We start from the raw sequence: 144,179 nt of genomic DNA, 5'->3' as shown, positions 1-144,179 counted from the left end.
CAAAGTCTTAATGAGGGGGAGAGTCCAGGAATATTTAAACAGTTTTTTTTCCAAGTCCTGATGGGGATGGGGGTAGGTGTGGAGAAGAGATGACCAGGGCCGGTTCTAGACAAATTGGGGCCCTGGGCAAAACTAAAAGTGGGGCCCCAAAATAAAACTATTTTATGACCAGTCACAGTCAGCAAGAGGCTCCTTTAGTATGGTAAAACAAACTGCAATATGGGAGAATTTTATAGGAGATAGATAAATGATAGGGAGGTTTATGGGCAGCATGGTGGCTCCGTGATTAGCACTACAGCCTTGCAGCGCTGGTCAACATCTGCAAAGATTTTCCTCCAGGTCCTCCGGTTTCCTCCCACACTACAAAAAATTATTGGTAGGTTGATTAGACTGTGAGGCCCATTGGGGAGAGGGACCGATATTTTCTGAAAGCAGACACTTGGCCCATTTTCAAAATTGCATCAAATATTTTATAGACATAGGCGCCTTCATGCAATTTTGATTCAAATTGAAACATTTTATTAAAAATACTTAAAATTTGACTTTGATGCCAAAAAATTTTATTTAGAGTTCACAAATGCTTTAGACAGTCACAACCTGCAAAATATATCAATAAAACAGAATGAAAAGTAAATGCACCATAAAACCTATAGAATTTTGAAAGCAGACAACCAGGCGATGCATTTGGCAATTAACATTCAAAATTTCCTCTAAAATATGTACAAATCCAGAATACTTATATAAAGAAAATCTACTTTCCTAAAACAGTAAGCTGTGAGGAGAGCATACATACCCCACACCAATATACTGTATTCACCAAAATATGCAGCAAATGGAACTGCAGAAAATTCACACAGATGTATCATTGTCTGTTCCTTAGACAATGGTAACCCAAATAAATAACTATATATCCATAAACCTCTCTAATGAGATAATAAAAGTCACATTTAGATGTGCGCCATTGTATTAGCTGCACAATAACAGAACCCTCCGCGCTTCATAAGAATGAAAGTGAGAATGTCATAACATAGGTGTAAATAATGGAGGATGATGGGAAATAAAAACTTTATTCCAGAACGTGTGTGTGTTTTTGGTGTTACATATAACTTTATGGACATATTCTGGTTGCTGTGTAGTCACATTAGGCGAAGAGGATCGAATGTTCATCGTATCAGTCAATTTTCCCAACAAAAAAAAACTATCACAAAATAAAAGGGAATAAGAGAGAAAGGGCCACATTTATCACTTTTGTGCGCCTAAAGTGTAGTAGTTGCGCCTAAATTCTGGCGCACTGTTTTCCAGAATTATCACAAGCTACAACCATCTGTGATAAGTTAATTTCCTGCCTCTTATTAATCACTTTACTTTAACACAGTTTAGGCGCAATTTTTGCACAGTTTAGGCGCAATGTTAGATTCAGGCACTTACATGTGATCCTGCTACAACAGGGGTAGGGAACCTATGGCTCGGGAGCCAGATGTGGCTCTTTTGTTGGCTGCATCTGGCTCTCAGACAGATCTTTAATAAATAGTGATGGCTGCTGTGTCTCTTAGTCTGATCATTGGACACGGCAGCGATGTTACTGCCACCTACGTCCTGGCTGCAGGGTGAGCTGGTAAGTGAATATTTTTTTTATGCTGTGACTACATATCTACTGGGGGGCATGTGAAGGGAGTCAGGATGTGGAGTAGTGAACCCGCTGGACCTGCGTGGACAATGTTGTAAGCAGACACCTGGGACCAGAATCTAAGTGGCACCCGGTCTTCACCAGAGCCAGCCGCAAAGCAGGATGGTCTTGCTGCAGTGTGGAACCACCAGGTCGTTCCACAGGCGCAACTTGTCCACGATGGCCGCCAAGGTCGAGGTACAGTATCACTAGGCAGTCTCGTGGTCAAGAACAGGCAGACAGTCAAGGCAATGATGCAAGGTCGGGGATGGAGCAAGAGATCAGGACTAGCAGCAAAGGAGCAGGTCCGGGGTCACAACGGGAGGTCAACACTTGGGAAGGAAACAATGTGGAAAGCTTCCTCATAGGCATGAAGCACTAAGATCCGTCAGGGAATGCTGGGAGCTGTTGGTCTTTAGAGGAACCCGGGAAGTGGGAAGCGCCAATCAGTGGCGCACTGGCACTTTTAAACTGCCAGCGAGTGCGGGATGGGAGCCGGAAAGTGGCGAGTTGAGTGAGCTCGGAAAGGGGAGCCGCCATGGAGAGGGGCTCAGGTGTGTCTGCGATCCGAGGCGTAGATCACAGGGGCACCCGTGACACTCGGACTACCTATCTACTTGGGGCATGTGCATATTGTACGGCTCTTACAGAATAACATTTTAAAATATGTGGCTTTCATGGCTCTCTCAGCAAAAAAGGTTCCTGACCCCTGTGCTACAAGTTCCTCTCTGCTTCTCCCACTTCCCAGCATGAAGATAACACTCACAGCAGCACCCAGGTGTGTGACACCCTGCACCCAGTGATCTCCTCAGCAGGGGCTTCTCCTGGAGGGGATCCCCCAGTGCTGGTCTCCTGCTGCACCCCTGTAATTCTGCACAGTATCCCCCTCAGACACACTGGTGATACTCTGCAGAATTACATGGGGGACACTTGTCTGTACTATCTGCAACATTCTGTAACGTTCTCTTCTCTCTTGCTCTGAGCTCAGGATTCTGCTGAATGTTTTGTAAATAGAAGGTGATGAACTGTAAATAGAGTCTACAGCTCCTGTCTGCAGAGTATCTCATGTCTGTATGATCTGTTCTAGTGTCTGCAGTGTCTGGCTGAGCTTTGCTGCTAGAAATAAGCTGTTCTACAAAGGGGCTCAGTGCTTTCTTCTCAGTTAACGGCACCTTCGGGCTGGAGTGTTTTTGCGCCCGTTTTTGCGCCTAAATGAAAAGTTGCAAGTGATGAATATCATTATGCGCAGCAAAACATCTGGATTGCTAGGATAAATGAGGGAAAGCTGGTTATTTTTGCTGCGCAGCTAGTTTGGCGTTTAGTCGCAAAAATGGCACAAAACCGGTGCGCCTGAATGAAAAGGCGCAAAAACAACAGAAAAAAACGATGGATACATGTGGCCCAAAGTGTGTTCTTAGATAGTACTGCATAGAGAAGGGTTAAAAACATGAATATCAGTTGACATTATCCCTTCTCAAAATGTAGTAACATATAAAGTGAATATTTCCAGTATCTGTGAGGTGCAGCAGCTCCTGTGTGCAGCAAATGCTCCCTGCAGCCTGATGGCTAAGAATCTGGATGGGGGGGGGGTAATATCAGGGGGCTGTATCTCTGGCTCTGTGACACTTAGAACCTTACTTCTTTTTTCCTATGAAAGAAGAGAGATAATAACTGCCATAGGGAGTGATTTTTATATATAAAAATGGCACCTGATATTCTCACTTTAAACCTGAATATCTCTGGATCCATAGCACCTAGAAACAAAATTTTCTAGGGCGCCGGCCCTGGAGATGACCAAATGTCAGCTCAGACTAGTCTTCAAGTCAGAGTTCATCAAGCTGTCAAGATCAACAGGATATTGTAAAAGCTGCCTGGATGCTTCAAGAGATACTAATTATCATATAGTTCCACAAATCTTACACATTCAAGATTAATATTTCCATGACAACTATGTATAAAACCAGTTAAAAATATTAATGACCTGGTACCATACTCATGCATTACTTACCAAAGGCTGTAATACAAGCACTCATCACCCCCTACAGGAAATGTTTAAAATGAGTTTAATTTAGTGTTATAAATGCATGCAGTGATTGCTCCAATTCAATGAAATTGTGGAACATGAGAAAATGTCCATATGCAACGTAAAAAGTGAACACATGCTCAACAAAGTGCTCAACTGAAAGTGACAGTGCTGTGAAAAGGGTGCAAGTGCTGTGCAATTATACAATAAATATGGGTTAAAAAATATGTACAAATTAATTTTTTTTTTTTATAAATTCATATGTATACTTCACCTCCACATTAAACAAATCCAGTGCCTGGAAACCATTATTAAGATGCTGAAAACAAAATTACCAGCAATTACCACCTGAATACAAAACTGTGATATCATAAAGTGTACCAAATACCACATAAGACATGTGTATTACAAGTCCCAGTAATATAGCACGATTTTGAAAAACATAAACCACCAGCACAGTTGTCAGGCATCCCAGGGCTCCACACTAATGTTGCTCTCTTCAACCTGTCGCCCCCACGTCCTGCTGATCAACACCTAGCCAGGACATGCCACAGTCATGGTTATTTTTATGCGCCATGTCGTGTATCTGGCTGGCTGCTTTTTATTGGCCTAACTAACCTGCATGATGTCACTCCCTCACTGTGCACCACGACGCGCCAACCGATGCAAAATTAACAACTTGCCTTGGGTGTTGAGCCTCTGCTCTTTGCATTCATTTATATTCAGTGTTCATTTTGTTCCTTATTATCAGACATATCGGGGCACATTTAATTACCCGGTCCCTCGGAGCTCCCAAAAGTGCATTGGCCGTCCAGAATACACTCTGCCACAATTCACTTAGATCGTGCGCGCGATTTCCTGCATCTGTTGCTTCCCGCTCAGGTCCGCTGGAGTTTACCTTCTTCTTCCCGATGCATGTAAGTGCTTGGCTTGCGAGACAATTTTGAAGTTAAATCCCGCAGTTTGTCCGAATCCAGATATGTGTCGCATGAATGCCGATTGCACCAAAATCCAATCGTGTGCGCCAAAAACCCCTTTTAAATCCCTGTCCCAGCGGTGCAAAATCTAAATCGTCGCAATGTCCGACAAAAGTGCAGTCCGCGGGGCCCTTAGTAAATGAGCCCCATTATTTCATAACCATAAAGATTTATATTGTCTTGTTTAATACAAGAAGACTTTTTCTGGATCCTTAGTATGCATTCCTGGCTATACACTATGGTCCACTTCTGCTCATGTGCCTTATTTGAAATATAGTTTCTCTTTGCTGGTCCTGTGACACCTATTTGAAGCCAATTGAATGTTGCAATCATTGTGGTTATTTTTTTCTTATTGTACTTTTTAATATCTAAAAAGAATTTTCAATAAATGGTTAGTTGGAATTTTTTTTTATTATTTTCAGAAGGACAATAAACATCTTTCAAAAGATAACATTTTAAAAAAAGCATACATTACTTATCTATAACTGCAGATAGGTTCTAGATATCTGAAGAAAAAGCAATATTTCTTATTTCCATTAGATAAGAATGGAGACAACACAGCCAAACTCAACACATAATAAAGACTAAGACTATTCCATTCTTTTCTTTTTTTTACATTAAAGGAAAGTTTGCTGCTTCCCAGCTTGTATATGCCATGTGCCCACTTCAAGTTCTTTTCTCATCTTTTTTCCCAGTGTGCCTCCTCCTGTGGATAGGAAATGTGATATCTCTAGCTGAAGTTACCACAGAAGATACCATTCCTAGTTCACCAGGCCCATCAGGTACACATGCATGGTTGCAGGATATAAGTAAGATATCATGCACAGAATACTGAGAAAAGAGAGAATCATTACCAGTAGAGTAAAATCTGTTTCAGGCCCTGTAGCTATAATGTGTTACTTATAGTACTTGTCTCTGTATGGTGACAAGTCCCCTAGGGCTCCCGAGCATGGTTTGACCACACCCTTTACACCTACGTAAGTAACAGCCCTGCCAGTACTATAGACTACTATGTATTATCACACAACAGTTCGTTGGGTTTATTTTTACATCTTTCTTCATTGTTTCATAGGTAGTCCATCCATGTCAAATATTGATGTCTCGGCGCCAACACAGGGAATTGTAAGTTTCTTAACCACCTTATTTTATGAAAATAAAAGGAAATTCTTTATTAAAAGAAGAATTCTATGAAAAAATCGCAGCTCTTAAATCAGAGCTAAAGCTTAGCTCCGATTTGTTGCTATGGATTACAAAAAGATTTTTACTGTTGACAAATGAGACGCTTTTTATGCGGCTGTAGTTGTTTTGACTTTAAGTTAAAAGGGTTGTCCACTCCCAGCAAATAATTGATATTGTTTGTGTAATTAAAAGTTATTTAATTTTCCAATATACTTTCTATTAGGTAAAAATTAAAACCTTTTGTGTGAAAAAAAAAACTTCATTGTGCCATGTTCTGACACAAATTACTTTTTCATAACTTTTTCATACTTTGGTGTATGGAGCTGTGTAAGGTGTCACTTTTTACAGGACATGATGATGTTTACACTGATACTATTTGTATGACTGTATGGTCTTTTGATCACTTCTTACTTCAATTTTTAAGTTGCAACAGGACAAAAGAGTGTGCTTTGGTCATATCGGAGCTATTTTCCTCCATGGGGTTCACCATTCTGGGATAACCGTTTTTAAAAATTGATAGATTGGGACTTTTGACATTTTTATGTTTTTTTTCTGTGAAAAAGGGTGGTTTTTTTATTCACATTTTTTTACCTTTTACTATTTTTTTTTTACTATTTTTCCGACCCTCTAGGGCAGTAATGGTGAATCTTTTAGAGAGCGAGTTCCCAAACTATGACCAAACCCATTTATTTAAATTCAAAGTGACAGCATGGCAATTTAAGCAGTAACATGTTGCTACCTGTTTTGTCACAGCTTTTAATTGTATCAGCGTTTAATACGTTTTTAAAGTTTTCCGAATGCAGCATATTTGTACACTAGTTAGGACCTAACATACAAGTATATGCTGCACAGTAGCCCAGTTAAATACATCAGAAGACCTAAGCCTAAGCCTACTGATGTATCCGGAGGTGCCGGAGGGGTGGGGATTTTATCATACGCTGGCATATAATAGATCTCCTTCTCACAGTCCATTTACAACATAATGGGCTCATTTACTAAAGGTCGGCGGACCGCACAAACACGGGATGTTCTGACGATTACCGATTTGCGCCGCATTTAAAAGAGTATTTTGATGCACGCGATCGGATTTTGGCGCAATTGCGCCGGCTTCCATGCGACACAAATCGGGGGCGGGCCGACAGACGATCCGACGGATTCGGACTGAGCGCGGGATTTAACATTTAAATTGTGTCGCAAGACATGCACTCACATACACTGGGAAGAAGATGGTGAACTCCGGCGGACCTGAGCGGGAAAGCGTCACATGCAGGATATTGGACACACGATCTATGTGAATCGCGGCTGAGTTCATCCTCGTCGGACATTCCAGATCGGGGATCGCGCAGGGACCGGGTAAGTAAATGTACCCCAATGTGGTTACAGGACAATATATTTTCCCTACACCATTTTTATATTTTATCCACAAGTCCTAACACTAATTGTAATGTATGGATGACTGCACAGTATTACCATACTTGCTTTTGATTTTCATAAACTGATCACACTTTTTTCCTCCTCTATCAGCCTTTTTCTGATGACAGTATATCAGTAAGTAATCTAATTACCTGTAAGAGCTTAAGACATAATGCTGAAATATTTCTGTGCTCTTCTTCATCCCATGCACCTTCAAAAAGAGAAAAATGCCTATATTTTATTAACTGATTAGGGCTTTTATGCTTAGAACTTCAGTTTTCCAGATTGCTTTTTAGGGTGTGTTCACATGTGGCATATGAATTGCATTTACAAAACGGGGCAGAGCTTGACCCCATCACATCTGTATTTCCAGTGAAATGCACGCCATTGCCAAAAAGCATCCTGTACATGCAAAACCGGGTGCTGGTTTCCTATTGCATACATTACACTGGAGACGCAGAAGCAGTGTCAGTCTATATGCACTCAATAGTATTCTAGAGATTGTTCTGGAATATTAGAATTTCTGCCATGGATTTGCATTTTGATATGAATAAATCACTTGTCATTTGTTGCATCAGATTTCAATTATACAAAATATTGAAAAAATGTGCCAGTAGGTTGCAAAAGTATTCATACCACTTAAACCTTTTTAAATGTTTTTTTTTTGTTATATCCACAAGCTAAATGTATAACATTGATATTTTATGTGATAGAGCAAAATAAGTATCAAGAATTTGTGCAGTGTAAAAAAAATTAGACATTTTTAAATATTAAAAACCTGAAAAGTGTGGCATGCATACAGTATATATCTAGCCTCCCTGAGTCAATGCTTTAAAGAGGACCTGTCACCCCAAATTAGTACCCCCATCCAAACATACCTACTGAATCTACTCCCCGGCCTCTTTCTAATGCTGCCCATTTCAAAGTCCTGGCATTAATCAAACTTCAGTAATTGGCGCTATAGCATATGACACCTAACATACTTGATGTCCGATTGACGGACAGGCAGTCCAGCTTATTCATTAGGGGGCCGTCCAGGCACTCCTCTTCTCCATAGGCCGCCACTCCCCCGGGCTCCAATTGTCCCGCCGCGCGCGTAGTAGATGCCGGGAGCATGACGCCAGCAGCGCTTGCGCACTGGATGCCGCGAACGCCGGCATCTAGTGCATATGAAAAGAACTGGTGCCTGGGGAATTGGCGGCCTGTGGAGAAGAGGAGTAGAGGAGCATTAGAAAGGGGCCGGGGAGTAGATTCAGTAGGTATGTTTGGATGGGGAAACTAATTTGGGGTGACAGGTCCTCTTTAAAGACCCCCTTGCCTGTTGGTCTGTCGGGGCATGTCTCTAACAGTGTTCCACATCTAGAGGGTGGACTTTTCTTCTTTTGTATCCTCTTTGCAAAATAGCTCTAGCTCAGTCAGATTGGTTGGAGAACGTTTGTGAGCAGGAATTTTCAATTAAAGTCACAGATTCTCAATGAGATTTAGGTCTGAACGTAGACTGTGAGACATTTTAACACATGACTATGCTTTGACGTAAACTATTTCATTGTAGCTTTGGCTGTATGTTTATGGTTGTTGTCCTACTGGAAGGTGAACCTATGCCCTAATCTCAAGTCTTTTTCAGCCTCTACCAAGTTTGTAACCAGGATTGACCCCACCGCAGGAGGTTGTTATGGCGGACTCTATGTACATGTTCAAGAGAGGTCTGGATGCCTTTCTGGAGAGAAAAAATATCACGGGTTATGGGGATAAAATATTTATTTAATTCTTAAAGGTTGGACTTGATGGACTTGCGTCTTTTTCCAGCCTTATATACTATGATACTATGATCCATCTTCTGATCAACTATGAGCAGATCCCACTTCCCAAAGTATCCCCACAGCACAATGATGCCACCACCATGCTTCATGGGGGGGGGGATGATGTGTTCAGGGTGATATTTTGACTTTTCTGCAGAATTATGGTTGAAAAAATTTAATTGTGGTCTAATCTGACCACAGCACCTTCTTCCATATGCTTGCTGTGTACATAGCGTTTAGCAAACTGAACTTCTTTTATCTTGCTTTCAAAAATGTGTGTAATACAAGGCTAATGCAGCCTCCAGAATTTTTTTCTTTCAGTTCGTCTCACTGACACACATAGGGAGAAAGAAGATCAGGCAGCAGGATTAGTTATAATCCCCTGCTGCAGGCCCCGCCTATTTATCAGAGTAGGATCTTTGTTTACATGTCTATGCAGAGTGCACAGAGAGTCTGCACACAGCACAAAAGAAAGCTTTAGGGATAATGAATCAATTGGTGAGCATTCAAGGAATATTATTAAGGCAGTAAAGGCACATGGGCAATTTATGTTAAAGACCAACCCCTTTATGTTTGTGGTGAAATAAAGGTGAAATAGAACCCCCTAGAACTGCTTTTAGCTGCTCTTTTTTTTCACCAAAAATTGCTCCACAAATGCATTCAGAAAAGTGTTGGATTCAAAAGCAGCAACACAATTTTGCACCCAAAAACCACCAAAATTGTGGCACTAACACATAAATAAGGCGTAAGAGGCATAGCAAGGGAAAACAAAAATTCACCAGTTTTCCACTTGAAAGTAGATAATAAATGCCCCCCATATCTCACCATCAACTGGATTATTTTACCTAGACAATCACCTTGGCTACCTCATATATAAATTTACTTTTCCATATTCATATTCTAAGTCTTGATTCAGATTTAAGACTTTTTCTTTTAATGAAACCCTGCAATCGACTATTCCATAAGTTTATCCCAGAGCTCTCTGGTATTAGGTGTCATGATGCTGTTTGTTCACTTATATTCTCTAGCAAACCTCCATGGATACACTAGGAAACATTAATGAATTGCGGCCTAGGGTCTTTTTTTTTGGGTGGTATTTTGTGGTATCTGGGATTTTAGATTTTGGCACAAGGGCTTAGTGAATTGGCAGACGGCCAAAAAGGTTCTGCACTGACTCCACATTCATGAAGGTGAAACCTTCAACCACGGCACTTAACAGGTTAACTACCAACACGTTGCCAGCCCGTGAGCTCTCTCCATACACTCCCCCAGCACCACTGGAGTTTATTTAGGGGAATCACAGTATAGGGTACTGAATACATTTGAACACCATTCTTGAAAAATTTGTTGAAGCATTTTTCATTGTCTTTACACTTCAAAAATGTCATGAAATTTTGTTTTTCTCTTGCACATAAAATATCAATAAAATGTAAAAAAATATATAGCTATAATATATATGAGAAAAAGTAATACAGGCGGTCCCCTACTTAAGAACACCCGACATACATACGACCCCTAGTTACAAACGGACCTCTGGATGTTGGTAATTTACTGTTCTTTATCCTTAGGCTACAATAAACCGCTGTAACAGTTATCACAGGCGTCTGTAATTAAGTGTTATTGTTAATATTGGTTCTGATGACAATCCAACACTTTTAAAATCCAATTGTCACAGAGACCAAAAAAATTTGGCTGGGGTTCCAATTATAAAATATACAGTTCCGACATACATACAAACTCAACTTAAGAACAAACCTACAGGACCTATCTTGTACGTAACCCGGAGACTGCCTGTATATGAATAATTTTGCACTGTCCATGCCAAATCCATGTCATATATTTGCTCTCTGAACACAGCATTAACAAAACACCATGCATCCTTTTAAAATGCAACTTTTTATTAGGCTTTATCATGTATTTCTTGGTCTCACTTTATGTCATATATGATCATAATTCTTTTTGATTCCCAAAACTAGCTCATATTGTGATTTTTTTCCCCTTCTTCTCTATCAGCCATCCCCTGACTCCAATTTAACAGTAAGTACAATACTTAACAGATTCATATACTGGAATACTTATTTGCTCTTCCTTATCAGACCTTAAAACAAAAGGTCCTGTGTATTTATTACAATTTTTTTCTTAATGGGTTTCTACATGTATTTTATGGTCTCACATTAAGGCACATTTACTAAGTCTTTGCGCCTCACTTTTGTCTGACAGTATACCTTCTAGGCCATAACGGCTTGCATGGGTATTTAAGAAGTGTCCGAGCTGCTAATGCGTCGCACGCAACCCTTCTGCGGTGGCCTCCATGCGACACAAATTAGCGGGCGTGCTGTCGGTCGGTCCGACTGATTAGGACCGAGCGCCGTATTTAACTTGCAAATTGTGTCGCAAGGTGCACCACAAAAGAGATGGTTAACTCTGTCAGGCCTGTGCAGTGAAGCGTCACATTCATGATTTCTGCCACACAATCTTAATCGCCGCACTCAGCATTCTACACGGAGATAGCACTTTTAGTGCAGTTTCCAACTTTTTAAGTAAATGTGCCCCATTTTGTTATATAGTCTCAAAAAACCACATATGTCATTTATTTCCAAAACCACAATTTTTTCTTTCTTTTTCCGCCATCCCCTAACTTCAATGGGACATTACAATACCTACATATAGCAGATTCAGACATGGCTTCTGAAATACTTCTGTGCTCTTCTTTATCAGACTTTAAAACGGTTGTCAGGGTTTAATCTAAAACATATAACCGGCCAAGGAGTGGGGAGTAAGGCCCATTGCAGGCCTATGGGGGGCATATATTCGATGTATATATATCAGCCATATATACGTCCCCCAACGGCAGTGTGAATGAAGCCTTACTTTAGGAAAACTCAGGGGACTTGCTGGGGATAATATATCACTCCCTACGACAGTTCTATGTCTGTCTTTGGAGCTCTGCTGCCCTTAGATTTATCAAAGTGGCTTTTAGACCTTCATAAATCTGTTGGCAGTGTTCTAATATTATGGAGGTTGTTTGCCACAGTTGCATAAAAAGTTGCATAAAAAAACAGAAAAAAGGTCACAAAACATATACTGGGGGGGTGGGGGTGGGGGTGGAGTCAACTTGCACCAAAACAGAAAGTCACATTACATTAATTTAGTCCTATTGACAGAAATATGCAGGTTTAATGAATTTGGTGCAAAAAGAGTCTCCGTCAAAGTTACTTTGCATTATCCTATGTTCATTTGGTGCAATAGAAAGCCGTAAAATACCAATTGCACCACAACTTGGCCAAAACAAAGTTCTACAACTTCCTCAACTCTGCAGAGTGTGGGGGGTTCAGAGGATAAGACATTTTCCTTCTAACCTGTGGGTAGGGGATACATGTTTATAATGAGGCCATCAGGTACCATGCAGATGTCATCCGTTAAAAGCAGGAGACCTACTGTGGGGAACAGGGAAAAGTGAGTAGATTTTATTTTTGGCAGCAAATAGGAATGAGCAGGGTCATTTGCCAAGATTTCTACTCTAGCCTTGATTTCATGAGGGATAATATTTGCATTTTGGCATTTTGCAAATTAACATGTAATAAAAGGACGATATATTAAACAAAGTAATTTTTCATTCTGCAGGGAAATCATTTATGTTAAAAAAGAAAATTTGCATTTACTGCAACATTATTTAGAATTATCACACTCTCTCTGTTATTAATGCGTTAATATATGTAATTTATCCATATTACAACAGGGGATAATTTGTGTCCTTTTTGAATGCATGGGAAACAATTGTTATTTAAATGAAACGCTACTTGAACATTCAGCCAATACCACATGCAACTCCTTCTGTGCGGTAAGTGACCCTTTTTTCTCCAAAAAGCTAGATGAAAGAATAGATATATTTTGGCATTTGAAATCCATTTTATAACAATACAGACCACTGCATCTATAAGTCGGTGTAATATAGAAATTATATATAGTGTATTTGGGTACCCTCTAAATATCCTCCTGTGTGCTCCACTATTCTATAACTGTGCCATAACTATTATAGTAGCACATACATGACTGAGCAGCACACATGACATATTGATGTGAAGCACAGCACTCCCCTGACTCCCCATCATTGGTATTTGGACCTGACGAAGGGAAAGGTATGTTCCCAAAATGCATTGTCCAATCAGAGCTCAGCTTTCATTTTCTCGCAGCTGTTTTTAAAATAAAAGTTGAGCTTCCATGGGCAACTATAACACTTTTACCTTGGACACTTGTACATTAACAGACACTTATAGACATGAACATTTGTTTTTTCATGTTTCTAATGTAGAGGCTACAACTACAATCATTTATTATTACTATTGCCACCTTATTACTAATTCCAAAAGGTCTTAAAATTGCATTTGGAGAACATTTGAAAAATTTAGTTTAATTATAGTGAAATCAACTGACCATGTGTATTTTTCTTCTCATTACAGATTTATCATAACAGTTCACATTATAAATCCAGGTGTGATGATCACTGCATCCATCACATGTGCAATGAATCAGTGAAACATGAATGTAACATTTGCTGCAATGCATCGTGCAACCATATGCCTAATAATGGTAGGTAACTTCAGAACTGTATTTAAAAACGTAACATTACTCTGTATGCTGATAATACATTTCACTATTACATTCAGTATAATGATCACATTTTAGAACTATAATTAATAAAAATTATATGACTTGAGGTTTGCCAGAACATCACTCAAGTTCATATTACTCTTTTTTAATCTTAGGTAACAGTACAGCTATGCCAAACACACCACAAATGAGTTCAGCCGCTCCAACCACTGCAACAACTACTACTACAACACTTGTATACAGTGTAAGTATTAAGAAAATACTCCTCAAGAAACATATGCACCACCATCCGTGCTATCATCCGTGTGTGGCAGCAACCTCCCTGTTCAATAACTACTGTAAAACGCTGTGATCTGCATGACAGATGATGTTTCCCGTCATGCCATACTGTGGATCCCCACCATCCCTGGCACTGAGAGAAGTGGTAGGGGGTGATCACTCGATCACTATAAGAGCTATACTGCAAATAATACAATTAATGAAATATCATTACTAAATATATGTGTGGTGCACACAGTGGCAGGAAAATTCTTGTTTTGACTTATACCATCCCTTCATCTGGCAAAACGTATGTTGCATTCCTTTTACTTCCCTATTGCCCTATGCTACTACCATAAACCATAACCATAAACATCTGAGAGAATTGTGAAATTCCAGTGAGTAGAAGGGACAGCTAACATTGGAGATACAAGTGAGATTCTTACCTTTAACCTCTTAACTAGAGATGAGCGAGTATACTTACCCGAGTTTGATGCTCGTTCGAGTATTAGCGTACTCGAAACGGCTCGTTGCTCGGACGAGTATTTTGCCTGCTCGAGATCGAGCTTTTACTTAAGGAAATACAGTGAGGAACAGTGAACAACACAGGGAAAACAGTGAACACAGGATCATTTAAGTGAAGAACACAGTGAAGAACACATTCCAGATGTTTCCGTACATCTACTAACTTATCCGAAGACACGAGTGCCGAACTGTGTTTTTCACAATAGTATGTGAAGAACAATATGTTAGCAGATGTACAGAAACATCTGCAATGTGTTCTTCAGTGTTCTTTCAATGTGTTTTTTCAGTGAAAAATGCTCGAGTCTCCCATTGACTTCAATGGGGCTCGTTATTCGATACGAGCACTCGAGCATCAGGAAAAGTTTGACTCAAGTAACGAGCACTCGAGCATTTTAGTGCTCGCTCATCTCTTCTCTTAACGTCTTGGCCATTTTGCACCTTTCTGACACAGCCCTTTTTTTGATAATAACTTTGAAATGCTATAACATATCAAGGTGATTTTGTGACTGTGACACATCTTACTTCATGTTAGTTGAGGAATTTAGGCAATATGTTAAGTATTTATTTATGAAAAAAATGGAAATTTGGTAAAAAATATTGAAAAAAATATGTTTTCCAAATTCAAAATTTTTGGAAAGTTAATTATTTCATTAAATTAACTTGATAACTAACATTTTCCATATGCCTCCTTTAATCTGGTATTATTCAAGGAGGGCTCTCTGGTTTATGCATATAGTGCTGTGCACTACAATACCTCTGGAACTGAGAGATTGGAATAGCGGAACACTGGTATAAGAGTTATCCAAATAGAGGTGGTAACCCTGCACCAGCAGTGGGTGCACCAGAGCCCACACAAGCTCCCCAGTAACTCCTAGGGAAAAGGGGTATTCTGGGGAGTTAATTTGTGTGTATTTCCCTCTTAAACCTAAAACCTGTGGGTATACCCTGTGATACTCTCGCACAGCTCATACATTTTGATTCTGTACCTTGCCCTCTTGCTGAGCAGGTACTGGTGGAATTTTAACCTGCCTTTGAAATGTATAAGTGACTCATCTCATGTACAGAAGCTGATCAGTGATGCAAGTCACTAATCAGAGCCCGATGGTTACAAGATGCACCTAGGGAGGTAGGGCAGGAGGAAAAATTGGGAAATCAATGGAAAAAAAAACACAATTTGTGCTCTTTGGGAGGTGGCATGATGCCCCAAGATATGTCACCATAGATTGATTTATGCTCTCCTAAACAACACCAATCATCAAGTCATTTCCCAGGGTTAATATGACATCCTCTTTTATTCCTTAGGATAAGAAATGTAGATCATTTAAGTGTGATGGGACAGACTGCTATAAAACTCAGACTGGTGCGCAAACAAAACAATGTCAAGTGGGAATCAACCATTGTGAGGTAATTTATTTAATTAATTTTCTACCATCTTCATATTTCACAACACATTAATAAAGACTGATAAAAGTGTTTACCACGACTTCTACACAATAGAATGCTCTCTACACTACAGAACGTGCTCTTCCTGAATACATTGACTATTGTGGGCAGGATATCTATGATCTATGTTATAGTGCAAAGACTATCAGGGTAGCTATGTTGTAGAGTGCTGCCATCATTCTTATGCATAAGGCCATAAGAAAGACACCCTACTTAGCTGTTTTGAGCTTCTTGTCCCTCTTCAGTATTGAACAACCTTAATGGACTGAGTGACATACCTTAAAAGAAGTCTTGGTACTATGTTTCTGGTATGGCAGGTATGAATTCAGTTGTATACTTTTAACCATTCCTTAGGACTCTATCAGATGTGATGTGACAGAACAGCATTAGTCTTTTAATAAATGTATAATATTCATAGTAAATAAATGTAAACATTTTCTTTTTTCCATACAGTTGCAAAAAATTGTGAAAAACAATGTTGTCTCATATGAAGGAGGATGCAGTAATACCTGTTCCACCAGTACTAAATCCTGTGCGTCTATCACTACCGGCGACTGTTTCCAGGAATGTTGTAATGCCACAAATGCTGGATGCTGCATGAAGTTAGATGGCCAGGTTCACTTTAACACTGCTCCTCTAGTCCGGAAAGGATCAATCCTAAAGATATTTACTTGTGCTTTCTTTGTTATCTTCATCTCCCGCTTCATTTCTTCTTCACATGCATAAATTAGTATTTTCCTTTTAGTTAATGTGCATTGCAGATGACTATTTCAGAGAATTTACGTTTCATTTGTTCTACTCCCTATCTAATGATCAGTCGACATTTTCATTGAGACATCATACATAATATAACATCATAATATTGTTGGGTTTGGTGTCTAGTCAATTGAAATGTGATTATTGTACTACATTCCTGACAAAATATGAAAAGAGATCATGAAAATATTTATTTAGTTCTTTTTTTTAGACATAGTCCTTTAATTTATTGTACTATATGCTAATTTTACATTTCATATACAACTGTGATTTTAGAAATGGTGGTAAAGTGAAGGATGGTGAAAATCCTATATTGAATTCTGTACCACGTGCCACTCTATGTTACAACAAGGTTTGTTATGTGTGCATTCCATATGTAATATCTATTTTTTTAATCCATCTGAAAAAGTTACCATATGGGAACAAATTTTTAAAGGGGTTTGTCGGGCTAAAATATATACATCCAAGAGGTCCTGAATATCAGATTGATGGAGGTCCAACACCCAGAACCCACAAAGCTCAGCTGGTAACAGAGCATAAAACAGGAAGTGTAAAGCTCCAGTCTCAGTGTAGTGGTTAGAATAGGTCACTGCAGACCAATTTGCATTAATTTTAACAGCTGAGAGGCAGGAACCAAGTTCAACTTAGACAGAGAACATTTAGCTGGCTGCTTTCTGCTTCATTCTCTGTTTATTAGGTGATAAAAATAGCTGATCTTTGGGATCACAAATATGATATTGTGGACCTATTCTCAGTATAAGTCTTTAATAATTTCAGCCCAGAAAATCTCTTTAAAGGAAATTTACCACTCCAGTAAAGCAAAAGTAAACTGCACGTATTCACCTATACTCCTCTTCTCCTCGATCCCGACGCTGGTCTTCTTTAATCTTGACACGCCAGGGTCGCCTGAAAAAAACGAGTTATAAAAAGCAGCCCGGAGCATGGGGGCATGATGCCTGGCACTCTGGCCTGTTAATTATTCGTGTGACATCACATCCCTCTCCCCCTTTTTTTATTTTTGCTTTATTTTCATATGTTTGTGCTTTGTTACTACTAAAATCAAACACATATGATGTCAAAATGATTTAAATGAAGTATAAATTGTATATTGTAATTATATATTTTAAAATATACCTACATATATCATTTAAGCTAGCAACCAAATATAACATAATAACTGATGAAATAGAAACACAATAAACCAATTAGATATTTTGAAACCATGATTATATTTGTGGCATGCATTTAGTTAAACAATTCTATGGCATTTCTGTTTTCATACTGTATACAACAAATCAATTATTTTTCAGTAGTATAAGAATTTGTAATTGGATGTAAACAACCAAAATAAAAGAGGAAATCTTTAATAGCATATATTTTTATATTTATTATAGTCCTGCACAATAGCCAGACTTATAATTAACGTCTCATGTGTGCAAAAGCTATTTAATCATCCTATTTAGTATCCTGTGAGCTGAAGTAATTCTTGTCTAATTTATTCATGACATATCTAATCTACATAAACGATAGTTTGCACCAATTTGCTGGCACACTGAAATGATGGATTTGCCTTAAAGGTATTTTCCCACGTAACAAGTTAGGCCCTATGGGACCCCACAGATCATAAGTACGGGGTTCAATGGGGTTCGAGAAGAAGGCAGTCATGAGACTCGACAATCCCCGCATAATCCATAGTGATGAACGGGGGAGTGCGACCATGTGCGAAAGGCTGCCATGGTCGTCTGGGGCAGCAAAGAGGGGTCAGACTGGAGTACATAGGACCTCATCAGACCCCCGTTCTAGCAGTCTGTGGAGGTCTCATTACTGAGACCCCGAGCAATCAGAAAGCTAGGACCTATCCTGTGGATATGGCCCAACTTGTTCCATAGGAAATACCCTTTAATTATTATTAAAACCAGTTTAGGTTTGCTGCTTACCAAAAGCATGAAACAATAATAAATGCAACTTTTGCTGAATTTGAACAATATCAAACTTTAATAAATGCTTCATTGGGTACCTATGTACTTGCAAGATCACTGAGAGTATACAAATAGCGAGAGTGGACATATAGAAATAAACATATAATAATGAATATAGCTAAAATTGCCAGCCCCATTAATTTACACTATGTGCACATGCAGAGTACTGTATGTAGTCCAGTTCGTAATGTACAATGTACATATCTAGTCTTTGTGACCCCACTCAGATGTATAAGGAAAATATGTAGTATGTAGCTGTAATTCATTTTGTTGGGCATATCCTAATCCTCCACTTATTCCTAATTATATAATGCACTTATATCATGTAAGATCTACTTAGATGTAACTTAAAAATCTTAGAGAGAGTATTTATTATAGAGAATACATATACAGCCATTCATACGGGCAAACAGTGAGCACTTCCTATTCAGAGTCTATGTGAAAATATGATCTATAAGGTCTCACACTAGAGGCTATTTTCCAATATCTTGTACATTACTATCATTACAAACTTGGTCACATTAACTTTTATATATACCTTCACTTTATACAGATACATTTCTAGAATTCTCATTAAAGGGGTATTACCACAAAGAGAAGATTCCTAAATATACTCAGGATAACTAATTGGATTCTCTAATCCAATGTTATTAACAAAAATACAGCATTTCACAGATAAAATTCCAAATTGTCTTTATCAGTCCTGGTGTACAAAATGTCGGTTGCCCCTGGAACCGACCCTGAATCTTCCAACTTATTGTTCTTCTCTCTGACACTGCACTGGGCTGCTCTCTGCACTCCAGCCCCCATCCTTGCATTCCAGGATGAGCTCACACACAAAGACTACCTGTCAGCAAGCAACAGATAATGAGGAGAATAAAGCTACAAGCTATAGACAGATAAGATCTTTATCCAGGGGAGGGAGGCATATAGCTATGTGTATGTTATGGCTGTTATAGCAGAGCTGAGAATTTCATGTGTAATATGTATATAATGGATCTCATCATCTTTTATCTATGATCTGTCTCATTTCTCTTTCTATATGTCAAATACTAGTGAATATTAAGAGGCTAAATGAAAGTGTATATAAGCCCTGTACCCTGATAATCTAACCACATTGTCAGCACACAACACTAGAGGGATCATAAAATTTGAGAATTCTCTTTCATGGGCAAACCTACCCTATTGAACCAAAAGCTCTAATCAGAGTAAAATAATAGACACTACTGAGATACCACTACTCTCTCAGGACTTGGTCTTGCTTACACTCTTCTATGGTCTTCAGAAAGGTACAGTACCTTTGGAGCTATTCAGTGGGTCCAGTATCGCCTTCCTGCAGTGGGTGACTTGATAAAATAGTCAATAACAAATAATCGGTTTCAATGTTCTGGACTGAAGTCGTAACATCAGTGAGCAAATAATGAACTATAAGTGTATGAAAAACTGGGGAAAAACAATGTGTATACTGTAAGGTGGTCTGTGAGTTACCTTCTAAATAAATGTGCAGAAGTTTATCTATAATGTATATTTGTCCTGTATATGCTGACATAGTAAAATTACATTAAAGATTCTAACAATATAATAGTGATAGTTGTGATAGTGTTGTATCTTGTCTCTACAATGAATAATTCATTTTGTTTTATTAAAGAGAACCTGACATTTAATTTAACCCTCCCAAAATAAATACTTCATTAAAAACCAAGGTAATGTCATCTAAGGTCCTTTTACCCAGTTACATTAGTACAACTACCTCACATATGTATCTGATTACATGAAATCTCTTGTGTAGAAGAAGAAAGAATAGATGTCCATGGAGGCATGCTGGGATTTCATTTGATCAGATACATACATGGGTTAGACGTTGCAAATGTAATTGGGTAAATAACCTTTGAAGACATCCCCTTGGTCACATGACGGTCACATTACATACTGAATGCTGAGAAGAAGCATGGCACATGGGAGGAGTAGATTGGAGGGGCCAACCAAATAGGAAAAGCCCCTCTGATGGCAGGTAATAAAGCATAATGTTGGTTAATAGGGATCTATGAGAGCCTGTATTTGTGAAAATGTGAAGACAGGTTCCCTTTAACATTAAAGATATATACATATACACTCACCGGCTACTTTATTAGGTACACCATGCTAGTAACGGTTTGGACACCCTTTTGCCTTCAGAACTGCCTCAACAAGGTGCTGGAAGCATTCCTCAGAGATTTTGGTCCATTTTGACATGATGGCATCACACAGTTGAGTACCATTTGAGTACAGTGAACTCATTGTCATGTTCAAGAAACCAGTCTGAGATGATTCCAGCTTTATGACATGGCGCATTATCCTGCTGAAAGTAGCCATCAGATGTTGGGTACATTGTGGTCATAAAGGGATGGACATGGTCAGCAACAATACTCAGGTAGGCTGTGGCGTTGCAACGATGCTCAATTGGTACCAAGGGGCCCAAAGAGTGCCAAGAAAATATTCCCCACACCATGACACCACCACCACCAGACTGAACCGTTGATACAAGGCAGGATGGATCCATGCTTTCATTAGGGACATTCTGACCCTACCATCCGAATGTCGCAGCAGAAATCGAGACTCATCAGTCCAGGCAACGTTTTTCCAATTTTCTACTGTCAAATTTCGATGAGCTTGTGCAAATTGTAGCCTCAGTTTCCTGTTCTTAGCTGAAAGGAGTGGCACCCGGTGTGGTCTTCTGCTGCTGTAGACCATCTGCCTCAAAGTTCGACGTACTGTGCGTTCAGAGATGCTCTTCTGCCTACCTTGGTTGTAACGGGTGGCGATTTGAGTCACTGTTGCCTTTCTATCAGCTCGAACCAGTCTGCCCATTCTCCTCTGACCTCTGGCATCAACAAGGCATTTCCGCCCACAAAACTGCCGCTCACTGGATGTTTTTTCTTTTTCGGACCATTATCTGTAAACCCTAGAGATGATTATGCGTGAAAATCCCAGTAGATCAGCAGTTTCTGAAATACTCAGACCAGCCCTTCTGGCACCAACAACCATGCCACGTTCAAAGGCACTCAAATCACCTTTATTCCCCATACTGATGCTCGGTTTGAACTGCAGGAGATTGTCTTGACCATGTCTACATGCCTAAATGAGTTGCCGCCATGTGATTGGCTGATTAGAAATTAAGTGTTAACGAGCAGTTGGACAGGTGTACCCAATAAAGTGGCCGGTGAGTGTATATGTATATATATATATATATATATATATATATATATATATATATATATATATGTGTGTGTGTGTGTGTGTATATAAAGGTTCAGTGAAGAGACAGCACTCCTTGTATCACTACTACATGCGCTGCTCACCCCCACCCCTCTCCATAGGAACATATGGCGCATGGCGCCGTATGCCGTGAAAAGATAGGATATGTCCTATTTTTTCACGGGGTGTGGAGTGGTACGGTGTTGCACGTGTGCTGCACTGTACCGCTCCCGTAGGGCGCCGTGCGTCCATTGCCCTCTATCGGGGACGTATATTGGCTGTATATACGTCGGCCGTATATATGTCCCCCATGCGGCAGTGTGAATGAGGCCTTACATAGGGTACTACCTCACTTCTTGAACCCTAGCTACCTTCTAGGTTCAAAAAACACTGCTGAGGTCCCTCAGCTCTCTGGCTCTCAGTGAGCTCAATCAATGATAGTCCTTTCTGGATTCCAGTTCTCTTGGGACAGACGACCTGTCTGTCTCCAAATGGTCCAAAGTCTTTCTGCTGACTAAAGAACCAACAGCGCTGCCTTGCTGTGAGCTCTCCCTCTAGAGCAGTGGTTCTCAACCTTTCTAATTGCTGTGACCCTGCAATACAGTTCCTCATGCTGTGGTGACCCCAAACCATGCAACTCACAGTAAAAACACAGTAAAATTTCGGCTCCGATGGCTTTAGGCGACCCCCTGTTTTGGTCGTTCGACCCCCGCTGGGGTCCCGACCCACAGGTTGAGAACCACTGCTCTAGAGTTCACCAGGAATAGGAGTGGTCAAGGTCATTTTCAACCCTGGTTGTGGATCGCTCTCCAGCACCCTCTAGGTTCACACTCTTACTACATATATATATATATATATATATATATATATATATATATATATATATATATTCTTTTTTTTTTTTAAATAGGAGTATGTTACAGCACACAGTCTATTGTAACTTGTGGCCCATTAAAACTAAATAAAATAAAATACCTTAAATATCTCTTATATGGGTGGCACACTCAACAGTATATATACCAATTGGTTATGTTACACTCATCTAGTGTATTGAGACACATATATTCCACATAGTTACGGAATTGCGTATGTGTGGTATATGTGAGCGCTGATACTGGAAATTATTAGTTATACGCATGCGCAACAAGTTAATACCCATGATGGGCACCACTCTCATTATACATTAAAGGTATTTATACTTGGGTGAATGATACACAAGTCACCCCAGAGGAAGCCATGCTTGGTGGTGATACACGTGGGGCATTTTATCCCTTTTCCCCCCACTGTCTCTAGTACATGGTAATTATATGTGGCGGGCATGCATATGTTTATATTATGTTAATTTAATTGGAACTGGCTTTTTTTTTTTGCTTCTTATGGCAATGGCTTTATTAAGTGATAGGTTACTCTTAGATATATGACACTTAGGGGGTATGTCTGTTGGCTTTGGCCATCTGCTTTTTCCATCTGCTTCTTTGGTAATTTATCAATCTCATTTTTTCCTTGTGTTGAATGAGTTTTTTTCCTTCAGATCTCTTGAAACAAATGTCTCAAGTAACTTCTTTCCGTTTTCTAAGTGTCAGGCTTGCGGGATGTGGATCCGCTGGACCACTGCAGACGATGACTCAAGCCACTACCTGGGACCGGAGTCTAAGTGGTACCCGGTTTTCACCAGAGCCCGCCGCAAAGCGGGTTAGACAAGCTGCGGCGTGGTACCACCAGGTCGTTCCTCAGGCGTGACTTGTCTGCAGTGGCGGCCAAGGTTGAGGTACAGAAACAGCAGTCAAGCTCGGGGTCACAGTCCAGGCACAGGGTCAGGGCAGGCGGCAGAGATGCAACGTCAGAATCCAAACCGGGGTCAGCAACAGGAGGTCCAAGCAGAAGGGTACGGGAACACAGAACTTACGACAGCAATACGGAGGGACACTGGAACACGGGAACACGGAGGTAGTCAGGCAACGCAGGAACACAGAGGGAGTCAGGCACGCAGGAGACACTAGAACGCAGGAGACACTGGAACGCAGGCAAATCGCAACAGAGCTTTCTCTAAGGCTGTGGGGCACAAAGATCCGGCAGGGCTTGCAGGAAGAGGCAGGCTTAAATAGATTTGGGCAATGTGGCCAGCGCCAATTAATGGCGAGCTGGCCCTTTAAATTTTCTAGAAGTGTCGCGCGCGCACCCTGAGGCGCGGGACCGCGCGCACACGGAGCGAGGCCGGGACTCGGGAGCGGGGAGAGGTGAGATGCGCTGGCGCGGCGTCTGCGGGGAGCGAGAGGCGCGGGTTGCGGGTCCACCCGTGACACTAAGTTTTCCTTAAAGGGGTTGTGTCACCATTGCACATTGCTGTGATTGGGTCCAATGCATTGTTAAAAGTACTTTCACTATTTACACTTATTACAAAATCTGCAGGCTTACTGAGATAACTCCTTTTGTTCTGGTTGCTGGCGCCCCCCGGTGGTAGCTGTGTCCCGTCCTGAGCAACAGCTGATCTGGCCGAGTCTGCTCACAGGGAGTCAGTCAGCTGTTCTCCACTACAGATCACTCCAGGGGCTGACACACTGCAGCCAATAGGAGGTGAGAGAGGAGGAGGGGCAGAGATTGTGCTGTGATGGCCACTGCTCACCAGCTACACAGGAGCCTACAGCAGCAGATACAAGGTAGCTGCAGCCAGACATGTCTGCTCAGAGGAGTCCTCTCCCAACATGGATCATAGCAATGTAGCAGCCCTTCCTCCCTCCACCATTAGTCAGGTCACACAGGAGGCTGCAGAGATAACACAAGGAACAGGCTCAGCTCTGACCTCTCCTGATGCAGTCCTCCTCCTGTACTCTCCTCCATGCACTGTCCCTCCATGTTACACTGCTGTCCTGCAGTCCTCCTCCTGTACTCTCCTCCATGCACTGTCCCTCCATGTTACCCTGCTCTCCTGCAAAGGAGCCCCTGTGCCTGACTAGCAGGGAAGTGGCTAAACATCAGCAACATGTGAGAAGCTGTCATCTATCTATCTCCTATCTATCTATCTATCTATCTATCTCCTATCTATCTATCTATCTCTCTATCTCCTATCTATCTATCACATATCCATCTATCTATCACATATCTGCAACACCCTCGCCGATGCAATGGCGAGGTAGGGTTTGCGAATACGTCCCACCTGCATGTAATCCCATTACACTACATGGTTCTGATAGGACATAGGGATATTGCAGTGGTGAATCCTGCCTGGCAAGGCAGGAGTTAAGTATTTTGTATAATGCCAGATGCTGTTATCCAATGATATGTGTTACATCCTGTGCTCTGTAAGCTGAGATGTGATTGGAGGAGCAGCCACCACCTGACCAAAGGGAGGTAATTAAACTCTCTGGCTAGGAATGTTCTGGAGAACAGTTTAGTCTGAGCTCAGCTCAGATCAGAACATTAGAGGATTATTCTAGTGTGGAATCCTAGGAGAATCAGTGAGTGAGTGAGAAATCTCTGTCTAGCCCATACCAGAGCAGGAAGAGCCTAGTCCCTGCCTCTGAAGAGTGGAGCATTAGACTAGAGTTAGTGTAGTGAGGAAAAGGGGTATCATCTTACCTTTGAAGGTGATACCTGAAGCCCTACAGGACAAGCTGAAGCTTCCTACCAGGACACAGCTGCCTCCCAGCCTGCCCTCTACATCCAGGCTGGTGAACTATCTCCTGAGGCTCCCTCCAACTCACATCTCGGCACCCTACCTACCTGTTAAAGGCACGTTTGCTGCGGTTCCTGCGGTTCAAATAAAGAACTGTAAGTTGTTTTCTTCAACTTCTGTCTCCGTCTGGTCCCTGCTACTACCCCTGCCTTCATCACCGGCACCCTGTCCATCGCCCAGAGACTCACACTCGGGACATTAAGGGGTTGCCCCAGGGAGATCCGCTATAGCAGCCGCTCCCTCATCATTTCTTGCCAACACCACCCTGCTGGAGACCTGCCAGGCTGTAGGACAGCCCTCCGGTTCCCCCGTACCAAGCACCGTGACAATAGCGTGCTTAGGCCGCAACCGCCAGCCACTCCGGTACCGCGGGCCCCGGCTGTCTCCAGGCCTCACCTCAAGGGCTAGGCCCCGGTGGGGGATGTTGCAAGTGGCGTCACGAATCACAGGATATATACTTCTGTGCCTTATCCTGGCACTAAAGACTGTACTTTATTAAGAAACGATTGGGCCATTCGGGTATAGGCCCAAGTGACTTTGTGTGTTTCACATTGAACTTTATACTGCTGCCATGTGCTGTCGAGCGCCGCTCCAGCACTCAAGAGGTTAATTCCTGCAAGAACTGTGTCAGCTCTGCTACATCCGGCGCTGCTGCGCCTGAAGCATTTACCTCAGAGGCGTGTGGCGCAGCAAGTATTTCCAGCCCGCCAAATCCTCACTGGCGGGAACTCCAGAGGCGTCACTAGGCTCCGCCCCCTGCGCAAGTGGCGCGAAGTACCGTAGAGGAGGAGCTGGAGCGTGTGCGGCCGGCAACGAAGAGGGTTAATCGGCCATCTTGGATTTCGGCGCAGGCCGTGCCTGAAGCCTGCCAGCAGTGTGCGCCTCATCCGGAGTTCCGGCGCAAGTGTCCTGCGACTGGAGAACACCGCTGAGCATCACCGAGCCCTGCTGCCTGCCGGACATCGGGAACGGAGACCTTCGTGCACCGGAGCTGTCCTGTCACCACGGCTGATCCTGAGTGAGTACCGCTGGGGAAGTTAAAGGGGGGTAGAGATTGTTTCCGACGCTAGGTTATTGGCTCACCTCCCAGGGAATAGTGACTGTGTCTTAAAGTGCCCACGTCCCATTCTAGCCATCGCCCATAGCAACGGACATTGTGTAACCCTACAGACTTCCCTCAGCTAGGCCAGTCATGTCCACCCAGGACGAAGATACGGGACTGGCGCAAGTCCCGTCCCCTGGTCCCTCCTCAGGGTACCGGAGCATGTTAAGTCCTCCAGAGAGTCCCTTCAGCCCTGCTACAGCTAGTGTCCCTGGGACTCCCACCATGATGCCTCTGACTATGCCCTACTATCTGGGGGCCCCCTGGTTACCCTACTACGAGGGAGAAGCACATACTCTCCCTGAATTCAGGGACAAGTTGTTAGCCACCTTCGCCTTGCTTCCGTTCACAGAGGAACAGAAAGTGGGCATCCTCATCGGGCAGTTGAAAGGACCCGCTCTCCGGGAAGTCAAGTCTTGGCCCCGAGAACAGTGTCAGAACGTGGTCCGGATTCTTGATAGGCTACGCAACACCTTTGACAAGTGTACTGTCTCCGAGTTGAAGCAGAAATTCTTCGGGAAAAGACAGAAGCCCCAAGAGTCCCTCCGAGACTTTGCCCTCTGCCTACAGGAGACATGGAAGGCCATCACCTGCCTTGAGCCCAAAGACGCTGAAACCTCTGACCAAACCTTAAGGGAGCAATTTATCAATGGACTTGTTGATAGAAATCAAAGGTGTCAACTAAAGATCATCTCTTCTCAACATGCCCAGGCCTCCTTTCTTGAGTTTAAGGAAATTGCCATTGACATATTAGGGGACCGACCGCCTACTGGACCGCAGAAAGAGCCTGAATCCGTGGAAATGGAGGAATCTGCTCTAGCTTGCTATCCAATGCAGTCGACATCACCTACTCCTGCGGCTACGGAAGTTGCTGACTTAGCAGGACAGGTCTCTAATCTGGCGGACACCCTGAATAAAATCCTCGATCGGTTGACCCAGGTGGAAGTAACTGTCTCCGCTATGAGGAGGAAACCTCCAGAGAACCCGGTACGGTCAGCTACTCCTCGTGAATCTCCGACTAAACAGCGCCCAAAAGAAGCGAAGTCGTTAAGCACCTGGAGTCAGAAGAAACCCCGTCAGCGGTGCAGCTACTGCCATAAATATGGGCATGAAGAGAATGATTGTCGTCAGTTAAACGACAAACCCTTGGAGCTAAGGGACGACCTCCAAGGGAAGAACTTGTAAGTCCCCGAGATGCTAACTGGATGCCCAGGTTCGTGGGGACTCGCCCCATGGTTCATGTAACCATCAACGGAGTTACCCTACCGGCCTTAATTGATACCGGCTCTCAAGTGACCACCCTCCGGAGTGCTGCCTTCGAGAAATGCCGAGGAAAAGCATCCTTAATCCAGCCTCCCAAGGCTTACTTGAACATTATTGCTACGAACGGAAAACCCGTTCCCATCCGCGGCTACTGGGAGCCCACGCTAACCATTGGAGACACTGAGTTAACCAGACAGGGCGTAGTGGTGACACGTGTGCCCGAAAACGGTAACTTCTCCCTGGTACTGGGTACCAATGTCCTCCGCAACTGCTACCCTGAAGTGCTGAAGGCTCTCCACGACTCCCTGCCAACAGTGCCCAACGGTTCCCGGAAGGTAATTCAAGAGACTATGCAGGTTCTAGCGGCGCAACAGAAGTTTGCTGGCCCTAATGGAGAAATCTGCAGAGCCCGGATCAAGGATCCCCAACCTGTCCGCCTTCAACCTGGGACTGAGACGCTAGTATGGTGTCGAGCCTGCATGGGCGTCCAAGGTCAAGACTACCAGGCGATAGTAGAACCTCTACCAGCTGATGAAGACCTGCCCATTCTAGCCGCCAGGAGCCTAGTCACTGTATCCCGAGGACAAGTACCCATTCGATTACTAAATGTGGGAGACTCCCCAGTGGATCTGAGAAAGTACCAAGCCGTAGCCACTCTCTTCAGCGTGCATCCTGAAGACTTGGTGGAAACCGCTCTGTCTGCCTCCCAACAGTTGGAAGTGAAGCAAAGTGCTGAAGGTGAGCCTGCCGAGCAATCCTGGTGGCTTGAGCTCAATATTGGAGACGACGATTTTACTCCTGCTGACCAAGTACAAGGTGTCCTGGATGTCGTTATGAAGCACCACCAGGCCTTCAGCAAACACCCACTGGATTTTGGGCAGACTACTCTGATCCAACACACCATCCCTACTGGCTCTCATCCTCCTATCAAGGAACGGTACCGGCCCATCCCTCCAGCCCGCTACCAAGAGGTGAAGAAGCTGGTACAAGAGATGAAGACAGCCAACGTTATCCGGGAGAGTCACAGCCCATGGGCTGCCCCGCTGGTCCTTGTGAAGAAGAAGGATGGAACCCTTCGATTCTGTGTTGACTATAGGAAGATCAACAATATCACCCACAAGGACGCCTATCCTCTGCCTCGAATCGAGGAATCCCTCGCAGCCCTAGGGTCAGCTGCCTACTTCTCTACCCTGGACCTGACCAGTGGCTACTGGCAAGTGGCCATGGCACCGGAAGACAGAGAGAAGACGGCTTTCACCACCCCAATGGGCTTGTTCGAGTTCAACAACATGCCGTTTGGGCTATGCAATGCCCCAGGCACATTTCAACGGCTGATGGAGAGATGTTTGGGTCATCGCAACTTCGAGACCGTCCTGCTATATTTGGACGACATCATCATCTACTCCAAGACTTATGAAGACCACCTCCACCATCTGGCTGAAGTCTTCCAAATCCTGACCCAACATGGGTTGAAGGTCAAGCCATCCAAGTGCCACCTGCTACAACCTAGCGTCAAGTACCTGGGACATGTGGTGAGCGCTCATGGAATTGAGCCAGATCCAGAGAAGATTGCAGCTGTTCACGACTGGCCTACCCCATCAACCGTACGGGACATCAAAAGCTTCCTGGGATTTGCCAGTTATTACAGGCGTTTCATTCCGAAGTTTGCCCAGCTGGCGGCTCCCCTGCAAGAGCTTCTAAGGGGCCTGCCAAAAGAGAGCCAACGTTCCCGAGTAGCCATTGAGTGGACGGCCGAACGAGAAGCTGCCTTCCAGATGCTCAAGCAACGGCTGACTGAACCTCCGGTGTTGGGATATCCAGACTATAGTCTGCCTTTCACCCTATACACTGATGCCAGCAAGCAAGGTCTAGGGGCGGTACTATCCCAGCTCCAAAACGGAACTGAAAGGGTCATAGCCTACGCCAGCCGTTCCCTCCGAGAACCGGAGCAAAACGACCAGAACTATAGTTCCTTCAAGTTGGAGTTTCTGGCGTTAGTCTGGGCTGTGACCGAAAAGTTCAAGGACTACCTAGCTGCATCATCTTTCACTGTCTTCACAGACAATAATCCTTTGGCGCATCTGAACACCGCACGTCTTGGAGCACTGGAACAACGGTGGGCCTCCAGACTTGCCAATTTCAGCTCTACCATCAAGTACCGGGCTGGTAAGACCAATGACAACGCCGACGCTCTGTCCCGTCTCCCTGACCAGTGGGAGGGACCCTCCACGGATGCTCAGTGGGAAGATGTCGAGATGCCAGCGTTCTATGCCCGGTTTGTGCGTCAAGATGCCCAGAGAGTTTACTCCCTACCGACAGAGGCAGCGCCAGCTACTCCTCAAGAAGAGTCAGAGCCCCCTGCGGAAAAGGACCTCTGGATGAGTCTTCAGGCTGATAGCCGTGCCATAGGAGAAGTAATGGACTATCTCTCTAGTGGGCGAGTGCCTGAAAGAATCCGGCGCAGAAGAGCTGATGGAGAACTGTCTCAATTGTGGCGCCAGAGAAAGACTCTGAGCATGCACCAGGGGCTGCTAAAGAGAAGACTTCTGGACCCTATCACTTATGACCGGCTATACCAGATTGTGATTCCCAGGAGGGACGCCAAGATAGTACTGGAAATGTACCATGACCAGTCCGGACACTTTGGCGCTCAGAAGACTGAAGCCACCCTCCGAAGGCGATTCTTCTGGGTCAACATGAAGTCTGACATTGAAGCCTGGTGTCGAGAATGCCCAGCCTGCGCCATCGCTCGAGGAGAGCGACACAATCAAAGGGCCCCTCTCCGTCCCATTGTGAGCCAACGGCCCTTGGAGATCCTGGCATTGGACCACGTGAAGTTGGAGCCCAGCAGATCCGGTCACAGTTATGCCCTTACGATCATCGACCACTATACCAAATTTGTGGTTGCAGTACCTGTCAGAGATCTGTCTGCAAGGACCACCGCAGCGGCCCTGTGGAAGAGCTTCATCCTCCCCTATGGCTGTCCGGACCAGATCCTTACAGACCAAGGAACAGCATTTGAGTCCCAAGTCTTCCAGGAGCTGTGCACTCTATATGGCTGCAAGAAGCTGAGGACCACAGCCTATCATCCCCAAGGCAACGGGCTTTGTGAAAAGATGAACCAGACCCTAATTAATATGCTGAGGACTCTGACCCCTGCAAAAAGGGCTGACTGGCCAAAGCTGTTGCCCGAATTAGTGTACCTGTACAACAATACCAATCATTGCTCCACAGGGTACACCCCGTACTATCTGATGTTCGGGAGACACGGACATCTCCCTGCGGATATGACCTGGGACATGGAGTCCCCTGATTCCCAGTCTTTACTCCCCCAGACTGACTGGGTTCACGAACACCAGAGGCGCCTGGCGGATGCCAGAGAAGTTGTGGATCTGCGGTTGGAAGAGGCCCGAGAGAAACAAAAAAGGGACTTCGATCGTAATGCCTGTGCTGAGCCTTTTGCCCCAGGAGATCGAGTGTGGCTGCGCAACAACCATCCTACCAGTAAGCTAGATGGGCGTTGGGAGCGTGAGCCATACCTAGTTAGGGACAGTCTCTCCCCTGAAGTCTACGAGATTTCAAGAGGAGACCGTCCACCACTCCGGGTACATAGGAACCGGCTGAAGAGATGTCTTCGTCCTTTTGCCCCTATGTCTACACCTCTTACCTCGACTCCCAACTTACAGACCTCCTTGTGTTCACCTACCCCCAGTTTCTTGGAACTTGTGACTGTGCCTCAATTCTGTTTTGTTTCCACTCCAGTAAGAGGTACCTCGCAGAGACCATCATCCCCACCGCAGTCTCCAATACTGCTGCCTGTGGAGGATGATCCGGCTCCACTGTCTGCAACCCCTGAAACATCAGAGGCAGCTGAGACTCCGACTCCAGCGCCTGAATCAGAGGACGACGATGAGGAGATTGTTATCTTCTCCAGGCCGGAACTTCGAAGGTCTCAAAGGGAGACAAAAGGTAAAGCTCCTGCGTACCTGCAGGAGTACCAACTGGTGACCCGCAGGAGCAGGAGGCAGGTACGTTTTTCTGACACCGAAGTACTTACCACCGAAGAAGATGCAGAGTAACCCCTGAAGGGCTGTAGCCCACTTCAGGTACTGTACATATTGTGTATATTTCTGTCCTTACCCCAAAGAGCCAGAGACTTTCCTGAGACTCTCACCTTTATTTATCTCAGTCAAGAGACTCTCCTTGAACTGCCTACTGTCAAGTGCTATGATAGCACCCTTCCTCTGCCACAGCAGAGATTCCTTCAAAGGACTCTGTCCCTCTACCCCTAGAGGAGACCCTTTGCATCTTTATTGCACTTTTCCCCACATCAAGGGCTGTACCCAGAAGATGGACTTTGCTATTAAAGACCTTCTGTGAGACTTTTGCCAACTCCAAGGAAAAGTTGCTACTTCATTGACTTATTTTTATATTGCATTTAATGCCTTCCTTTTAGGTGTGGACATTCTGCTTGCACTTTTTATGCCTTTCCTTTGCAGGAAAAGAGACATTTGCTATCGTGCTACCCTGAGTAGCCTATCTATCTGTAACGTTATGTTATAAGATGTGTACCCATTGGGCTGCTAAGCCAATGTGAATTAACCTGTTTGCACACTGTCATATATGCCAGTAGTCTGCATTAACCCTTTCCTAGGCTTTTCAGGTTGTAGAGTGGCTGTGTCGGACCGTCTCTATGTAGTACAATGTTTTATTGTGTCGCATATGCTAACGCAATGCAGATAGACACCTTATATAATTGCCGCCAGGGAAGAAGTGTTGATAAAACAAATATACAGGCCTTGGTGCAAGGAGTGGATTACAGGACATGACACCACACCTTTCCTACTGTACAGTTCGGTTTAATGGTGTCAGCGACCAACTGTCATACAGCTACATATTTTTGTCTTAGTCCGACACCAACCCAGGTGCCTGTCTCCAGGACCATGGGCGGTTTGTCCCTACACCTCACATAGCCTGCACTTCCCAGAAGTGCCCTTAGCCCCCTCTGTGCCCCAAAACATCTGTAGTCGAGCCGAGGGCGGCTCTTTCAATTGCCCCCGGGGTATGCAACACCCTCGCCGATGCAATGGCGAGGTAGGGTTTGCGAATACGTCCCACCTGCATGTAATCCCATTACACTACATGGTTCTGATAGGACATAGGGATATTGCAGTGGTGAATCCTGCCTGGCAAGGCAGGAGTTAAGTATTTTGTATAATGCCAGATGCTGTTATCCAATGATATGTGTTACATCCTGTGCTCTGTAAGCTGAGATGTGATTGGAGGAGCAGCCACCACCTGACCAAAGGGAGGTAATTAAACTCTCTGGCTAGGAATGTTCTGGAGAACAGTTTAGTCTGAGCTCAGCTCAGATCAGAACATTAGAGGATTATTCTAGTGTGGAATCCTAGGAGAATCAGTGAGTGAGTGAGAAATCTCTGTCTAGCCCATACCAGAGCAGGAAGAGCCTAGCCCCTGCCTCTGAAGAGTGGAGCATTAGACTAGAGTTAGTGTAGTGAGGAAAAGGGGTATCATCTTACCTTTGAAGGTGATACCTGAAGCCCTACAGGACAAGCTGAAGCTTCCTACCAGGACACAGCTGCCTCCCAGCCTGCCCTCTACATCCAGGCTGGTGAACTATCTCCTGAGGCTCCCTCCAACTCACATCTCGGCACCCTACCTACCTGTTAAAGGCACGTTTGCTGCGGTTCCTGCGGTTCAAATAAAGAACTGTAAGTTGTTTTCTTCAACTTCTGTCTCCGTCTGGTCCCTGCTACTACCCCTGCCTTCATCACCGGCACCCTGTCCATCGCCCAGAGACTCACACTCGGGACATTAAGGGGTTGCCCCAGGGAGATCCGCTATAGCAGCCGCTCCCTCATCATTTCTTGCCAACACCACCCTGCTGGAGACCTGCCAGGCTGTAGGACAGCCCTCCGGTTCCCCCGTACCAAGCACCGTGACAATAGCGTGCTTAGGCCGCAACCGCCAGCCACTCCGGTACCGCGGGCCCCGGCTGTCTCCAGGCCTCACCTCAAGGGCTAGGCCCCGGTGGGGGATGTTGCATATCCATCTATCTATCACATATCCATCTATCTATCTATCTATCTATCACATATCTATCTATCTCTCTATCACATATCTATCTATCTCTCTATCTCCTATCTCTCTATCACATATCCATCTATCTATCACATATCCATCTATCTATCTATCTAGCTATCACATATCCATCTATCTATCTATCACATATCTATCACATATCCATCTATCTATCACATATCCATCTATCTATCTATCTATCTATCTATCTATCTATCTATCTATATATCTATCTATCACATATCCATCTATCTATCACATATCTATCACATATCCATCTATCTATCTATCTATCTATCACATATCTATCTATCTATCTATCTATCTATCTATCTATCTATCTATCACATATCTATCACATATCCATCTATCTATCTATCTATCTATCAATCACATATCTATCTATCTATCTATCTATCTATCTATCTATCTATCTATCTATGTCCTATCTATCTATCTATCTATCTATCTATCTATCTATCTATCTATCTATCACATATCCATCTATCTATCTATCTATCTATCACATATCTATCTATCTATCTATCTATCTATCTATCTATCTATCTATCTATCTATCTATCTATCTATCACATATCTATCACATATCCATCTATCTATCTATCTATCTATCAATCACATATCTATCTATCTATCTATCTCTCTATCTATCTATGTCCTATCTATCTATCTATCTATCACATATCTATCTATCTATCTATCTATCTATCTATCACATATCTATCTATCTAGTGATTTGGTTGCAATTCCTTAAAAAAATACACAGAAAGAGATTCAATCAACATGCAAAAATACAAAAGTTTATTAGTAAAAGTCATAAAAACAACTATTGCACCTAATTTTGTACAATCAATGCATACAAGAAGAGCAAAACAATGTATTCTCACAGCATCATGGTCGGTCAGGCGGACAGTAAAGTGTAAATATGTCGGAGGTCTAGAAAAATGCAGGGACGGCAAACTCCATGCGTATCCTCACTTCAAAGTGACTTCCTCAGGGGTAAGTGGCACTTTGGAGTGACGATACACATGGGGTTTGCCTCCCCTGCAACCACCTAGACTTCCACCATGCATGTCAGCCTGACCGACCATGATGCTGTGAGAATACATAGTACATGTGTACTATGTGCAGTGTCCTGTGTAGTGTGCAGGGGGCGCCAGATTCAGGATTACTGCGCACATTCTTCATGAATCTGGTGCCCCCTGCACTGCTTTGACAGACTGCACCAACTTTTTTTGGTGCACTTTTAACATGGGGCGTATGACACATTTCTATTGGACTTCTATTGGATCAGTAAATGCAGGGACTATTTGAGCACAGCGGGTGGAAGGAGACTCTGAAGGCTGAGCGCTCTGTAGCACTGAGGTGTGCAATAACTGCCGCTGTCAGTGCTGTGCATGTGCCTGGCCCCTCCCACATCTGCTTCTGTGTGGAACAGAGTAGAGGCTGAACACGCATCATAATAACAAATAGAAAGGTATTTTTACTTCCAGGTAACCATTACAAATAGATTTTTGAAATATTTTAACCTCTTTGACAGCTTTTTGTAGCCAATTGTTTCGTGGCGTAACCCCTTTAAATATGGATTGGTCTGGAGTTTTTGTGACATTTAGCACACCTGGAATAGAAGATAAATGTGTCTTACTGACGAAAAACAAATGTCCCCAAAAAGGTACAAAATTTGAAATGTGCCAAAAAATTTCTCAAAAAAGACAGAAAAAACAGAAAAAAATAAATATAAATAACCCCCTAGGCATTTTTTGTCTTGGGCCTGCAATTTACACACATATATTGTTATTTTCTTGGAAGTGGCACAGTGGTATTCGGTAGATCCTTAAAGTACTTTACTTTAGCCAGTATAGTACCTCAGTACCTATAGTGCCTCAGATTATATAATATATGCAAGACAGTGAGCTATCACCACATTGTAATGAATGAGGAAGAAAATCCCCATATACTGCCATACAGAAGTATGCCAGTTTATGGTAGGATCAATCGGACAAGCTAGGGTTAAAGTACCCTAGGTCGTACAGTCCTAAAAATGGTAGCATTGAAAACTTCATTAGAAGTCGCAAAAAATGACACTACCCACAGCTCCTTACACCAGAGTATGAAAAAGTTACTAGCGCCCGAAATGGCAAAATAAAAAAAAAATTTCTACACAAGTTTTTACTTTTTGTAAATGTATGAAAAGATTATAAAACCTATACAAACATCGTATCCCCATGATCACACCGACCCAAATAATAAAGTAGAAATGTCATTTGGGGCGCAGTGAAAGCCAGAAATTCCAAGCCCACAAAAAAACACTGCAAATGCGTTTTTTCACCAATTTCACTGCATTTTGAATATTTTTCTAGCTTCCCAGTACACGGCATGGAATATTAAATACCACCACTATGAAGTTTTGCAACAAAACAGGCTATACAAATTTTTAAAACCATGAGACCTATCTAGTATCTGTCCCCTTCCTAATAAGGCTCTTTTTTAAGGAAAATTGTTAGATATACCCAATGTACGCTGGGTATATTTGCTAGAATAATTGAAGATTTGCTGCTGTGTGACTCATAGTGGCAGGTGCCACACTCAGCATCCAATAGGATTGCAGGATATTACTTCAGTGCAGGGAAAAAAAATGTCAGTTGGTGGCAGTCTGTGAATGCTCTTACAGAGATAAGACAGGTTCCATTTCTTGCTCCAAGCGATTTAGGATTTGCTGTTATCAACAAAAACCCAGATTCACATCATCAAGCTAGAAGATCTACTGACAACTACAAGTCAAGAGAGAAGAGAATACATGAGGGAGCCTTTCCGGAAGAGAAAGAGGCAGGACGAGACTTCATCATCTGCCCAGCAGGAGCCTGCCCACAAGAGGAGGAAGGATGACCTGACCCAGCTGGACAAGGAGATGGTGGCTTTTCTCCATCTCCTGGAGGATAGACTCATCAGGCTTTTCCATGCCAGTGACAGCCGCAGGAAGTTATCAGATAAATATCTCCTGGCAATGGTGTGTGAGTATTTCAGAAGAGCAGCAATACCCACTGATGAATACAGAAGCCTCTTCTTCCCAGCACTCTTCTTGACCAACCAGTTTGAGGAGGAAGAATTAGAAATTCGCAGACAGATCTACCCCTGGGCCTTAGGATGCTCCTGGACTCTGAACAGAGAACAACTGCTCCATGAACGCAACCTACTATTCCACTGAATTGGATATAGAGCTTGGGTAGACCTGGCAGGTGCCACACTCAGCAGCCAATAGGATTGCAGGATGTTACTTCAGTGCAGGAAAAAAAATGTCAGTTGCTGGCAGTCTGTGAATGCTCTTACAGAGATAAGACAGGTTCCATTTCTTGCTCCAAGCGATTTAGGATTTTCTGCTATCAACAAAAACCCAGATTCACATCATCAAGCTAGAAGATCTACTGACAACTACAAGTCAAGAGAAAAGAGAATACATGAGGGAGCCTTTCTGGAAGAGAAAGAGGCAGGACGAGACTTCATCATCTGCCCAGCAGGAGCCTGCCCACAAGAGGAAGAAGGATAACCTGACCCAACTGGACAAGGAGATGGCAGCTTTCCTCCATCTCCTGGAGGATAGACTCATCAGGCTTTTCCTTGCCAGTGACAGCCGCAGGAAGTTATCAGATAAATATCTCCTGGCAATGGTGTGTGAGTATTTCAGAAGAGCAGCAATACCCACTGATGAATACAGAAGCCTCTTCTTCCCAGCACTCTTCTTGACCAACTAGTTTGAGGAGGAAGAATTAGAAATTCGCAGACAGATCTACCCCTGGGCCTTAGGATGCTCCTGGACTCTGAACAGAGAACAACTGCTCCATGAACGCAACCTGCTATTCCACTGAATTGGATATAGAGCTTGGGTAGACCTGGCAGGTGCCACACTCAGCAGCCAATAGGATTGCAGGATATTACTTCAGTGCAGGAAAAAAAATGTCAGTTGGTGGCAGTCTGTGAATGCTCTTACAGAGATAAGACAGGTTCCATTTCTTGCTCCAAGCGATTTAGGATTTGCTGTTATCAACAAAAACCCAGATTCACATCATCAAGCTAGAAGATCTACTGACAACTACAAGTCAAGAGAGAAGAGAATACATGAGGGAGCCTTTCCGGAAGAGAAAGAGGCAGGACGAGACTTCATCATCTGCCCAGCAGGAGCCTGCCCACAAGAGGAGGAAGGATGACCTGACCCAGCTGGACAAGGAGATGGTGGCTTTTCTCCATCTCCTGGAGGATAGACTTATCAGGCTTTTCCATGCCAGTGACAGCCGCAGGAAGTTATCAGATAAATATCTCCTGGCAATGGTGTGTGAGTATTTCAGAAGAGCAGCAATACCCACTGATGAATACAGAAGCCTCTTCTTCCCAGCACTCTTCTTGACCAACCAGTTTGAGGAGGAAGAATTAGAAATTCGCAGACAGATCTACCCCTGGGCCTTAGGATGCTCCTGGACTCTGAACAGAGAACAACTGCTCCATGAACGCAACCTACTATTCCACTGAATTGGATATAGAGCTTGGGTAGACCTGGCAGGTGCCACACTCAGCAGCCAATAGGATTGCAGGATGTTACTTCAGTGCAGGAAAAAAAATGTCAGTTGGTGGCAGTCTGTGAATGCTCTTACAGAGATAAGACAGGTTCCATTTCTTGCTCCAAGCGATTTAGGATTTTCTGCTATCAACAAAAACCCAGATTCACATCATCAAGCTAGAAGATCTACTGACAACTACAAGTCAAGAGAGAAGAGAATACATGAGGGAGCCTTTCCGGAAGAGAAAGAGGCAGGACGAGACTTCATCATCTGCCCAGCAGGAGCCTGCCCACAAGAGGAAGAAGGATAACCTGACCCAGCTGGACAAGGAGATGGCAGCTTTCCTCCATCTCCTGATGGATAGACTCATCAGGCTTTTCCATGCTAGTGACAGCCGCAGGAAGTTATCAGATAAATATCTCCTCGCAATGGTGTGTGAGTATTTCAGAAGAGCAGCAATACCCACTGATGAATACAGAAGCCTCTTCTTCCCAGCACTCTTCTTGACCAACTAGTTTGAGGAGGAAGAATTAGAAATTCGCAGACAGATCTACCCCTGGGCCTTAGGAGGCTCCTGGACTCTGAACAGAGAACAACTGCTCCATGAACGCAACCTGCTATTCCACTGAATTGGATATAGAGCTTGGGTAGACCTGGCAGGTGCCACACTCAGCAGCCAATAGGATTGCAGGATATTACTTCAGTGCAGGAAAAAAAATGTCAGTTGGTGCCAGTCTGTGAATGCTCTTACAGAGATAAGACAGGTTCTATTTCTTGCTCCAAGCGATTTAGGATTTTCTGCTATCAACAAAAACCCGGATTCACATCATCAAGCTAGAAGATCTACTAACAACTACAAGTCAAGAGAGAAGAGAAGACATGAGAGAGCTTTTCCGGAAGAGAAAGAGGCAGGACACCTGCCCACAAGAGGAGGAAGAATGACCTGACCCAGCTGGACAAGGAGATGGCGGCTTTCCTCTATCTCCTGGTGGATAGACTCATCAGGCTTTTCCATGCCAGTGACTGCCGCAGGAAGTTATCAGATAAATATCTCCTGGCAATGGTGTGTGAGTATTTCAGAAGAGCAGCAATACCCACTGATGAATACAGAAGCCTCTTCTTCCCAACACTCTTCTTGACCAACCTGTTTGTGGGGGAAGAATTAGAAATTCGCAGACAGATCTACCCCTGGGCCTTAGGATGCTCCTGGACTCTGAACAGAGAACAACTGCTCTATGAACGCAACCTGCTGTTCCAGCGAATTCGATATAGAGCTTGGGTAGACCTGTCCACCTGTCACCTGATAATGGCCCAGGATCCTATGCATTGGGGCGTGGATGAGAGAGAGACCAATCCCTGTTCCTGAACCCAGAAAAGAGGAGAGACAGTCCACCAGCTTTGGCTTCCGCTGCGTGATTATCTAAATTCAGCCGTTAAAGGGAAAAGCCATCTCTATATCCACCGATGCCAGATTGCTGGATGACAGCTGCAAGATAAACATGGAGAAGAAGACCTAGGAGCCAATAATGATGAAGCCACACTCTCTGCGAGAAAAGTAATGGCAACCTTTAGTGGGTTATGTGTCGGTGGAGGAGGTATAGCAGCTCAGGATAAAATGAAAGGTAGCTAGGCGACACATAGACTGTGGGGTTGAGGGGTGAGTTATTCTTCTGTGGCACACCCCATGTAACAATTAAAAACTGTAGCAAAACAGTTGATGACATATTGTCATCTAGTGGTGCAAACTAGATCTGCACATCTTAATACAATTATCAACTCCTTACAGTTTTCTAGATATCTGAATGCTTTCCTGATAAAGAAAGCTTCTTTGTTTACTTCCAGTGGATATAAATCTGTCCCTGTGATATGATGGACATGTAGGTGCACAATCTGTTATTATCACAGAGAGCAATAGGAGTTGTGTGATACTAATGGCTCGTGCACCAGCACCTCCATCACATCATATGGACAGATTTCTATTTTTATTTCTATTTTTATTTTTTTATATTTTATTTATATATTTTTATAAATAACCATGAGGAATTGATCCAGAAAGTATATAGGAAATTTGTATAACTTTTCCTTACACAAATCATATCAAATATTTGCTGAAAGTGAACAACCCCTTTAACCCCTTTCAGAGGCTACTTCATTACTATAAACAATCTATTTGTGACATGTAGAGATATATAGAGAGATGACGTGTATTTTTACTCAAATGTAAGCAAATTTCTATGACATTTTCAAACAAATTAAAGCAAATTTTGAATGAGAGAATAAATAGAAGTTTTATGTTTTGTAAGAGGTTCATTTATGTGCTTTAAGCTTAAGCATTCTTCTTTATAATAAAATTGATTACAGAACCTCTAGCCAGTTATTTGGTCTCACTACTTTTTGGTAAAACCTATAGGAGAAGATAACAGAGAGTTACAGCAGACAGGAGATGCTACAGAACCATTAAGGGTACTGTGTGTACCTGAAACACATAGGTTTTTGCTTCCTCCACAGGGTCAAGGGGTTATGCCGTGTATACCTTTTCAATAAAGTCTGGACGGACAAGAATTTTTTACCTATCACCGGTGCAGAGTTTCTTTTCTTTGCCACTAGATTATACCCAAACAAACAATTACAGCATTTTTTCAATACAATTTCCTAGATTATTAGATCCTCCCGCCAGAAATAGCATTTTACTACAGTACATTAGTGTGTCTCCATCTAGTGGTGAAGTCGGGAAATACAGGAGTGAAATCACTGGTGACAGGAGTGGAAAGGGAAATGCTGACGTAGCCCTGCAGATTTTAGGCCAGTGAGGGAGTAACTGCCCTGTATTCTTGTATTCTCCCAGCCTCCTCTATCTGAAGAGGAAAACATCAAGCAGGGGCTTCCATTTTACAGGCTGATCGGTAAATGAACTAATCCTGATAACTGTATTTGCTGTACATGTTGTTACTCACCCACTTGCAGATGATAAGCATAGGGTACAGTGAAAAAACTGCTTAACCCCTGTTAGTAAACCTTGTATAATGTTTCTGGATGATTTCCAAGAATTAAGGGAACAGTGTAGGCTTAGTTGTTAGGAAGCCTAATATTATATAATAATACTGCTTTAGAAACAACATTGTGGGATAACATTGTAGGATTCTGGCTGCTTCTGTCTTTGCAGGGGTCACAAGGGGTTGAGGGCAGTGTAATGCCCTGTATTCCCTGTTACGGGTTTTATTCCACTACTTATGAAGGATTATCTATATGATAACAGCATATTGTAAACACCACTCCATTATCTAACCCCCACAGACCTCGGCACATTAGCCCTCATTTTTCTATTTACAGGCATTTTCCAATACAGGTCCCATTTATTTATGTGGGGTTGCATTTGATAATGAATGTCTCCCCGCGGTGGACATATAAACCTGTCATGTAGTGTTTATCTGTCCCACTATAGACACCATCAGTAGTGTCTGCTCTGGCATAAAACAACTTGATAAACATAACTATGTGAACTGAGCCTTACAAATTTGCACCAATCTACTTTATGGGACAGTAAAAACTTATACACTCAGGGGGATATATATTATAAGTCTGTGCTCGTGATAGCCCTGCTGCTGCTCTTTCACAGTCCGATACATCAAGAGGCTCCGGCCTCTTGATGTAACTGGCAAGGTCGTACACAGCGTTTATTTCTACGCCAGGCCCTGCCACAGCAGTAAAGAAGATGGTGGCCGCTGCTTTGCCCAGGCACTGAAAGAATTCACATCTATCTATACTTATATATCATCTTTCATATTTATCTTTTATCATCAGTCTACCTATCATCTGTCTATCTCCTATAAAATTCTCCTACAGTCCCATAGTACAGTTTGTAGTACCATACTACTGTGTGTAAACTACAAAGGGAGCATCTTACTGACTGTGATTTTCATAAAATAGTTTTATTTTGGGGCCCCACTTTTAGCTTTCCCAGGTCACCACTTTTTCTAAAACCGGACCTGCTGACACCGCTTGCAAAAGTAGTTGTAGAAAGAAGAAATTAGGTGCACCATCAGATGTGGCCAAGTCTCTGTTCCACAGAAAAGTTGATTTGCATAAATATAAAAACAGAATTTGGTTTAGAAACAAGAATACCTGGGAAGCTTATGAAGTGTGCTTACACAATGCTGATTTTACTTATTGAACAATAAAGGAGATGGTAAAATATCTATAAATGTGTATTAGCTGAACCTATGTGTTTTGTCAGGCCCTCCACTTGTGGCACATGGCAGTGAAGATAAAGGTACTAACTTTCTGATCCTTATTTCATGTGAAGATATACCAGAGGTGCCTGGCAGTCGGAAGACTAAGACATTTTAGATTTTTAATTACAGTAATTCTTCAATTTTAAAATGATTCAATTTTGTATGTGTAGATGCAGTTATGGACCAGTCTATAGCAATTCAGGACTCACTGGATAAAGGAGAGAATTGCATTGCAGTATACTTTTTATTATTATGTCTACAATATTCTCAAATGGATATGATTTCATTATCCCAAGTAGAGAAACTTATTACAGACACATGATGTGTAAATCCATGATGCAGCACTTAATAGCCTGTCATGGGCCCTCACTTTTATATCAGATCATTGCCTCCATATTTAAAGGAAATGTATCACCAGCAGGGGCGTAACTTGATGGTGCGGTCGCAACCGGGCCCAGGAGGCTTAGCGGGCCCATAAGGTGTCAATTTCCATTATGAGGAGACATGTATTATAAACCATAGATTATAATCGGGGGCCTGGTACAGACTTTGCACTGCAGCCTGTCAACTTCAAGTTACGCCACTGACCACGAGGATGAAGGACTGTAAACTAAGCACACTTACATGCTGGTGTGTATCCCCTCTGGCAGGATCTGATCTTCTTTTAGCTTCTTTTGCCCTAGTTTAAATAAATTATTCTATTATTATATTATTATTCTTTCTCAATAACAATGGCATAAGAAGCTAAAAGAAGAGTGGATCCTGCCACAGGGGGACACACCCGTATATAAATGTACATGGTTTACAATCCTTCATCCTGGTTGTAGTTTTCCTTTAAACAGAGAAAAATATGGTGTGTTTTTCTAATGAGAAAATTAAAGATTTGTCTATAAAATATTATAGAAACTTTACATTTGTTGCAGCATGTTGAACCTCTATTAACTGTGAGTATAAGGTAAAGGGTCTTTAACCTTTTATCACTGCCACTTGTTTTCAGCTTAGTGACCAGACTCGATTTTTAGAATCTGACACATGTCACAATATTTGGTTATAACTGCAGAAGCTTTAACATATTCAGTTGATTTTGAGATTGCTTTCTCGTGACACATTGTACTTCATGTTAATTGTAAAATTCAAGTGATAAGTTTTGCGTTTCGTTCTGAAAAAAATTAAAATATGGCAAAAGTTCAGAAAAATTCTTCATTTCCAAAGTTTGAAATGTTCTGCTTTCCAGGCAGATAGTTAAAATACGTAAAAAGCAGATAAGAATGTCTTCTTTATGTTGGGTTGATATTTTATGTGTCCTCTAATGTTTCTAGGATGTTATGAGGATTAGAACTTTAGGTGCGATTTTTCTAATTTTCATGAAAGTCGAAAAAATTCACATTTCGCGGGAAAACTAAATAATAGTAAAACCCCATAAATGACCCCATCCGCCTATGGAAAATACACCCTTTAATGTATGTAACGCATGTGTTTTTCTCATGAGAAGATTAAAGATCTGTATATGAAATATTATAGAAACTTTACATTTGTTGCAGCATGTTGAACCTCAAGGAACTGTGAATATAAGGTAAAGGTTCTTTAAATTGCTTTCCACTGATATTATCCATCATTAGAACCTGTCAGAGCACTCCCAATAAAATACTTTCTGGAGCAGTATGCAAGTTGGCTGATATTAGCCAAAACAGAGATACCCATTTGCAAACTGCCCCATTTTGCCCCTCGTACAGAGCACAGTTGAAGTGCTTTTATATGTTTTCCCCATGGAGCATTGAATTAAAATGGGTCTCCATACACTGCTTTGTCTCTTCAACAAGAAATGCATTCACATGACCATATGGGGGGCGCTTGCGGCCGTTGTCATGGTGGGCACATGTGACATGTCTTATCTTTCCCTGTGTGCATGGCCCGTATGGCGCGCATATCTATGGAGAGGGGAGGAGTCACCTTTTTTGAGAAAATAAAGAAAAAACAAATAATTTTCCACTTTTCAATCATTAGTTGTCTATATGGATATGGTTATTTACCATTTTTTTTCCAGAATCACTCCAGTGAAACTGGATCCAGTAAAAACAACAGATATTAAACCATGGAAAAACATTTCTGCATGTTACTTGTTGTCAGGCTCCAGGGGTAGTGAACCCACTGGACCACCATCAACAATGACGTAAGCCGACACCAGGGACTGGAATGTAAGTGGTAACCGGTTTTCACCAGAGCCCGCAGGTAGGACGCTGCGGTGTGGTACCACCAGGTTGTTTCACAGGTGCTACTTTGTCCGACGTGGCAGCCAAGGTAAGGTACAAACACGACAAGAATCATGGTCGGGTACAGGCAGGAGGTCGAGACAGGCAGCACAAGATCAAGCACACATGGCATCATATGCTCACTATAAAATCTGAAGGAGCTGAAAAAATCCATGTACAGTGATTTAGGAAAACCTTTTGACTCTGAATTAAGAGATCCAGTTTAGCGCTGAGCCCCCTTTCTGTTTAGGAATAACTTACAAAAGGTTTATAAGATACCAGTTATCCCCATCATTTATGTCACTTTGTACTATGCCTGTATTAGAAAAATCATTGAATTTTATCCATTTTAAAGGATTTATAATCCTTGACTTACATATATTCTATTATGCTGTACAATGTGTCTTAATCACCCCTCACAGCAATGAAAGCAGACTCATGGGACTGGTGGAAAGCAAAGAGACAGCAGCGTAAGTATGAAAAACATAATCATTGAACATTTTTAACGATTGTACTTGAAGAAGTAGTGCCACAGAAGTTTTTAGTTGTTTAATAGTTAAATTAGTATTCCCATTTCAGCAAATAAATGTTATTGTTTGTATGATGAAAAGCTATGAAAGTTTACAATACATTCTCTACATCAATTCCTCATATTTCTATATCTCCCATCAGGAAGCTTCATTGTTTACTACCAATGGACATAAATCAGTCCATGTCATGTGTTGATCTGATGTCACACAGGTACACGCAGGGCTTGGACGAGGCATTTTAGATTCCTAGGCAGACAAGCAAAATTGCACACTTGCTCCCAGTATACAGGTAGCCAAGCAAGTGCCCCCACGATAAAGGTAGCCCAGGCTAGCACATGCCCCAATGTATCCAAGTATACAGGTAGCCCATACCAGTACTTACACCCGGTATATAGGTAGCCCAGCACAAGCCTCGAGTATATAAGTAGCCCAGAACCCGCTCTCATTATATAGGTAGCTCATGCCAGCACATGCCCCCTGGATATAGGTAGCCCAGTACATGTCTCCAGTATATATAAAACCCAGCACATGCCTCTAATATATAAGTAGCCCAGGACATGACCCCAGTATAAAGGTAGCCCATGCCATCACATGCCCCCAGTATATAGGTAGACTATGCCAACCCATGCCTCCAGTATATAGGTAGCTCAATGCCCGCCTATACTCCCAGTATATATCCAGCCCATGTCCCCAGTATATAGACAGTCCCTTTCCTCTGTATGTAGATGCACAGACCACTGATTGCTATTGAGGGCCAGGACGGCCCCTGCCAGGGTAGAAGGTGAGGGTGGTGCCCTAGGTGAACGCTTACCCTCGCCTACCCCTTGTCCCGTCCATGAGTGCACGGCTTTTTATAACACAAAGCTCTGATTAGTATCTGCTGTACTAATGAGCTGTGTATCTGTATGACAATGGACATATTTCTATCTACAACAGTAAACAATTAAGCTTTCTATAGAATGACAGCAAGCAGATATATAAATCATCATCATAGATAAAAAAAAAAACTTTATTTGCTGAAACGGGAACACTGCTTTAAAATATTGTTATTCCTCATGGGCAACAATTTTTCCTCCTGGTGAGCTTTTAGTTGATGTCATTATATTTCTTCAATTATGACAGGGTTGTTCTATGCTTGTCTACACAGAGTTTTCTTATACAAGCACAAAAGAATGGCTCTCAGTGCAGAGGATGTGTCGCTGGATGTCATCTTCCCAGTGGCCAAAGGAATTACCATTGAAGAAGGTAAACTAACCTACCAGATAGGTCAGTCATACCAGAATAATGACAATTATTTCATTTATATGTCATAAATAGATTATAGACCCCATCCCTGCAGCAAGTTTGAATGGAGAGAATTAGTTAGAATAAGTCACACATGTACATCCGTGCTCCGTTCAAATCTATCGGGGGCAGAGAGTATAGTCACCGTTATTATTTCACTACTATAGAGTTGAATGGAGAGTGGCAACATTTTAGAGTAAAAAGTAAAGTAGATTCTGCTCCTCCATAGATGATAGATCCAAATGTGTGTTTTCAACCCGTGCACAGGATAGGGGCAATAGGGAGTTGAAATAGAACTCCAAAATGCTGCGTTGGTCTTCAGCATGCAACAGTAGTGAAAATAAAATAATGTTCTCTCCACGTTAAAACATCTTCAGTTTATTAAATCCATCAAACCACAGCAAAATATGCAGGATTCATGTCAAAAGGACTTACGCGTTTTGAAATTTTAAAAATAGTTCTTAATTAGACTGTGATTAGGAATTAACTATTTTTAATAGTTCAAAATATGTTTGTCCTTTTAACATGAATCCTGCACATTTTGTCATGTTTTAATGGATTTAATAAACTGAAGATGTTTTAACCTTGCTGCAGAGAACATTTTTTGATTTTCACTTGTGGCCACGTATGCTCATTGTTGGAAGGGGGTCTGCAGATAACCTTTCCTGGATCCACATCTATAATAATCCTTACAATTATAATTCCTTCAGTTCTGAGTCTCTATTTTTTTATTATTTTACTGTACTAATTATAGGTCATACTGAGCTGTATGAATTTTTCTTGTATACAGTCATATAGTTGTACATGTAGTTGTCTACTGTTGCCAGTAGGTGGCAGATCGGAGTAAGTCATGATGATAAAATCTGTTTTACCTTTGAATCTTTGTAGTGACTCCAGATGAGGGATTCCATGTCATTGGTAAGTCATTTATTGTAACTTTGAGCATAAAATGTAATGATGGCCGTGAACTACTTATGGTTATTATGTGAAAAGATTATGGGACTCATTTACTAAGGGCTCCGCGGCCGCACTTTCGTCGGGATTCCCGAGTTTTTCAGTTTTGCGCCGAATTCTGCCGGGATTTTGGCGCACGCAATCGGATTTCGAAGCAATGGTCCCGGCTTTCACGCTGAAAAAATCGGGGGGGGGGGGGGCGTGGCTGTCGGAAAACCCGATGGATTCGGAAAAACCGCAGGATTTAAAAAACTAATTGTGTTGCAAAATCACTCACATGCACCAGGAATAGGTTGGTGAACTCCGGTGGACCTCGGCGCAGCAGCGACACCTGGTGGACATCGGGTGCACGACCTTAGTGAATCGCCGGAAGACCCGAATCCTCGTCGGAGAGCGTGCCGCTGGATCGCCATAGGACTGGGTAAGTAAATGACCCCCAATGTATTTATTCTTGTGATTATATTCTTGTGATATGAGCTAATATGTAGCTGGGGTGTACATGACCATCTTGTACATGTATATATGCATATCCATCACTGATCTATTTATATATAATGATCCTGTGTAATATAAGTAATAAAACCTAAGTTCATCTATTTTTCTAACTATCCTTCAGGATCTGACATCATGGTGAAGATAAAGACCCAAGGAACTGAGTTTGTGATTGAGCTTCCATTTGGTTCTAACACACAGGAATTTCTGCAAAAAGTCTATCAGTCTCTTCAAGGTAAGAATGCAATGTTTTTTTGGAGGAGGGTTACAAAGTACAATATATTACAATACAATATACATATAATTCAGCCTAATTTACATTTATGAGCACTATATGGTTCATCATTGTATTGTGCTCCCTGTATTTGTTGTATTTTGAAAATAAAAAATTAACCCTTTAGTGACGCGGTCTGAAAAGGATCAAGTGACTGGAGATTTTTAGAGAATTTTTGTAAACGCTGGTTTAACGTCAATCATTTTTTTACCTTTAATTTTTTGCTGTGTTTTTTTGGGGACACATGGAGCTAGTTAATAAGGTAATAAAAGTTAAAATATTTTTTTTATTTTTATTTGGGGTTAAAAGTGGAAAATAGTCGACCCGAGTATGAGCCGAGGCACCTAATTTTAGCACCAAACTCCAGTATAAGTCTAGGGTGGAATATGCACTGGTTACAGCCTCCCCAATGGTCAGCCAGACCCCCGTAGTATATAACTAGCCCCCAGTAGTATGTAGCTAGCCCCCTGTAGTATATAGCTATTCCCCTGTAGTATATAGCCTGCCACCTGTAGTATATAGCTAACCCCCTGTAGTATATAGCTAGCCCAAGTAGTATATAGTCAGCCCCCAGTAGTAGGTAGCTAGCCCTCTGTAGTATATAGCTATTGCCCTATAGGATATAGCCTGCCCCCTGTAGTATATAGCCAACTCCCTATAGTTTATAGCCAGCCCCCTGTAGTATATAGCTAGCCCCCTGTAGTATACAGCTAGCCCCTGTAGTATATAGACAGCCCCCTGTAGTATATAGCTAGCCCCCTGTAGTATATAGCCAGCCATCTGTAGTAAATAGCCAGACAGCCCCCTGTAGTATATATCCAGCTAGCCCCTGGTAATATATAGCCAGCCCCCTGTAGTATATAGCCAACTCCCTATAGTATATAGCCAGCCCCTGTAGTATATAGCTAGCCCCCTGTAGTATATAGACAGCCCCCTGTAGTATATAGCTAGCCCCCTGTAGTATATAGCCAGCCATCTGTAGTAAATAGCCAGACAGCCCCCTGTAGTATATATCCAGGTAGCCCCTGGTAGTATATAGCCAGCCCCCTGTAGTATATAGCCAGCTAGCCCACTGTAGTATATAGCCAGGCACCCCCCTGTAGTATTTAGCCAGCCCTCTTAAGTTTATAGCCAGCCCCCAGTAGTATGTAGCTAGCCCCCTGTAATATATAGCTATTCCCCTGTAGTATATAGCCAACTCCCTATAGTATATAGCCAGCCCGCTGTAGTATATAGCTAGCCCCCTGTAGTATATAGCCAGCACCTTGTAGTATATAGACAGCCCCCTGTAGTATATAGCCAGCCATCTGTAGTATATAGCCAGACAGCCCCCTGTAGTATATATTCAGCTATCCCCCGGTAGTATATAGCCAGCTATCCCCCTGTACTATATAGCCAGCCACCCCCTGTAGTATTTAGCCAGCCCTCTTAAGTATATACCCAACCCCCTTTAGTATATAGCCAGCCAGCCCCCTTTAGTATATAGCCAGTCCCCTGGAGAATATAGCCAGCGCATAAAAAATAAACTAAGTACTCACTATTCTAATGACCCAGATAGCTCCTCTTCTTTCTTCATTTGCACGGCCCGGCCAAAAACTATGATGCCAGCCATTGAAGAAAGAAGAGGAGCTGCCGGGGGGCGTTGGGATGGTGAGTACTCAGTTTATTTATTTCTTTTTCTGTATACCCGAGTATAAGCTAAGTGGGGAATTTTCAGCACAACAATTGTTTCCATAAAATATTAAAACATTAACAAGAATAAGATGACTATTTTGGTTTGATTTGATTTATCGCCTTTAGTTGCACTTACCAATGGAATGTCTATAACCTTATTTAAGGGGTTGTCCGACTGTCAATGTGTAAAAGCCAGACTGTGGAGGACGTTTAAAAAATAATAAACTTTCTTGCTGACTTGTTAGCCAGGAGGACTGATCTGCAGAACTTTCTCCTGCAGAAACTGTAAAACAGCATATAATTCTCAGAATCTATTCAGTAAAACTATAGGCGTCTGTAAGAAGTTCACCACTCGCTGCCATAATTTGAAGTACAGGAGGGGTATATGAGTTATGATGCACCATTTGGACCAGTGGCTTCACAATAGCAGCTCCGTAAATCTTCCTTCTTTGTCTCTAGAACTAATTTATTTGAATATGTGCAGTGTGTTGAAGTCTAGCCTTGTATAATAATAATTACTTGTACCCATGTTATCTTAACATCTGCTTCTATTTTTAGAGTGAACAGTCAAAAGGTCAAAAATTTCCTTCTAATTTAATATGGGTGGCCCAAGCTTTATTCCCAAGCTCCAGGGAGGAAGGATCCTCTGAATCTCATGTGGCACATTTTGTTGTAACTTAAGGAATGCAAAAGTGTAACCCTTTCATTCTTCACCACTGCTAGTAAAATGCTAAGGAATTGTTGTATGCAGGTTGTATAAGAGGACATGTGGAAATCCTCTCTATCTAGGTTAGGTTCACATCACCTTTATATTTTTCGTGTTCAGCTTTATAAAATCTAATAAAAAATGTGTTTTAGCTATGGGAGGTCAGTGGAACTAAACCTTTGCAATGCATAAGCACAATTCTGCATCCTTTTTTTACCATCAGATTACATGATAATAGATGCTTACTACTCACCTCTCATGCGCATCTGCAGTAAGCTTCTTTTAGTATGACTAAAATATAGCTTTTAAAGTATGCAAGAGGCGAAAACCCAGCTGGTTCCGTCTACACAGAAGTAGACGTCATTGGCTCAATTCTTAGCAGAGTGTATAGAAATAATGCTATGATTGTGCATAGTGCAGGAATTGCAGAGGGAGATCAGGTGATGTCACACCAGCTCTCTGACCTCTGTGTGGTCAACCGAGGCGGTGGAATCAAGAGGCGCTCAGCAGAGTAGCTTAGGCTCATTTGCATATTTTAAAAGATTTATTTCTACAAAATGCTGCACTGCTAAGACATACTAAAACAATCTTACTGCACATGCTCATGGGACTAGGGTGGTGAGCAGTAAGCATCTACCATCAGGTAATCTGATGGTAGATGTAATCTAAGGCAATGCTTGGATGAGATTTGTATTTTGCTGCAGATTTTCTGCACTATAATCTGTGTGCAATATGAATTGCAGCCTGACATTGATCTTACAGAAGTAGGGTGGTTCAGCAACAAGCTCAAATAGGGCTCAGCGAAACATAAATACAATGGGCAGCTCCATTTCTAGAATTTAAAAAATGACATTTCATAAAATTACATGAGTTTAGAGATAGCTATTTTAGGATTCAAGTGCATTTAATCATATGAGAATATCATAAGAATATGTGTTTTCCTTAGACATAGCTGTTCCTAGCTGCTCGTGTCCTCCTTGTGGAATCGAGTAGCTGAGAGGTTAATAGTGTACTGTCTATCTGCAGCACTGTTTCCTTTTATTTATCTTAGCAGAGACAGGAGGGTACAGAGCAGTCTCCATAAGCACTGTATATTGTCATGGACATGCTAGCTTTCTTTCACACTGCCCTTTGAAAACTGGGGCCTTTTTGATCTTTGACTTTTTTGTAAACCCAAAAAAGGGTTTTATACAAAGCGACAGAGAAATTTTTCGGGCATGGATACAACTTTTAAATCCGCTGAGAGCGTAAAACCCCTACATGGTGAGTGTGAAATTCTGTTTCGTCAGACATTTGGTTATATGATTTTAAACAACTAGATGGGTTTAAAAGACGTACTGGTAATATAGTATTGCTTACACTTTTCTACATTTTGTAACAATAAGATGAAAAGGATGAATGCAAGTATACTGTATATATACGGAGGAAATAGAGGGGATCCTGATGGGGACCTAGTTTCCCCAGTGACTGTTTTTAACAGTGTTGCCTCAATCATCTAGTTATTATGCTCATATGGTTTTTATGGCTCTTTTCTATAATGTGTATTGACTATGGGATGTATAGCATGTATATATCCTTGCCATAGTTAACACTATTTAGATGTTTCATTCTTCTTGAAATATTTAAGTTGATTTATTAATAAGCTTCAGTGTTTTTGTCAGGAGCAAGAATGTGGAGGCAGGGTGGTGATCACACTGCCCTCCTCAAATCCTATGCAGCCAACACTCAATTTAGGCATCTGTGGCTTGTGGGAGTTAGAAATATAAGACCCCCGTCTTATTCTTTATTAACTCAAAATGCCATTGTGTTGACTATTTTTTGCTGCATATTATCACACTTTGAAAGCCTAGCATCAAATGTGCTGTAGATTAGCCTGGAAAACATGAGGATATTGCTGAGAGACTACAGATAATAAAAAAATTTGTTCAGTGTAACAAGTTAAAGCATTGAGAAGAAAACTAAAATTGTACTACTGTAGGCTGAATATGTTAACCTGTATTCTAACATAAGTTGGATGAATGAGGCAGAAGACATCTAAAATATTGCCTGCAACAGTAGTATCCTTTTAAATTAACTATCTAGTAATGTGGGTTCTATTAGAGCACACTGTGCATGCGTCCAAAATCTTATTAGGCTGGTTCCTACCAAAGTATCACCCTTATATTGCTTAGACAATAAATGATAGCTTTTATTTCAGTCTTCTTCCTTACAGGTATCAATTCTTCTCCAGCAGATACAGTATGTTGGGCAGCATGGTGGCATAGTGGTTAGCATTACAGCCTTGGGTCAACATCTGCAGAGAGTTGTCCTCTGTGTTTGCATGGGTTTCCTCCGGGTCCCCCAGTTTCCTCCCACATTCCAAAAGATACCGGTGGGTTGATTAGACTGTGAGCCCCAGGGGACAGGGACCGATTTGGCAAACTCTGTGCCGCGCTGCATAATCTGTGTGTGCTGGAAAAAGGAATTATTATTATTAATTATTATGAAGGCCATCTGCATAGAATGCAGATTAGCATAGGTTCACATCTCACATTTTAAATATGCTGAGCGTATACGCCAGGAAAGCAGCCAGCAAGCTACCTTTTTCCATCCTGCTGCCTCCTGCTGAGCGACTTAAGTGCTCAGCGGAGGCCATTGAACTTTATGAGTATGCAGCAATACTGTATCATCCCTACTTACATATTAACCTAGATGCTAGCACAGTGGCAGTGGTGTTAGCTAAGGTGCTGACCTAGATGGCACAGTGGCAGTAGTACTGACTAGTAGTCCTAGTTACCATGCCAATCTCACTGACAGAGGCAGTGAGTCACTGTCACAGCAAGGAGGCAGGTACACATGTGCCGCGGTGGCACTGCTGCTGCCCATTACTCCTAGAGACAGTCCGCTCATAGCTGTAATCTGACTGTTGGACATTGTTGGTGGGAGTCCTTTATGAGTAAAGTGGTGGGAGCCCTGGGGCACAAGCTCCCTGAGCCCCCTTTATATTAAACCTCTGGGTTGCACAGCAGCATGTGTCTTATGACATCAAGTCTCTAGACAAGAACAAAGACAGCTATTTAACTTGAGTTGCAGTCTACCATATAATGGAAAAGCGTCAGGTTTAGATTTTCTATAATTATTGTGCTAGAGTAGGTCACAATGCGACCCCATAGGTAATCATTAGGTGCAAAGTGTTGTTTCCAAAAGCAAATACTAACACATCTTGCACTCCACTGTTGATTGTGTGAGTTGCCTTCAGCAAAGCATGTAAGACCCTCTAGATAGGGCTGAACACAAAGGGCCAGTTCAGATCTCTGTTAGGTCATCAGTTATTTCCTTCACTTATTTTGAATGTGGTTGAACACAAAGAACATAGCTAAGGCTATCTACCGAAATGTGTAGGTCCTTTTTGCCATCCATGTGTGTATTTTGTGTGTTCGCTTTACAACCTCAATAAAATGGAGACTATTATAAATGGAATGGCTGGAGTATGGATGGGCTCCCGGTAAAGGTTTATAAGGAGTTTGGTGACATTTTGCTGCCGCAGTGGTGGGAAACACTAATGGAAAGTTTTGATGGGGGTAGTTTGTGTGAGGATTTAAACTGGCGTCCTGTGGCCTTTCTAGTCAGTTCTCTATCACTGTGCTATGTAGCCTGTTTTTACTTATCTTTTTGTTGCTGGTGTTTCTGCATTACTTGCTGGTGTCACATGTGTTAATTTACATTATCCTATCAGAAGTAGTCGGGATCCATTTAATGCTGGTTTTGTCATTCAGTATTTTCTAAGTATTGTTATATCTGCAGCTTATCCCTGGCTCTGTTCTGTAGAAATAGCTATACTTTCTAAGTAACTTGTTTCTTTGACTGTGGTAAGAGATTCTGTGAAGTTTGTCTTTTTCTCTTGTATTCACTCGCCACTTTGCTGTCTGTTCCCCTTTGTCTGCGTTTATTTATTAGTAAGTGTATTTGGAACTGCTCTGGTTGTTACCCACTATTCCTGTCCACTCTATTGCCCTTCTTCCTGTTTTCTGTCTTCATTGCATGTTTGTGCGCATGCAGGGATTGCTTGTTGGCCCAAATTTATTACACCAGACTCTAGTATCCTTTAGTCCTTTTCCCAACTATCTGGAAAGGTCTTTGTGTTCAGAGAGAGAGAATGTCAGGCCCGGGCTAGCCTGGGAAACTGACCATCACCCGAAAGCAGGGACTAGCTTAGCCTTAGTGTAAGGGGAAGTTTTGCCTTCCCTGTTTCCCTAGTTCTTGCTGCTCTTTTTATAGTTTCCTGCTTCCTTTGTAATCTGTGACAGTTTTCCGGCCTCATGCTATGAGGCATTGATAGTAGTGCTATCGGCTGGTATCACTTTTGACATTCAGACATCAAAATCTTAGCTAAGGTATTGGCCAATAGACTAGGTTCTGTGGTTGGCTCGGTGGTGCATAGAGATTGATTTATACCATCTAAATCTACAGTGATTAATATTAGAAGGCCTTTTCTGTATTTGCAGGCGGGGATGGAGGAGCTGGAGGAAGCAGTGCTAGTCTCCTTGGACGCCGTTAAAGCCTGGAATAGCATAGAATGGGGCTACAAGGGGTCTGTCTTGGCGGAGCTGTGGTTTGGACCCAACTTTATTTGATGGCTTTGTTTACTCTATCAAGCGCCAGTAGCTAGTGTTCTGGTAAACTGGACCATATTTGAATAGTTTTCATTACATTAGGGCAAACAACAGGGGTGTCCTTTATCGCCCCTGTTGTTTATGTTGGCTATGGAGCCATTAGCTTGCTGGGTACAGCAACGTGCTGACATTCAAGGTTTTAGATTAAGTGGAGGGGAGGAAAGAATCGCTTTATATGCGGATGAGCTATTGCTCTTTCTTTCCATGTTGCACCAATCGCTGCCTGCAGTGAAGGAATTGTAATTGCACAATTTGGAGAATATTCGGGCCTTCATATTAATTCTATTAAATCCACTATATTGCCGCTGGCTCACACTACCTTGACTCAGTTCAGTAGCTGGGGTATCCCAGTAGTAGAGGAGTTTAAATACCTTGGAATCAGGATCCCCAGGAAGGTTTCAGAATATATAGATTTAATCGTGGCACCTTTACTGACGGCAATACGCTCTAGAATATAAACATGGGAGAAACTTCCTCAGGGGCTGGCGAACCTTATCAAAATGACCCTAATACTACAAACGTTATATGTACTCCATAATGCCCTTGTTTGGATACCGAAGTATTGGTTCTCTCAAATTCATAGCCTATTTAGAGACTTAATTTGGAATCAGGGGGTTTCTCAAATTAAACTTACAGAGCGGGGTTGACAGTCCCCGATGCTAGGGCGTAATATTTGGCGTAACAGTGTCAACAATTTTGATGGTGGGCAGTTGAATGTGGGTATTCATGGTATTCATGGTTAGGCATTATGGGGTTGGAGGCAGTTGGCTGTTGGAGAGCTAGGGAATACGGCAAAGCAGTATCCAACATTAGCATTGATGCATAAGGTATGGCGGGTAAAAAAACAATTAGTGGGAGTTGGTCCCTGGACTAAATATACTTCTTTGTGGGAAAACCCTTATTTAGGAGAGGTATATTTGCTAGAGGATGTACGGAGGTGTTATCTTAGGGGAGTTAAATACTTGCATCAGCTATATGTGGGATCGAAGCTTAAGTCATTTCAGCAGTCAGAAATTTGACATAGTCACAGACTCAATTTGAATCAGAGTATAGTGATATCTTCATTAGGGGTGATGTCGTGGGTGATCCAGGCTAGGACCATGAAAGGTCTAATATCATTATTGCAGGGAGGGAGGGAGGTGTTGGTGTTCAGGTGATCAAATGGCTGGGATACAGCAAAAGTGGAAGGTGGATGTGGGATGTGGGAGAGCTGGATGAAAAGGAGTGGGATGAAGCACTAAAGTCTTCGTGTATGCTATCTTTGAATGTAGCACAGAGACGACCGCAGCTATTTTTCTCCACAGAGCCTACCATACCCTAGTCCGGTTCTGGAAAATTAGGATTCGTAGTGATGCCAGATGTCGAAGATCTTCGGTAGATATTATGCATATGTTCTGGACATGTTTGAATTGTGGGACAGGGTTGATGAATTTATTGACAGTTTGATTGAGTGTTTGGGGTGGGAGTGCTGAACAATCCAAAGGTTTGTGTATTGGGCTGTGTGGCGAATCTGGATGCTCCTAGGGTGGAACAACTTCCGGTAGCGAAGGCATTATATCAGGTCTAAAAAACTATTGCGAGACCCTGGCTGGATGCTGACTCTCCTGGCATTATGGCAGTTATGAGAATGATAAATGCTACTCTCCGAATCGAACTGGAGGTAAACTTAAAACGGAACGCAATTGGAAAGTTTGGGAAGCAAAGGCATAAGTGGATGGAGTGCATAGAACTGGGGCTGAGGAGTTGCTAAAAAGGTGGATGCAACTACCGTAGGTTCGGGGAGATTGGCAGGGGTAGGCTAAGGGATGAAGGGGTGCAAGATACAGTGTCCATGCTGGGATACAATACTGGATGTTCGCAGTACTGAGCAAGAGGGGGACCGGACCACTGGGAGGGGAAAGTTTTTTTGGGCGAGGTGTTCTTCAAATAATGTTTTGATATATTCTGTAATAATTATATTCATGCAACTATATAGTGTACAACTTTTTACTGTATGTATTTGCTTGAATAAAGCAATATTGAATATATGATTTAAAAAATAATAATAAATGGTTGGAGTTGCTGGTAAGTCAGAAAGCACTGTTATTTGTTTATCTGTTATCTGTTAAAAAGTTCGAGGAAAATCATCAATTTCACTAATGTTCCAAATCATTAACTCCATGTGACTTGCAGCCATATACTTTATCTATGTAGAGAGAGATTGCCTAAGGCTGCTGTAAAGCTATATGTAGAAAATTTTGAAAATGGTAGAAATTACATACTATGGATTTAGCTGTATACTGGGTCAGGGATTAATGAAATAAATTCACATGTTTTATGATTCCTAGGGAGACTTCCTGGACTCCCATCCCCACAATTCATGTGGCTGCGCAAGTACTGGCAAAGAAGCCTTCCAAACCTTAACAGCTACTTCATGAATAGTGTGACAGAGGATCCGCAACAAAACCATGTCTCCATAGACCTAAGATCTGAGAAAGGTATGTAATGACTGCGATATCTAATGAGTAATGCTTGTATATGGATCTAATATGATTGCACCTGTCGGTGTTATAGTATAGTATCCAAGAAACTTGGATTAGGTACCGCAGAGGTGCACAACTTTTTTCAGTCCAAGGGCTGCATTGTCATACCTCCACCCCTCAGGGGGCTACAATATTAACCAAAACCCTAGATGCGCCAAAGGTCATCGTACAGCGTAAATACCCCCCAGAAACCACTATTCCATTTGTACTGTACAATAAGTAACATAGAACCTAGAGCAGACTTCAATACAGTACAGCCGATAATAATGATGATGAAAATTGTGTGAACCCATGCATCAGATCGTAATTGTGAATAACTGGCTGCACACAGCGGCTCTGGTAGACCCCAGTACTGTGCCCTGCCTACAGCCAGCCAGTTATTCATACTTATTATCTGCTGCACAGGGCTGATTCTTGCCTTTTTGCTGCCTGAGGTCAAAACTGAAATGTGGTCCCCTACTATTATACTGCCCCTATGTACAAGAATATAACTACTATAATACTACCCCCTATGTACAAGAATATAACCACTATAATACTGCCCCCTATGTACAGGAATATAACTACTATAATACTGCTCCCTATGTACAAGAATATACTACTATAATGCTGCCCCTATGTACAAGAATATAACTACTATAATACTGCCCCCTGTGTACAAGAATATAACTACTATAATACTGCCCTCTATGTACAAGAATATAACCACTATAATACTGCCCCCTATGTACAGGAATATAACTACTATAATACTGCTCCCTATGTACAAGAATATACTACTATAATGCTGCCCCTATGTACAAGAATATAACTACTATAATACTGCCCCCTGTGTACAAGAATATAACTACTATAATACTGCCCCCTGTGTACAAGAATATAACTACTATAATACTGCCCCCTATGTACAAGAATATAACTGCTATAATACTACCCCCTATGTACAAGAATATAACTACTATAATTCTGCCCCCTATGTACAATGTCATCCCGGACATTGGAGCCGCATACACTCTGCACTTGGTAAGAACTGGCTTATTCCACCACAACTGCCCCTTCCTCTTATTTGCACATACCATTACTATATACCAGCAAACCGCTGCATATTAACTTAGGAAGCTGCAGTGGCTGTTGTGCTCTACTATCTAACCGGTCCATGTTTAATTTTCACTATATACCTCCATTGTATGTCCAGGCATGACTGCTTCTTTTCTGTGTACCATCTGTATGTACCATGCATCAATCTATGTATTTTTACTATGTAATGTCCTTCAATCGATATTAATAAAGGTTGTATTCATTTTCATTTTGTACTTTTGAAGTTCTGCCCTGTTCTTCTCCTTTTTGGAGTACAATATGTAAAATATATCGGTCCTTCTGGGCAGCCAAATTGGTGTTTACCTCAACACAGGGGTACTCCACTCATTTGTGTTTGGGAAATGGACTAAACCCCTTTCTCCCCGTGTTGGCTGTCGGCGCAGCCGTCATGCACGGCCGTCTGCTCCATTAGTCTTAGGATTGGCGAGGGATCAATCAGACCCCTCGTTTTCGCGATCTGCAGGGATCTCAGCAATGAGACCCCCACTGATCAGCAAGTTAGGCTCTATCCACATGTGGATGTGATGCAACACATTGTGTGAACTCGCTCCTGAGAGGGAAAGAAAACTAGCTTTGAGGTGAAATCAATTCCCCCCATGTGTCTGTATGATTACAGTGACACATAATGTAATGTAAAGTTATTTTTATGTTTTACTATTTTTGCAGAATAATTGTTTGCAGCACCATGTTCACAGAGGCCTAACATTTGTATTATAGTGTTGCAGGGCTAGTTAGGGCTTGCTTGATTTTTGTGGGATGATTTTTTCCATGGGGAGTTGATGTAACCTCCTGACCACTTTTTATTTCTTTTTGTGAGATAACTGGGGGAAAAAAAACTGATTTTGCTTTTCTTTGCTCATTTTAGGTATTCATTTTGAGAAATAGATTTCACTGTTTGGGCAAAGGTTGAGCTGAGAGGGGGGTTTTATTTGGGGGGTACATACTGCAATGTGTAGGTAAAGGTTGAGTTGGGGGGGATATGATTTATGGCTTTTGGGTACAACCTGCTATGTTCGGGCAGTGCCGGTTATTATTTGGGGTATTATTACTTTTAGAGAAAGGTTAAATTGGGAGGGTGCTGTGTTTGAGCTGAGAGGGGGTTATGGCTTCTTAATACACCCTGCTTTGTTTGTGCAGAGGGTGAGCGGAGGGAGGGGTGTGTGACTGGGTTATCGTAGCGTAGTTTGGATAGGAAGGGGTTGTGTTGTCCAGGACGTGCGGAATTTTACAGGCAGCAGAGGTAGCGGCTGTCCCGCCATGACTCCTGCACAGCCTCACTAGCCGCGTGTCAAGCCTCCGTCGTGTGGAGCAGGTGTAATTGGCTGGCGCAGGGGGGGCGGGGTTTGGCTGCATGTTGGCGGGGATTGGGCGGTGTTTGGGTTGCTGTGGCAGAGCCATGGGTGACAGGCAGGGCTCTCACTGACAGAAAGGCAGGAAGAGCCCGGGAGATGTGCGCAGCCCGGGGAATGGAGCGCAGCGGTAAATGTGCGGTGTATCTAGTTGTGTGCTCGTAGTGTTATTAGGTTATGCTATGCACCACATCTTTTAGCTAGGACTTGTAGTTACGTACAGCGTCGTTATATGGAGAGTTACAGAAGAGCTGAGGATACCTGGACACATGTCACCTCACCACCCTAGGTTGGCAGTAGCCCTGGTATTGTAGACATGAGCTGTGCGCTGTTATTGGCAGGTGATGAGGAATGCAGGGAGATGACAAGCCCTTGTATCTGGAACATACATTGCGGTATGATAATAACACTGTGCACTCTGTAATATACTCTACAGTGTTACTCTTCTGTTACTCTCCAGGAACACACCTCTTCCTATAGCACTCTCCTGCTGGGGGCGCTAGGTGTCCTCCAGGCAATTGAATATTTGCTAAATAGCTGGAAGCTGTGGAGTGACGGTCAGTTTGTTTTGCTGTGCTGGAAGAAGATGTCTCATAGTGCTGGATTTTTGGGAGTTGTGGTTAGAAATTGCAGTGCAACCGCATTGCGGAATTGCCATCTTCATGTTATCCAACTCCAACTTGGTGCTTCAACCGAAGGGCCCGTTCACACTTTGCATTTTGAAACACATTACAACAGCCGAGGAGAGGTGATTTGCCTAATTACATTAGTTAACACAATGTTAACAGATGATTTAACAAAACGCTGGCATTAACATTGTATTTAGGATGCGCTTTGTAAACGCAAATGTTAACAGTAATATAATTAGGCAAATCCCCTCTCCCCATCTGTTGTAATCTGTTGCGTTTAAATAATCGAACCGCAACGTGTGAACACGGCATAAATGGTTTCTCCATGATTTTACTGTAGATTAGGTCTGCTAGGGAAATGACCCAGGATCAACGGGGTGAGAGTCTTATAACTGCTGTACTTACAATGGCCCATATTTGTGCATCTCCTCTCTTCGTCCACTATACTGAGAATTGATCCGTCTCTGCGTATTAAAGCAGTTGTAAAACATGGATTTTTTTTTCCTGTAAAAACTGTGCCACACCTGACCATGGTTTGAGCGGGTATTCCATGCACTACCCATGGTCATCATAGGAGCTGTTTTTAGAAGAAACCGTTTATCTGCCTCAAGACAAGCCCTTTAGCTGCTAAGAGCAGATGATCTGTGGGGGTAAAACCCTGTTTGAGATAAATACCCCATTGACTCCTTTTTGTCTCTTCAGATGCTAAAACATGGGGCCTGTGTTGCGACTTTCCCTGGGAGATATTAGGATTTGTTCCCACATTCATGTTTTCTGATGTCCAGAACAAGAGTGGAGTGAGGAGTAGTGCCTCTCACCATTATGATCGATACCTGCTTTGTCCTCAAAAATTAAGAACACAGTCGTACTGGAGTTGAAAGTGGAATCCACAATAATAATACACATGCAGTGCAATCACACCTGCAGCGTAATGATCTGATTCATCCCTAATGCTGTGAGTGTAAATCACTGTGGGTTAGTTGCCAGCCATCGCCCATTAATAACCTGTGTGTCCCAGGTCTTGTTTTTTCTGAGGATTTGTGTTGGGTTTCAGATTTTGGTACAGTTCTAAAGTACCAACTACAGTATTCCACGTGCGAAATTCACCATACATAGAAAGTACACAAGGGATTCTGCAGCAAAAACAAATATAAAAATAGTGAGATTAATACCAAAAATTGCAGGTTTTATTTTATGTAATATACATAGATTTTTCTGCAGTTTATTTTTCTTTCCATGTCTCAAGACTTCATGTGTGAATTCGCCCTTCTATGTCTTACAGATTGTGTTTTTGCTTTTTATGACCAGGATGGTTCATACATGACCTGAAAGGGTTCAGGTAGCTTGAGAGCAGAGGGGTAAGGGAATAACCAATATCAGATCTTCTGTCAGGTTGTGTTTCCAGGTTGAGGTTAATTTTTGTTATGGGAAAACCAAGTGTGTATCATACCTTTGCTCCTCCTCTGTTTTCAATCCACTGCTAGTTTCAGATTCTCCCGCCGTGTTCGCGCGCCATGTTTGAATCGTATGTTTAAACATAATTCAATGGCTAAAAACAACAAAATAAGTAAAACATGACCTAATTCATAACAAATATCTGTTTTGTTATAGATTTAATTTGGGATTGGTTACAAACCATATAAATTGTGAGGATTTCTACTGCAGTTCCTCTCCCAATAGGCTGTGTTCACACATCTGGATTATCGTTTGCATGGGGAGGGGCGTGGCCTGATGGTATATGTAAACACATGTGATCAAGTATTGCTAATAATATAACATTGCAGCAGAGGACGGACATGCTACTTAATTATATCACAGAATTTTTTATTTCCTTAATGCCAATGCAATGGAAGCTGCAGTATATCAGGAATCCTAGTGGTTCTCCCGTAGCAGAAATTGACATGCTGGCCCACATTTACTAGGAACAGTGCAGTCTGTACTTTGTGCAGTTTGCCTGTGTAGTGTGCAGAGGGTGCCAGATTCAGGATTTGTGGTGTCCGTTCTTCATGAATCTGGTGCCCCCTGCACTGCTCCACCAGAGTGCGCCCTTTTTTCGGCGGACATTTAATATGGGGCATGCAACACATTGTTATTCAGATTTTGCATGTTAAATGTGGTACACGATCCAACTGCGCACCGGAACGCCCATTTATTATGTGTTGCGTTTAGTGCAGCGTGCGACACAAATGTGTCTCGGACACTTCTTAAATACACATGAAAGTATCTTGCACGTGAAAGAATCTGCAAAGTCCGACAGAAAACTGGCGCAGGGGCTTTAGTTAATCTGGGCCACTGTGGGTATTAGTCTCGTCATGTAGATGAGGCTTTAAAACATATTGTCCAGTATACTGACTGGTACCGCTACACAAAGCATGTGATATGTAGACATACCGGTATAACCTACTGCATCTCTTGCTGTTGTGACCCCAATCTAAACATTTGTTGGAAAGCACCTTCTTTACAAAAAGAATGGTAACATCCAGTTGTCCATGTCTTCATAAATTTCTAGGAGTAGCAACAGAGAAACAGCTGAGCCCAGAGTTATGAGAGAGTTGGTTCAGGAATTATAAGTCTGGTGAAATAAAATAGTAAGGACAGACAGTCCACATTTTAAACCTCCTTACCTTCCTATGAACCTGAGTGAAGAGCACTGCAAATCGCAGGTTCTGAAGTTTATTTAGTTCGGCTTTGAATTCTTTCCTATAGTTTTGGCACTTTCCACATACAGTTGTCATTGTTTTTTGGAGAACTGGTCCCACTTGTTATTTCCATAGTGGTTGTAGTTATCTTTCCATATGTATACAGTGTACTGTACATGGCTTGTCTTCCACTGATATATTTGCCATACATATTTTCATTCTTCATGGTGCATTGCAAACTGTTGTACATGCACAGGGTTATAGTATTATATTCTTTGTATTGTAAATGACATGTTCTAGAATTCCCAAACATTATTGACTGTAATTTAAGGAGATAAGTAATGTTGGCTCTGTGTCCACAGCTAGTGTATTTGCTTACTTTCATAGTATCCTAATATATAAGGTTGGGAAAAGTCCATAAACTCATACCCCTTTTAAGTGTGGTTGCTCTCCTCTGCACCCGTTCCCGTTCTATGTCCTTTTTATACACTGGTACCCAAAACATTGTGCTGCAGACACCATGTGACCTGGCGCTTCAAGCAGCTGTAGGTGTCGGACCTTTAGGAAAGTGGGCACACTAGGATTTACGTTGCGTGTATTTTCCCCATGCCTCTTCTCAGCATGTCATGTGACCAGGGTGATATTATCTAAGGTCCTTTTACACCTGCAACATCTACGCCATGTATCTGATGTGTCTGATCACATGAAATAACAACATGCCTGTATGGAGGCATGAGGAGGTGTAGAAGTCCATGGAGGTGCTGCTGTGATTTCAACTTGATCAGATACATACATAGGGGTAGATGTTGCAGATATAAAAGGATCTTAGATGACATCATTCTAGGCACTTTAAATAACAGAGCTCTTTCTCAATGTTCCATACATATCATTACACTGAAACCTGTCAATCAGGAACCACTAAATTTTATAAAGTTTTAATGGCAAATTCTCTTTAAGGTCCTCTGTGAAATGTTGATCTGTCCTGTTGATCAATATTGAAATCCTACCCCCCCCCCCTCAATTAAGCTGGCAGAAGGCACACAAATCTAACAATGGAATCATCAACCAAGCTTACTGTATATCACAATATAAACAAATAATGGAGGAAGCAGAATTCTAGCGATTAAAACAAATCAGGAAGTATATAAAGTCTTTTTTTTGTTTGTTTGTTTTAATAATAATTGATTTTTTTTTACACTTTTTTTTTCTCCTTATAAAGAGATGTTGTGACAGCAGGTCTGGTTATTCTTTGTAGTATAATATTATTGACTATTACTAGAGGAAATTTAACTACTATTGTCATCAACTCACTCCAAAAACTTTCGGTGGTAGAATGAAGTAACATTTCAGGACACTTGTAGATGTGCCAAGTTTATCAAAAAGGAGGGAAATTTCTTCAAATTACGGGGAGCAGCAAAACTGGTTCTGAAGTTTGACAGGTATGATTAAGGACTAAGACGCTTACAAAGTCCGATACGCGTTACCTCCACCACATTGTGCTGTGTTTCTTTTGTCTGCCTGCCTCTGTGTCCATATCCTAGCATGTTGGCTAGTGATGTTTTTAACTTTGTTGAAATAAACCTTTTTGGAATACTTTTTTTAAGAAGTCGTTTACCCTTGGACATTCTTGTATGGCTGCCGGATTCCCGACCTTTTTTCCTTCGTTTTCCTTTCAAAACTGGTATCACAACTCCTCTTCATAATACATCTCCTGCAATGTCACCCAGTCTTCTACAAAGCTGTTTATTGTTCATGTGTCAGTGACTCATTTGTTATTATTTGGTTTCAAATGAGACCTGCAAGGTGACTACAGGATAAGGTGTGCTTTAATGATTTACACATAACACCAAATACTTGGACAGTACAGATTAAATACACTCAGGAATCAATAAATAGCATCTTTTATTTAAACATGATAAAATCACACAATATGATTTTAATCTGTACTGTCTAAGTATTTGGTATTATTTGTCAATGCTAATGGTTGTATTTGGGCCTCTACCAATCAGCTTTGTATCTTTTTGTACAAAATGATTTACACATGTATCTTTGGTCAGGATTTTTCCTCCTAGATCTATCAAGGTATATAGTTAATTAAAAAAGAATAAAATACGAAAGTTACAATTTTTTTTTTTTGTGCAAACAATTGTAATCTAATGCCTATGCCTGTTAGGACGCTGCCACACGGGACGTTTTGGCTGCCTTCGCAAAGGCAGACCAAACCGGACCCTCCAGTGCGGGCCGCGGCCCGATGGCATCGACGTTTCTATGGAACCGCCTGCGAACGGGAACGAGCCGCCGGTGTTTGGCATTAAAGTAATTAAAAAAAAACGGTTGCTCGTTCCAGATCACAGGCGTTTCCATAGAAAGGCCAATGTGATCGGGCCGTGGCCCGCCCCAGTGGGTGCGGTTTGGACTGTGTTTGCAAATGTAGCCAAAACGCAACATGGGAAAGCGCCCTTAGGGACCTTGAGGTTGTGTTCACACGTGGTGTTGGAGGAGATTTGCCTAATTGCATTGCTGTCAACATTTTGTTTACAAAATACATACTTTACAATATGTTAGCATATGCGGAAATGCAATGTTGACAGCAGTGTAATTGGGCAAATCTCCCCTTTTCATCTGTTGTGATGTGTTTGAAACCGCATGTGTGAACGCACCCGCAGTGTTTTTGTGTCACAAAAACAAGAATTCTCAATGTGCCAATTTACTGCACTGCACCTTAAATTGTCTGAGAAAAGCACTTAAACAACAAAAAAATATATATATGGGTGCCCTATTGAGTTTTTTGCACATTTTAGCTAGTTTAGCTATTTTTTTTTGTTAAACATAGTGCAGCGCAGTAACTTGATAGGAGGTAAGTGGAGTATATGAGCAGGCACAGGGCTGAATGCTGATTCTTCTGTCCTCCTCCACATCACAGTGGATGCCCCTGTCCATTCACAGAGCTAGGACTGTGACTATCGATGTGACATTATAGAAAGTGGCAAAAAAGGGCAGACAGTAGGAGATGTCGCATTAGCTTAGTAATGTGACTTCCTCCACGTCTAGACGGTTAAGTGTCATCTACATTATACACATACCCCAGATTTTTACTTTGAAAACCCCTATAAGCAGCGAGATGTGGTGATTGATCTACACTATATCCATGACTCTGTGATAACCGCTAGGACCTGGTGACTGACATCACTGCAAGGCAGTGTTTTCCATCAATTATTCTTCAATTTTATGAAAACATGTCTGTGTTCCTTAGGATCTTTAATACCAGACCTTATATTGTGATGTGTAAAAGGAAGCTTCTTTTCGAGGCTCCGTATATAAATGTCTCTATGGTCCTGGTAGTAGCAGTAGCACTGAAAGTGCTAGCCCTGCTGCGATAGCAGAGGTCTTGTCTTGCTATAAATGTACTGCTATGTGGTGTGTTACACAGACTATGAGAGATGATAAACCACAAGTTGTACTTCATACTGCAGTTAAGGTCTTCTGTTTATTATGGCATGCTACTAGTACGGTATGTATCATTAGCACTCTTGTTTGTGTGGGTGCAGCTTGTAGGAATACATTGCAACAACAAAATGCTAAATCACAACTTGCTACATTCGTTCTTGTATCCAAGAGCTTGTAATCTGCCACAGAGACTGCAGGTCCTACCACACTAGTGTTTCCTGAATACAAGACCTCAAGACCACAAGCTTGCTACGTCTGTCCATCCTACTTTTTTTTTTTTTTTATGGACAGGATGTATGAAGGTGGTGGCACACGTGGCGTTTTGGGACGTTTTTAAGCAGTCCATTAAAAACCGCATGCGTTTTTGAAAACCCATTCGGTTTTTTGTTTGTTTTCCAATTATCTTAATTAATCGCATGCGTTATTTTAACGGACCCCTTAAAAACGGCCCAAAAGATAAAGATGGAAGTCCTTTTTTCCTGGAATAAGGCTTCATGCACACAACCCTGAGCTGTTTCCAGCCCAGAGGGCTATGTCCATCAAAAATACCTCCCCATGGCTGTTCTGCATATTCACTATTCATGCACTATTGCCTCACCACACCATGAATGTGTATAATACAAGTCACCGAGGGCCATGAATTAGCTACTGTTTGTGTGACTAGCTCACACTCCTCAAAACAATCCTTTATAAGTTAATATTCTGGGCGGAATTTGGGAGGACACTGCATGAAATATAGGGCATATCAGTCCAAAATCTGCAGCTGGAAACCTGATTGTATTTGACCCACATTTACTATTGAATAGTCTAAGTTAATAACATTATGTGAACATACTGTTAGGGCTCTATTCACAATTTATTATTCTTATTAGTATATTATAGTAAAACCAAAATTGGAAATGGAATATGAAGCCGAACAAACTGAATATCATTTTATTTTTTTTCTGTTTACGCTTCACTACTGGTTTTTGGCTTTCAGATACTAATTCTGATCAGAATACTGACATGTGATTCTGTTGTTTGATTCGGTTAATGTGGTGGGGGGCTGGTTTGACTTTGAGTTTTGTTAATATATTCAAAATGAAAGCTGCACAAACAAAAATTTGAGCAGCTCAAACGCAGCACAATTGATGATCAGCAGTTTTGTTTGATTTGGGCAACTTGGGGGGGCTGGTTGACCTATGGAAACTTTTATTAATATCTTAAAAATGATAGCTGCACGAACGAAAATTTATGCTGCGCAAACCGACATAAACATGTGACGCCACTTCGTGTGACGGGCAACTTCACTCAGGTCATAACAATCACTCCTGGTTGTGGAAGAATAGAAAGTTAAATTACTGATCTGTGTGAATGAGGAAATAAGATTTATACTGGACAGATCTATTGAATTTTATACTATGGCGATAAATGAAAGTATTTAGATTCTGTGCTTTAGAGGTTGAGTCCTAGTTGAGCATTTAGTCTATAATTGCGTAAAGGATTTTGCATCAGGAAATCCGTAAAGATGGAGCGGTATCTTCCTGATGAAATATTTAAATAAGGGGTGGGTGGGGTGGCTACAAGGGAAAGGCTGCACAGCTTCAGTACCAGGCCAGCCAGCAGGGCATCATGGTTATTGCACATTCACTGTTTTTTTTATTTCATCACAGAGCACAGTAGTGAGCAGCACCAGCAGAATGGACCATGGCTCAGGTCTGCCCAGAAACAAGACCCTTCTCGCTCCCCGCGCTCATATCCCAGGTAAGAAAAACTGTTGGATTTGTTATTGAATGTAAAGTTTTTATTCAAAAATGTTCTAGAATGATATTTAACATGTGACCTACCCTGTAGAGTGTAAAATCCCATTTCATGATTGTATAATATTAGATCAGATATAAGCATACATCATTGGAAAACCAAGTAGTTTTTGCTGGCTCAATATTTACTCAGCAATCACTCAAGTAATGTACATTTTTAATTTTAAAACAGCTGTGGCACGGTATCCTGATGTATTATAGAGCTATGTTATTTTTTGTTTGATTTAGTTTTGCAACGGATTAATATGGCATTGCCACTAAACAGATTACTAAACAGGTTGTATAGGCTTTCCCCTGCTTTTGCTCTTTACCCCTTAGTATGACTTGGGAAGAGAGGTCATCTCAGCAAAATAATCAATGTAAGATGTTGAGCCAGGTTGTACTGAACCCGTGATGAATCAGTCTATTAAAGATGAACCAAAAGCAGCCTTACTTCACAACATAGCTATGAAGAATCTGTATTGAGGATGTAGATAACTTGTGAGAGTAGAAGTTTTAAGTTTCAGATCAATATTCAGCACAGGAATCTCAGTTATTTAACATTTTCCTGGAAAGCAAACCTTCCCCACCACAAGAGGTATGATAGTCTTCACAGATTATTTGCACTGCAGATTGGACAAACACATGCTAAGTAGTGGTAGGCAGGTTTTGTATTGATGACAAAAGCTTTCAGAATAAGTTTTATTGATATTTAATTGAGCACATAACACTTGTATAGCCACCATTCATATTGCACATGAATAGTGAGATGCTGGAGATATCCATAGAATTAAAAAACAAAAATACAAATGGGCAAACAACGCGTGGCTAAAAAAAAAAATGTACTCCCTTCTGTGCTGCCCTTTCCCCTGGAGGTCAAAGTGTACCACTAGCTTCTGTGTAGCACTGTGTAATCTGTGTGCACTATATAAATAAAGGAATTATTTCAATTATTATTAGTGGTATCCATAAAATTGTGCTAGGCTCTGTAACCAGATTTCGGGCATCTCCACTGTGGTATAATACAGGAGGTATAGTCTTTGTGAAGGTTTCAGTAAACAACGGTGTGAAGCTGAGGCGACCAGGACATTCCTGTCTGGGATTATTGTATATTCATAGATCCACTCAATGAAAACTGAGGCAGAGTAGTGTGTATAATAGTGTCATGGAAAAAAAATATTTCTTTCATTACATGCTTTATACTTTGTAATAGGTTGTAATAACCCCTGTCCATAGATTGTAGGAGCAAAACTCAGCCCTATTCATGGCTCCAGTGGTGTAACAAGAGTCCTCCTCGCCCCAAAGCGAAAGTCCTAATGGGCCTTTCTCCTTTTCCACAGTAATAATAGGAAGCGCTGATTTATCAAGAATGCACAAAAATCTAGCGTTCATCACACTCTAAGGCCTTATGCACACAACTGTATGTGGTGGCCATGTGCAAGCCACGAAAACGGCGGCAAGCTCATTGTTGCCATAGAGATCTATTGGTTATGGTGTTAGGGAGCACACCACAGCCGCTAGGCTACCTGCCAAAAACACTTTTGTGCATAAGGCTTTAGACCTCATTCACACAGCCTTGTGCTTGCCCGGACTTCAAATTGTGCAGCCGGATCACTGGCCCCAATATAACCCTGTGAATGGGGCCTAAGGCTGCTGACACATGTGCTGGAGTCGGTGTGGAATCTTTGCAGTGGACATGTATATTCTTGTAGGTTAACTGCTGGGGATTCCACTGCAGTTAACGGACGGTAATTGTGCTAAGGCTTCATGTCTAGAGATGAGTGGACCCATTATCCGTGTTCAAGGTCACCCGAGTGTACGGAATTGGCAGCCAACCTTAGAAAATAATAGCCACGATTAGTTGCTATGGGAGTCAATTTGCCGGTCTTGCTGTTTGGCTGCCTCTATGTCCGGGTTGCATGGCCGAACCTGGATGTGGACATGGGGTCCTCTCCTGTCTATTCACAACCGAATTCACATGAAGTGTTTGCGGAGCATTTCAAAACACATCTTAAAAAAAGGCACAAAAAATGTGTACCAATTTTTTTTTTTTTTCTGATGCATTTCTTAAAATTTAATACAAATGCATCATATGAATTCAGCCAAAAGCTGCATTCCCATGATGTGAATTAGATTGACACATAATCCAAGCATATCAGGAAGGAGCTTCACTCCCGGATGTGTTTGGCTGGAAAAGAATGTTCGGCACGTGCACATGCTTGCTCCTGATCACAAGTATTTAAATGTAAATTCATCTTCGATTGGGAGAAGCTACTCCTCGCGCAAGCCACAAGGAGTTTTTCCATAATCAAAGCTCACCACCTCTCATTGGAAAGCTGATCCAATTATAAGTGCTGGAACCATCAGCGATGAGAACAGGGCTCCTGTGCAGTTGAATGGCGAACTTTGCTGCACTAACTGTATTTGACTAAAAAGGATAGCCATGGTTAGCACTGGGCTATCTTCAGTCCCATGCACTTGTATACATATACTGTATGTATATATGTGTGTATGTGTACGTACATTATATACCCTCATACACATACATTATATCTGTATATAACTGCATTCACATAATGCACATCTTGCCACATACTAGACTGTACTGTGCACATATTTGCACATTAATCATATACGTTATACACACTATGTACTGCAGGATTCCTTGGTCGAGGAACCTATAGGAACTTGCCACCATGCCTGCAGACATTGTGCCCTGAACTCACCATGATAGCAAGGAGGGACTTCCTGTGTGAGGAGAGGAGGGGGAGGTGGATTTATGACTGCACTTATTAAGTCATCTTTCAAGGTGGCACCAGCAGTGCCCAGGGAATCCTCTACACAAGCACGCTTGCTGCTGCTAGTGAAGGCTGCAAAGCTCCTTTTTACTTACTTTTTGATTCCAGAATACTGCAATGTGGGGCTTAATACATGTTTAGGTTGGTGTAAATTATAATAAAGTAAATCTGTACTAACACTCTCTAACAATTATATTATGTATCTATTGACCAAATCATAGTCTGTAAGTCTTTTCAGACTGCTGGTTCTTGGGTCCCAACCATCTGGTACTAAAGGCCTATCCTGAGGATAGGATAAGGTTCTAAATGATAAAGGTATAAAAGTTGTTTATACTGTCGTTCATTTTTGTCACTGTATACATTTTAGCGATTACATTATTTTTTTTATATATATATATATATATTTTCAGACTCCATAAGACGAAATCTGATATTACTGACATGGTTCGAGTAGCAGATGTGATCTCTACTAACAAGGTGGAAATGCTACCCTTCCCCAAATTTGGGCTGCGAGATAATTTAATAAAGTCTGAACTCTTGAAGAAAGAACCAACATATACATCTATAAAGGACTTTAGGTACTGTAAAACTAAAATGAATTTAATCGGACAATGTGATAAACCCTGTATATAAGTACTGATGGTATTGTGCTAATAGTTTTGTTCACATTTAAACATGTATGCAAGGGACATTACTGAATTCTGAATATGGAGGAATATCAGAAAATGTGTTGCATCAGGTATTTGAGTGTCCATGAAATAACAAATGGTCAAACTACATCTGAATTACACAAATGAACATGGATAATAAGTATTTGCTATCATTTTTTTTTTATTATTATTTTTTATTGGATTTTGAACTTTTATTTTATGAAAAAAAACATAATATACATAAACATTACATTTCGGATCCAAAAGTATCCTAATGAAAAATACATCAAGTCCCCAAATGGAATTAGGATATTATTTTCATATAGATCTTTTGAATATTTAATTCTTGCCTTAGACCATCTCCTGAGGGCAACCTCGTGAACCAGAGCGGAAAAATTGGCGGATTCTAGATTTCCCAGCCTTGAGACAGGATTTTTATTATGAAGGGTGCAATATTTGCTCCAGACAGCCATTGTAGCCTTGGTAGTTGGAAAAACATTACCCTCTATATTTTTATAACTTCCTCATTTATTTCTTAATTTTATGACCTCATTAACCCTTTAACGACCCGTTACGTAATAGCACGTCACAGGTCGGCTGCGGGTGCATGGAGAGGGCTTACAGGCTGGCTAAACCCTCTCCATAGCCGGTAAGTCTTTGCTGCACATCGCACATACTTAACCCGCTCAACCTGTTTAACCCGCACATCAGCGCCAGCAGAGCTGCTAGCGGCTTCAAAAAGATGGTAGCACATGGGCTCCGCCATCTTGTTGGAGATCGCCGCTCCCCGTGACGTCATCGGGGAGTGGCGATCGGTTGCCTTGACAGCATTTGTTCTTCCAAAGACCCGAAGCTGTATGGATTTAACCCATTCATTACTATGGACTAATTGTACATTGTAATGTATGAGGATGAAAAACATACTGCCATACAGTATTACAATAACAATCTCTGTGACAATTGGATTTGAAAAATGTTGGGTTGTCATAAGAGGCAGAATTAACAATAAAGCTTATTTGCAGACACCTTTTATAATTCCTACAGCTGTTTTATTATAGCCTAGGGCTAAAATACAGTGAATCGCCAACATCCAGATGGCCATTTGTAGCTAGGTGTAGTCTGTAAGTCGGGTGTTCTTAACTAGGGGACTTCCTGTATGTATTTGTGTGAACATGTGTCACTATTTGGTGAACGCAATATAGAGATATATTGGATCTTGAAACACGAAGTTTAAGTTTATTATATCCTCCTCTTTTGGGGGCAGTAACCTTTTAAAATCGTTGTTTTTTAGTAATTAGAGGCTCAGTTTACAGGCTTCCCTCATGTATTCTGATAGTTGTGTTTTTGCATTCTAATGGTACTACCAATGTATTGAATATGACATTGTGTGCATGTTGCCATATAGTACGCAAGAACTGTTGCAATTGATCATGTTAGAGATGATAAAACAAGTAACGGCCACATGTGGAGGGTCTCCGTACTCAAGATAGGAAATTTCTCCTATCTTTTGAAAACGTGTAATTTTTAGGGCTAAATGAAGGGGATTTATAATCTTCCTAAAAGTTGTTTTCTGATAGTTTGAGTGTGTCTCTTGCAGCAAAACAACCTTGCTGTGCTTGACTTTTTAATATCCTTTTTAATTAAGACCCCTTACATTTCAGACTAAAAAAAAATGTATAGTTGTACATCACAAATGTTATTTCTCTTATTGGGGAATGTTGGAATGCTTCACATGCTCGCCTCTTTTCTTGTTTAATTTCAGCCTTCATTTGCAATTCTTTACTTGAAAAATAGAAACAAGAACAACAGAGGAAAAAAGGATAAAAAGAATTAGGTGCATAATAGTTAAAGTTTCCAAAGTCACTATGAAAAAGGACTAATATTTGTTGCTTTAAGCTCAGTCTGTTCTCAGTAATGCCATAGATATTAAATGTTAAGATTTCATGAGAAATCGAAATGGGAAAGTTTAATCAGAAATTATATATTTTTCTGTATTGGACAGTGTAATCCACATTTAACCATTTTATACATGTTTCTTTAGGTTTTTTGTTGGAACATACAATGTCAATGGACAGTCCCCAAAAGAGATCTTACAACCTTGGCTCAGTGTGGATCCTGAGCCACCTGATGTTTACTGTATTGGGTATGTAATAAAATTGTAACTATGCAGATAGATCATGAAGAGATGATCCAGCTTGAAGTGGAAAGGTTGTACTCCACCTGATGTACAGGAAAGAAAACCTGAGGCTGTATGGGGCTACCAAAGGTTGAAAAATCTGCAGCAGAAGTCCAGCACTTGAGGGTGTTATGGTGGTACAATAGTTGCATTACATAGAAAATGTACCTACCAGCAAATTAGAAATGATTAGTCTAGTTAGTTATTATATATCTTGTGCATTTTCACCCCAATTTACAAAAAATATGCAAAAGGCATCATGCAGATTTTGTTGCATATATCCCCATATATCTATATACATATACGTGGGCGGTTCAATAAGTACCCGTGTTAGAAATGAAGACACCATTATTTTATTTTTATTTTTTTTAAATAAAAAATTTCAACATAGTCCCCTTTTAGAAAGATACACTTCTCCCAACGTTCTTGCCATTTTTTAACCCCTCCAAAAATAAAGCATTTGTTGGACTCCAAAATACGCCTCTGTCTCGGCGATGACTTCCTTGTTTGAGCTAAAAATTTTCCCCGCAAGGCATTTCTTCATGTTAGGGAACAACCCGAGCCAGATCGGGTGAAAAAAATACTTTTTCCATCTTAGTGAAAATCTCGAAACACGTCTTACTCCAATGGCTGCCAAATCCAAACTACCCTATTAATCAGTCTGAAATTTGTTTTGCCGTCATTTGCTAGATGGCAGCAGACGATGATAACGCCAACTTGGGGACGCGGTCTTCCCATATAGTGGAGTATATTACTCGTTTCAATTAGGTAAGAACTGGCATTTACTGCTGAGAGGTCACTTTATGCTGCAGTATTCTATAGTGACCTTCTCAAGCCGTCAATATACATGTAGATAAAAATTCATTTTATTACAAGTGCTTTATCATCTTAGTCTCGTCCTCTTTCCCCTTGTTCTGAGGGGTATCCTTAGTTTTCATATTTAGCATTTTTTTTTTGGGCAACAGACTAGGTGCGATTATTAGTAAGGGGGCTACACTATGGTAGTAGGGTATGATAAACAGTAACCCATACAGGATTTCTCTGTCCCCCTCAACTTGTTTGAGATTAAGATAACACCAACTTCCCTCGGGAACGCCCTCTGTCGCCAAACACGGGTACTTATTGAACCGCCCTTGTATATATAATTATAATTTATCATTTTCATATTACAGTGAAAATGTGGATGTGATTTGCTGCTTAATTTTACATTTGGTTACTTTCTCTCATTATATTCCTTTCTTTGTCTGTTTCATTTCTGGGTTAGTCTTTGCTATTATTGTATTTGTTATCTGAACTTCAGAACTTCCTTTCATTCCTAGATTTCAAGAGCTTGATCTAAGCAAGGAAGCGTTTTTCTTTAATGATACACCCAAGGAAGAAGAATGGTTTAAAGCTGTTTCTGAGGGACTACACCCAGGAGCTAAATATGCAAAGGTACAAGAATATTTCAATAATTGCTGTATTCTTCTTGAGTATTTTTTCTTTACATGCTACATTTTACATTTGTGTTCATATTTATATTTTAGTAACAAAATGGTTAGATTTACAAGAGAATATTGGGTTCCTTACTGCGTGCTTAAAGAGGTTGGGCACATCATGTTTTTGTGTGTGTGTGTCTGTGTCTCGCAGGATTTTAGGTAATTTACCAATATACAGTCTGTACGGAAAGTGCAGCCAATGGGTGGGTCAAAAAAGTTTTATTTTTGTTTGTTTTTTTAATATACACTCTACACCCCATCTTGACAGAAAAATGCTTATACATAATTTACCACTGAGTAACACCCGTGGTCGGAGTTGGCTCCGATCGGGGATGCTTAACCCGTTAGATGCTGCGGTCAGCACGCCCACGGCATTTAACTTGCCTTTGTGGGGGCTTTCCACAACGATTGGCACCCATGTTCCTTCTTCGGGTGCAATGACCGTTGCTATGGCAGCCCTGGGGGCCTGCAGGCGGTGCCATTAACATGGCGTCTATGACATCATGCATGTGCATAGGCTGTCACTGCTAATGACCTGCTGGTTTTAATGCTAAATATTTAAAATTTCATTTAAAACACTACTTATCCCAAAATAGTCAATTCTGAGTACAGAAAATCGATATTCAATTTGTAAGCTACGTGACCTCAAAATAAATTATCCAGACATTTCAAAAATTATGAAAATGTAAAGTAGACATAATTTGAAAATCACGTGGATATGTTAGTGTTCCGAAGTTATAACCACTTATAGTGACACATAAGTGTCACTCGGCGGAAAGGGGTTAATAAATTAGCAAAAATATCTACATTTTCTTGACAAGATGTCCATTAATGAGCAATAAAAAGAACTTTTTTGATCTTCCCAATTGGCTGCACTAAAACATAGCATGAAAAATGTCTTATTACTTTCTGTACCCACTGTACATCTATTAAAAGTTCTGCACTGCTGTCTCTATTTGTAAAGTTAAAGGGGTTATCCGGTTGTTAAAAAATACTGAGGACCGGGCTGGGATGGGCTAGTTAAACACAATGAACGTGTACTTGCCTCGCCCGGTGCTGCCGATGTCCCGCGCCGCGGTCAGTCTCTTCTGTGCGCTGGTTTATATACAGGGGCGCACAGGGAGCTTCCGGCCGTCCAGAATGATTTTCTAGTAGAAAAACTCTTGGGCAGGAACAGGACCTACTCTGTTTGCAGTCTGTGTCTTCTCATAGCAGTCTAGGGAGAGGAGAGAAAAAAATGGACACCATACGAATAACTCACAGGTGTCATCCGTGTGTGTGGTCTGCAGTGCAGTTACTATTGGGTTGGGACAAGCTAATTTTTTTTCTTGAAAGGAATCTGTTTTCACCTCAGATGATTCTGGTTGAGAGGCCATAGGGGGTATGTCAATTCGGACGCCGATATTTTTGGCTCCGTATTATTTAAAACAAATCACTTGCTATTCTGTGTGAGCTACAGAACTAGATACAGAGGTAATAGTAGGGAACGGGATCTTCATCTGTAGCTCACATTCCCAGCTATGTTTTCCTGGCCCAGATCTTCATTGATTAGAGAGATGATCTGCTTCATTTGATAGTCTTTATAGCAGCTAGCGCTTTAACCCAGATGTTACAGTAGTTATTTGGGTTTTTGCAATATTCATTTATAACATTTTTTATTCTTGTTGGGTAGTGACATTTTCTGTTCCATTTTGATAATCGAGGAACAAGTCAGTCAAAATATTTTCTAATGCAAGAAAATGTTTTTAACGCAAGAACTCCTCTTCTGGCTCTGGAAAATAATCTGGAAACATTTCCCACCAGCACTAAGCACTTGGCACTCTAAATTTTTGTAGATTAAGTTGATTCGACTTGTTGGGATAATGCTGCTGCTGTATGTCAAGAAGGATCTGGCGAGCCATGTGTCAGAGGTGGAAGCAGAGACTGTAGGCACTGGAATTATGGGAAGAATGGTAAGTTTATAAAGTGTGTGTATATATTAATGTTATCATTATAAGTGCAACATCAGTTATAGAGCTTTGATGCCATAGTTTCCAGTACACACAGATATATTGAGGGCATTTACTATGCCTTGTCGATAAGTTTTCAACTGTTTTGTTGGCTGTACGCCCACTCCACTTTACCTGCTATAATCTACAGTGGCAAAGCACATTTTCAGATTTATGTAGAAGCCAGAACCCCTTTATTTATATGACATACAGAGCGCCATAAAAAAAGGCCTAGTATGATATTTGAGCATGACACTTAAGCCCTACTCCAAAACAAAACCTAGTTACAAATGGCTATATGTTTTGAACATGAAAACTTTACTAATATAAAAATTCAGCATTTTATAATTCTGCTAATCAGCCTGATGGGCTCTAAGGGGTGTTTCCAGAGCTGCTCCATGCTGTAGCTTTATATGGTGTTATTATGAGAAGAGCAGGTCTCACCTTTTCCTGCTGCTGCTAGACAGGGAGCAAGGGATTGGATGTGACATGTTTTGCTCATTGTAACAACCTAAATATCTTAACCCCTTAAGGACGCAGCCATTCTGTAGCTTAATGCTCAGTCCCATTTTTTGTATTCTGACCTGCGTCGCTTTATATGGTTATAACTTTTCAACACTGTTACTTATCTAAATGATTCTGTGACTGTTTTTTCCCACATGTTGTACTTCATTTTAGTGGTAAATTTTGGCTGATAAGTTTTTTGCGTTTATTTACAAAATAAAAGAAAAATTGATGAATTTTTTTGAAACACTTGCCATTGTCGAAATTCGAAATCACTGCGTTTTCAGACAGGTAGATTTACCACCTAAATAAGTTGCTGAGTAACATTTCCCATATGTCTACTTTACATTTTCATAATTTTTGAAATGTCTGGATAATCTTATTTTGATGTCACGCGGCTTACAAATCGAACATAGATTTTCTGTATTTTCAGAATTGACTATTTTGAAATCCCTTTTTGAATGAAATTTTACATACATAGCATCAAAAACCCCCTATATAACCAACCCATTTTCAAATCTGCACCCCTCAAGCTATCAGAAACAGCTTTTACGAAGATTGTTAACCCCTTGAGATCTTCATAGTAATGAAATAAAAATGGAGGTGAAATTTAGATTGGTCAAATTGTGTCAGTTATACATTCATTTAGCCCTAAAATTTACACATTTCCAAAAGATAAAAAGAGAAAACCCACCATACAATTTGTTCAGCGAGTGCAGAGACCCCCCACATGTGTCAGTTACTTGTTTTATGGGCGCACATCGAGGTGAAGAAGGGAAAGAGCACCCTGCAGCTCCTGGTATTTTAGTTTCCTCATTGGCCCCTTTTTGTAGGATATAAAACTTTAGCTTTTTCGTTATTGGGGTCATGTGACGGCATTTTTTTGCGGGATGAGATGCATTTTCCAGTGTTACCATTTTAGGGTTGGTATCACCTACTGTCGAAAATTTAGAACTTTTTTTTTGAGAGCAGGAGTAAAAAATAATCAATTCTGTACTGGATTTTTTCCTTTTTTGGGGTTTTTTTTTTTTTTGTGTTCACTGTTTTGCCAAATAAAACCGTAATGTGGGAATATTCTATCATTTTTGCATTGCCGTCTTCCAAGTGGCATAACATTTTTATTTTTTTTGGCTACGGAGCTGGTTGATGGCTTGTTTTTTGCGGGACATGTTGTACTTTGCACCAGTGTCATTCTGGAGTGCATATGGTTTTTGAACACTTTTTATTGCATTTTTTTGTGGGGTTCAATAGGTAAAATTTTTGCGGGTTTTTAATTTTTTTTTTTTTTTTTTTTTAGCAGCGTTCATCGTGTGGGTTCAATAATTATTTAGTTTTATTCTACGGATTGTTATGGACGCGGTGATACTATATATGTGGGGTTTTTGTTATGTTTTAGACTTTTTTTTAGCGTTATGTCTCTTTATATGTTATGGGGCTTATGGGCATTTTTGGTTATTTATTACTATTTTTTTTATTGAAAAACATTTTTTTTTTTTTTTTTACTATTTCCACCATGGGAAATGAACAAGCAATCATCAATCGGGGGTGTTACACTGGGGTGTCGGCTATATGTTACAGCCGGCACCCCGTGTTTCCCGATGCCGGTTCGGCTCAGATCTTGAGCTGAACCGGCATCAGCTCAGCATCCGATATATCGGACGCTGAGCGTTAACAGGTTAAGCACTGAGGAGCTCTGGTAACACCCAAAGCATTATTTTTGTCCCTTCACGCTCACTGATCGATATATCCGTCGGCAAGCTATAAAGGGTGTATGAAGAAGGGAGCCCTCTTCATACTCTGTATGAGTATGGAGTTTGCTGCATATTGTAGCTAACACCTGCGGACGGTGCCAGCAAAGATGCCAGCGGCATCTAAAAGATGCTAGCTAGTTGGCGTTGCCATCTTTTTTGAGATTGCAGCTCCCCCTGATGTCATCGTTGCCATAACAGCAAGTGGATCATTGTAATGAATCCTATGTAAAAATGTCATATTATACAATACAGTAGTATGGCAATATATGGTTGGATGATCAGACCATCTAGGGGTAATGAACCCCTAAAAAATTGTGGAGAAAAAAAAAAAAAAATATTAAAAACTTAAAATCACCCCCCTTTCCCTAGAATGGATATATAACTAAATAAACAGTAAAAATCGCAAATGCTTTTTGTGATCCCAAAATGCCGATCTATCAAAATATAAAAACAGTTATTGTCGGCGGTGAACTACATAACGCCCTAACGCGACTTTTACACCATTTTACGTAATAAATGTAATAAAAAGTGATTTAAAAGGTTGCATAGTCCTCAAAATAGAAGCAATGAAAACATCAGCTCACCCTCACATAAATGATACCTCACACAGCTCCATACACTGAAGTATGAAAAAGTTCTAGAGATTAGAAGATGGCGAAACGATTTTTCTGTACACATTGTGTTTTAATACACTTTCACAAATTAAAACAATAAAACCTATATAAATTTGGTAGCACCATGATCCTACTGAGGCCACAAGAAAGTGACGCAAATGTTTTTTTTTTTTCCTGCCAATTTCAGCATATTTGGAATTTTTTTTACAGCTTCCCTGTACAAGGCATGGAATAATAACATCACTAATAAGTAAAAAAATTTAGGCAGAAAATAAGCTCTCACACAGCTCTGTACACGGAAATTAAAAAAGTTATAGATTTATGAAGGTGGGGAGCAGAAAATGAAGCGAAGAAAGGCTGCGTCCTTAAAGGATTAAAAGTAGATTTTAGAAGGAAGGAGGCCATGGATAACAAATATAACAAGATCAACACAGTCACTGTGCCTGGATCTACGAGTAAGTGTCCCTGGTTTATCTCAATTTTGATGGTAGATTTTTCTTTAAAACGCCAGCCCTAATGCACTCCCCCCAGTATATTAGTGGCCTTTTAACAGTAATAGTCAGTCAACAAGTGATTTATTTTTTCTTTAAAGGGAACCTGTCAGCAGAAATTGATCCTTTCAAACCACCACCAGTATGTTGTCAAGCAGATTAAAACCTCTTCTTTTTGTTTCAGTTTGTGACATTCCAAAAGGATGCGAGATGCATTGCTTACACATTTGTTATTTATTTTGCCTGTTTTTCTGATAAATACATGATTAAACGTATTGTAGCAGAACACAGTGACTATGAAAAAGTAGCTGACGCTCTTGCATTCTTTTCAGGGTAACAAGGGAGGTGTGGCAATTCGTTTCCGATTCCATAACACTCACATTTGTTTAGTTAACTCCCATCTGGCTGCACATGTTGATGAATATGAGAGGAGAAACCAGGACTTCAGAGACATCTGCTCCAGGATGCAGTTTCCACAGGTGGACCCAACACTCCCCCCTCTGCCTATTCACAAACATGAGTATGTGTCCTACTCAGTGTTAATTCATTGTAACTGCTAATGTCAAAAAGGATGACCATTCAGTGTCCTAACAGGTTGAGCAGGCTAAACTAATCATATTAGGTCTTTGGACTACTAATCTTCTTATTGATCATACAACTATTTGGCTAGTTAATAATAATAGGTGTTTGCACACATAAGGGAATTTCTGATGTACTAGCCATTACTAAAGCAAATGGCATATTATACAGTAGCATTACTCCAACACATGTTCCTGAAACATATTTCTCCAGGGAACCTGTCGAGAGCTCCACAAAGTAGCCCCAAACTGTTATTAAACAGTATATTAACAGGTTCACAATCGAGTACCATATTTTTTAGACTATAAGATGAACCTTACTATGACGCACCTCATATGAGTACATTAAAAAAAGGAAAATATATTTGATGCCTATTAAAAATTTCCTGGTGGTCAAATGCAAATATCTGCAATGTATCTGCTGCTACAATCACATGCACACAAACAGATCTCCTATTGTAATCAGACTCCACTTCTCCTGCCTCCTCACCCCCTGTGTATATGCAGCCTCCACTTCTCCTGCCTCCTCTCCCCCTGTGTATATGCAGCCTCCACTTCTCCTGCCTCCTCTCCCCCTGTGTATATGCAGCCTCCACTTCTCCTGCCTCCTCTCCCCCTGTGTATATGCAGCCTCCACTTCTCCTGCCTCCTCACCCCCTGTGTATATGCAGCCTCCACTTCTCCTGCCTCCTCACCCCCTGTGTATATGCAGCCTCCACTTCTCCTGCCTCCTCACCCCCTGTGTATATGCAGCCTCCACTTCTCCTGCCTCCTCACCCCCTGTGTATATGCAGCCTCCACTTCTCCTGCCTCCTCACCCCCTGTGTATATGCAGCCTCCACTTCTCCTGCCTCCTCACCCCCTGTGTATATGCAGCCTCCACTTCTCCTGCCTCCTCACCCCCTGTGTATATGCAGCCTCCACTTCTCCTGCCTCCTCACCCCCTGTGTATATGCAGCCTCCACTTCTCCTGCCTCCTCACCCCCTGTGTATATGCAGCCTCCACTTCTCCTGCCTCCTCACCCCCTGTGTATATGCAGCCTCCACTTCTCCTGCCTCCTCACCCCCTGTGTATATGCAGCCTCCACTTCTCCTGCCTCCTCACCCCCTGTGTATATGCAGCCTCCACTTCTCAGTCTAGCAGCAGAGAAATCTCTGCTTCTGGGTCTTGTGACCCAATGATGTCATTTAAGGTCATTCACAGATTTGTGTCAGGAGACTGGGAGTAAGAGGGTGTTGCAGAGGCTCTGCTCTCTGAGAGATCAGGTGATCCTTTTTATCAGCATCTTTCACCAGGACAGCAACCAGGAGTGCTGGATCCTCCTTAGGTAGGATTATTAGACGCCGGCACTTTTTTAGCAAGACTTTCTCTTTTTTTCCCATAAATGCTTAATCTCTCAGAATATAGATGGGATCACAATTTGATGTTGACCCAGTCATCTGCTTCCTGCTCCTTTCCTTGGACTGTAACAGAAAATCTGCGAGAGACTTTCCAGGCTTTGGTGTCTGCCTATTGACTCTGCACTGTTGGCTGATGTTGGTAATAAACTAGAGAGTGGAAAATGTTGTTCTAGTTATTAAAATTAAGACAGGGCTGGAAAAGTTTGAATGTTGCCTTCATTCTCTTGGAATTGCATTGCTACTATACCATTCATTTGTTTTACAGTGTTATATTATGGCTTGGAGATTTAAACTATAGATTAAAGGACATTGACATGGAGAAAGCTAAAAAACTTATTGAATGCAAAGACTACATTACACTCTACAAGTTTGACCAGGTATGCCTTGCACAGTGTCATCACTAATTGGTTTATTTAAATTTGTACAGAGTAATCGTGTGTATATATACGTCATATGAATTTTCAGACAATTGGTTCCAGCCCACCTTTGTTGCATTTATCGGGGGTTTAAATTGCAGAATTTTCCTGTACTCGGTTGAGATAATATGGCCTGGCATTTGGAGATGGTTTATTCTGCTGTAAAATCAGGGATAACACTAATGCCAGCGGTTAGCACCTTGGTGATTTTAAATACTGCTTTATGTGGTACTTGTCAATGTGGCACTCACAGGAATAGTGCATTGCTATTTATATTCATGTCATATGTGCCACAAGTGTTGTAGATCCACATCCTGAGTGGAACTAAAGAGACTAATTCCACAAAGTGAAGAATGAGCTACTTAGAAAACAATAACCCTGCATGACTAATTGTGTGACTATAAAAATTAATGATCTGTCTGAAAGAAGTACCGTTAATACTACAAATATTTCAGGTTAGGAAGTTGTAAGATGTAAGAAAAAAATCTTTTATGCTTTGAAGTCTAAATATCCCAAACTGTCTTTCATGTAGCTGAAGCAGCAGATGGAGGAAAAGGCAGTATTTGACGGTTTTACAGAGGGAGAAATACAATTTCAACCTACATACAAATATGACACCGGTTCTGATGAATGGGATACAAGGTAGGCTAAGGAAAAAGTTGACATATGAATAACAATAAAACATTTAATGACATAAAACAATAAAACATTTGCAAAATGTAATCACAATACAACGACTAATCTTTTCTAAATGGAACCTGGAGGTAACTATCTTCCCTAATAGAAGCTGCTAAGATGGACGAGACAGTGTGATGGACGGTGAAGGTGTTGTATTCTGGAGCAGGTACATTTGGCAGCCTCCCATTGATTTTGGTCGAAGAGGAATTATGGTATGGATGACCCTTAAGGAGAATCAATGCCATAATCCTCTGTTAGTACCAGCCCTAATACACCCCTCATTATATTTGTTACATTAAGGCTTCATGCACACAAGAGGACGTGATCCCTTGTTCCCGTGATCCAGACTTTGCAAAATAAGACTGTATGAGCAGCAAGCTCTATCTTTTGCTATCTATTTTTATTGTCCTATTGTTGTGTCATTTCCCATCTGAAACTTTTTTTCTTTTTTTTCTTTTGCTTATCGCTATTTTTTCAGAAATTGTTAACTGTAATGCCTCAAAGTGGTTGTTTGAGAGTTTCAAAAATGTAGGAGCCGGGCTGGGGTGGGCTTTTTAAAAAATAAACGTGTACTCGCCAAATCTGTCACTCCGGATGTTCCAAGCCATGGTCTGTCTGATCCGTTCCCCTGTAAACAAACTTTTGGCCAGCCACGGTGACCAACCACGCCCACTCGTCTCTATCTCTCAGCACTGTATTAGGCATTGGGATATGGTGACGGTTTGGCATGCACGGCCTGAAGCTCCCCAAACTCCACACACTGACTGCAGTGCTGGGCATTGGGAGCGACGGAGGAGGTGAATACACATTTATTTTTTAAAAAAAGCCTTCCCCTCCTAATTTTTTTGGAACTCTTGGACAATCCTATTAATAACTAGAAGACCTCAAAATCATTGAAAATAGATGATAAATTTAAATTGGGCCTTGTACATAAGTTGCTTTTTTCCCATAAGTGTGAAGTCCTGAATCCAGTGAGGCCCTATGGAGACCCTTATTTGTGGACCTTTATTCTTGTGATTTAGCAGGGTTATACTTATTAATAATACACTTGGCTTCTATCCTTCGGATGACACTTTTTAATAGTTTGAAACCATATAGCCTTTGATGTGGCTCCTTTCAAGAACGCGACACTCATTGAATATTATGACATTGACTGCTTCAGTGAGTAGAAATGCTGAGTAGCTTAACTGAGCTGAGGAGTCTTTTAGTAGACCGTCTTTCTTTAATTGTGAATTCCCATTTATAGTACATAGCAAACACTTTATAAAAACTTGGGGTCTTGCCTCGGGGACCCCTGCCAATCCCAGAAAGAAAGGGCAGAAGCATAGAGTAGGTCACTAGAGTAGCATCTAGTGCAGCTGCTTCTTTATTTTAAGGATCACAGGGTCATAGCAGTTTGTTAGGAAGTGATGGTAAATATTATCAATATTCCTTCACTTGTGGTTGGCAAATCCCTTTAAATCTGTCTTATCCTAATGATTGTAAACTATGTTTTATAGATCCATCTTGTAGGTGGTTCTCTTATCCTATCATTGTAACTTTGCTAACAAATTGTTGTATTTTTATAATAATAATAAATAAAATTAATATCTTCTCTGTAGTGAAAAATGCCGTGCACCTGCCTGGTGTGATCGTATACTTTGGAAAGGCAAACATATAACACAGCTAGATTATCAAAGTGTCATGTGTCTAAAAACAAGTGACCATAAACCAGTCAGCTCCATTTTTAACATTGGGGTAAGTATACTATATCTTAACTTTTGTGGGAATCTGTCTTCCAAATCTTCATAGGGGTTAGTTCATCTAGAATATGCCATTAACATCCCTTCAGTGGAGTTTGACTACCCCATATTGCTCAAACAAAATGGCAGCAGTACTAAGAAAGTCTGTATGCCGCTATGTCAAGTCTTGGCATAGTCAACAACCAACTGCAGTGCCACCTTATTCAGATTGCAACAAAAAAGACTACCCCTGATCCGCAATTGATGCCTGGAGGTTATGCCTTGTTTCACAAAAGAAACCTGCCAGCAAACTCCCGTAACAAGACTCTTCTAATTTTTAACTGATTAAATTGATATCAGAATGAAATATTTAGCATAATAATTACATATTATCTGTACAGGTTAAAGTGGTCAATGAAGAGCTGTACAGAAAAACCTTTGAAGAAATTGTCCGTTCTTTGGACAAGATGGAAAATGACTGCATTCCTTCAGCTACTCTTTCTCAACGAGAGGTATAGTTATCGGGAAGATAACACTTTTCTTTGTTAAAGACTTGATCTAATGCTGCGTCAATGCAGAATTGTGTATAAAATGCCTTTTTCTATTCAATTTGTGGCCAAAAATGCTGGTACTGGTATGTATTTATTGGACAAATTGTATGCTTACTTAAAAGCTAATTAAATGAATGTAGATTCATAATGTGAACACCCCATTGTGTTGCATTATTACTATTCTGATATTGAAACTCCCTGAAATATCTACTGCAGTTTCCTTGCTTAGTGTGGTGTGGTGACACATGGAGTTTGCATTACATTCAGGGTGTAGTCATACGACAAACGCATTGCGCCAGCTAGAGAGAAATTTGCCTAATTAAACTTTTAACACTTGCATATACAAAACTCAAATGTTAACATGTTAACCAACACATGCGTTAATGCATATGTTAACATTGCTTTGACAGTTGTGTTTTGTAAACAGAAATGTTAACAGCTGTTTAATTAGGCAAATCTCTCTTCAGCTGTTGCAATGCGTTTTTAAATGCATGCATGAGACGCAGCATGTGACTGTACCCTTACAAATGCTTTGCAAACGCCAAGAGGCATGGCTTGGCCCATATGTGTTTCCATTGAAATGCATGTGATCAGTAACCAGCCCCCTGTACTGTTGGTTACTAATCGCATGCATTTCAATGGAAACACATATGGGATTGGGTCGAGACCTGAGCATTGTAAATTCAGTAAACACTGTGTATGGCCATACCCTTACCTTGTTCCGGGTAGGATATTGCATTGCTTTTTGTAAAAACAAAGTCATAAGAAGCTAAAGGTAGAGCAAATTCTGGCAGCGGAGGCACAGCAGTATGCAAGTGCTTCTTGGTTTACAATCCTTCATCCTAGTGGTAGATTCCTTTGATGGTGAGTTAAATTGACCTGTGTGTGTATAGGAAGGTTATGTAATGTGCTGGCCTGGACCTGACATAATGGCTTGTTCTTAGAATCCACTAGGCAAACAGCTACCAGTAGAAAAACATTTCTCTAGTATGAATGATATATACAGTATAAATATGTGCATCCTCTTCAGTAGATGAAAATGCTGAGGCATGCACAGTGAAACTTATTGTTGAGTGTTACCAATAAAGGAAGCTTAAAATGCTGATGTGTCGTCTCTTTCACAGTTTCACTTCAAGGATGTGAAGTATATGCAGCTGCAAGTCCAGACATTCACTATTCACAATGATGGGCAGGTGGCTTGTCAGTATGAATTCATAAGTAAGCTGGATGAACCGTCCTACAGTAAGCAATGGCTCAGAGCGAATCCAAGTAAAGGATTTCTTACACCAGGTATATGCGCTTTGTGTTACTTGCTGACACTCCCTGTATTCCCACATTTTATTCTTATCTATATCCATTTACATGTCATTGGCCCACATTCACTTATACAGGCGGTCCCCTACTTAAGAACACCCGACTTACAGATGACCCCTAGTTACAAACAGACCTCTGGATGTTGGTAATTTACTGCACTTTAGTCCCAGGCTAAAATAAACAGCTATAACAGTTATCAAAGGTGTCTGCAAGTAAGCTTTATTGTTAATCCTGGCTCTTATGACAACCCAACATTTTTAAAACCGTTCCGACTTGCATACAAATTCAACTTGAGAACAAACCTACAGACCCTATCTTGTATGTAACCGGGGGACTGCCTGTAGTTGGACAGTGTAAATCGGCAGTCTGAAAATGTGTCCGATTTTATCATAGTGATTTTTTCTGAATGATAAATTTGGCGCAGCTTTAGTCTATTTCTAATGAAGACACAATACTATGCATGCAACAGATTTGTTGGGACTGAAAAACCATACATTTATCTGTGTTTCTGCGGTAAACATAGGGATTATTGCAAGGGATAACAAATGTGCCCATTGCAGAAATGTCTGCTACAAATCGGTATGGTGCATGATGTCCTTAGTGAAAGTCGAAGTGAGGCATTTGATTCTGTATTAAAGGAAATCTACCATTTGTTTTTATGCACTGTGAACCAAACATACCTTGAGAATTCTGTAGTGACTCTGATGCAGAAACATATCTTGTTTAATCCCTGACCTTAGGGGTTTTGCTCAAAAAACAAGGACATTGGCAAAGCTGGGCAACTAAACACATTACTTCCAGATACACAGGAACTGTTCAGGCAGGACTTATCAACCTGAGCTGAATGACTAATACACAGCAGCTGGGTGATGGTGCAGTGATTGATTACTTCTGCTTGTCAGGGACAACACAGTGTATTGGCTTTGCAGTGTATTGCTTGGCAGTGCATAAGTAGGGTAAGGAGAGCTCCGGGGCAGCCACAGGGCGACGGAGCCTCATTATTATTATTTATAATTGTTTTTTCAGCAAAACCAATCATTTCAGGGATCAAACAAGATATGTAGCTAGAGTTTAGCTACAGCATTCTCAAGGTATGTTTGGTTCATAATACATAAAAGCAAATGGTAGATTTACATTTCCTTAAAATCCACGTTGAGGGTGATATGGTATTTTTTTGCATAGCATGTGAAGATATTTTGCTCTGCTTGCTGCAGTATTCCAGGCATTCATTTGTGTATCCGTAGGAGCCCTGAAGCCAAATCCTGGGGAGATGAAGCACAGTACTTTATCTTCATCTTAATAATAACTCTATAATATCTTTTTTGGCTGGCTTTGAATGTTATATTTATAAACTGTAGTCAGTATCTTGACTTCAGTATGATTTTTTTTTGCTTATGGCAAGGAATTGTCATTTCCCTAAAAAACTATTTTTTGGGGGGATTGGAGTTTGTTGTTAGAAGCTTCTAACTGTTTGTTTGTATATTGCCACTATTTTTTCTGTACCAATATGACCTTTTTGTTTTTCTATCTCTAGGATCAGAAGCTCAAATAGAATTGGAGTTATTTGTCAATAATCAAACGGCTGCTCGACTAAACTCTGGAGAGGAGAAATTGGAAGACATTTTAATTCTGCACCTTGACAGAGGCAAAGACTTCTTCTTATCTGTGACTGGAGATTATCTGCACAGCTGCTTCGGTTCCTCCATTCAGATGTTATGTTATATGAGGGAGCCGATCAGAGACATGTCTCCAGACACAATCCGAGAACTGGTATGAACTTTACTTTTACCTACATTCTGTAAAACTAGATGGATTTAAGTGCATTAACAATATCAGCTTTTTTTCCTCTTATTCTGTTTATAGGCACATATGCCTCTTCAAATGAAGGATGATTTTGTTGGTGCAGAGAAACCATTAGATGTACCCAAAGAATTATGGATGATGATTGATCACTTACACCGGAATGCATCCCAACAGGTGACCTCTCGCTTATTAAAAAAATAAACCTGGCAGAGTCTTGGCATATTCAATAATTTTGCACCAGTGTCTGTTAAATGCTTGCAGTCAGTTTTGATGGATGCAGAATTACTTTGTTACCTATTTTTGTGTCGTGTAAATATGATGATAAAATAACAATCTTTTTTTTCCCTTTAATTGCAGGAAGACTTGTTTCAGCAGCCTGGGTTAAGATCTGAATTTGAAGCTATTAGAGACTGTTTAGATACTGGATTTCCTGAATCAATTCGTATCCTTTAAGGTTTAAAATATAACCATGGCATTAGCATTATCATTATGGTGCTGTATTCCATGTTTATTAAAGATAAATCAAAATCAGGCATGATAAACCAGGGACACTTACTAATAGAATCTGGCACATTTTCTTATATTTGTTACCAGAGCCCCTCTGTACTATAGCTTCACACTTCTCCCTCCCACTATATGCTGAAATTTCCTCTATTGCTGTGGGAGTAACTTAGACAGAGAGAGGGGGGGAACTGCCGAGGGAGCAAAGGGTGAGATAGTGGTAACGCCCTCCAGAGCCATTCTGCCCCTTTAGCATAATTTAGAATCATTTTTATTAATTCTAGAAAGAAGGGGGTAATTGATGATAAATATAAGAAGATTACCACAGTCATGGTGCCTGGATCTATGAGTTACAGTCCCTGGTTTATCATGATGGATTTTGATGGTAGATTTTATTTTGGTTGTAAAAATATCGGCCTCCAATCTAACTATGACCTCTGTTTTTTTTGTGACTTGCACTGCAAGATGTGACTGGATGAAAATCTAGGGAATTGTATGACTGGTGGAGCTGTGAGTTCAGCTGTGAATTCCTTGGTATAAAACTGTACATTCATTAACTAGATCATGGAAAAAAGCCCTAGGCTGATTTTTCATACTGGTCAAGGAACAACAAATAGACTATTGTAATAAGCTGTGGACAAGGCTGTTTCTTGTATTGTGTATATACTGCATATATATAGCAAAGTAGACTGTTTTCCTTAACGTTATTGAAGCTGGAAGCAACCATTCTGTTGTTGAGGCATTATTGCTTTTTCTAGAGGGTCTTCCAGAGCCTGTCATCTGCTTCGACCACTATAACAGATGTTTGGAGTGTGCTGGAGATTATAACAGCAGTAATGAGGTGCTTATTTATTCTCTAACAGTAACAATACTAATTGTCACTGCTCAATGTTTACTGCAGATCATCCCACAGCCAGAAAATAATCTCAAGAAAACACTAATGAGTATTTGAGCAGTGAACCAAGTAAAATTTACTAGATGTTACCTGGGCAAGTGCCTGTATGTAACTGTATGTAACTGTATGTAAAAGTGAGCAGGTACTTTATATAGCTGGACGTACTGCTATGCCTTAGTGCCAATGAGATCAATGCAAAAGCCTGGCACTAATGTAATGTAGAGCATTTTCAGTGTATTCAGAATTTTTTTCAGGCTTCCAAGTACACGGCATGGAATATTAAATTCTGCCAGTATGCAATTGCAATTTGTTACGCAGAAAAACAAGCCGTTACTGAGCTCCTTACATGGAAAAATAAAAAAGTGATAGGTGGGGAGTGAAAAACCATTCATTTATCTGGGTGATAACGCCTGGTCATTAAGGGGTTAAATATATAATAGGGAGCCACAGACCAGTCAATCATCCCATGCCACTCCACTTTTAACCCGATAGTATAGTACATGGTGGCAGGCTGGCTGGCTTGTTACTACATGGGGGCAGGCTGGCTGGCTTGTTACTACATGGGGGCAGGCTGGCTGGCTGGCTTGTTACTACATGGGGGCAGGCTGGCTGGCTGGCTTGTTACTACATGGGGGCAGGCTGGCTGGCTGGCTTGTTACTACATGGGGGCAGGCTGGCTGGCTGGCTTGTTACTACATGGGGGCAGGCTGGCTGGCTGGCTTGTTACTACATGGGGGCAGGCTGGCTGGCTGGCTTGTTACTACATGGGGGCAGGCTGGCTGGCTGGCTTGTTACTACATGGGGGCAGGCTGGCTGGCTGGCTTGTTACTACATGGGGGCAGGCTGGCTGGCTGGCTTGTTACTACATGGGGGCAGGCTGGCTGGCTGGCTTGTTACTACATGGGGGCAGGCTGGCTGGCTGGCTTGTTACTACATGGGGGCAGGCTGGCTGGCTGGCTTGTTACTACATGGGGGCAGGCTGGCTGGCTCGCTTGTTACTACATGGGGGCAGGCTGGCTGGCTGGCTTGTTACTACATGGGGGCAGGCTGGCTGGCTGGCTTGTTACTACATGGGGGCAGGCTGGCTGGCTGGCTTGTTACTACATGGGGGCTGGCTGGCTGGCTGGCTGGCTTGTTACTACATGGGGGCTTGCTGGCTGGCTGGCTGGCTGGCTTGTTACTACATGGGGGCAGGCTGGCTGGCTATATTCTATTGGGGGCTAGCTGGCTTATGTGGTGGGGGGGGGGCTGTGACCAGTGTATTTCCCACCCTCGGCTCATACTAAAGTCAATAGTTTTTCCCAGTTTTTGGTGGTAAAATTAGGGGTCTCGGCTTATACTCGAGTATATACAGTATATCATGTTTGTCATGGTGTAGCTTCTCCTCTACTTGGTGTGTGCAGTGTGTCCTATTCCTCATGTAGCACAGATTTATACAGGGTTTATTGAGAGGTTAAGTATGCTATGAATTCAAATGTGTATGGAATATTAACTTGTACATGAAAATACTATAATCCTTCATATTTATGTCTTTTAGATTATTTCAATTTTGCCTCTGCATCATAAAAATGTGTTCAAATACTTGATGTCATTTTTACGGGAACTGCTAAGTAACTCCATAAAGAATCACCTGGATATCAATATTTTAGGTAAAATTTATTTATTATCGCATTTCCACACTGGAATTATGGGGCTTATTTACCAAGGGTCCTGCAAGTCGCACTTTCGTTGGCTTTTAGAAATTTTCGGGATTTGCGCCGCTGTGACAGGTATTTAGAAGGGGATTGTGTTGCACGCAATTGGATTTTTGGTGCAGCAGTGCCGGCTTTCAAGCGACAGAAATCGGGGGGGGGGGGGGGGGCGTGCTGACGATCCCACTGATTCGGGCGGAGTGTGGGATTTAATAAAATTGTGTCGCAACCAACGCACTTCCATACACCTGGAAGAAGATGGTGAACTCCGGCGGACTTGAGCGGGGAAGCAACAGATGCAGGTAATCGGGCACACAATCTTTGTGAATCGCGCCGTAGTGCATGATTGTCGGACAACGCACAGCGGAGATCGCACAGTATCGTTTAAGTAAATGTGCCCCTATGTGTTTAAACAAATGGTGTATCATGGCATTTAAACTGTTAGGCCCTGCATTAACACATGTCTCTCTTAACAGCAAGTATATTTGGAAACCTTATACTCCGACCTCCTCCAGATCAATCCTCACCCAGCAATTTAGACAAGAGAAAGTGTCAGGAATATGTCCAGCAGTTCCTCCTCGCCACAAAAGGTCCATAGTGTCTGGATCCATCTTTCTTCATATCTGAAAGCCTGATTTATATTTTTTTACATTTGTAGATCTATGTGCATGTTGTCTTTTAACACCACTGTGCCTTCAATAACCCGTGTTTGTGCTGTAAAATGTTGTGAGCTACCTGGGGAAATATTGTTGGTCATGTAGCAGTCACTATGAAACATTCCATATTGATAGATGAAGGACTTTCCATGGTAACCTAGATATAAGCAACATCCGTTAAAAAATGCTTAACCTAATGGGTTTCTCGAATGGAGAAGTATTTATGACAATGGTGTAGTTTATGATAAAATGAATGAAGAAACCACACTTCTGTGCCAAACCTTCCCAGGTCACTTCTATTTGCTGCTCAGGAAAATCTGTTCACCCAGCAACTGTACTGTATGTGTGGTTAAAGTAAAACCCTTGACAACTGACTTCTGATACTCCTACCCTTCAAGACTTCTATTTTAGAAGCAATCTCTTAATGAAATATATTGCAATTTTCACCAAAACTGTCTGAAACATGTTGCACAATCTTTATGATAGGTTTTAGACTTTTTTAGATGCTTTTAAGACCTGTATGACAAAGGAATGTGTTTTCTGTTGCGCCAAACACACAACAAAATCTGCCATAAAATCTGCAATATTAGATCATTAAATCATAATTTATTGTTAACTTAATCCCTTATTTGCTTCAGAAAGCTGCTAAATAATCTGCAACAAACCTTGGGGTGTCTTCAGGTTAAGATGGTCTCGGGAACAGAGTGAGTAAGCAGTTTAGAAGGGAATGGTGGAGATCAGATGTACTACTGAAATATACAACGTTTGTTGAAAAGTTACTGACTTCATCAACGTTACACTTTACTATTTTAGTTACTAACTGGCACCTGGTAAGGAACATGGTTTTTCTATGAATATCAGTTATCCTAAAGCACTAAGTAGATTTTCACAAATGCACCAACATCTGGCAGATGCTTTTTATGTTTACTGCTGAGTAGTTGCAAAGTTTATCCGTATTAAGACAATGATAACGTAGTAGAAGCAGATGATTGCATACAAAATATTTTACTACTCAAAGGTCCTAGCCAAAAATCTGATAATTTTTTCCTGTAGAAATATATATATATTTTGTATGGATGTGTGGTTCTCACAACATTTTTGGTGGTTATATGAATCAGAGCTTCTGCAAAGCAAAAGTGGAAGGAATATTGTTTATAGCGTCAGCCCTGGACATGGAGAATTCCAATGGTGCAGTGTATATTTTTGCTCTATACATCAATATTGGATCATTGGGGGTTTGATATTCTACACGCCCAAAAAGCACCACTCTGTTCTTTTTGTAGTGTCTTGGGAAAAGTAACTTGAGCTTAGTTCTTATTCATGGAATGGGGGAATGAGAGCTCAGCTGTAGTAACGCAGCTTTCCCATTCATAAGAGTTGAACTGTTCTAGCTCCATTTTCAATTTTTCTTCTAGTGCCAAATCTGCTACAGGGACCCCACCAATCTGGAATTCGTGACCGATCCTAATCCGTAAAACATTGTAATACTTTTTTAGCCTTTGGTCACCCAAAAGTATACCATGCTTAAAACCTTGGTTTCTTCAGTTGTAACATTTGCATGTGGGTATAGTCTAAAGCAGCTTGATTTTTGTTTGCTTGTTCATGTATGTCCACTACTGACATGTCCACAATAGTAGCAACAAGCAGGTAAGTGCAGGCGGTCCCCTACTTAAGGACACCCGACTTGCAGACAACCCCTAGTTAAAGACAGACCCCTCTGCCCCCTGTGACCTCTGAAGCTCTCTGGTTGCTTTCCTTTAGTGCCAGACTGCAATAATCAGCTGCAAGGTCTCTGTATTGAAGTTTTATTGATAATGCTTTGTCCAATTACAGCAAAATAATTGGAAAATCCAGCTCTCACTGGGGTAAAAAAGAAAATTTGTCTGTATCTACAATTATAAAATATACAGTTTCGACTTGCATACAAATTCAACCTATGGACCCTATCTTGTATGTAACCCGGGTACTGCCTGTATGTGCTGTGGTGATCAGATAAAGGGTAAATCTAGGAAGCAATACTACATTTTATTACTAGAATAATATGTGTAAGAAGGTTGGTGCTTTTATACTGCCATATTACCAGTGCCATAAATTTGCAAGAAGATAAGAACTGGGAGTCATTGCCAGCCATATAATATACTTATTGTAAATTGTCCATGCTGGATTACTGACCTGTCTGAAACGCCAACAAAATGTATTTTTAGACTGTAAAGTTGTTAATAGAATGTTTTTACTTTTTAAATATAAATTGTCACATTTGATGTAAATCCACATTTCAGAGTTTGCTTGTTTAATGTTCTTCTGAAAGAGGTTTGTACAGTTATTTTCTATCTTATAAGTATATATTTCTAAGATGTATTGACAATTTTATTTTACTTTTTTTGTATTGGTACAAATGAGAAAGTATTTTGAAATGTGGTTTTAACTACAGAAAAAGAATAAATGTCATTGTAACTGTTTATTGGCTTCACTATTTCTGTAATAAACAGCGAGACATCTCATAGCCATTCCTTCTCGGGTCTCCCCAGTTGTGCTGGTGTCACCAGGACCCTACCCAATTGACTTAATGGCCTTTACAGCATGCTGGAAGATCTTGTTTAGTCACATGCTCTCCATGTTCTCTGTGAGTCACCACCCATTACCTGAGAACACAGGGTGCCATAAAACTAACTATATGCCTTAGTAGTTCTTCAAAGCATCCACAAGGATTAAGATTTTATTTGTAGCTCTGTATATAAAGGGCACACTTAACCCAGCCCCGTTTTGATTAGACTTTTACAATGTGCTAGTGGGAGTTTTCTAGCATTTTATAGCTTTTATTAAGATTGAACTTGGCCACAGCATTAAAGAAAAACCTGTCACCAGATTTTGACTCTCCTGACTAACAATGCATGCTGATAAAGGGTTACAAGTCCTCCCTATATCACCTAAAATTAGCTGCCAGTGGAGCACTGTACCTTAATTAGCCATTATTCTGATATGTCAATTATTTTTTCTGATTCTTCTCCTCTCTCAGGCTGGCAGTGAACCACGCCCTATTTTTTTTTATTAATTCTTTATTGATGCAAACATTTTCAAGTGTATATAAGACATAGCAAACAGATACGCAAGATAAGTAAATAAATGAGCAACAAGACTGCTAAGCAGCAAGCTTGTTTAAGAATAGCATTGAATGTACTGGTCGGCCTGATGGACACACAAATGCCCAAAGTGGCCTAAAATGGGAAGAAGAATGGGCAAGATGTCCTCGTGGGAAGAAAGGGAGGGAGAGAGTTGATGGCTAGAGGAGAAGATGGAGAGGGGAAAGGGAGAGAAAAGGAGAGAAAAAAAGGGATGGGGAGGGGAAGAGAAAGGGTTTTAAGCCAGCTAGGGTGGTCATCAAACAGGAGAGCACCTATGCTGGTAAACTGACTATTCGCCAGTGGCTAGAAGTGGCCTGTATGCTGCTGATTGCCTGAACCGTGTCCAGGGAAGCCAGGTCTTGTGGAATTTCTCAAACGTGTCATGTACTGAGGCAGTAAGTTCCTCCATGAGCATTATTTAATTTACCTTCAACAGCCATAGGGACACAGAAGGGGCATCTGGTTGACACCACAAGAGCGGGATACCTGAACGTGCCGCCATAACAAGGAATCTAGAAGTGAGCGCTTTTACACCTGGAAGGAGATCTCACTGTGCTGAAGAAGGAAAAGAGTCGTATCAAGAGGCAGGGTGAAATCATCAATCTGCTTAATATTGGATCATACTGAATCCCAAAAAGGTGTCAATGTTGGGCATGACCAGAAAATGTGAAGGAAAGTGCCCTCCTCTGTCCCACACCTCCAGCAAGTCAGGTCAGGCTCCGGAAACATGGAATGGAGTCTGGTTGGGATCTGATACCATCTGCACAGCAGTTTATAATTACCTTCTTGGAAGCATGAGCAGATGGATGACTCATAGGATAGGGAGAAGATTAAGCCCCATTATTTTGACTGACAGCTCTGTGACTCTTCAAATCACTGCTCTTCCCTCTGCTCTGGGAAATATTGTGTCAATTTTTGTGCCTTGTTTTACATTCATGACATGTGGCCAGTGACATCATTGCAGATCTGACAGCCTTTTAAGAATAGCAAACTGTACACCAATTATGTGATCACATGAAATCACAGCAGCCTCCATGGAGGATGGAGAGGAGTAGAAGTCCATAGAGGTAGATGTGACTTCATGTGGTCAGATACATGCATGGGGTACAGTTTGCTATTATTAAGAGGCTGATGTACCTGAGATGATGTCACTCTGGTCACATGACATGAACTGTGACCAGTAAGGAGGCATAAGGCATGGGGAAGATTAGATGGAAGGGTCTGGCCAAGAAGGATACGCCCCCCTCTGATGCAAGGTCTTATAAGGTAAAGGGTGATTTCTGTGGATGTAAGTGAAACTATTTTTAGCTAAAAAAAAAAAAAAACTGTGCCAGTCAGTTAATAGAGCTCTATAGGAACCTATCACTAGCTGTATATGTGCAAATGTGGTGACCAGTTCCCTTTTAAAGGGCTCTGCGATTTAAAAAAAAAAAAAATTGATCAACTGTTCCTAGGTCCATCATCTGCCACCCTTGCTTCTCTGCTGACCAAAGCGGTCGGACACAGGTGATGCTACTTTGACATCCTATCCATTTGTTACATTATCTGTTTGCAGCTCAGATCCATTCAAGTAAATATTGCTGAGCTGCAATAACAAGATGTTGTGGTTCTATGGCAGTGTGTTTGGTTTGATAGGAAGTGAAGAGACCATAAAGCAAGTCTTAGACAACTACTTTACCACTGGGTTTTAGAGGGTTATTACAACAGCCAAAGATTGGCAGTATTAATTTGCAACTTGGTCAATGATGAGATTGACACAGTAAGATGAACTCTGCGATATTCCCTTTCATTAATAAGACTGCAGGTGTCATTTTGAATTGGAATGGGGTAGACACAGTGGAGTTGGAAGCAGGAAAAATTGGCTGGTGTTGGCGAGTTTGAAAGGGCCCAAACTGATGGCTAAAATGTGACCGTTCTGCCTCCAGAGATGGGTTTTTTATAGCCTGCTTGAAATTTTGGTGGTTGAACATTAGTCTGTGGGGTACGGTATTCCAAAGAGTTGATTTGGCTAGGGAGAAGTCCTGGAGACATGAGTGAGAAAGCCGATTTAAAGAAGAAAATAGTCTTAGAGCATGGGTGGTGTGATAGACTGAGCTGAAAGGTAGGTAGGTGCTGCACTGTACAGAGCTTTGCAGATAAGGGGAATTAGTTTAAACTGTATTCGGAAGGAGATGGGCACAAACTGGAGGCATCCGTGTAGCGTTTTGTCTGAAACACAACACTGGCTCCTGCATTAAGAATACATTGTAAAGGAAAGAGTTTAGCAAGTGGAAGAAAGATTAGTAGGGAGTACTTGAGATGTGAGTAAATCAGAGCACCAGTTAGAGTTTTAGAAGTTTGCATTGTAATAAATGGGTGAATTCTGGAAATATTTTTGAGGTGCATGAATATACATTTCAAGGTAGAGGTCAGGGTCCAGTACAACCCCAAGACACAGGGCCTGTTGCCTCGGGGTTGCAGTGATACCACGGATGGAAATGAAGAGATCCGGAAAAGAAGGCACCATCTCGCTTTCATCATGTGGTTAGATGAATAGAAGCCAGAAGAATCCCACAAGCAAAATGACCGTCACTTACACAGGGGATGTCCTCTTTGCAATTACTACTTAGTAATGTAAGTATGAAAATAAAAAAAATATTTTAATAAGGCAACACAGTTGAGTGCCGTTCTCATTTCTTCTATATTGGAATCCATCAGATAACTTTGTTTCTATTGAATTGAGAACCATTCATTGTCTGCATCCTAGTAAATCCACACTCACAGAAAAATATATACTTTACAGACACTAGCCACTCAGTATTCTTCTATATTTTACTTGTAAACCATTATGTAAGGGCTGCTATACAGTTTTAGGGACCCTTTGAATTCTCTTTCTAATGTTTGCCAACATATCTGTCCCAGTATCTGACCATTGAAATCCTCTGCACTGTCAGAGAGAAGCTTTTATTATCATCTTCTCTGACACTGTATAATCGGCAGCAGACTATCATTGAAGCAACTTTGCACTTGCACAGTGTGATCTCCCTATGCTCATCTATCACACTGTCTGCCTCTGGACCCCCCACATGTTCAAGGTGGGTGGGACTGCAAGCTCGCTGTAACACATTGTAATAGATCATGTGTAAAAAAGTAGTATAGCAGTATACAGTAGGATCAATCTGACCACTTATGGTAAAAGTACCCTTTTACGGGGTCTAAAAAAAATATAGCAGAAAAAACATGTAAACAACTAAAAGCTCAAATCATCCCCTTTCTGTACAACTGCTATAAAGATAAACAGTAAAAATCATAAACCTGTTTAGTATCACTGCATCTAAAAAGTTCCGATCTATCAATATATAAATAGTCCTTCCCCGCGGTGAACCTTGTAATGGAAAATGACATCCTAATGTAAACATTTAAATAAAATGTGATCAAGGTTGTACAGTCCCATAAATATATATCAATGTAAACATCATCACATCCTGTAAAACATGACACCTTACACTGCTTATTTTTTTCTTTTTGTACAAATGGTTATTAAAAATTATATAAATGTGGTATCCCCAAAATCACACCAACCCAAAGAATACAGTGGATTTGGAAGACAGAGCCCACAAGCAAATGTTGCAGAAGGAGAAAGACCATGGATAACAAATATAAGAAGATTACCACAGTCATATGGTCTGGATCTATAATCCGTATAACCAGCGTCCCTGGTTTATCATGCTTTATTCTGATGGTAGATTTCCTTTAATATCTCTAAAGATATGAAGCCAATTCTTATCAATTCTTATTTGTTTTTGTTGTAGTCTTTTCCTTTATCTTGTTGATTCTGTTGTTGGTTTATTTGTTAATTGCTAGCTAGGACATGTCTGAGTATTGGGGTGCCTACGGGGAGGCAAGAGTGGACCAAGTTTGCCTTATACATTGTCAAGGGTTAAAGACCCAGATAGCTCTGTATGCAAAATCCAACACAAATTGGTGCCCCTATTCTCTGTAATGTAGAGTACCCATGCACTGTTGTTCATTATTTTATAATATTGAAAACCCTAATAAAAAAAAGCTGGTAAAATAAAAAATTCTATTAGCCTGGTGTAATATTTTGTAACTGCCTTGTTTGACTTTGGAGTCACAACTCCCTATCCCCATTTGTTTTTAAATATACTAATGGGCCTATGTATTATGTATATATAAAAACAAAGCCCCAAGGTACTAAATGCATTAACTTTTCAGCCTTCTTGGAAACATGGTGGATGGTTAGGGAATATGGAGAGGGCACAGTTGTTAATCCTTCAATTTCCCCAGGTTCGGTAAGGATCATAGTCCAAAGAAGTTTGCTAGGGAGTGCCTGAATAACTAATATAAATAATAAAAGTGAAAAAAAACAAAATCCCTCTTTCCCCAAATCAGAAATAAAAATAAACCAAAATAATTGTAAACATGATAATTATCGCTATGTTCCAAAAGTGAAAAAAGAAAAAGATAAACAGTTCACCATAACCATCATGTCAATCTTCTCTATGAGTGTGAACGGTGCCCAGGAATCCGTGCCGATTCCGGTAAGCACAATGAAATGAAGATATGATCCAGCACTAGTAAAATGTAAAAATGTTTCTCAGGTCCTTTATTTGAGTTTTTAAAGAAATATGAAATAGAGGTGAAGGTACAAGCTTGTTCCATTAAGAAGTGGCAAGACCTATGCGTTTTGGACAAATCTCATATCATTCCTTAGTCATGGTCTAACCTTCAGAAGGGTGAAGCAAATATATGATACAAACACACCTATGCAATCAGACCTGAACAGTCATGGGCAATAGTCTCTGCCAATAGTGTGGCTCGAAACCAGAAAACTATTAAATTAATGTAGATACACAAATGAATGTTAATACAAGTACATGGTGTCTGCCCAAATTATTTAAACCTTTAGAATACCTGGTATCCAGGTGAAGTATCTAGTATACCTCTCGGTTACGTGACTTATCTTCTCCCCTTTTTGGGGCGGACATCCTCTCTATCACTGTAACCTGTAAGCCAGATAAATCTCCACCATGTGTGGTAAGGAAATGTCGCAACTGATCGATCCAACTTACTAGCATCACTCGCGTGTTCTGATATTTTGTTTCTTGAGTCAGTTTCTTAATCACTATTGAAATGGGGTTTATCCCTAGGAACCATTTCTCAAAAATAATTTGATTATTTAATTCCAGGCTCTCCACAGAACCCCATTTTCCATGCATTACCAAAGGTTCATAAGGGCAAGTTTCCACCACTGTTGTGCCCCATTGTATCGGGAATAAATTCTTTGACAGAAAGACTCAGTTCTTGGTTGGCTTGTTTTCTCCAAACAATTGTGAGAAAACTACCGTGTTTCTTACATTACCACCGTGCTTAAAGGGAACCTGTCAGCAGAAATTGACCTAATAAACCACTACCAGTATGCTGTCAAGCAGCTGAATACCTTCAATATTATGTTTCTTTCAAGGCATCGTGTTTTGGCATAATTTAGAAGAATCATTTAGAAATAAGTTGAGATGTAAATTGATTGTTTAAAGTCAAGAAGGCGGAGATTTTAACACTGAAATTAAGCTCTCTCTTCCTCAGAAAGCCCCTTCACTGTAATTGATGGTCCTGCAGTTAGAATCATCACTAGCCAGATCTCCTGAAGTCTGATGCATAATGTCCAATGAAGAGGACAAGGCATTTAGAGCTACTCGCTTTGGATTTCAGTGTTAAACTCTCCCGCCTCCTTGACTTTATACAACCATTCACTTTAAAGTTGATTTTCTGGATGATGCCACCACACACAACCCTGAAAGAAAAAAAAAACTACAAGGTGTTACACTGCTTACCAATATACTGGTAGTGGTTTATTAGGCCTTTAAATCAATGTCAGGTGGAACGTGGAGTGTGTATGGCTCTCTTGCAATATAACTGCCCTATATACATGTATCCCCCATGCAGCGGGACTGTCGGCACTTGAATATCAACTTAACAGATATACTGATTTTTCAGAAGGCTTGAAGTAGTTTATTCTTTCCATGACAGACTTTTGTTCTAACTTTTTTTTCATTTGATGGACAGTTTTTTCTTTCAAATTCAGGGTTGTCCTATAGGTTCTTGTTTTTCTCCCTCCTATGCTAACTTGTATGTTGCTAGATGGGAGGAGGTGTCGATGTATGGTGCAACAACCCCTTCCATCGTCTTATACAATGATATGCGAGGTATATAGACGATACCCTCATTGTCTGGCGGGGGTCCAATTAATATATAGAGTCTTTCATCCAATGTTTTACTCACAACATTGAACTGACTAATATGCTAATTTTAGATGTTCTTTTTACAAGTTCAGTGGAAAACGGTAGTATGAACCCTTCCTTATATAGAAAACCTGTGTCCGGTAATTCAATTCTTAATTCTACCAGTAACCATCTGAGGAATGTTATCCAGAATTTGCCTTATGGTGAGTTTATTTGGGCAAGACAAAGTTGTAGTGATGAAGAAACTTTTCTCAGTGAATGTGATAGGATTAATGGAGGCTGTCCCGAAGAGGTTATACTAAACATAATTTGCAAAAAGCACAAGAAAGAGCAGCCATAAGGGAACGTAGGGAACGAGATCACAACATAAAAGTGGAACAGATGAAGATATAGAGAACTATGTACAGTCTGGACTATAATGTAATAGTATCATAGAAAAATATCTACCTATTCCGACTACTGACAATGCAATACATGTTATCCTACGCAATGGCTTTCTTTTTGTTGCCCGGGGACCCTGTACATTAGGAGTTAAACCCCCAAATCTACTTGGTTATCAGTTGTGGGCTCATAAAAGGGGAATGAGATAGGACCCCCATAAGTTAAGTAACTGAGAGGTATTCTAGATACTTCAACTGGAAACCAGGTATCCTAGAGGTTTAAATAATTGGACAGACACCATGAACTTATATTAACATTTATTTATCTACATAAGTTTAATAGTTCAGTGTACAGATATGTTTGTATCATATATTTGCTTCACCCTTCTGAAGGTTAGACCATGACTGATATGTGATTTGTACGAAATGCACAGGTCTTGCCTCTTCTTTTAATGGAACAAGCTTGTACCTTCATCTCTATTTGATTTTTTTTAAAGAAATATGAAATAAAAGACCTGAGAAGCTTTTTAAAATTTCACTAATAACATGCCCAGCGGCGGCCTCCCCTCACTAATAACATGCCCAGCGGCGGCCTCCCCTCACTAATAACATGCCCAGCGGCGGCCTCCCCTCACTAATAACATGCCCAGCGGCGGCCTCCCCTCATTACTTACATGCCCAGCGGCGGCCTCCCTCACTAATAACAAGTCCCAGCCGCGGCCTCCCCTCACTAATAACATGTCAGCAGCGGCCTCCCCTCACTAATAACATGTCAGCAGCTGCCTCCCCTCACTAATAACATGTCAGCAGCGGCCTCCCTTTACTAAAAAATATCCTCCAGCGGCCTCCCTTTACTAATAAAATGCCCCTAGTTGCACCTCGTGCCTCTGATCACTTGACTGAGGGGAGCGCATTGCAGCCTGGAGGAGCTGAAGGAGTTACAGATGGTTAGCGGACCGGACTGCCGAAGTGGCGGCAGAAACAAAGGTATAGCACGGCCCGGCCAGCAGTCGGACTGAGTCCGGAAATGCAGTGCAGAATGCAGTCTGCTACGGTGGTAGTTACGCCACTGGATCGAACCATGGTTACACAGGTGCATGGCTCGTTATAAACCACAGCTCTGATTACTCTTTATGACACTAACGAGCTGTGCACCTGTAGGTCCAAGGTCAGATTTCTGTCCACTGGAAGCAAAATAAAAGCTTTGTATAGAATGACAACAAGCAGGGAGCTAGGAAATCATCAAAGAGGCCTTGTTCACAGACATGTTTATACTAATTTCCCTGAGAAGAAAAAGATAAGCTGGCTCTAGAACCAAGATATATAGAAACTAAAGATGGACAGACTGGATGTCAAAGGGAATAAGCTGGCAGGCGAGCAAACAGGTTACAGTGCTTGACCCCCGGCGTGACCCCTGGCTAATACTTAAAATGGCAAACAGTAGTCAAGATGGTGTCCGAAACCAGTGCGATCTCCCTAACAAAACAATAATATTAAAATGAAAATACCCCTTTAAGTACTTGGCTACCAGCAGTGTCTCTTCTGTCAAACCAATAGCAGCACACCACTGTTTCACCCTAATCACCATTAGCTCTATACTGGCACCCCTACTGTAGTACCCCCTGTGCATGTCTGTCTAGCCTGCATCTATCTGTTATTGTCACTTATGTATTTGGTAGTGTATTTGTTTCACCTTATGTATTGTAGTCTAGTTAACCTGTGCTGTCTGTAACTGTTTGTTTGCATCTAAGGAACCAGCAACATGTAAGAAGGTGCCTCTCGTAGTGTATGTATGTAACTGTAACATTAAGCCTGTCTCTGTATGTAACTAGTGCCCGAACACTATGCACGATAAAGTACTATTCTATGGCATCTGGTACTATCATATGGTATCCTCTGGTATCTGGTACCATCGTATGGTATCCTATGGTATCTGGTACTATCATATGGTATTCTATGGTATCTGGTACTATCATACGGTATCCCATGGTATCTGGTACTATCATATGGTATCCTCTGGTATCTGGTACCATCGTATGGTATCCTATGGTATCTGGTACCATTGTATGGTATCCTATGGTATCTGGTACTATCATATGGTATCCCATGGTATCTGGTACTATCATATGGTATCCCATGGTATCTGGTACTATCATATGGTATCCTCTGGTATCTGGTACCATCGTATGGTATCCTATGGTATCTGGTACTATCATATGGTATCCCATGGTATCTGGTACTATCAAATGGTATCCCATGGTATCTGGTACTATCATATGGTGTCCCATGGTATCTGGTACTATCATATGCTATCCCATGGTATCTGGTACCATCATATGGTATCCTCTGGTATCTGATACCATCATATGGTATCCCCTGGTATCTGGTACCATCATATGGCATCCCCTGGTATCTGGTACTATCATATGGTATCCTATGGTATCTGGTACTATCATATGGTATCCCCTGGTACTATCATATGGTATCCTATGGTATCTGGTACCATCATATGGTATCCTCTGGTATATGGTACCATCGTATGGTATCCCATGGTATCTAGTACCATCATATGGTATCCCATGGTATCTGGTACTATCATATGCTATCTTATGGTATCTGGTACCGTCATATGGTATCCTCTGGTATCTGGTACCATTGTATGGTATCCTATGGTATCTGGTACTATCATATGGTATCCTATGGTATCTGGTACTATCATATGGTATCCTCTGGTATCTGGTACTATCATCTGATATCCTCTGGTATCTGGTACCATCGTTTGGTATCCTATGGTATCTGGTACTATCATATGGTATCCTATGGTATCTGGTACTATCATATGGTATCCCATGGTACCTGGTACTGTCGTATGGTATCCCATGGTATCTGGTACCATCATATGGTATCCTCTGGTATCTGGTACCATCATATGGTATCCTCTGGTATCTGGTACCATCATATGGTATCCTCTGGTATCTGGTACTATCATATGGTATTCTATGGTATCTGGTACCATCATATGGTATCCTCTGGTATCTGGTACCATCATATGGTATCCTCTGGTATCTGGTACTATCATATGGTATCTGGTACTATCATATGGTATCCCCTGGTACTATCATATGGTATCCTATGGTATCTGGTACCATCATATGGTATCCTATGGTATCTGGTCCTATCATATGGTATCCTATGGTATCTGGTACCATCATATGGTATCCTCTGGTATATGGTACCATCGTATGGTATCCCATGGTATCTAGTACTATCATATGGTATCCCATGGTATCTGGTACTATCATATGCTATCTTATGGTATCTGGTACCATCATATGGTATCCTCTGGTATCTGGTACCATCATATGGTATCCTATGGTATCTGGTACTATCATATGGTATCCTATGGTATCTGGTACTATCATATGGTATCCTATGGTATCTGGTACTATCATATGGTATCCTATGGTATCTGGTACTATCATATGGTATCCCCTGGTACCTGGTACTATCATATGGTATCCTATGGTATCTGGTACTGTCGTATGGTATCCTATGGTATCTGGTACTATCATATGGTATCCTCTGGTATCTGGTACTATCATCTGATATCCTCTGGTATCTGGTACCATCGTTTGGCATCCTATGGTATCTGGTACTATCATATGGTATCCTATGGTATCTGGTACTATCATATGGTATCCTTTGGTATCCTATGGTATCTGGTACTATCATATGGTATCCCCTGGTACCTGGTACTATCATATGGTATCCTATGGTATCTGGTACTGCCGTATGGTATCCTCTGGTATCTGGTACTATCATCTGATATCCTCTGGTATCTGGTACTATCGTATGGTATCCCATGGTATCTGGTACTATCATATGGTATCCTCTGGTATCTGGTACCATCATATGGTATCCTCTGGTATCTGGTACCATCATATGGTATCCTCTGGTATCTGGTACCATCATATGGTATCCTCTGGTATCTGGTACTATCATATGGTATTCTATGGTATCTGGTACCATCATATGGTATCCCCTGGTACCTGGTACTATCATATGGTATCCTATGGTATCTGGTACTGCCGTATGGTATCCTCAGGTATCTGGTACTATCATCTGATATCCTCTGGTATCTGGTACTATCGTATGGTATCCCATGGTATCTGGTACTATCATATGGTATCCCATGGTACCTGGTACTGTCGTATGGTATCCCATGGTATCTGGTACCATCATATGGTATCCTCTGGTATCTGGTACCATCATATGGTATCCTCTGGTATCTGGTACCATCATATGGTATCCTCTGGTATCTGGTACTATCATATGGTATTCTATGGTATCTGGTACCATCATATGGTATCCTCTGGTATCTGGTACCATCATATGGTATCCTCTGGTATCTGGTACTATCATATGGTATCCCCTGGTACCTGGTACTGTCGTATGGTATCCCATGGTATCTGGTACCATCATATGGTATCCTCTGGTATCTGGTACCATCATATGGTATCCTCTGGTATCTGGTACCATCGTTTGGTATCCTATGGTATCTGGTACTATCATATGGTATCCTATGGTATCTGGTACTATCATATGGTATCCTATGGTATCCTTTGGTATCTGGTACTATCATCTGATATCCTCTGGTATCTGGTACTATCGTATGGTATCCCATGGTATCTGGTACTATCGTATGGTATCCTCTGGTATCTGGTACCATCATATGGTATCCTCTGGTATCTGGTACCATCATATGGTATCCTCTGGTATCTGGTACCATCATATGGTATCCTCTGGTATCTGGTACCATCATATGGTATCCTCTGGTATCTGGTACTATCATATGGTATTCTATGGTATCTGGTACCATCGTTTGGTATCCTATGGTATCTGGTACTATCATATGGTATCCTATGGTATCTGGTACTATCATATGGTATCCCCTGGTACTATCATATGGTATCCTATGGTATCTGGTACTGCTGTATGGTATCCTCAGGTATCTGGTACTATCATCTGATATCCTCTGGTATCTGGTACTATCGCATGGTATCCCATGGTATCTGGTACTATCATATGGCATCCTATGGTATCTGGTACTATCATATGGTATCCCCTGGTACTATCATATGGTATCCTATGGTATCTGGTACTGCCGTATGGTATCCTCAGGTATCTGGTACTATCATCTGATATCCTCTGGTATCTGGTACTATCGTATGGTATCCCATGGTATCTGGTACTATCATATGGTATCCCCTGGTACCTGATACTGTCATTTGGTATCCCATGGTATCTGGTACCATCATATGGTATCCTCTGGTATCTGATACCATCATATGGTATCCTCTGGTATCTGGTACCATCATATGGTATCCTCTGGTATCTGGTACCATCATATGGTATCCTATGGTATCTGGTACTATCATATGGTATCCTATGGTATCTGGTACTGCCGTATGGTATTCTATGGTATCTGGTACCATCGTTTGGTATCCTATGGTATCTGGTACTATCATATGGTATCCTATGGTATCTGGTACTATCATATGGTATCCCCTGGTACTATCATATGGTATCCTATGGTATCTGGTACTGCTGTATGGTATCCTCAGGTATCTGGTACTATCATCTGATATCCTCTGGTATCTGGTACTATCGTATGGTATCCCATGGTATCTGGTACTATCGTATGGTATCCTCTGGTATCTGGTACCATCATATGGTATCCTCTGGTATCTGGTACCATCATATGGTATCCTCTGGTATCTGGTACCATCATATGGTATCCTCTGGTATCTGGTACCATCATATGGTATCCTCTGGTATCTGGTACTATCATATGGTATTCTATGGTATCTGGTACCATCGTTTGGTATCCTATGGTATCTGGTACTATCATATGGTATCCTATGGTATCTGGTACTATCATATGGTATCCCCTGGTACTATCATATGGTATCCTATGGTATCTGGTACTGCTGTATGGTATCCTCAGGTATCTGGTACTATCATCTGATATCCTCTGGTATCTGGTACTATCATATGGTATCCCATGGTATCTGGTACTATCATATGGCATCCTATGGTATCTGGTACTATCATATGGTATCCCCTGGTACTATCATATGGTATCCTATGGTATCTGGTACTGCCGTATGGTATCCTCAGGTATCTGGTACTATCATCTGATATCCTCTGGTATCTGGTACTATCGTATGGTATCCCATGGTATCTGGTACTATCATATGGTATCCCCTGGTACCTGATACTGTCATTTGGTATCCCATGGTATCTGGTACCATCATATGGTATCCTCTGGTATCTGATACCATCATATGGTATCCTCTGGTATCTGGTACCATCATATGGTATCCTCTGGTATCTGGTACCATCATATGGTATCCTATGGTATCTGGTACTATCATATGGTATCCTATGGTATCTGGTACTGCCGTATGGTATCCTCAGGTATCTGGTACTATCATCTGATATCCTCTGGTATCTGGTACTATCGTATGGTATCCCATGGTATCTGGTACTATCATATGGTATCCTCTGGTATCTGGTACCATCATATGGTATCCTCTGGTATCTGGTACCATCATATGGTATCCTCTGGTATCTGGTACCATCATATGGTATCCTCTGGTATCTGGTACCATCATATGGTATCCTCTGGTATCTGATACCATCATATGGTATCCTCTGGTATCTGGTACCATCATATGGTATCCTCTGGTATCTGGTACCATCATATGGTATCCCATGGTATCTGGTACTATCATATGGTATCCCATGGTATCTGGTACTATCATATGGTATCCCCTGGTACCTGATACTGTCGTTTGGTATCCCATGGTATCTGGTACCATCATATGGTATCCTCTGGTATCTGATACCATCATATGGTATCCTCTGGTATCTGGTACCATCATATGGTATCCTCTGGTATCTGGTACTTGATGCACCAATGATGCTGCATGGATCCCATGGTTTGGAGGAATAATAACACTGCCTGTAGCAGTAGAGACATGTAATGTGTGTGTGCTGGATATTATAGAGAGAGCAAGATTCCCTCCAATGGTTGTCAGAGCAATAACAAGTGACGCACATAGCACTTCCCCTTCGCCTCTGTCACATGATCAGACGTAGTAAACGCTTTCATTCAGGTTTGTCCTTCTTGGCATCCCGTCTCTTCCCAGCTAGGAGAAGGAAGCGGATCAGGAAGTGGCGCTGTTCGGGCATGAACTGAGGACACCGGGGCACGGTTAGGTTGCTGTGGCGGGTCGGGTTCTGTCACTTTGTACTGATCATTGCCGTGGACTTGAAGGGGAAGCTCGGCGCCTTGTAGGCGGACGCTGTGCATAGCGGGGGTGCTGGGAGAGGGGCTAGCCGTGTCTATGGAGACCAGTGGCCGCCTGCTGGACGGCAGCCCCCGCAGCAGGCAGTAGTAGCCGATCCCCGGTGGCTGGAATGTGTGTCCCCGCGCTCTGGGGCTGGGCATGTCCGCCTTATCTGTGTGGAGGAGATGGACTGAGCTACATGTGCACTGCAGGAAGATGTGAAGGCGCCCAACACATGAGGCTTCTGTGACACCTTCCTACTTGTGGAGTATTACTATAAGATGGGAGAGAATAGCCCAGAACTGGCTCTCATGTCTATGGAGGAGGAGGAGGGCATAAGCCCAGATGACAAGATGAGGAAGTGGTTCCTGGATAAAGGTGGGCGAGAAGCCACCACAGTATATGATACCACCACTGTCCTCATAGAGCAGGACCACCAGCCCTCCGAAGAAGATGACGACGATGAGGAGGAGGATGAGAGTAACGTCGGCACTAACTTACCATTCCTTGATGCGGCCAATGAGGAAGGTTTATTGCTCATGACTGATCAGGACGCCATGTGCCAGGGCTATGTTCAGCACATAATCTCACCAGATCAGATTCACCTCACCATTAACCCCGGCTCCACGCCTATGCCCAGGAACATTGAGGGCGCCACACTGACTCTACACTCCGAGTGCCCAGAAACCAAGCAAAAGGAGGTAATCTATTGACTAGTGAGCCATAACCTATAAATAGTATCCGCCACCTCGTCTGTTCTAGTAAACACTTGACTTATCAGAAAATAAGAGTTCTAGGACATCTTTGCTTTGTGCTGGTCCAGTATTTATGAGAAAGTTGACAGCTGGGTGTTCACTTGTCAAAGAGGTGTGTTCCTACACAGTCTAATAGTGTCAGGACTGACTGGACAAATAGTGCAGAAACACTACTCCAACTGAAAGCCCATCCCCAGTGGTCAATGTATTCACATTGTAGAGTTCTAAGAAAAGATGATTTAGAATAGTTATATTGAGGGAAAGTATTACAGGGGGTGCACCAGCATAAGAACGTTTACCATTGTAAGTACAATACCCTAATAGGGTCAGCCGTATTGTACATGCTCTGGTAAACCTTCTCCTTCTGTCCAGAGGAGTCACAAGTCACGTGATCTACTAGCAGCCACTTTCAGAGCCTTTGGTGTTCTGGCGGGTCATAGCTCATACCTATATGTATGTGTCTCTGTTGGAGGGGCACTTGGATGTCTTTGTTACACCACTTCAACCAGTCACAAGAAGTCCCAAATGTGGCTGTTCAAGTGACCTGCCGCTTCTCCAGGCTTTGGGAGAAAGTTTACCAGGAGAAGTACAATATGGGAGACACTATTAGGGTGTTGTATTTATCCTGGCAAACCTTTTTTATTTGTGCCCAATACCATTCTGGAGAGGTGACTGAATGTACTATATAGTAGTATTATGGGCATGATATATACACCGTGATTGAGGGGGAGGCCCTGACTGACAGGAGGACTGTGGCAGTTCAGTTCTTCAGCTGAGTGGCTTCCAGTGTTTTATAATTTTATTACTCCAAGGTCCGTGTGAATGGGCATCTGGGTAAGGAGGAGCTGGATTTCAACATTTTGCAAGGATTTCCCTGAATTGGCAGTGCCCTCTATAGTAGGTAATGGTTCTGGGAATCCTAATAATCAGTATTCGGTCCTGTCATTCCACAAATCTTAATGTCTTCTCAATGCACATAAAGGGGTGTTCGTGTGCACCACATTTAAAATGCAAAGTGTGACCCAGAAAAAGTTGTTGCAGGGAGCGCTAGATTCATGAAGAACATGCGCCACAATTCATGAATCTGGTGCACCCTGCACACTACACAGGCAAACTGCACATAGTACACACTGGACTGTTCTTAGTAAATGTGTGTAGCTTTTATAATGTTGTGCACCAAGTGCCTTGGTCCAAAAACTCCCTCCCTTGCCACTGGAAAAAATGAGTGCTAAAGGGTACAAAATATACTGTCTATATACATTATTCTTCAGTGTTGATGCAATTTCAGACACCACACATGTGTTACCAGAGCACCCAGTTCAAGAAGGTTCAGTTCTCGCAGATGCCGTTACAGGTGCCATTGACACTTACACAGTTTGGTTACATATTTTGAGCACAACACGATATGTGATGCTCCGCCAATGCTTTGTCTACTGACAAGTAGACTGTATGTGCATGGAAAAAGTCTCAGCCGTAATAGTACACTGGATACCTTTTAGTAATGTGTGCACAGACGTAATTATACCCTCTGTTTTGCCCTCTCGGTATTCAGACACTTATATTATCCAGAAATGGCAATAACCTGGGAAACATGACCCTCAATCTCTGGCTGCCTATGAGAAGTCTCCATCAGATCTTGTTCAAAGTTTGAAATTCACATTTGTTTGTGGTGAATGTAAACCCCTTTAGGCAAGGATCAGTTGAAGCCTGTAATTTAAAGTTAGACTATTAGGTACCCCAAAGATACGACCGCGCAGTGAGCAAATGTTGCACCTATGGCACAGTTTTGGTTGCCTGGGGTAAAAACTCCTCCCCCTCAGACCCCAAGAAATAGATGTGGCAGACGTCTGGTGACTTACAGCAGTAGAACGGGAAATCTATATCTGCCATTCCAGATGTCTTCATCATAAATCTTGCTTGGTGTGTGAAAGGCAAGACATATATTCACCCAGTTCCACCCCTTCAGTACCACCACAGTCAAGGTATTGGACAACTGGATGACCTGTAGATGTTTCCAGACATAATGTCTTGTGGCCTTGTATATTTCCCATAGCTGAACCATCCTCCATTGCAGATGATGTTGTATTTACTAGTGGTTGACACATGCATAGATTTCTGATGCATCAAACTTAAAAAAAAAAGTCTTATGCGGGGGTCTCTGTCTCGTGGCTGGTGCAATTGATCCACACTGCATTCTCCGCTTGGTTGAGGGTCACGCTATTGAGTAGTCTCTATGGTCTACTTTAGGTGGTGGGGTGTCAATGTTACCCTGAACCTTTGGGTTGGAGCTGGCACCCAATGTGCTACTGTATGCTGAATGGATGAGTGACCTCCGTGTTCTATCCACATATGGGGCAGTTTCATTCTTAAAAGAATTATAAAAAATAGTTATTTTATGAAACAGAGGTTTTATGATAGGTGCCAGAACAGTTTTTCTCAATTTAAGTCAACTGTAGTGTAAGCTGCATCAACATGTGGCCCCCCACCACTTGTCCAGCGTCTTTATTGGGGTTCCTGTAGATCGCTGTGTGTCACCAGTTTAGCACTTTGGAAGCCTGCAGCATACTCTTGTGTAATGTTATGAAAGCCTCTCTCTCAGAGGGTTGTGACACTGCAGTTTCTTGGAGTGTTACACAACTGGAGGGTGGGTCACATGTGATAAGGCCAGCCGGCGTGCCACAATGAGCCTTCACAAACACCATTCACTGTCAGAAAGTATGTGCTTTCTTTTCTGACACATCCTAGCCTCGTGTCTCTATTTAAAGGAAAAGACCACTTAGTTTAACAAAAAACAAACCAAATACTCGCCTGCGATCTTCTTCATCCAGGTGGTGGTCTTTAATCTTGACAAGCCGGGATCACCTAGAAAAGTGTCCGGCGCTCCGAGATGCTTATTATGCACGCCCTATCATCTTCCTCTCCCATGCTGATGTCACGCAAGATCATTAGGCAACAGTCTTTTAGCTAACAGAATTTTTTAACTAATATTATTAGATATATTTATATACATACCATATAAATTCGTGTATAAGCTGAGTTTTTCAGCACAAAAAATGCATGTTTGCATACTCACCTTCCAGTGCTCCCAATGCTACACACGGCTCCTTTTCTTTCTTCTCTCTGCTGTAACAGTGGGCAGAAACGTGTTGATGCGCCCTGCTGGCGCACACTATGATGCGGCGGTGTCCCCACTGATGAGGGGCAGCAGGGGGCATTTCATCAGTAGAAGGGGGCCTGGCTGCTGGGGGCATTTCATGATTTGGGGGCCGGGGGTGCATGGGGCATTTCATAACTGGGGGGCTGGCTACATGGGGCATTCCATCAGTAGGGGGGTGGCTGGCTGCATGGGGCATTTCAATACTGGGAGGCTGTGACCAATTCATTTTCCACCCTAGGCTTATACTCTAGTCAATAAGTTTTCCCAGTTAATTGTGGCAAAATTAGGGACCTCGGCTTATAGTTGGGATGGCTTATACTTGAGTATAAATACGGTAGTATAGTTCTTTATCTCTAGTGCATAATTAAATCCATGGTGCTGTGCATTCAATAAGGGGTTCACATACAATACATAAAAACAAGGTTAGAGTGAATACGAGGGTTTCCAATCTATGTGGCAGGATAGATGGAGACACAAGTTGTGGGAGTGTAGAGCAATGGGGTAATTGTGATTACGGTACATAGCTTAGAGCAGTGATGGCTAACCTATGGCACTGGTGCCAGAGGTGGCACTCAGAGCCCTTTCTGTGGGCACTCAGGCCATCACCAGAGATGACTCCAGGCATCTTCCTGCAGTCCCAGACAGCCCAGGACTTGCTGTGTACAGAGCTATTTTAAAGTGACAGCTCTTCCTGGGACTATTTTCTGCTTTATTGGTTTCCTCAGGGTGCTGGTATCAATGAAAACTGTGACAGAGAAGGGAGTATAAATCACAAATTACATTTCTGTGTTGGCACTTTGCGATAAATAAGTGGGACTTGGTTGTAGTTTGGGCACTCGGCCTCTAAAAGGTTTGCCATCACTGGCTTAGAGGAATAAAAAGTAGACATACTTGTTTGACAGAAAGCAACATGACATAAAACATAAATATTGCATTTATAATGTTGCATTGATCAAACGCAGACACATTTTCCATTGCTTGTGAAAAAGAGCTTATGTGTGTGGAGATTAAAGCCATCCTCGTAAGGTTTAACACAATCCGCTGAAAACAGTAGTATCAGCCAACAGGTCAAAATACACAGGGCATCAAGACCCCCTCAGATTTCAGGACCACTGGAGATTGTGGCAAGTAGACAAGTCATTACAGCATTTGTCAGAGTTGCCTGGATCCTTTTATAGAAGTCATATGTAAGTTACTTCATATACACACACAGTAGATCTTCATCAGAAAACATTCCTGAGTATAACTTTGGCCAAGATCACATCTGTGTTCATCAGTTACGGTTCCCCCTTACTTTATTAAATAGCAGGAATAATAGTGCAACCACCTGTCTATTTTTTTCTACTATTCATTACGGAAGTGTAATTTGCTCCGGATCCTCTCCTGTGCAGGAGCAGGAGGACCCAGGAGTGGTAAGTACTGCTGTACTGTACCACTCTGGGTCCTCTCCTGGGACAGTTCTGAAGCCGCACCACGTGGAGGAGAGAAGAGGAGCTAGGAAGGGATAGGATTTTTTTGACTGCTATTTTTTTTTCACCACTATGTGTCTCCAGCATTATTATCCGCTACGCGTGTCCAGTATTTGTCAGCTCTCCACAGTATTTCTGCTCTGAATGCAGTATTTCGCTTATGAGGTGCTATTTATTCCTGTACTGTGGTATACAAGGGTTCTGGTTACTGTTCCGGCCCCTTATAGTTGAGGAGTATAGCATTATGGCCCTCCTGGCCCAGAAATAGAACAGACATTTAAAGAAAAATTTCATATTTTTTTATCATTTATTATGTTAGGGTAGCTCAAGTCCATTTTATCACTAATCTGACTCCACGGTTCTGACATTTATACAAGAAAATAATTTTTAGGACTTAATAAATAATTTTCTCTTCCTTAGAATTGGAATGCTAGCATCAGAGTTAGACGGTAGGGCAGCGATGGCGAACCTTTTAGAGAGTGCCCAAACAACAACCAAAATCCACTTATTTACCGTGAAGTGCCAACATGGTATTTTAAACTAACTTATTGCTCTCTGTTGTTCCACAACATTCAATAGTATCGGTCCCCTGAGGACACCAATACAGTTGAAAGAAGGAGGGCAGATTCAGACTCTCGTAGCTTCTCTCCAGGGTCTCTCTGTACAGGGAGAATGGTGGGTCCAGTAAGATAACCTCCAAAGATAATGCACTTCTTTCATCACCTTCTCACTTTTCCCATAGTTCCAAACAGCCAATGAAGTGTCGCTTTAAAATAGTGCTGAGAGCAGCATCTTTTAAGTTGCCTGGGACTGCAGAAAGGACCAAATTCACATGATCTGTTTGGAGAACTCTGTCCTGGGGCGATGGGCTGAGTGCCCACAGAAAGGGCTTTGAGTACCACCTCCAGCACCCGTGCCGTAGGTTCACCACCACTGTGGTAGGGCATTCCAGAGAGTTTTTGCAGCTAAGCTCGCTAAAGATGTGAGTACACATAATGGTGAAAATTGACTATATGCCAGTGTCCCACCCCTCTGGTACCAGCAGGAGTCTCCAGTCACTTGATGTATCTGGCAGGTGGCTGCTTCGGCAGACATTTCTACGGGTCCTGCTTGAATTGTGCTATAGCATGCAAACTTTCAGACCTGAATGGTCATAGGCTATAGTGAATGTGCAGGGATGGAACACCTCTGTTCCTCAGCCCTGCACCCCTTTATGCCCCTCCATGCCCAGTTGCTGTGTAAATGATGTGTAGAGGAGAGGATCACAATTGCTAGTAATTGTGATTATTTTCAGGGCTTGTACACCAAATAACTGGGGTACAAGTCCTGACAAACGGTATACAATGTATCATGTCACACTTGCTATGGCTACTGTTTTGGAAGCGAGAGAAGGAAGTGATCTTGCAGAGTATGCATTGCTTTTCAGGAAGTGAGTTTTGGCAAGAAATCCTTATTACTGTGATAGTTTCCATGTAGTAGATGAACTGTGGAATAGTACATGGCATACTGCTTACTGCGGCACTTGGGAGATGTGGAGGGAAGCAGTATGTGCAGAATATTTTATTTACTAGTAGTGGTTATCAGGCGGGCACAAGTGATGGTTACACAAGTGATGTCCATGTATTCAGCATGTTTTCTCCTCATGTCTTCTACACTGAGCTGATGTGTGTGTGTGTTGTTCCTGTATTTCAGGTGAAGCGCTACCAGTGTACCTTTGAAGGCTGCCTCCGTACATACAGCACAGCGGGCAATCTCCGCACTCACCAGAAGACGCATCGGGGTGAATACACTTTTGTATGCAACCAGGAGGGCTGTGGCAAGGCCTTTCTTACCTCGTACAGCCTCAAGATCCACGTTCGTGTACACACAAAGGAAAAGCCCTTTGAATGTGATGTGCAAGGTTGTGAAAAAGCTTTTAACACTCTTTACAGGTGAGAACGTCATGTAGTATCTGGGGGCGACTCCCTTGTATATACCTATGTTTTTAATGAATACCAATCAGACAACCCAGTTCCTGTATAGATCCTAACACCAAGACAACAACAACAATACCAATAAAGGCATATAGGGCAAAGGTCAATACCCAACATAGACCAAACACTGTTCGTTGGGAGTAAAATATCAACAATCTTTATTATAAGCCATTTACAGCAATCAAGACAAATGTTGTTAAAACACATAAAATATTCCACAAGACACAAAAAAGTGTGGTGGTGGTCCAAAGCAAGTCAATATAAATACATCTCCACTATAATGACCAAGTACAAGTTTTATACACATTCATATTACCCACCCGGGCGTGACATAATGCAAAACTGCGGGAGAAAGGCTTGACCACCACCACAGCACCCCGACGCACGTTTCGCCGTAGCTTCTTCCTGGGGGTGTCCTGGTGGTGGTCAAGCCTTTCTCCCGCAGTTTTGCATTATGTCACGCCCGGGTGGGTAATATTAATGTGTATAAAACTTGTACTTGGTCATTATAGTGGAGATGTATTTATATTGACTTGCTTTGGACCACCACCACACTTTTGTGTGTCTTGTGGAATATTTTATGTGTTTTAACAACATTTGTCTTGATTGCTGTAAATGGCTTATAATAAAGATTGTTGATATTTTACTCCCAACGAACAGTGTTTGGTCTATGTTGGGTATTGACCTTTGCCCTATATGCCTTTATTGGTATTGTTGTACCTATGTTTTTAGTCTGTTCTCTGGAGTTCAGACAATGGGGTAGATCTATCAAGGTGTCTGAAAGTCAGTATATTTCTAGTTGCCCATGGCAATCACAACTCAGCTTTCATTTTACCAGTGCTCGTGAATATTTTAAAGGGGAGATGTGATTGGTTGCCATGGGCCACTAGAAATATTCTGACTTTAAGACAGCTTGATAAATCTGCCCCAATATGTTGGCCCTATGATCATGGCCATAAAAGTTATACTTTTTGTTATCTGGTTTTAGTCAGTGAAAATTGATGAATTTAGATCTACAGACAGTCCCCGGTTTACAACCAAGAGAGGTTCTTTAGGTTTGTCCTTAAAGGACCTTTAGTATCAGTTTTACTGATGATAGACTTGTCCTGCTAAGAAGTTCTTCATGACTTCTTTTATTATAACTCCATACGCTACAATTGCGGTTATATAGAATTGATGTCAATTAGTCTCGGGTGCTCCGGCTACTTCACTGGAGCAACACAGAACACAGTGAATTAAAAGACAAAGTGCTCTGGTGGGGTAAGTTGAATTTGAATAGAGTAATTCATGAATTGAGCAGGGAGGTCCTGTAGACTTGGCTTATGGAGAGTTCTTGTTAATTCTATATTCATTTTACATCTTCTCATAATATTTTACTCTATTTTTTTTTGTCCTACTGCATTAAACTCCTGCAACAGGAAGCTTTTGGGGAGAAATAACAGAAGATACCACTCTGTAGGGCACCCCAGGCTCACACAGCGACTGAAGGGCACTTCTGCCCCCGCAGGCTGTTTGTGATGAATTCACGTTTCCTGCACATGTTTTGTTGAGAAGCATCACATGTGCAGTAAACATGAGCACCAACGGCCTCTTGGAGAAGTGCGGGGACCCTCGCCTGGGATGCCCTCTGAAATGGTAAATTTACCATTTTCTCCAAAATACTTCTCCTGCAGGGGTATCCTGCAGAAGGCGAAAACCTTCAAAGCTACAGAACTCCTTGCTGCATTGCTTACATTAATAATGTAAAGGAGAAACGTTATATTGTATAGTAGTCCTGTATGTTTTATTTGTGACTGCTGCACAGAAATCCCCTATAGAATGAATAAGTCTCTATCTGATATTTAGCCCAGTGGCCAGAGTGAGAATTGCAGGATGAAATGTATATAACATAGGAAAACCTTCCAAAACATGGGTTTTAGTATAAAACTTGGTCATAAAATAGGTACATTTCTAGTGACACCTAAGTGTTTACAGGGGTTGGCCACTTAATGATTTTTGTCAAGTGTGCATCATTTTCTTGATGTAAAGTGAAGCGTCCTACCTTTTCACCTCATCTGTCAGACATTCCTGACAATGAAATGGCTGCATATGGAGGGTGATGGGATTTCTGTCCTTAAACAGTCACCCTGACAGGGCCTAATCCTAGTATTGATGAATATAAGATCAAGGTCCTGCCAGGGTGATTGTTCATGGATAGATAGAGGTCAGAGGTCAAATGACCCTCTGTGTGCAACCATTTTATGGTGAGAAATGTCTGGCTGATGAGGTCTTGTGGTCTACTATTTTCATGAGTTGTCCAGAAAGGGACCCTATGCTCATGGTTAGCCCCTTTTACCAGAGATCTCAGGAGATATCCTACTAATGACCTGGCAAGCACCACCGCACCCAATTCACTCCAGACTGTGTAAACCGCACCATGTTCCCCAGGAAGTTCCTTTAGGGTGCGTTCACATGTTCAGTTTTTCAGATGCAGTTTTCAAAACCAAAAGCAGGTATGGATCATAACCGGTGAGAACATATTACTTGGAGAAGCTGCTCCTCCCATTTTTTTTTCACTCTACTCCTGGTTTGGACATTGTTAACTGCATCTGAAAAATTAAATGTTTGAACGCAAGAGTTCACGTAATTCACCTGAGACAGCAGTCAACCAGAGCTTAGCTATATCAAGACAATCCTGTAAACCTGGTATTAGTCAGTGTGACAGGAACAAACCTAATATAATGATTTTCCTTACTTAGGTTAAGAGCACATAAGAGACTCCACACGGGCGAAACATTTAACTGTGTGACAGAAGGCTGCAGCAAGTATTTCACCACCCACAGCGACTTACGAAAGCACATCCGCACGCACACCAGGGAAAAACCATTCCGGTGGGTGTCATTCCATGAGTTCCCACATTCTCTGCCTCTCCCATAATAACAATACTTAATGGAATACTTTTCTGCTGATATTTCGGTATATGTTGGGTAAAATGTCATAAATGTCATATGTTACATGATACCAGATACTTAATGAAGTATTACAACGTGTGATACCAGAACAATACTTTGCACAGTATAAATAAAGGGGCTGTGCACATTGTTTTGCAAGATGAAGTTTTTAGCTTATTGGCATTTAGAGTGATATCTTATTAGATACATCTCTTTATACCAGTGCATTAGGCTCGTCATAAAGCATAAATCTATTAAAGATGAAATCCCCACAATGACAGTATGATATATAATTTAATTATGCATCTTGTGTCTGGAGGAACACCTCTGAGATGGGGATGTACCCTGTATGTCAGGTGATGGGGCTTTCACTGATGTCCTGTGTCCCCAGGTTATCGGGGAAACCCAGCAGATGGACATGACTTGAGCCGTATGCACCGCCACATCCACTGTGCATATTTTTTGGATTCCCTGGAGCAGTAGAGACCTCAGTATAGTCAATCTGTAGCACAGATTTCATAACTCTGCTAGAAAACTATTCTAAGCCTCAACAATTTTTTCCATTGTACTGTGTGACTGAATCATATGTATGATTCATCTCTATTTTCCTTGTGCTTTAATTATGTAGATGTGACCATGATGGATGTGGCAAAGCCTTTGCTGCCAGTCAACACCTGAAAACCCATGCCAGGAAGCATACAGGTAAGCTGTGCCAGTGTGCTACAAAGCATGGTATAGTGAGGCTAAATGATCAGGTCTTGTAGACTGCATCTTGTCTTTTTTCCAGGGGAAAGACCGTTTTTATGCACTAGCGATGGTTGTGAGAAAACTTTCAGTACTCAGTACAGCCTCAAAAGTCACATGAAAGGTCACGATCTTACTGGTGTGGATGATCAGTTCCCTAGCAATTCAGAGGTACTGAATAACACTGGCCAGCCCTTCTAGATTTGTGTATAGGAAGTACATGGGGATCATATTTTTACCTATAGACTTCTATAGGTCTTGTGCCTGCTCATCTATTCTCTGTTTCTGTTCTCTTTCAGGATGCCAACCATTGGCTCTGCCTCAGTGATTTAAGCACTTTATCTACTGATTCTGAATTGCGGGAAAATGCAGATAGAGTAAGTATAGTCAATTTTCTTCGTAAAGGGATTTTTTCAGTAAAGGCATTGGAAGTATATAATTCAACCATTGTGTTCCCTTCTGGTTGCTTTAGCATAAAAACAAAAACGTGTTGCTTTCTTTTGTATTCTCTTGTATTGTGCTGCAGTTTCTGGTTCCCCTCTCTTCACCCTGTCATTGGTCCTGTTTATGGAGTGTCTCAGAAAACCAGAGCGCAATAGGCTGAAAAGCACTGCCACCATGTTGGGCATGTCTGACATCTTTGTATGTGGCCAACCCCATAATGTATTAAAGGGAACCTGTCACCAGGTAAACCACTAGGCAGTTTTTTATGATTTCTGCACATGTGTTTATCAATGTCCAACTTTACCTTTACGAATATAACTATATTTTTTAGGATAGACTGTAACCAGTCAGGGGGGCGGGTTTCGGGGAACAGTAGTCAAGCATTCATCCACCCTCCTGGCCGCCTCATCAGGTAACTCCCACCTCCTTACCAGCGTGGAGCGGGTACCAGCCCTGCCTCCTCCTTCTTGGTCTCCTCCCTGTCCTCCTGCGGTCTTGTCCCAAAACTTGTGCACCCGCTCTGGCCCTGCACGAACTCGGGGGAGAGACGGCCACTGCTCATGCATGAGTTTTAAGGAGGCGGGAGTTACCTGACGTGGATGAATGCTTGACTATTTTTCCCCAAAACCTGCCCCCCTGACTGGTTACTGTCTATAAATATAACTATATTTTTTCAGGATAAAGGTAGCGTTGGACATGTGTAGAAACCATAAAAAAGCGCCTATAATGTACATTTGCTGATTTATAAGTGGTTTCCCTGGTGACAGGTTCCCTTTAAATGAACCCACCTAAAATAAGATCTTCATAAAAACCTATGACCAAAAAAACCATTGCTTGCTGGTGTTATATTGTCATAAACATTTTTCAAACCTCTGTATCGCGGTTTTAACACTTTTTAAAGTTCATAGCAGAAGCTACTTCCGCGCTGCGCGTGACCGTGCGCACGCAGCGCCGAAGCAGCTTCTGCTATAAACTTTAAAAAGTGTTAAAACTGCGATACAGCGGTTAATAACACTAACGAAAGTAAGTACCAGCACCAGCTCACTCTGAGCTGGTGCTCGGTACTTACTGCTTACCCCTACCATTTGAAATGGTAGGTTTCCTTTAAAGCCCCTTTCACACAAACGTTTGAAAACGGCCATATGCTTCCCATACCTTTACCGTTTTCATACGAGTAGCATACAACCAAATTAATTTCAATGGACTATACTGCCATCCATTTAGATGGCCGTATTGTCCACTATACCATGAGCAAGAATTACAAAAATATAGAGCATGTCCTATTTTCTCCAGTATTTCTGTTCCGTATGCCCCATAGAAGTCTATGGGAGCTTTTAGAATACATGTTGCATATGGTTGTGCACTGTATACTGCCGTATATGTGCAGTATCCAGGGAGCCCAGAACCAGTGGGAGGTGCATTCTGTCAGCCTTCCATCATTTGCCAGCCTACCATATTTTATGCGGATACGGTACAGATACAGCGATGTGCACAAAAAACGACACGTATATAAGGATTCATACAGCACAGAAATACAGAACTGGAGAAATGATATGTCTGTGTGAAAGGGGCCTAACTTTCCCTGGAGTTACTAACATGGGTGGATCATGTCGTCTCATGGGTGGCAATGTCCTAGCTTAGCTGGTTTCGTAATAGATGCTGGTGAGTTTTGTAACCTTTTGACTTTCACCTACTACTGGCGGAATAGTATGCATTTTATCTTCATACAAGATGGCTATGGTACATTTTATGCATTTACTCTAATATAGATTTTCCTTTTCTGATTTAGAGTCCTGGACAAGCCTTGGGTTCAATATTATCACAAGACCTATTTCAGTCCATGTTTCAGAGTCCGGAAAGCATAGAAGATAATGAGTTTGCTCATCAGACAGGTATCATTAGAACAGAAATGTAATTTTAGTTTAAAAATATCTTTTTACATGGCCAACCCCATGATGTATTAAGGGGAACCGGCCATTCAAATGAACCCATCCAAAATAAAAACTTCATAGAACCTATGATTAAAAAACATTGCTTGCTTGTGTTAGGTCCAAACCTTTTCCAAACCTTTTGCTGGACTCGTGTCTTCAGGTCATATAATTGAACAATGGTGGGTGGAGGTTTTATTCCAGCAGTGAGAATGCTATCTGTCTCAATTCTTTTTCTATTTTATTTATATATGATGTAGTGTGGTGTCTGTGCTTAACCCCTTACCGACATGTGACGTAATAGTACGTCATCGGGGAGCGGCGATCCATCGCCATGGTAGCTTCGGGTCTCACGAAGACCCGAAGCTACTTCGGGTTAACCCATTCATTACCATGTACTGTCAGCACATGGTAATGTATGAGTAGTAAAATCCCCATATACTTCCATACTGTAGTATGGCAGTATATGATAGGATCGATCAGACAACCTAGGGTTAAAGAACCCTAGGGAGTCTGAAAAATAGTAAAAATAAAAATTAAAAAAAAGCTAAAATAAAAAAATTATAATAAAAAAACCTAAAAATTCAAATCACCCCCCTTTCCCTAGAATTGATATAAATATAAATAAACAGTAAAAATCATACACATTAGGTATTGCGGCGTCCGAAAATGCCCGATCTATCAAAATATGATAATGTTTTTTCACTGCGTTTAACCCCGTAACGGAAAATCGCGCCCAAAGTCGAAAATGGCACTTTTTTGCCATTTAAATTTTTTTTTTTAATTCTATAAAAAGTGATCAAAAGGTCGTACAGTCCTAAAAATAACCATTGTAAAAGATCTGTAGCCCCACCTGACCACTCCGGGTTCCCCCACTTCCCTCCCACTGGCGGTACGCTGTATGCATTTTATACTACATAGCGGCACGCTGTATGCATTTTATACTACATGGCAGTATGCTATATGCATTTTGTCAAACAACATTTTATTTGATTTTCCAACAGAAAATTTAAAATGCATAACAATCAGGTGACATGAACATGTTACAGGTATCATTATTACTTCCTACATGGTGCATTATTTGAACATTCCACAGAGCTATATGCATTTTATACTACATCGCGGCACGCTGTATCTATTTTCTACACTGTATTTGATATATTACATATATGGGGGGGGGGGGGCTGTCTTTCTATGGCTCGCCTCAGGCAGCAGACAGGCTTGGTACACCCGATGGACTTCTACTCCTACTCATCCTCCATGCAGCTTGATTTGATTTCATAGTCCCCTCAAACTATCAGAAACAGCCTTTAGGAAGATTGTTAACCCCTTGATATCTTCATAGTAATTGAATCAAAATGGAGGTGATATTTAGAATGGTCACATTTTGTAAGGTATACGTTCGTTTAGCACTAAAATTTACACATTTCCAAAAGATAGGAGTAGAGAGGGCAGGAGTAGAAAAGCATCAATTCTGTGCTGGATTTTTTACTTTGGTGTTCACTGTATAGCCTAATAATCATGTTATCTTTATTCTATGGGTCAATACGATTACGGTGATACAATACATTTTTGTATTGCCATCTTCCAAGTGACATAACATTTTTCCTTTTTTGGCTACGGAGCTGGTTAATGGTTTGTTTTTTGCGGGACATGTTGTACTTTGCAACAGTATCATTTTGGAGTACATATGTTTTTTATATCGCTTTTTATTGCATTTTTTTGTGGGATTAAAAAGGTAAAAATCATAATACTTTTTTTTTTTACGGCGTTCATCGTTCAATAATTATTAATTGTTATTGTACTAGTTGTTACAGACGCGGTGATACTATATATGTGGGGTTTGTGTTATGATTTAGAATTTTTTGTGCATTATATGTTTCTTTATATGTTTTGGAGCTTATGGGGATTTTTATTGATTTATTAATTTATTTTTTATTGAATAACATTTTTTTAATTTCTTCCACCTCAGGACATGAACAAGCAATCACCTGATTGCTTGTTCATGATAATACTCTGCAATACTAATGTATGGCAGGGTATTAGCAGTGTCAACGCCATCTTTCAGGCAGTTCCTACAGGCAGCTCTGGGGTCCTGATCGGACCCCAGGGCTGCCATAGCAACGATTGTGTCGTCCCCCTCCCCCCAATGACAGCGCGGGGGGGAGGTTCGATAGTGGGTCAAAGACCTCCCAAAGGCAGTTTAAATACTGCGTTGACTGCCACATTTAATGGATTAAGCGACTGCGGGTGTTATACTGGGGTGTAGCCGGCACCCTCCGAGTTTCCCAATGCAGGTATGGCTCCGATCCAGAGCTGAGTCAGCATCAGCTCAGTGACCGATATATCCGCCACGGAGAGCTAGGTCACTGCGCTCAGTGGCGGATATATCTGCCGTGGAGCGGGAAGGGGTTAAGTAAACAAAATGCAATAACAAAGGAAAAATGGGTCTCCACAGACCCCTATGGGACTATGGCAACTGTGTTAATCTATATGCCGTATGCAGCATGAGAAGATGGGACATGCTATGGGCCACACTGGGCACAATTTCTAAGCGGACCATTGTTCATTCGATATAGGACCCACATATCAAAAGCCGCGTTAAATGGGAAAGAGATATGTGCATTGCCTAGGGATTTATTTAATAAAACAACGTTATAGAAGGAGATGAGTCCCTTGTGGACTTCAGAGCTCTATTCAAGGCCCCAATGTAATCTGACTTGCACGATTCTGAGTGTCGTATGCATGCCGCCGGTGGAGATATTGATAGAACCATGCCTGTAACATAATAAAACATTTTTAAAAAGTTTTTTTTTTTTTTAAACAAAAAATGGAAACTAAACTGTCTAATGAAGAAAGCCCTTTATAGATTGAAATGAGCGTAGCAGCCAATCACAATGGGGCTTGTTTTTCTGCTTCCTTAGATAATTATTACAGATGGTGGCTGTTGCATGTTACTGAATTATCGTTGCTATTTCAATAATTGGTGGAACATTGAAAATGGGGAAAAAACAGTGGTGCGTCTTATAGTCCGAATGTAGATGTCAGCCCTCCACTGCAGGAGGGAATGGAGGACGACACATGGCAGTAAGCGCAGGGGCAGTGCTGAGATTGGCTCCACACACAGCTGCCGCCTGCTAGTTTATGTGAGCAGCGGAGCTCAGTGATCAGGGCAGTGCACACAGACGCCACTTCCAGGTTATCAGATGAAGGGAAGCACGGAGCTCTCACTGTGACTGATGCCGGACAGGTCACTATCTTCTCCCAGAGTCCCAGCTGCTCTGCTGCAGGGGCATCAGATAACACTAAAGAGAGGACATGACATGTGACTAGTGCTTCAGTCTCTGCTCCTGTGCCCGCTGTGCTGTTCTCACAGGTTTGTAAAACTGAACAATTCCCAAACAGTGCTTGTACAAGGTCACAGGAGCTTACAGTCTATGTCACCTCCTGTGTGCTCCTCCTCAAAGATTGTAAGCTCTTGTGACCATTGTACAAGCACTGTCATGTCCTGTGTCCCCTCCTCATAGATTGTAAGCTCCTGTGACCATTGTACAAGCATTCTCACCTCCTGTGTCGTCCTCCTCATAGATTGTAAGCTCTTGTGGCCATTGTACAAGCACTGTTATCTCCTGTGTCCCCTCCTCCTCATAGATTGTAAGCTCTTGTGACCATTGTACAAGCATTGTCACCCTGTGTCCTCCTCCTTATAGATTGTAAGCTCTTGTGGCCATTGTACAAGCATTATCACCGCCAGTGCCCCTCCTCCTCATAGATTGTAAGCTCTTGTGACCATTATACAAGCATTGTCACCCTGTGTCCTCCTCCTCATAGATTGTAAGCTCTTCTGACCATTGTACAGGCACTGTCACCTCCTGTGTCCCCCTCCTCCTCATAGATTGTAAGCTCTTGTGACCATTGTACAGGCACTGTCACCTTAAAACTTCATCAAATGTCACACAATGACTCCTAATAAAAGTATCCCCTACACAGTCCCCTTAGGCTACATTCACATAAGCTGCTCGCCCCCTACCCCTCTTCAAAGAGAAACATGGCTGCACCGCCCCGTAAGGCGCCGCTACTTTACTGTTACTTTATTAAATATTTTAGCACACTATTTGGGGAAAAAAACATTTTTTCTTATTTTTCCACTTCTAAAACCTAGGTGCGTCTTATGGTCCAGTGCGTCTTATAGTCCGAAAAATACGGTAATACTATGCTGTGCTCGGCAGCACTACACTCACTACAGTCTCACTACAGACCAAAGTCCCTGTACATGTGTCATAGAGACATGAAACCAGACTCTTCATCATGGCTGTATTTCCATTCCACTCCTTCTGGCAGCACCTGTACCTTGTGTATTCCGTAGTGGCCATACAGTATGAGAACATTTTCCAGGGTATCTTTGCGTTTTAGACCATGTTTGTTGTACATTGAAATGATCATGCTTTTTCCATTGTTCCATAGAAGCATTATTGAAAGGGTGGACTTCTGAAACCCAGTCTGTAGGCCCAGCAAAGACCAGCACAACTGATCCGTCATCTCTGGTTACCCCTACTATCAACCCAAGCGCCATCTCTGAGGCTTCCCTGCAGACTGCACCTAGCACAACGCTACCATCCGGCACCATGGGATGTGGGACTCTGACAGCACCAGCTGTGCCCACCACAGCACCACAACCTCTGGAAGTGCCTACTCATACTGGGGGTCCTTTTACAGTCACCACGGACAACTTCATAACTCCACAGACCTCACAGCCCTTAATAGAGGGATTGACTGTGGTTGCAGGACCTACACTGCCTGTAGGAGCCACATCAGACAGTGTTTTACCAACACTGGTGCAGGCTGCAGTTTCCAGTGCCAGTACTGTGCTGGGCAGTAACCCTGCCATAACATTAACACAGACTCCTAACACTGCCATCTTGCAGCCCAGAATAGTGATGGATGAGCAAAATCTTCAGTGGATTTTAAATGGAACTTCCCAGAACCATGAGCAGTCTGTAAGTATTTACCATAAAAGAGAAAACCCTGCCGGCTGCCATCACATGATAGACCAGCAGGAAAGTCATCTGATCATAAGCACTTGTATTCTGTTCCCATTTTATACTGTGCTTCCTTTCTTGTTCTTATGGGGTTTTTTGGAAGTTTACCATTGAGGTTTATATGGTTTTCTGCTATCCTTTTGTTTTCATTGATGTCCATTAATGGGAGAAGTTTTGACAACAGTGAGGGAATGTCATTACCCTGCCATGCCGTGAGATCTCTGCAATAAAACTGCTCAGAACCCCTCTCCTTAGATGCTTTTAGTTTAATTAACTCATAGCAGAAGAGGAGGTTGTGGAGAAGTTTACTACAGAGATGTCACAGCAGTCTTTGGATTGCCCGCTCAGTCCTCCAAGTCCAGCTACAATCCTGGAATACAAATCCATTTTTCACCATTCTGCTACTTACAACACAAATAAAGATATGGCTACAAAGATCTCCAGAGATGCTGCCTACCCCCAAAACTGTAGCAAAATTCACTTTGATTTATTGCCTTTCTTGTTGCAATTCACATTATAAGGACAGAGGAACAACATCTATTAATGATTGATGTATTATAGTGAGACTATGTTTACACAACAGATCAAAGGAAATCTACTTTCAAAATGAAGTATGTTACACCAGGGACACTTACTCATAGTTCCAGGCAACGTGACTGTGCTAATCCTTTTATATTTGTCATCAATGGCCACCTTACTTTTAAAATGATGCTAATGAGTTTGTGGGTCTCTGGGGGTGTTGTCAAATCCCCTCAGTGCTGCAGCGTCACAGGCTATTGAGCAGAACATGCCTCCCCTCCCTCTGCCTGTGTAATCTAGCATCAGCAGGAAGTGCAGGAGGAGGGGACACCTGCTCTACTCATTGTAACAACCAGTAAAAAGACATCGCTGAGGGCCTCGGAGCCCTCATTAGCAAAATTTTAAATGTTGATTTTAGAAGGAAGGAAGCCATGGATAACAATTATAAGACGATTACCAGAGTCTCAGTGACTGGATCTATGAGTAAGTATAGATCCATTTTATATAGATTCATTTTTATGGCAGGTTATATGTGAATATCTTCAGGAAACTGATACTGAAAACCTGTGTGTGTTTAGTCCGAAAACTGCTTTTCCAGATAAAGGAGGTACACGTACACAAATAATATATTTGGCTCATATATATATTCGAGTACGAGCCAAGATTTTCAGCACAAAAAATGTGCTGCAAAACCCTAACTCGGCTTATAGTCGAGTCAAGAAAAAACCCTGTACTCTCCTTCTGACAACCCCCCCGAAAGGTCCTCTTCTATCCATCGCGGCTTCGGCATCATCTCCGTGTCCCTGCGCGGTCCATTGCAGACATAGTGACGTCAGACGCACACTGACATTCTAGTGTGTGCGCCGGCTTCAGCACATAAGATTATGTCAGCAAGCGACTGACATGGTGCCTGCAACGGACCATGCGGGGCCAATGTCGGAGCCGCAGTGTATGGAAGAGGACCTGCCAGGGGATTATATTGGAAGCAGGGGCTGGCAGCCTATATACTTGGGTGGGAGCTGCAAGCTATACACTACAGGGGCAGGCAGGCTATATACTGGGGGGGGGGGAGCTGCAGGCTATACACTACAAGGGCTGGCAGGCTATATACTACAGGGGGGGTTGTAACCAAAGCATTTACCGCCCTCGGCTTATAGTCGACTCGTTTTTTGGGTTAAAATTAGGGGTCTCTGCTTATACTCGGGTTTCTCAAATTAAATTCAGCATTGGGATCTTCTCATAGCATTAATTTTCAGATTAGGAAAACAGGCCACCATTCAGAAAATCCTGCAATGCGTTCCTTTTCTCTCCTTTAATCCTCCACACCTTACTGTGTTTTACTTATCTAGAGGAAGTAATGAGAGCACATAGCATAAAGTAAAAATCCTCACAATTCTCCAATATAAATTCACATTTAATGTCCGACTGCAGTATGTTTGGCTTCTTCCGGGGAAAGCTACCGTACCTTCCCATTACAAATACACATTTAATGGCACTTTTAGTTATATAATTCATATTAAATTATAGATTTTATATTTTTGTAAAATATTTGTTTTTACAACCCACAATAGTTATTACATTTTTATCCATTAATTAATTTAATGGATACCTTAGTTTTCTATTCCAGACATTTGGCACAGCCATGAATCTGGATGAGGGTCTGCCAGGTTGTTCAGCGGTGCCTGTGCTGTAACAGTTTGCTTGTATCTGCAATAGTTTTGGCAGGGAACTTCCCGAGCTACAGATATCCCATACACATGGATTGGATGCCTTCAGCAAACTTGTTTTGGAAATGTCTGTGAATGAGAGAAGATGTGGTTTTTCACCTACTTGTTTTATTTTGTTTCTTTACACAGCAGCAAGCTCCAAAGGTAGAGAAGGTCTTTTTCACTACTACAGTCCCACTTACTGGCACTGCAGGTAGGTCTCTCATGCTCACATTTTAAGGCTCTGTGACCATTGTGTCTATCATTTCAAGTATCTCATCTCATGCAGTGTGGGCTTTCTATTCCAGCATCTAATATATTGCCACAGGCATTGATATTCACATCATTAGAAGAAACTTGTGGGATTGTTCCCACTGATCTTTCAGCTAAAGGCTTTATTGGTCCTTGAATTTTTTGAGGTGAAAGATCAGTCAGAGAAAGGTGTAAAGATAGGCTTACTATGGAGAGGTTGTGTTAAAGAAAACCTACCATTTGATTTGATGCATTATGAAGCAAACCTACCTTGAGAATGCTGTAGCTACACCGATGCAGAATCATATCTTGGTTAATCCCTGTGCTGAATGTTTTGCTGATAAAACAGATATAACATTATGATAATGAAGCTCTGTTGCTTCTATGGCTCTTTCAGTGCTTGCTTCAGCGCTTCTCCTGCCAGACAGAATAATCATTTGCTGCACCATCCCCCAGCTGCTGTGTATGAGTGATCCAGCTCAGGTTGATTAGTCATGCTTGGCTAACCTCCATTAGTAATTACAAGCTCGGTGTCTAATGTGTTGATCTAGGCAGCCAGCCTGACCCAGCTTTCCCAAGGTCCTGAATGGTATAATGGTTTTTTCAGCAAAACCACTCAGCTCAGGGATTAACCAAGACATGATTCTGCATCAGTGTAGCTACAGCATTCTCAAGGTATGTTTGCTTCATACTGCACCAAATGAAATGGTAGGTTTCCTTTAAGAACTCCCCTGTATTGCGATATGTAATAGTGGGCAGTTACCACTGACTAAGTCGTAACCCATACTGCATAGGTGTCCCATGTCATTTCAGCTGGTAATTCTCCTTACATGTGTGTCTTTCAGGTAATGCTGTCCAACAAATTGGGTTGAGCCTTCCTGTAATCATCATAAAACAAGAGGAGTCATGTCAGTGTCAGTGCGCCTGCCGAGACTCTGTTAAAGAGAACTCTGTAAACCGCAAGGGATGTTCCACTTCAGAAACTAACTCTGACCCCAAACCAGCAGCTGAACCACCCCCTCCTGACATTGTTTCCCTTCCACCATCACCTTGTGAAGGCAGCAGTGGACACTTGCTCAATTCTTCAGACTCTCAGCCATGGACACCGCCTTCTATAGGCATTCCAGATTTCCTCTCCCTCCAGAGTCCAGAGAATCTGGTCCCTGTGGAAGCCTTACTGCAAGGAGATGACCTCAGCCTTAGCGGTTTTTCTAAGTAAACTGGAAAATCAGCCAATGGACTGTTTTTGGATATTTTTGTAGTCTTCTTACTTGCAACATTGAACAACCATCTCTGGCGATCTAACGCAACTGACATCTCTACATTCAATCCATTTTAGTTTTTGATGAGTTTTATTTTAATGTACACAAACCCCCAGTGGAATTAAAAGTAGCGGCTTTACTTTTTGGCACTGATGAGGGTTGTTAGCTGGGTCACACCCATTGCTTTATTGCACTATATGTCACTTTCTGGAATTTTTAGGGGGAAATTATAAATATTCACTGGAGTTCATGTTTTATGAAATATTGTTACTAGACATTTTACAGTGGGACAGATATATAAAAAGAGAAAGTTTTATTATTGGCTTTATGTGCATAATTTCATCAAGAGATGCTAAAAATCTACCGATTTTATAATGTTTCATTCTTGGAATGACCTTTGGGTTCAGGTTCCTGCACATAGGATGTGCAGTTTCTTTGGTCGGTGTCGTTTGTCATTGTTGGGTTAGCTTTGGCCACATTCCGATGTCAAGTGAAAACTACTGACAGGGACACAAAGATGGGCAGGTTTTGAATAGAAGTTAATGTGGATGTGTTCTACAAAACCTAACACACCTCCCAAAATTGACATTCCCTGCAAGACTTTTTGCAGTGCTACATATTGGTTTTGCCGTAGGAATATGTGGGGTGGATCCAATCTTGTGGACTGCAGCAGTTGCATTTCTAAAAGTCAAAGCATAGTTTTACACCAAGTCATCATCCTTGTTACTTCTAACTTAAAGAGGACCTGTCACCCTGTTTAAAGTAAACGTCTCCTAGCCCTACCCCAGTAATAGCAGTGTTGAACTGCTAGCTTTATCGAAACATACTGATAAGCTAACAAACACTGCAGTACATAGCCCTCTGAACACTGGCCCAAGCATTCAGCGTATTCACAAGGGGGGGGTCCGAGGAAGTGGTGACTGATGCTAGCCTGGCATATGGTGTCACCCCCCCCCCCCCCTTATGAATACACTGCCCCGCTGTAAGCTCAGGCCGGCATTCGCAGTGCTATGTAATGCAGTGTCTGCTAGCTTATCGGTATGTTCTGATAAAGCTAGCAATTTAACACTGCTAGGGAGCTGCTTACCTTAGTAAATTCTACTAGAGAGTTTATACAGCGTGACAGGTCTTCTTTAAAGCAGCTACTGAATGATTCTATTAAAAAAAAGTGGTCATACATGTGTTCCAGCACTATGGATAGAGGAGGATGCCTTTAAATATATATACATCTCCATCACTGATCAACAGATAATTAGAAATGATAAATCAGCAGATGTCTGGTAGCAAGTCCATGGGTTCCTAATACAATATAAGATTCTATACTGCTGCCTTTCACTCCTATGAGACATGTGTATGACTCTAAACCAACCCCTAGGATGAGCCTGTGTTGGCATGGTTGATAGTACATCACTAAGGAATGCCATTTACAATTTTACAGAATGAAACTCTATAATTCAGTTATTCTTGTTTGTCTGTTTGTCATATGTGGGAGGTTTTGTGCTTTTTTTTTTTTTTGTATTTATAATATAAAATATGACTTTGTGGCTTTGTAATAATCTCCAAGGAGATTCGTAGCTATCAGAGGCTACCATTTGTAAATTTGTTGTTAGGAAGTATTCAGGGACTTGATACATTGTTACATTGTGCCTTCCATTGCCAGTAAAATGTGAAAGTGGGAAGAGCTTTTTTTTTTTTTTAACATGGTAATTATGTCATGTACAGTATGTCCAATCTTCTTCTACAGTCTACTTGTGTTAATCTTCACAACCTACTTATTCTCACCTCCCTGATTAACCCCATTCTGTGAAAGGTATTTTTACTTATACCATTGAAACCTGAATTACAGTCGTATGAATCCCATCCATCACCCATGTACAAAAAGAACCCCAGCAGAGTAAATTGAATTTTTGCTGCACCATTTGCTTTTGCTGCATGTCAATTCAAATGTGGAGCCCTGCTCCAGGTTACTACTATTAGCCACAAAAAAAAATTCTGCATAAAACCCACTGTAGGTATTACTGAATTTATTGGTCTTCTTGCTAGGATCTTCCATGCTACATAGTGACAAACAGTAGGCAGTGCAGATACTCTACAAAGGACTATACAAGTTAGCCTGTGACCAGTGGAAGTGCTGGTTTAGTATTGATGGCCTACACTCCCATTGAAAATAAATGGGAACCGCAGTGGTAATAATACCTTACACCTGAAAGAGGGACATAAAACCAATGTCTGGTCTGTGTCCCTGTGTATACAGGATGATGACAGGACAGCTGCGGGTGTCAATCAATCAAGTATTAATGCCCTACTCAGCCGATAGACTGTCAATACTAAATCATCCTGTCCAATGCCTTTATTGTGGTTTTCTATTAAATTCTTACACCATTTCAAACTAATGGCTACGGACTGCTCAGAGGTTTGGCTGTTTGATGTGGAAGATTTTGACCAAAAAAAATGACAATATGATCCAGCATATGACTGGTCGATTTTATGCTGGGTCATCAACATGAGACTTTTTCTTATGAGACCAGTAAGAAGTTAGTAGGTAGTTAAAGAGACCCTGTCAGATCAATAACACACTCTAGCTGCAGTTGCTCATACTAAAGGAAGCAGCTCCCTATCCCTTCCCCAGTAAGCGTATTGCTAAATCTGTAGCTTTATTGGAACATAACGAAAAGCTAGGAAACGCTCCAGTAGGTCGCGGTCCGGGGTATTCATGAGGAGGCGGTGACTGCAGCATCGAGTCTGGAAGTCACCACTGGCATCTGGCATGGGAGTGGCGTCCCCCATCCCCTGCCCAACAAGATTCTGAAGAGAGGGGAGTGCCCTGACGGCCCCCTCATGAATAAGCAGGACCACCGGAAGCTAGTTCTGTTGATCAGACGGCTACGTACCTCAGCGTTTCATAGCTTTTCAGTATTTTCCAATAAAGCTAGAAATGTAACCAAGCTATTACTGCGGGAGGGCTAGGGAGCTGCTTACTTTAGTATGTGCAGCTAACATGTTTTAATGACATGAGAGGGTCTCTTTATGGGTTATTTTGGAAAGCCAATGAAGCAACATCCTGACAATGGGGCCTTATAGAAATGGTTCCAGCTTATTTTGTAACGGGTCCTGTACAACGGCTAAAGAACATTTTATTAATATGTCCATTTGTATTTACAGGTTACAGTGAGAATGGAGCTATTTATTAACATTGTGTGAGAGTATGTAAAGTATCTAGTATTACATTTTCTTCTGTTAAACAGTTTCATCAATCTGAGGAGAAAGTTATTACAGAAATCTTCATTTGCGCCAAGGAGAACTGCCAAAAATTCCCTTCACTGCGTTATTGAGGGTTTTAGACATTTTTGAGATATATTTATAACTATTTTGAAAAAGGGGTATGAAACTAAGCAAAAACATAGGTAGTATAAAGTACGACAAGACAGTCCTAGATTACACCAAATTTACCTTATGGAATCAGACACTTTGACACACCTGTGATAAAGCACTCGCACTAGTTAATGGCGCCCTACTCTACCTTTTGTATGCTTTCATATGATACATATTTCAAATGGATATGACAGAAAAAAAGTCTTCAGATTTAGAATATAATCGTGTACGGAGGTACCATCCAGTGGTTCACACAATACCTACTCACAAAGGGACTGCTGTATCCATCACTCTTTAAAGGGGTTGTCCAGGATCAGGAAATTTTAGATATTCCAGTTCTGGGGGTATAAAAATAATAAAGAGTTCATACACTCCCTCTCCATCGCACCATCTGTTACACCGCCAGCATCTGCATACAAACAGTGACTGCCAGTAACGGATGCTGCTGTAGCTGTACAGAGGACCGGTGGAGGAGAGTATGCCCTCTAACTTTTTTTTCATACCCCATGTGGACACGTATATAAATTTCCCTATAGTTAAACAACCCTTTTAGGGTTTGACATTTGTTATAAAACATGTTTGTATTCACAGCTTTTCCAGAAATTGTCAGCCTTTCAGTATTCACCTTGGGCTCCATGCACACACATGTATATGGTGGCTGTGCGCAATCTCACAGCTGCCATAGCGGTGCATTATGCTCCCTATGGAGAGGGGAGGGGTGAGGAGTTCTCAGCCCCCATTCCTTCTCCACATGTACTTTGGCCCAAGTGAGCACATAGACATATGCCTTGGAGCCTAGTTAGTGTGCAGATTCTCAATCTTCCTCCACATTATTCTAAATGGGAGAATCCCCCGTCCAAACAAGGCAAATCCTCACTAGACACTAGTTTTGGATGGTACATTCTTTTTTTCTTATTGTTTTACCTTCATGTCAATGCTCATACCTCATATTCCTAACAAACATTGACAATATTTTGCTACATAATCCGTGTTGCTATGTTTCTTATTTGCGTATAGTAAGTGGCATATGCTGCTTCTAGTTTTGAGATTTCAACAGACTAATTTTTGAGAGAAATGTGTATACAAGAGAAGAATGTTTATAAGTAAACTAAAAATATACAGTCAAATGCAATTTCCTAAGTATATCAAATGTACAGTTCACTATACAAAATAAAACTTTTAGTTCCACTTCTTACAAATTTGTATTTCTTTGAATTATTTTAGAGATAACAATAGGCTCTGGTGTCTTGTATAATGTGTTGCTGCAAGGAATCCACTTTCCAATAGATGCAAACGCCAAAAAAAACCCATGCAGATAAATATAGAGTGCAAAACTCTATGAGCCTGTGCAAACAGCAAGCGCCCTGATGCCTTGTGCTTCATTTCAATAAAGCTCATTTTATAAGTAAACTTAAAGGCAGAGCTCCTAATAAACATGTTTCTGTTCACGCTGCGGCATAAACGGTTAATAATGTAGATTTCCATTAATAAAATGTCCTCAATAAACTATAGACATAAAATAGTGAATTTGAAAAATAAATCTTTTCCTGAAATAAAAAAGTAGCTCACATATGGCCACAATAAGCGATAAATAAAAGTTAGTACAGTCATAAGAGCTGACTGTATAAGATGTGGGTGTAGCTCGTCTGAATTTCTGGAAAATGAAAGCAACATACAGTATGTGGGTCATAAAGCTCATTATACCCTTACATAAATCCTTCAGTGGTGGTAGTTTCCAAAATGGTCACATTCCTAGAATTAGAAAATACACAAGAACATGTGTGTAATAGCCAAAAGGAGTAATCTTTATTAACACTCCTAGAATTAGACTTTACCAGCACCACAGATGTGACAAGGCAGCCAACAAAACATATTGATAAATCTGCCCCAATAATTGTTATTGCGACTGAAATCTGTTTTTATTACTCTTATTTGTCTGCACCGCATTTATCAAGGGTTTAAGACCCTAATACCACAAAAGGGCCTGCGGAAAAGTCTATGGAGCAAACTTTATGCTAATGTGACAGAATTTTGGTGCAGTTTTCTTGTATAAACTAAGCCAACTAATAGGTGCAAAGTATAACTACATAAACTACACCACATTTATCATCCAACATCAGTCACAGCGATAAAGCTGGTGCAGCATTAGACTGTCTTACCTTACCACACTTTTGATAAACCTACCCCATTGTTTAAATCCAATCTGTGCCCTGCTGTTTGCCTAAACAGTTAATTCTCACATATGGGAGGCCCACTGAATACCAAATGTGTAGGCATAAAGGGCTTTTTGGGCACATAGCAAGGCAAAAAATGGGAGGAACACTATCTTTATAAAAACTCAATAGCCCAAAATCCTAATTGTACCACTGATCACCATAGATGTGGAATTCTTGTGCACAAACATTTTCTACAAAGATGTTACTTGAATATATCTTTTAATATAGCAGACTCACTTTTCCTCCTATTTTTCTACTGCTCTGACTTTTACTTACCTTCCTCACTTTTGGATAGCTCCTGATGGCCCCATAATCGTCTGGGCAGTCCCGGTTTTTGTGTGTTGTCCCACACTCCTGCAACCTCATTCTCCCGCCCCGACACATTACAGCTGCAGAGCCGAGACCAGGAAGCGGGACCAGCTCCTGCTGCCTCCAAACATCTCACTTCGGTCTATAACAGAGATGTGTGGAGGTAGCTCCTCCCATGCCTGGCCCCGCCCCCTCCCGGGTGATCTTAGGACAGGAGACAACAATATATAGGGAATGGAAGACCGTGGCAGGAGTACAGAAAGTTAGGGCATTATAAGTTTGGGGAAATAAATAAAAGTGGGGAAAAAAGTAAAGGAAGGAGAAAATTAAAAAGGGGGTTATATGTTGATGCGTTGCATTAGGGGGTTGGCCACAGGAAGGGGGCACTGTTTGGAGGTGGTGGAAGGGACAAGACAATGGGCATGATTTAGGAAAATGGGAGGGACTGTTTGTCCCTCTTTCTCTAGCCCAAAAGTTGGGAGGTATGCACATATCCATACATTGTGCTTCTTTGGATGAATCTCTGCCAATCTGCACAAAGTGCAGTTAGCCTCACGAATGTGCAGGGTGTGCCAGATTATTGAATACTGGCGCACCCTGCAATGCTCGGTAAGTGCGCACTATCTTTTTTTAGGTGCACTATTAATATACAGTGTGCAACATAATTCTGGTGAGTCACTGTATTAAATGTATCACAAACTCTGATTAAGCACTACCAGTGATTACATAGCTCCCAACTTTCCCGAATTTGGTGGGACAGTCCCGGGTTGGGAGATCATCCTAGGATGGAGGACGGAGAAAAAGTAAGAGGAGGATGGGGGACAGGAGGCCACAGTAAGAGGATGGAAGACACAGTATGAGGCTGGTGCCACACGCACCGCTTTGTCTGCATTTGAAAACACAAATGCAGACAAAGCCGCACCCAACGGGGCGGGCCGTGGCCCGATCGCATTGGCGTTTATATGGAAACACCTGCAATCGGAAAGGAGACACCGGTGTTTTGGGTTAATTTAATGCAAAACACCGACGGCTCATTCCCGATCGCAGGCGTTTCCATAGAAACGCAGGCAAAGCGTTACGTGTGGCACCAGCCTGAGGGAGATGGAGGACAGAGGCCACAGAAACAGGAAAATGGAGGACAAGAGGCCAAAGTAATAGGAGGATGGAGGACAGAAGGCCACAATATAAGGGAGGATGAAGGACCGGAGGCCACAGTATGAGGAGAATGGAGGACAGGAGTCCACAATATAAGGGGGACGGAGGGCAGAAGACCACAGTATGAGGAGAATGAAGGTCAGGAGGGCACAATATAAGGGGGGTGGAGGGCAGTAGGCCACAGTATGTGGATAATGGAGGATAGGGGACCAAAATATGAGGGATGATGGAAGACAGGAGGCTACAATATGAGGAGAATGGAGGACAGAAGGCCTCAGTATGAGAAGGATGGAGGACAAGGGGCCACAGTATGAGGCGGATGGAGGAAAGGGGGCCACTATAAGAGGAGGATCGTGGATAGGAGGCCACAATATGATGGAGATAGAGGTCAGGGGCCACAGTTTGAGGAAGATGGAGAACAGGGGCCACACGATGAGACAGAGGAAAGGAGGCCACAGTATGAGAAGGATGGAGGACATGAGGTCACAATATAAGGGAGGATGGGGGACAGGAGGCCACAATATGAGTGAAGATGGAGGTCAGGGGCCACAGTATGAGGAGAATTGAGGACAATGGGCAACAATATGAGGAGGATGGAGGATAGGAGTCCACAGTATGAGGAGGATGGAGGAAAGGAGAAACCCTGACCTTTTTGTGTTCCAACAGCATTGGATCAGTGGAAAAAAAACTGAAGTGTGAAAAAGCCCTTTGAAAAGAATGGGTCAGTAAGGCATCAGTAAAAAAAATCACTGCAGCCAGGAAGAGAAAACCAATCTGTATGTATCTAAAGGCTTTTACACTGATGTATGCTTGCCCAGGCGAGCATACAGCCATGCGCTGGAGAAAGGAGGGGTGAGCACTGCATGTGGAGGTGGCAAAACTGCAAAAATAATTGCAATTTCTTGCAGTGTGCAAGAAATTGTAGAAGCGCTGATAAATTGGGCCACATTTATTAAAGCATTTGCACCAGTTTTCTGTCTGACTACACTGAAAAAAATGTGCAAACTGCTTCCACATGTATTCTGTGTCCAAGAAGAAAAATGTGCACCTATAGGGGAATGTTAGTGCTTAGTCAGAGTTAGCGCCACATTTATTACTGATGTGCGCCACAATTCTGCAGCATGAACAAAGTGCACCCAAAAAAGATGGTGCACACTTGCAGGGGGCGTCAGATTCATGAAGACAAAGTTTTTATTAATCTGCCACACTCTCCACACTCCACAGGAAAACTGCACATAGTACAGACTGCACTTGTTTTGATAAATTTGGCCCAATGTGTTCTTCTGAAATTCTGTGTTGAACTTCTTCAGACAAGAATTGCTAGGTGAGAATAAACGGAACCCAGATTCCCTCTGCCCCCCTTGATGTTTACACTGTTAATGGAACCCTTTGCTCAACATATTAGACTTTTCCCACATATAAAAGGAATAAAAGTTATAGCTCAACAGATCGCAGAATAGGCCTTCTGCCGCTCCCATTATTATACGGTATTCTTTTTCTTCACCAGTAAATACACTACCCCACCTGTGAAGGAAACCGCAACGTTTTGGACCCCTAAAGGGTACTCAAGGTCACTTAGTTATCCTTTTACAGACACTCCCAGAACGCATGGGTTCTGAGAGGCGCAGGAAGTGATTTAAAGTTGTCCACACAACTTCCGGATATGGCACAACAATAAATCACAGCCCTGAATGGATATAAGATCCCTCTCACTAGCCTCAGCGAGAATCTTATCAACCCTGAGCTGCCACCAGTTCTCCATTAATATAAGCCCGGTCCCTAACGGGATTATACAGGGCCCCACCCTATAACCAACCCGATAGCATGTATCTATGTGAGACTCGGACGTGGGGATTCACGGATCGAGATAAGAGCAACACAGATTAGATACTATATTTAATTGCCTTGAGGGCACACTAGACAAAACAATACATACAGTTGGGATATATACAGTTACACAGAGTACAAACTACAAGGTAGCACTACAAGTTACAGCAGGTCAGCGAGTTTCTCTGCTCTTGATGTTAAAATGGTTTCAGACAAAAGACAATAAGTGCCTGATTATATCAGGTGCAGTCACACCTCTGGCTACCCAACAGGAGGGGTCATGGGTCCCCCCTAACCAGTATTACAACCAGAGCCCTGAAGTAACCATAGCTTCTCAAGGGGAAGTCGTAGGATCATGGTTCTGGTATAATTGGATCCAGGTGAAGGGTACTAGAGCCCCGGAAATCCGACCACTGTGATCTCCTGAATATAATAACCCAAAACTGTCCTTATTCCACCTATTGGTTTAAGAGTTTTTATGGCTCTTTGTCTGTTTGAGAATTGGGGAGGGAGATGCATGCAGACGATTTGGCTGCAGAGGGCCTTTGAAGTTCGGACACCTGCTAGTTCCATTAGGCTAAATAAGCAGAGGCTGGGGGAAAGTGGGCTAAGAAAAGCCCCACCACCCCGGTCATATTTATCATACCACCTATTCCAGATAATAGAAAGATTTGGATCAGTTAGATATTACAAGGTAAATGACCCTAAATCCTTAATTTTAAACATGGGCATCCCAGACAATACATGTTACAAATTAGCAGATAAGTTTCCTTAATAATGGTCTGATGGAGAAATTCCTTATCTAGGATTCACCTTAACTTTCCCTATAAATAAATTAGCTACCATTAAGAATAACCAACTAATTAACCAATACAAAAGGATATTCAAGCATTTTCCACCTACCAAATATCCTGGCTAGGGAGAATCGCAGAAATAAAAAGAATAATCTTACCAAAGATTCTTTATTATTTCTGCAACTTACCCATCCCTACCTTTTATAATCAAACGCATCCAACAAACCATACAAAAATTCATATGGAAACAATAAAAAGACAGAATTGCATCTAAGCTAATCATCTTGATGGTCTAAACAGATCCTGTATAAATAACTATTTCCAAGTAACAATTTTGGACCATATCAAAGCTTGGTGGATCTCAGATTCCATTACTACCCAATGTTTGGTGGTAACAGAAATTCTAAACCAAGCAAACCTTAAACCTCCTCTGTGGAAAGTTGCCATCACAAACTTAATCTCCAAAGGCTTTTCGCCCACAATCAAAACTGCGCTACAGATGTGGACAAAACCATATCCTACTAGGGAATTGATCCAAGTACAATATTCTCAACCCATATGGAAAGCATTCAGAAACTGATACCCAAAATATGCTTTTCAAATTGGTTGTCATGAGCAGGGCCGGCACCAGCACTGGACATACCTGGGCAAGTATCCCGGCCGAGAGCATTAAAGAGCCGGCGGCGCGTGGGCGCCGCCATCTTGGCTCCGATCGTCACTCCCTGTGACGTCACCGGGGAGCGGCGATCCGTTGCCATGACAGCCTGGGATCACACAAAGATCCGAGGCTGTCATGATCGAGGCTATCTATTACAATGTGCGATCTGCACATTGTAATAGATGGTATGCAAAATCCCCATATACTGCCATACTGTAGTATGGCAGTATATGGTAGGATCAATCAGACAACCTAGGGTTAAAGTACCCTAGGGAGTCTGAAAAATAGTAAAAAAAATAAATAAAAAAAAGTAAAAAAAAATATATATATATTAAAAAAACATAAAAATTCAAATCACCCCCCTTTCCCTAGAACTGATATAAATATAAATAAACCGTAAAAATCATAAACACATTAGGTATCGCCGCGTCCGAAAATGCCCGATCTATCAAAATATAATAACCGTTTTTCACTGCGTTTAACCCCGTAGCGGAAAATAGCGCCCAAAGTCGCAAATGGCATTTTTTTGCCATTTTGAAAAATAGAAAAAATTCTATAAAAAGTGATCAAAATGTCGAACAGTCCTAAAAATAGAAGCATTGAAAACGTCATCAGAAGTCGCAAAAAATGACACCACTCACAGCTCCATACATCAAAGTATGAAAAAGTTATTAGCGCAAGAACACGGCAAAATGAAGATTTTTTTTTCTGTAAAGGAGGTTTTAATTTTTGTAAATGTATGAAAACATTATAAAACCTATACAAATTTGGTATCCCCGTGATCGTATTGACCCAATGAATGAAATAGACCTGTCATTTGGGGCGCACAGTGAAAG

At 41.6% G+C, this 144,179-nt stretch overlaps 3 protein-coding genes across 8 annotated transcripts; all 3 read left to right on the top strand.

Annotated features, from left to right (window-relative positions):
• The first annotated feature begins 11,007 nt into the window (after nucleotides 1–11,007).
• LOC140118621 (uncharacterized) lies at nucleotides 11,008–20,170 on the top strand. The gene is made up of 6 exons (XM_072136747.1): nucleotides 11,008–11,094; nucleotides 12,797–12,898; nucleotides 13,518–13,647; nucleotides 13,824–13,912; nucleotides 15,754–15,855; nucleotides 16,348–20,170. The coding sequence occupies exons 2-6, from the start codon at nucleotides 12,824–12,826 to the stop codon at nucleotides 16,618–16,620; spliced, it is 669 nt and encodes a 222-aa protein (XP_071992848.1). The 5' UTR covers nucleotides 11,008–11,094; nucleotides 12,797–12,823; the 3' UTR covers nucleotides 16,621–20,170.
• Nucleotides 20,171–41,399: 21,229 nt separating this feature from the next.
• INPP5B (inositol polyphosphate-5-phosphatase B) lies at nucleotides 41,400–96,197 on the top strand. Of its 5 annotated transcripts, XM_072136742.1 has the most exons (24): nucleotides 41,400–41,477; nucleotides 42,977–43,042; nucleotides 45,447–45,525; nucleotides 46,733–46,830; nucleotides 47,758–47,787; nucleotides 48,440–48,550; nucleotides 57,949–58,098; nucleotides 68,958–69,048; nucleotides 72,292–72,459; nucleotides 74,573–74,674; nucleotides 76,027–76,141; nucleotides 78,021–78,137; nucleotides 81,866–82,053; nucleotides 83,778–83,889; nucleotides 84,461–84,570; nucleotides 86,208–86,343; nucleotides 86,729–86,839; nucleotides 88,003–88,168; nucleotides 89,727–89,962; nucleotides 90,056–90,169; nucleotides 90,353–90,437; nucleotides 91,210–91,337; nucleotides 92,929–93,040; nucleotides 93,559–96,197. In XM_072136742.1, the coding sequence occupies exons 2-24, from the start codon at nucleotides 42,985–42,987 to the stop codon at nucleotides 93,678–93,680; spliced, it is 2,739 nt and encodes a 912-aa protein (XP_071992843.1). In that variant the 5' UTR covers nucleotides 41,400–41,477; nucleotides 42,977–42,984; the 3' UTR covers nucleotides 93,681–96,197. The 5 variants fall into 5 exon arrangements, with proteins under 5 accessions (XP_071992843.1, XP_071992844.1, XP_071992847.1 ...); XM_072136743.1 differs by lacking the exons at nucleotides 41,400–41,477; nucleotides 42,977–43,042; nucleotides 45,447–45,525; ... (1 more) ...; nucleotides 47,758–47,787; nucleotides 48,440–48,550 and adding an exon at nucleotides 52,048–52,232; XM_072136745.1 differs by lacking the exons at nucleotides 41,400–41,477; nucleotides 42,977–43,042; nucleotides 45,447–45,525; ... (2 more) ...; nucleotides 48,440–48,550; nucleotides 57,949–58,098 and adding exons at nucleotides 60,615–60,720; nucleotides 62,502–62,577.
• A 14,434-nt stretch (nucleotides 96,198–110,631) lies between these two features.
• Nucleotides 110,632–137,583, top strand: MTF1 (metal regulatory transcription factor 1). Of its 2 annotated transcripts, none has more exons than XM_072136741.1 (10): nucleotides 110,632–111,535; nucleotides 117,908–118,146; nucleotides 120,927–121,058; nucleotides 121,747–121,820; nucleotides 121,906–122,033; nucleotides 122,162–122,239; nucleotides 124,096–124,198; nucleotides 128,699–129,231; nucleotides 131,652–131,712; nucleotides 132,596–137,583. In XM_072136741.1, the coding sequence occupies exons 1-10, from the start codon at nucleotides 111,116–111,118 to the stop codon at nucleotides 132,967–132,969; spliced, it is 2,142 nt and encodes a 713-aa protein (XP_071992842.1). In that variant the 5' UTR covers nucleotides 110,632–111,115; the 3' UTR covers nucleotides 132,970–137,583. The 2 variants fall into 2 exon arrangements, with proteins under 2 accessions (XP_071992842.1, XP_071992841.1); XM_072136740.1 differs by having other exon boundaries at nucleotides 131,649–131,712.
• The last annotated feature ends 6,596 nt before the right edge of the window (nucleotides 137,584–144,179 follow it).

This window comes from Engystomops pustulosus, chromosome 2 (assembly GCF_040894005.1).
Source record: "Engystomops pustulosus chromosome 2, aEngPut4.maternal, whole genome shotgun sequence".
NCBI lineage: Eukaryota > Metazoa > Chordata > Amphibia > Anura > Leptodactylidae > Engystomops > Engystomops pustulosus.
Note: the sequence above shows the minus strand (reverse complement) of the source record. Positions and strands in the feature narration are given on the sequence as shown.

Excerpts from the sequence above, each read along its gene's own strand:
- LOC140118621 (XM_072136747.1), top strand. The coding sequence starts at position 12,824 with ATGGGAAACAATTGTTATTTAAATGAAACGCTACTTGAACATTCAGCC. Across the intron at positions 12,899-13,517 it reads CATGCAACTCCTTCTGTGCG|ATTTATCATAACAGTTCACA; the intron begins GTAAGTGACCCT and ends TTCTCATTACAG. Across the intron at positions 13,648-13,823 it reads CAACCATATGCCTAATAATG|GTAACAGTACAGCTATGCCA; the intron begins GTAGGTAACTTC and ends TTTTAATCTTAG.
- INPP5B (XM_072136742.1), top strand. The coding sequence starts at position 42,985 with ATGGACCAGTCTATAGCAATTCAGGACTCACTGGATAAAGGAGAGAAT. Across the intron at positions 78,138-81,865 it reads CTGGAATTATGGGAAGAATG|GGTAACAAGGGAGGTGTGGC; the intron begins GTAAGTTTATAA and ends CATTCTTTTCAG. Across the intron at positions 91,338-92,928 it reads ATTATAACAGCAGTAATGAG|ATTATTTCAATTTTGCCTCT; the intron begins GTGCTTATTTAT and ends TATGTCTTTTAG.
- MTF1 (XM_072136740.1), top strand. The coding sequence starts at position 111,116 with ATGGGAGAGAATAGCCCAGAACTGGCTCTCATGTCTATGGAGGAGGAG. Across the intron at positions 118,147-120,926 it reads GCTTTTAACACTCTTTACAG|GTTAAGAGCACATAAGAGAC; the intron begins GTGAGAACGTCA and ends TTCCTTACTTAG. Across the intron at positions 121,059-121,746 it reads ACCAGGGAAAAACCATTCCG|ATGTGACCATGATGGATGTG; the intron begins GTGGGTGTCATT and ends TTAATTATGTAG.